Source organism: Apostichopus japonicus, chromosome 19 (assembly GCF_037975245.1).
Source record: "Apostichopus japonicus isolate 1M-3 chromosome 19, ASM3797524v1, whole genome shotgun sequence".
NCBI classification, from domain to species: Eukaryota; Metazoa; Echinodermata; class Holothuroidea; order Aspidochirotida; family Stichopodidae; genus Apostichopus; species Apostichopus japonicus.
Window position 1 is genome coordinate 19,737,622 of NC_092579.1, and position 121,861 is coordinate 19,859,482.

Genomic DNA, 121,861 nt, shown 5'->3' on the forward strand with positions numbered 1-121,861 from the left:
CAGCTTTTTCTTGGGGTGGGTGGGGGGGGGGGTAGGAATTTAAGTACCACAGTAGCTTAATGTTTTGGATATTTTTTCCTAAGGTTTGCATCTGACGGAAGGTAATTGGAGAACGGGGGTGGGGGGGGGGGGAGGGTTTGCTGTTGGTGAGATGGTCAGCTCAGATTCATAACTTTTCGTTTCTTTCACGTATGTGAACATAGGTGTACTTATGTTCTTAAAGACTTTAGGCAGCATTTATAACTGATGTAGTTCAAGTAAAGAATTAACAAGATGTTTTACTCTAAGTTGGGGGAGGGGGAAGGGAAGGGGGTGATTAATTCAAAGACAACAACCACCCTTGCCTACTTGTTTCCGTTCTAAGAAATGTGACATCAAAAAGAAGGATGAATTTCTGACGTTCTACTTTCCACTTCCACGTCAGTTTATTGTTAATAAGCATATATAATGGATCAAATGCGGCAATCCATTGCCAACTGAATTATTCATGAGCTGTAATTATGTCACATGAATATTCATGAACAGTAATATTGCCAAAGTGACTTACTATTATTTACGAGACCAAAGAAATCGCCATATTCGCGTAGAAGATAAAAGTACTAAACAGCTAATTTTGTAATATTCATGTAATTAGTTCCTCCGTAACTTGTTAACAAAAGACCACCAAGGCGAAGAAAATAAAAAAACAAATTAGTTCCAATGGCTGATACCGCTTAGGGAGTAAAAACGACAAGAAACCTCAAACTAACAACTTATTCGTGTAGATGTTAGAGAAGACAAAAATTTAGGATAAAAAAAGGTAAAACTTTTGTAAACCTTTCACCAGTCAAATAAATCGTTGAAATGTTGGTCTTAAAATTCTATCAATGCTCAACGAAAATATTTCCACCCTTTCTTTTAATTCGACAGTAAACAAAGCCCATTTTTTCGGGACAAAAACGAACTTTCATATGTACGGATAAAAAGAAAGCGCTCAGTGAAAAAAAAAAAAAATCAAAAACATATAATTTCAATACAGGAAGCATAGAATAAACGTAATCACGCAGGATCGTACAAAAATGATTATTTAAAGAAAGAAACGAGAAAAAAAAATACTATTTTACATTTTTACTCCCAGGGAATACTTCCCTCCAAAGAGGGCGCCCTGCCATCGAATCTTTCTTTCTCTATTCGTTACATCAGCTTCTCGTTATTAATCCCCTTTTCACACTTCGTGACAAGCAACTTAATCCGTGTCGTTTGCCACTTGATCCGATAAAGGGATGGAATGTAGTGATTACACCAATTGATCCTGATTTACCAATCAATGATCAATTTTCTTTCTTTCTTTCTTTTTTTCTCAAAAAAAGTCACCCAAGCAACTTGGCAGAGGCACGAAAGTTCAAACGATATTTCCCCGAAGTTCTGCCACTCGCACCATGCCAACTAACTTACAGCTTAATTGTTGACACGTGATCATTAAAGATGATATGAGAAAACCTAATGTTCCATTAAGAAAAGAACAGAAAGTACGCAAATCATAGTCGAATGACTGAGCAGTTTTCAAAGATCATCATGCAGACACATTTTTGAAGACATTACCCAAGATTGAGCCCGGACATGGAAGGCATCGTTACTTCAGTTCAAACAGTCAATGAACCTCATTAAGATAGAACAAGCTATACACTGTATATATATATATATGTACTACATAGTTTTAAATCCTCGGGTGTCACATTTGATCTTATGTTACGAGGGAACGGCCTTTTTGGGGGGATATAAGTGACGCTATTACTCATTGGTATGTCATCGAATTGTGAAATTATGCTATGATGGTTCTTTCTTTTATTACAAGTATATAGTTTCATGATAATACATCGGGCGATATATGCATTCTTCTGCCATTATTTCAGTATCTGTTTAAAGTGTTTTCATTACGGGGAGGAGAAGGAGGTTGTGGACGATAACGGCACTGCCTGGTTAGTTCGGTGGTACAATAATATAAGGTATACGTGCCGTGAGAATAAACCCCAAGCATCGAGATTAACATTTTCGGAATCAATGGCCTCTTATAGGCTTCCACCATTATTATTGCACGTCGCTTAGTTTGACTTGTACCGTTAGTTCATAGACTTTGGGAAAATATTGTTCGAATCTATATGGCAATAACAAATAACAACCATTTACTGTTAGTTAAAACACCAATACTTCCTTTTATATCTTTCCCAACCGATATGTAACAGTTTAGACTGACGACAATGTCGTTGGTGAAATTATGTTGCTCCTTTTTGTGAACGGCATTCAGCCGCGATCACACGTTTCCTTGGAAGACAAAGTGACTCAAATCATGTAAATCTTTCCCCTTTAGAGGCTGTTGAAGCTAAACAATAAAGGTTTCCATTTTATTCAACGTGCATTACACGCACCGCTTGTCATAGATACTAGCAATCACACCAAGTAAACCGCAAAAGAGAAATACGTGATGTTGTAGAACGGTTGGAATGACGTCACCACAATCACGGTTTTACATGACTTAGGCCACAACACCTGCATATACAAATCCCATGAATTAATGTAGGAGCAGTGCCGTTGCACGTACACCAGTGCATGGTTCTGAGTTTATCATGCACACCTTCTTTAAGCTTCATCAAAACGTCTTCTTGAGCAACTAAACTTTCTCCATCTTTGAATACTTCCAATGAATCTGTAATGCCTAATATTAGAAATGAAACGAAGTTTGTGGGTCAAATCATATGTAAGCTTACCTCAATATTGCAGAAACACAACGGTTTGAAAAACACACAAATTTTCACAGCATAATTTTAGGGGCAAACATTTAAAAGACGGCCACGTTTTTGATGAGAAATTGACTAACTACAAAAATATGCAGACTATACAGCAGCTTAGGTTCACTTTCAATGTGATAACTATAACTAACATACGTCTTTATAAACTATTGCTGTTATTCAGGCACAATGATGTCATTCCCTGTTTGTTCCGTTCTTGTCTGTCGACATTTCGTTATCAGGTTGTACTTTATACAGATAAGAGTTTCTAGAGGATAATAGCTTCCATGATACAAAGAATTTCCATAAAAACTTAGAAAATGTTTGGAAAGTTGAGACAGCACAAATGAAATTACCTGATATAACGTTTGAAAGAAAATATGGAATTCCAACATTGGCACTAAGTTTCCTTATAACGCTAGGCGCATTTATATCGGTCATTGCTACATTAGGCTATACCGCTTATCGTCACTTACTATGTCAACAAAAAATGAACTCTCCAATTATTCCGCTGTTTTTGCTGTTGTTTTTTGTTGATTGTTTCCATGGTTAGAATCGAGATATGTTATTTTAAATTAGATCTAAAGCAATTTTGTTCTACAAAATCATTCCAACTACTTTACACGTCCCAGTTTCTCAAATTCTCTCTAAACTTCCAAACTCACTTCACGTTTCTCTCCAACCCCTTCCAACTCCCCGCCTCGTAGATGGATCAGTGGGGATAATATCTTCTTCTTTCATGCTAGGCCAAATTAACTCACATTTACCTAAGGGGGATACCTTTGTGAATGTGTCACTACTAAAACGTGTCACTACTTATTCACTTCCTCTCCTTAACTTTATATTTTGATTTACTTTTTTAATACGGGTTCAACACTTATCGGCATTTATGTAAGAGTTGTATACCGTTCACATTTAAATATTTAGACTGCTTAACCCTGGATCCTTGGGTCAAAAAGAGAACGATTCTTAATACCGAGGTCTTCAAGTTCCCTTGTGTATCATTGTGTATGACCATAAGTTTCACATCTTCATATAAATAAAGAGTGGACTATTTCTATGATAACCATTATCAGCACCACTGTCCAAATGAAATGATGTTATGCGTATACCAAGAAAATAATTATACAGAGTTACTTATTCTTAATTTCTTACCGTTTAAGGACACACTTCTTTGAAATGCTTTCCATTCTACCTAAAGATTCCTACAACTTAGGTTAATTAAAACTGAAAATATAGTTACTGAAGTGATAATCTCTCTTTTTTCCTATTTTCTTTCCTTTTTTGGTGTCAGTCAGTATAAACTAATGCCTTCGAGAAAATTTGAGTGAAAAGTGATTTGGAAAGTGCGTTAGTTCAAACTGAAAAACCATGGAGTTTATATGCAGATTATTTATTACATAATAGCAAGTGAAACAAAAGAAGAAGAAGAAGTTGTAGATCTGTATATTTAAACGAAACTAGGCAACTTGTTTTTCTTTCTTCTTTTTCCCTTAAAATTCAAAAAAAGTATTAGCACTCCCTCCTTCGTCTGCGCTAGCAGAAAATATGCCGTTTTGTTCAGATTTGAGGTATTTGCCGTTTGGTGCTCGGATGCATAGCTTAGAACGGCCCTGGAACTCGAGGCTGAATGGTGCTGGACTTGGCCCGAGGAGAATGGCGTTTTTATCAGCAGGATCTACATTCCAGTAGCTACCACCTTTGCCTAGGGGAGAAAATATGACAAAAAAATAAACCAAAGTTTAAACAAAGTGTTTACCATTGGTATGAGACCAGTTACCGTTTTACTTTTAAGAATAACACGAAAAGTCGGTTCAAGATCTTTCATTCACCTTGTTATGAATGACTGAAACAAAAACGTATTCTTTTATATACATAAATTCCAAGGAACACTACTTCCTGTCTTTTGTAATAGAGAGTAGGCGTCCGACGCCCTCTATTAACACACAGTCAACACTTAACCTCTATCAGTTATTTTCACGGTTATCACTCAATCCTTGATTCTTTTTCAAAACAAACTGTAATATAAGAAACCTGGCTACGTGTGTGCGCATCGCATTACTCGCATATCTCGTTATACGTGTCTTATTTGGAGATTCCGGTCTACAAATTACTTCCGTAAACTTCCTTGACAATTTCCTAAACCTTTTGTATCTAAATTATTTTTTTTTCTTCTTTCTTTAAGCATTTTGTATCTTCTACTATGTATATAGTTGTATACCTACTGCAACGATAATAATGTAATATTGAAACTGATACCATGTGTGTGACACATTAATGCTTAGAACAAGAAAATCCTGAGGAAATAAGCATGACGTGATTTCCGAATGATTTTGGTTATATCATTATCACAGTTAATAGCTAATAATAAGTATCAAGGGTTAACAGTTAATTTCAAACAATAATGAACTGTTTCGGTGAACCATGCACAGACCACCCATGATAATTCTTTTGTTCTAAACTATGGACCTGCCTGACGAATTCTGATGTTGTCTTATAGAAAACTGGCAGTATGTTCTGGGCCGGCGCCATCATTATGCTACGTAGAATTGAGCTATATATGTGTAACATGCTTGCAAGCTAAATGAGTGTATATCTTATGTAACTAAGGGCCAATAACCTCGGTTGCTAAGTGTTAAAAGAAACTTCATGAATTATTCTGGTTGTATTATGTGTACGAACATGGATTTATAGCTGTAACATTTCATTTCGTCAACCCGACTTTAAAGACATCTGTAAGAATGGGATATATACATATACGGCCAGAATTTTGACAGATACATCGAGTACAATCTGATGGGAAGAGATTTTTCCTTCCGAATGTGCTAATCTTTGGCGCACTGGATTTAAGATCGGAAAAAGTACCATGCTACAAAGTCAAGGACGACTGATCTCAAATACTAGAATTTGAACACACATTGTTACTGCCATCTTCACAAAAAGGGAGGGGAGGGGGAATAGCCCGCATTTTTGGTTATTTAATTTGCGAATTCAACTCTCTCCGATGTCTTGGAATATATTGTTGATCAGATACTTCAGACAATAATTTTGTTTCAAAAATGTTAGCATGCGCATATTTACAGGCAAGCACTGACTACGACTTTTTAAGCTTCAATCTTTTAATTAAGATTTGATTTCAATTAGTTATGTAAAAGCAAAACTGAATATTCATAGCTAACCTATTGTGTATCCTGCTTCGGTAAAGACCACACTGAACATGTCATAGTTGGATCTGTTACACTCTAACTTGGTGGCGCCCCTGGACGCGATAAAGCCATGGGATGATTTAAGTGCTAAAAGAGGGCGGTTGATACACTCGAAAGTAAACTTCTCTTTCTCGGCGACAGAGGTTGAAGTTGCATAGAGATGACCCGCAGGTTTGGTGAAGATGTATTTGTCATTAGAGGCTTTGATGGCCATTTTACCGTCGACGTACTCAAATTGGAAATGAGCACTGTTATCAGTTCTGCGAAATAGACAGAAGGAAAGCAAAGAATATTAAGTTATCATGTAAATGGAATATCTCAGCGCAGGAAACTATTTCAACCAGTATGGTAATAAAAAGTCGCGTAGTTTAACATTGCTATACAAAATAGAAACAGTAAAATATTCACTGCACATGCAGTTAATCCAAATCACGTAAATTACGAAACCTAAATGATGGGTCTTGGGGGTTATGAAGGAGGTATGGGGGTGGAGAGGGAGAGGTAAGATGGATTGTAAATGGGGATGAATGTGGCCAGGGAGGGACGAAAATAATCCAGTGCAGTAACCAAACACAAACAAATAATATCCACAATAGTTTTACCTTCGGCTTTTTTCCATTGTTGTACTAACAGTTATTCACACTATTTAAACTATGGCAAAATCCGTACCACAGTTTTACTTTTACTTTTTATTATTCGCGACGTCTGTGGTTCAGAGGATGATACATAAAACGGAAACTCACAACCTGACTTACGCATATAGCGAGCATGTTACTTACTTTGGGTTAATACCAGCCTTGGCTTGGATACCGCTGCTATTAGCTAGGAACCAGTACTCATTTTCGACCGTTCTGATAGCCCACCGTTCAGCATCACTAACATATTCTAGCTGGAAAATCTCTTTGTCGGAAAATTCGCCCTCTTCTGGACTGCCTTTCTTTTGATTAGCTGAAACATCAGCACCTATATGAAGCAAAATAAATTCCGAAAAAATATATATTAAATAAACAAATAATTGTGTAAAAAATCCTGTTCTTGTTTCATGCGGCGCTACGAGAGTTTGTTGCTATGGCAACGCTCAGAGAAAGTCATATCTTTTATGCACCGTCTTCCCGACAGAATTGCCGAATACATTATGCGACAGATACATTTGCGATTATACCTTCGTACTAATAAATCCCCTGGTCCACCCCTGGTCCACCCCTGGTCCACCCCTGGTCCCCCGTACTAACAATCCCCTGGTCAAAGTTACAGAAACAGTTGTAGTCTTTGTCATGCTTACTTTTCTTCTATTCAGAATATCTATAATCCATATCCGGTAAAGGTCACCCTGGATAAAATACGATACCTGGGCAAATACAGGATATAATACCATACCTGGGCAAATACAGGAATCAGAACAAAAATCAGTCTTTACTGTACATATTGTATGGTAATGTATGTAGATATTGAGCTCCATGCACCGCCAAAAAATGCTATGATTTAACAAGCTTAGAGCAAGAGCGTTATTACGCAGATGGTTACGTGTCATTTCTAGCATCACATAGCCATGTTATTATGGTTTAACAAGCTTAGAACAAGACTGTTATCAAAGCAGGTGGTATCGTGTCATTGCTAAAATCATGTATCCACGTTTTCCATTCCTATACCGCATTCACTGATGCTTGAGTTTAATAAAAGTTTTGTTTATCACAGACTGAAAAATTAACCTATACAAATCACCTGAACAGACACAGTGTGGGCCTAGACGTGACTTGTGTTGTGGGCGTGTGTGGATATATTGTGGATATGGCATATTTGGCTTAGAGTCTATGACCTTTGAAATAGCCTTCATGAATGTGTTGTTGGCCCTCATGAGTGGGAAGGGGTGAGGAAGGAGGTAGAAGGGGAAGGTGGAAGGGGAAATTGATAAGTCGTTGTATACGAGTCGAAGTCTTTCTTTTTACACATATGTTGTGGAATGAATACGACAATCCCACTACATATTTGTCTGAGTTCAATTAGCAGTTTGATGACGTTTTAAAGCGGTCCCGTCCAAGGGGGAACAAGTTTACATAACATTTCAACTGATCCTACCTGACTTTAGGCAGGAAACCCACTAAAAGGATCTCTACCTGAAAACATCGATTTATTCAGATAGTGTCCTTGTAAAATGTCGTCATTATCTGGAACGTTGCTTTTCCAATAGCATGCATGTTGCTCGGTGCTGCGTTCGTTATCGCTTTATCAAGCTTATCATGTACAAGAAACCTACAAGTGTGGATAGGCTCCGAGTGATTTCCGGAAAGTACGCAGCCCACAATAAACCATTTCCGTTTGAAACAACACAACAGGAAAGAATAGGTTACAAGTGTGTGTGTGTGTATGTGTATATATATATATATATATATATACATATATATATATATATATATATATATATATATATATATATATATATATATATATATACACATATATATATATACATATATATATAGTATATTGTGTCAATCTGTGTGTCTTTGTGTATGTGTGTATGTGTGTTCGCTACCAAAGTAGACTACGCAATTATTGTCTGACTGATTGTTGCCGTCATTTTAGCTGTCTCATTTACATGCAGGATATACCGAAAACAAAAGGGGAAAATGAAGAAGAAGACGATGTCTGCTAAGGATATCGCGAGGTTAAACCCCTTTAATTAACATCCGGAAGTGGACAACGTATCCATTGGTTAATGGATGTATACATGTAATAATCAAGGTAATGAACACACGTTAACAAGTACCAGATGTATCTTGTACCCGTCACAACATTAAACACGTGGACGACCTTTCAACCAACCGTGACCTCTAGAGGAAATCTTTCGCTCTACACTCAAGTATTTTTGCGGTATTTTACTATTAATCTATTAAATTCATTGTCTGATTCAGCTCCATGGTCTGATGCAGATATGAATGTAGCCAGCGTGGATGTATGTGAGTAATATTTCCATGACGTCAGATTAGCTCTTTTGTAGCACAAAAGATTATTTAAGCAAAGATTGGAACTTCGCCGACGATTGACACCGAAGCACAAGCACGTTTACTTCTTCGGCTTCAACCAGCCGCACCTCCCCCCCCCCACATAAAATTACGGGGGTGTCCGTTCCCCCTCTCCACCCCTCCCTGACATAACTATATAGGTGCGGTACAAAGTAAAGAGTTGAAACTACTTCAACATTGTTTCACAAAGGGCAGCATTTTTGCATTGCTCTTAATAAACGGTTAAAAGCGCGTTAACTAGAAATAATTAGAGGTTATACGTCCCCACATACGTGAACCAGTCAACTTGTATATGTGCGGAACTATACGGTTGGATCAGACTGGCGCCAATTAGGCAGACGTATCATAAACAAATCCCCAAACACTTACTTTACAAACTTCAAACTAAAAGTTCTACGCACGCATAAAGCTGAGTAATCATTTATTCTACGTTTCAGTTCACAACAAACTGTAACCGTCTCAGGTTAAGAACTCGCATAAAACTTTCGTTTTTTTTTCCAATTATTTTGTTGCTCTCGTTGCATATCCTCCACACGTTAATGTTATTTAGATAGGGCGCCACCACATTGTTGATCGGTCGTGGCCGTTTCCAAACGTGGCGACAGTTTAACTCGCACGCACAAGTATACAGGACCTGGCCTACATACATATCCTTCACACAAGTCAGGAGCTCAAAATAACAAAATATAACTAAAAACATAATGATTAATAATATGTTTAGGAACTATACGGTTCTGGAGAGGAGGTACCATACTCTTGGACAGTAACTGGATACTTTTCTTGAGAGGGCCACAGTCCAAATAATGTGTGCCATTACAACTATAGTATTCTCACGTAAATCGCTAGTTGTAAGACTTTCTTTCCTTCCGAATTTCCGACATACACAACATGTCCGACTTACTTTCAGTTGTTCTTCCTTTGTTTCAATTTTTGAAACACAAACACTCTCTCTAACCGCAAAAATGTTTCCTCTTTTCGATCACAAGTACCGACTATATACAACATGTAAATGATCTCGGAGAAACCTTGCGATGGAGACAACTTCCTTCCGAACAAACAACAGAAAACAATATGGTTGGAAATAGAAAGTACGTGTAATAATTACTGACATCTTGAAGGTGTTTAATTATTGACAGCGTAAAGACAATAAACACACGAGGATCATTACAGCTCATTAATGACAACCAATTAACCCTTAATCATGAAGGCAGTAAACACAGAGATTTTTGTTGACGGGCGTTTTAATGTTCTATTATAATTAACTATAATGTTTGTTGCAGGACATTGTGTTCAAAGACAGCCTAGGAAAATACAGAACAAAGTTTAGTCCAGTAGACACTTCATGCGACACAATATCTGGAAAAAGTCCACAAGAAGTCTCTGAGCTTTATTTTGAGTTTGTAAACCAGGGGCGAGATTGGCCCAACGGCATGCCGACATGTGGACTTTTAGCCGAATTTCCCATAATTCCTCTTGGTTGTCAACGGCGCTACTTTCAACCATGACGCCAAGTTTAATGCACCGTTTTATATTTTAAAGGCCACAACTATATATGTACCGTATGGATCACTGATGCGTTAGCAATTTATGTCCCATCCCACCCACCCCCGCCCCTCCCCCATTCCTCCTCCCCCTGCCTGTATTGTACGATAGCATAGTCTGATTCAATCCATTAAATATTCACATGTGACAGGACATTGACACCCTTCGACCTGAGTTACGTAACTCCCAAGAGTTTAATGTAATGCCTTGGGCTGATTTTTTCATTGTCAACCCTTTGGTGTTTTTCACTGTTCACTAATGAGTTAATGTAAGTTTCACACAATTACAATATTCAAAAATAAATTCCAGTACCCATCGACACTGTCTTCATCAAATCCCGAACTCAAGTTTCCACTTTAACTATGGCTTAAGTGTTTCTTTTTATTATTTTTCCCCCCCTAATATCATAAGGATTCGGTGAATCACCTTATAACTCATTTATACAATAAATAAGGTTGATAAAATACCGTGTAGGCACACACAATAACTATACGAATTATAAGGACAAAGTATATAAACTATACAACAATTACACCCTGTCTTTGAACCCACTCAAAACAGATCAAAAAGATTAAGGCGTTATTATTCATATGTTGTGAACAAGACAATATAGCATTCTACTGGTCGAAGTTACACAATATAGAGACTGCTTAAAAGCTACCGTAAGTGATTTTAAAAAGAAACAGATACTCAGTTTATTTCGCTTATTTTTTTTTATAAATATTCCAAGGACGACTAGATTTAATATGAAGATGATTAAAGTCGCACTGGCTTCATTAGCGAGAGAATATAACACAGGTCACGGCATATTCTACCGATTCAGATGGAACAGTTTTCATATGTACGATATAATATATATATATATATATAAATATATATATATATATATATATATATATATATATTAATATACAGGCAGGTAGTTAAAGCGAGATATATGTATAGCATACACATTATGTGGTATTGTTGTCCAACCCACACATTCATCCAAGTGTGAAGGCTTACCAGACCAATGTACATTTTGATACCGTATCAACGGTACGTATCTTATATATCGTGTCTATACATTAATTTACTAGCGGGTTACTTAGTTATTTAATTAGTCAATAGGTTATCGCCCGCCTGCAGCGTTCCATATTGGATATGTAGCCTATCCTGTGTTCGAGGTAACTGGACGTATCGTTGTAACAGTGTTAATTGTCAAGCGGCATTAATTATGCATAACGAACAATTGCATCAATTCCACGGTTTGAAAAAACAGTATGCCTGGTTTTGTAACCGTACCAACGAATTAAGATATATATGTTATGCTAACTAAAGCTATTAACAAATGAAGTGAAATCACACGATATGTTTCTATTGTAATTAAACTATGTACATCCTAATATAACAATGAGCTCGTGTTGAGAAAATGATAGCAGCTTTCCGCTTTCTCCTTGGTTTATAGTTTTCAGTTCTTAGTTCAATTCTCACAAAAGTCGAAATTTGATCTTTCTAAAGGAAGCGTGATTCAGGAAACAGCTTTAATTACAGAGCTCACGAGACAGCTTTGAGGTTTGAGGGAGGGGTGCGGGCACATCAATGTTGACCCAGTAATGGTCACTCTATATTCCTGATGCATGTAACGTGGTCCTCTATCTCTACCGTATATGTCTCTCACTCTCTCTCTCTCTGCATTAGGCGCGGATCGAGGGATGTACACCCAAACCCTTCCAATGCCACAGAGGAATGTTAGCACAACCTTGCGTGTAGACCCATTACATATAAATTTATAACCTATAAGTATGCCTCATAATGCACCATTTATCGTATAATATGTTACTTGACACCCCCTTTATAGAATCGTTTTCAACGACAACAGGGACCACCACAACTCCTCCCCCCCCCCCCCCCTCGCCCTGCCTGTTGATAAAAAAAACTTCGTGGTTGGAAGCATCTCTTCTTTACAAAGGCTACATATAATTATCGCTTGTCCATCAGCGATATTGTGTCCTTACGGAGAATTTCCTTTGATTATTCTTACTCCATCCGAGATTTCCCATTATATAAAACCCACGTAACGAATTACCATTATAGAGTGCTTAGCGCTACTAGTTAACAAATCTATACAATATCAGTCAGTAATGGAAGGAGTCACTTACGAAAATACGAGAATGTTCTCGCCAAAAAAGTGCATTTTATATATAAATCATGGAAACCCACACGATATACAGTAAATGTAGCACGTATACGGTAAATTACTTATGATGAATCTCCAGCTTCAAAATCAGGTTTAAAGTTCTTGGTGCTACGTAGCGTATGTACTCGAAATAGACTTGAGCTAAATGAGAATTTTGTTGGGTTGCCATTTTGAACATGCAAACATATTCGCATATTAATGGATCTTCCATTCCCCATCCCCCGCCCCTCCCCCCACCCCCTCCCCTACCCTTAAAATAATAAGAGATCTCGGGTTATTAGCTAACATATCATTTTGTGTCCTACAATAGTAATGTTACTATTATCGTAATTTTTCTGTTTTTTCATTTTCACTTGCAAACCTTAGAAGTTGACACCGACTTAGCGTCCTTTTTTCTTACAGTGAGATTTCGGTGTCCTATAAGTGTCCAGGTGATCTATTTGGTAACGTACTTGACTACTAAGGTACAACCCATGGCAGATTGTTGTAAACACAACACTAATACAATGTCGCTTCGAATAGAGCAAGAGACAGAAAACATTCAAATTTCGTTCACTCTGTGCAATTCAAAATGCCTCTGTTTGTGGGTGCATCATCATGACGTCATCGGCGATGACAATTTTCCTCTTCGCCACAACTGGAACGCCCGCCAATCAAGTCACCGCTACGCATCACCGCTATATATATAGCTGGAATTGGAGGATGAAAGAAGCTCTTTCAACGCTCAAGACACACACTCGTGGTGTAATAGGAGGAAAGTCCTCTCTGAAGCGAGATGGCTCTTAAAGCGATGTGATGGTCTTAATCATACGGGGAAAGAAATCGAATAGGCCAGAGAGTTTCCATAGCAACTCCCTGAATAGGCTAATGTATGTTTAGTATAAATCGAGCATGGACTCCATCCCTTTACTATTTAGAGGATATAATATGACCAAAACAACCGTATCGTGGGATTCGTGGCCCTCTACATGAAGAGCGAAATAGGTAAAGTATGTCGCTTTGCTTTACAAAAAAGGCGGTTGTTTTATCGGCTTCACAGATCAGGTACATATTGTTCAACCGCCAACGCAGAAACTTTGCAAGAGTATATGACCTTTTAGATGAACCGTGTTATGACGACCTCTCTGAATGAAGCTTTGTATACAGCTAAGGGCGACCTGATGAAGATGTCACCTCCTCCTTCCTCCCTCCCCCTCCCCCCTCCCTTCCTGTCCTAGCCCAACCTCTCATGCAGTCCACGTACTGTATCACACTGCTGGATGTTAATGTCTTCACGCTGTATCATTTTTACAGTGATACGCGGCGTTAATGTCATTTTATATGAAACTGAAGCCCTAATCTAAACCAATTAGGCTTGAAGACGCCTTCCGTGAAGTTCCGTCAAAACAAATCATATTTTAAATAACACATTAAGAAAAGGAAAAAAGAAACCGAACTATACAGCGTCTTCAAGGTGTGACAAATTATAAAAACAGAATGGTTAAGTCGAACAAAGCCGTTGTGGCATTACATTATTACCGAGCCGATACATCTGTATATACCTTTAATATTATTATCGACTAAGAACTTCGTATTTGATTTTGAACCGCCTAAAGCAGGGGGCTAAGGTTTATGATTCATGTGTATGAGTAATGCATTAACACAGACAAAAGACCAATAGCATATATATCTTGTGTAACTATAATTACTAGATCTCTGTCTCTCGAATGAAATCTTCAAATTATAACTGGATATTGCTATGACGTTTATATATGGAGTAATACGGGGTGGTGTGTGTTTGATATATTGAGATCGAAGTGCAGGCGTGAGTCTGTCTAAACTAAAGGAATGCTTTGAAGCTGCATGGGTATATAGTTAGTTAATATAAGCGAGTGATGCACGCATTAGAAGTGAATGAACCTGTGGCATTATGGGACATTATCTAAAACCTTTGTGACGCGCCTCTTGGTTTGTAAATAACATCCTGCACATTTGGGCTGTTGTTTTCGCTTTGGTTTATCATTTCCTCAAACGTTGCGAAAGATGGAAAGAAAGTGTTGAGAGTAGTACCAAAATTTAATGAATTCTGTTTATGTTATAGGACAGTGTACTGCCGCGATATAAAGTAGTCCGACACGTTATAGCTGGGTGTCCTTCTGACCTATTCAACTGATATTCCCAAAATAATAAGATATTTCTCGTTCTAAGAAATCTATAAGAATTAAAAGGTTTAGCTGCTTCTAATTAGCGAGTTGCTTCTTGCTGTGGGTTCAATACAGAGAAGAAAAAAGTGTACCATACGCATTGTCATTGTCATACGCATTGTTATACATTTGCAAACCCCCTTTGAAGTGTACCGACTTTCATCGTGTCATCCCGGGGTCAATTTGAAACATGAATAATAATTCCATAAATATAGGCCTAGTTTCCCCTTTATCTATATATATACAACACACCACTAAAGCTTGGTTCATATTTATAATTGAAACATTAGAATCGAGGACTATGACCTTGACCCTATATAACACTACCTCGTCTTCTACACGTAACACCTTGGTGTTAAGACAATCACCTACAAAAAGACGGTATAGTTTATTAATTAATTAAGTTGGTAATTGTTTAAAGCTGACCGATGACTTCACAAGATGAGTGCGTTCGCTAATTGTAGGCGAGGTCGTTTGTCTTAAAGTTGTTATTGTGTGGACTTGTTTTATATCTAGGGTATCTTTTAGCTTTGTTTGGCCATTAAACTGTATCTAAGTAAATAGATACGAACAATATTGGAAAATTATGTTATCTTATTTAATATATACAAGGAAAATTGATGTCATGTATGTATACTACTTAGCTTTCATTATTGCAATGTATTTAATATAGTAAGCCTAAGATTTTATACGCAGTTATTGAGATTTCAGGATAAAAATGAGTGTGAACATGGTAATCATGTAGGCAGATGCATAATTGCTCAATTCAAAGACCGCTATTATGGACATTTTATAAACTTGAAGTTTCCCGACTTGTTCAGTTTATTTTATTCTGGATGGATGGATGGATGGATGGATGGATGGATGGATGGATGGATGGATGGATGGATGGATGGATGGATGGATGGATGGATGGACGAATGGATGGATATGATGATGAAATGCCTACTTCTCCTAGTCTAATGTGCAAGCACGCAGTATATGTATATTCTGACAGCGAAAGTTGATAAATGTATCACTCTTCTTTATCCTGATAAACTGAGACATCCATGTTTTGAAAGTAAACACCAACACTGACAATGTAAACAATCAAACGTGCGTGTAAGGAAATGCAGATATAAACAATGTTGGTAGCACAATACATGTTAACCTATATACAAGGTAGCCTGGTCCACCGCAGACAAACTGAAGTAGCAACGACGTTTCTTGTATAACTTTCTAAACAGAAATTTCCGTTAGCATAAAGACTAAATAAATATTGTAAAACGAGTACCCGGATGCTGGAATGTAGTTGGACATGTAAGCTTAAGGGGTTTGTTTATTGAATGACCGATATACGTGGCAAATGTGTAACGGGAAGTTTGTATCCTCCACTGTATATGTATCACTGTTAACCGTACATACTGTATAGCCTACCCATATATGTCATATGTGTATAGGCCTATTCAGTTCTATACGAGGAAACACATATAACAACAACCCAATATCAGGATGTAGCCAAACAAAAACATAAACAGACAAAATGACATTTAATGATTTGCACCGACGGCGGTGATCGTCTTAATAATAGTCCAGAAGGCAAACGAATTGTTATTTCCCGTCTGTCGAATTAAGAAACGACAAACTTGGCGAGCGTACACTCAACTTATACTGTAAGCAGGGTGTTGTTATAACTCCCTGCTGTAAGTGTATGTAACAAATAGTACATAACAAAGTTCACGTAATATGGACGATAGAAAGGTAAAAAAACAGTCTTTCGAAAGGGAAAACAACTGACACATTTCTGGGCGCCAAAGTTTAAGCTGGCACAACAAGAAGGTTTAATATACCAAAACCGCTATTATTTTCTTCCATACGCCGACAAAACCTTTACTTTGCTCTTGTCCACTTATACACACATCATGAACACGATATACATATTTATATCGAGAGAGGGAGGGAGGTTACCGTCGGGAACAGCAATAATTTCTTTTTATCTTCGTCGCATTACAGAAGGAATTCGAAGAAGTTGACAATACAGAATTCAAGTGTAGTCAAAATCTGATCCTTACAAAATTGACTCTTATATAAATATACAATTATAGTTAAGATTTTATATCTGTCACGTCCACCTTACTAAACCTTCTCTTAGCTTATGGTGGGATTATTGTGGCTTACAACCTCGCGTCCCCTAAGGCAACATGAATCGGGGCCATCATTTCGTCTAACGTTTACGTGTGTGGTGTAAGTCTTACAACTTCATCCAGGAAACAAAGGCATTAAATCACTCAACAGAGATGAGAGGAAACGATATCAAAGTTATGACATTAAAAATGAGTCAGATGGTAGAGATTATTTGTTCGTCAGTATATGCGCGTCAGGTTTAAAGCTCCATGGTTCTATGCTGTCGTACAATTATCGTAATTACAAACGAGAAAGTGAAAATTTGACAGCCCTCGTCGTCTGATACATAGGTATGTAATGGAGAGGCGGATCTTCCTTCTATGGAGCGCCCAATAGGACATAAATTCGCCAGTTGCTGTAAGGTCTGTGTAGGGCTTTGGTATATGTCACCATTAACCACACAGTGTAACATTTATTATCCATGTTAGTAATGATGGAGCTACGAACTTTACGAGGCCCAATGTTCCTCAGGCTGTCAAACTAATCGTTATGATAAGGCTTCACCGTCACTTGAATATAAATAAACAACAACAGCATTTTTTCAGTGGAATGTTAAATGGATGTATGTCATCACCCAATATAATGATATTTATGCCCAAAATGTGCCAGTAATTATCCAACATTTTTATTCCAAGTTTGGATACAATCTGAATTAAGGTTGTGGAGTTATTGCAATTGCTGCGTCCAAGTGGTCCTTAAAGTATCGGGCCCCACAAATTCTCGCCCAAAGAATGTGTCATAAAATGCATTTGAGGTGGAAATAAAGTTTGGGGCCATTTGGGCCCAAATATGGGTACGGAATTTTCGGGCCCAAATGGCCTACTTGTACCCAACTATAAACCAACAACTGTATACCAAATTTGGCTATACAATCCGACTTACGGTTGCGGAGTTATTACATTGTAAAGAATCTATGTGCCCAAATGGTCCCAAAAATATTGGGCCCCACATAATCGGGCCCAAAGAATGTGTCCCAAATGCATTTGAGGTGCAAATCAAATGTGGGCCCACCCGGACCAGCAAGAAACCAAAACCGAAAGTAAAAACAAAATGAAATAAAATGTCCTCCTATGAGGATTCCATTCCTCCTGGAGCTGTATATACAATCATGGAGCCTTGCTTATGCTATTACCTATGAAGCAACAATGAAATATCGTCAAGGTACATTAATAAGACAATAGTGTATGCCGCCGATTTGTATTTTTCTTTAAAAGTGAAGTTTGAGGGTTTTATGTAAATGGTGTATACATACGTATTGTATGCTCTGAGATATTCGGTTTTTTACCTCTTTTTGTTAGTCTCCAGTATATTACCAGCTGGAACAGGTTATTACATCATTACCGATTGCTCAATCCACCTCACCCCCCCCCCCCTCCCCGGCACACACAAAAATATGTTTATTAATGAAGTAGGAGCAAAACGTAGCCATGCATGAATCACTTTTACTACAGTAAATCATTTTGGGTCCTAATTATATTAACGTTGCACACGGCAATTTGGCGGGAATTCATTTGACAGAACTGTCTGGCAGACGATGACTAGTCCATCTTGAGATCGGGTGGAACATTGTTTAAGACATTCAAGGCTAAGCTCATGGTAAATCTATTAATAGTGAAGACTAAAGACTAATTTCTCCGTCAGCCATAACAACAGTGATAACCCCATTGCCCGGTCTTCACTCTTCACTCAACATAGTTAACACAACCGGCATAACCTAAAACTTCCAAGGCTGTTAAGGAAATTTCCCTTCGACCTTAAAAAGTCTCGATAATTGAAGAACCATCTGGCGACAATTCCATCTATCTGCTAATTTAAGATGCTATACACATTTTGTTTGAAGAAGGCGCTTATTCTTGCACTCCAAATCACACGTAAACTGACAACAATTCCTTATGATTTAAATTGCTTTGGCACGCCAAATGTGCAGCTCTTGCAGGCTAATTTTGGTTTCCCCATGACATTGTAATTGGAAATTAAATTTCGTGGTTCACCTGAGACGTCTCACCTTACCGGAATCACGATTCGTAGGAAGTTCAGTACTGTACGGGATCATGGTACTAATTGAGCTTATCAGCCTTTGATGTTGTACACGTGCATGTCATGAATGGCTCGGAAATTCGAGAAACACAAATATTGACTTCATACGAATCGATCAACTATCTTTGATATTGATTAAATGAAGCTCGTCACATAAATATTAATTCGAACGTGAAAAACTGTTGGTTTGCGTTTTCATTATGTTAAGAGACTTCTTCGCGAGTTCCTGCTTGCAGGAGGATCTAATATACATACATATACATACAAGTTATGCATCAAGTATAATGCAATTTTACAAGAGACACTAGTTCCACGACAATGCATTCACATCACTGTTCCTCATAGTGATGGAGGGTTTTACGAAATATTTCCAAACATTTTTCCACACAAATCCCTCCCGTTAGCTTTTTTCTTAAACAAAGTACGTTTTCGAGCATTCTGTATAGTTTTGACGCTATATAAGGCAGATATATACTGTAAAAGCATGATTTGTGACCGTCTAATTGTGCGGTGCGTGACGGGTAGTGTTACGCTGTAAATATAAACAGTAACACAACAGCCATGATGAAGGACATCTCCATGAAAATGGAAAGAACGTCTTTTAATGGATGAGGGAACAAGTCAATCAAAGCGTTCGTATCGAAGCAAGATTGTATAGTAATGAATATGTGAAACTTTGTAAATAGAGCTAAATAACATGTGTCTCTCGTAACCTTTGTGGAATTATGAACTCATTGACACTTTAAGTAGTACAAAGGGAAGGGTGAGTGACCGGAAGTGACCAGTAGTTAAGGGTGTACAGTGCTACTTGTTCACTCCAGACAAGAAAGACGGAGAGGTAAAAACGAGAAAGCGATGTAAATTAGGATAGTCTTCAATATGAAAGCAATTTTGGATTCCCTGTAGACATCGTGTCTTATAGGGAAATCATATGAACCCGGTTAACAGTCTATATACACAAAGTTCAAGCATTTCAAAAATTCAAGAGGGATGAGAAAATATCCGAAGAACAAGGGTAAATTAGAGAAACAGTCTAGAAGTAGCATAAGAACGTTTCAATGTGTAATGTTCAGGTATACATGGGAAAGTCCAGATGTGGAGTTGGAGACAGGTAAGGGGGAGGAAAGTAAACTGAATGCTCCAATGGGTTAAATAATCTTACGAAATACAATCGATATGTCAAAACATCGGCTAATATGGGTTATGGACAGACATATTCCCAGTAATTTCACCAGTGACACTCGGTTAACCCCAAAACTGTTCTGGTTTTGGGGTATTTAAGCACTGCGACCGCACTAAACCACATCCGGGCCACAGTCTAGTTCCGCTTCCTTCCGGTTATACCATTCTGACAATCCAACCAATTTGAGCAGGCTATGGTAATTTGGAGTGCGTATGTTGTATGGAGACAGGTAAGAGAATGGCAGTATAGTTCTTATATCAAAGTATAATTCATAATTTCATCATCATCATCTTACCTTGTCGAGTTGATGCCAATCTGCCGTCAGAGGCGTAAAAGACACCCTGCGGTGCGCTGTCCTCCAATAGAAGGTATTGTGCCTTGCCTATAGATGACTTGGTGGACTTCTTGACGGCTCCGTTCCCTGCTGCAGGGGTTAGGTAACACCCGTTGTTATCTCTGAGGGCCAGATGGCCCTCCTTAAAAGCGATCACGTAGCGAGCGTCGTCGATGATGCTATCAACCAGGGTACCATCGAGAGAGACGTACTTTCCGTTGGAGACTTGGAGGGCGTACCGGCCCTCGTGGAACACCATGGCGATTACTGCATCCGACCCCCAGGGTACAATCTCATTAAAACGGAGTTCCCCATCCTCTAGATGGGCGTATTTACTTCTTTGAACGCTCTTGATGCACACCTGGATGAAATCAATATATTTGTTTTTTTCGAAAGTTTTAACAGGGCGTATATCATTATTAAAGTTTACCGCATCGCGTTCATTCTTATATGTTACATTGGATAAGCTATATATGCATGCATATACAAGATACGTAGGTCGAATAACAAAGCGACTGGGCTACCTAGTTTAGCATGCAAACAAAATATCACGCAGACGGCTCATATAGAACATTTCGCGACGGACTGGGTTACTGTTAACCGTTACTGAGATGACGACATCAACAAATTTGCATAACAAGGGCATTCCAGATATATTTGACCCAAAGTGGATACAGAAAGACTGATCTGTTATCATTTAAATGCATTACAAACCGACCGCCAAATTGCTTCCTTTTTTTCTTATCATAACTTAATGTCATAATTGGTGGTGATGCCACAGTGATAATGTTGAACTGTTGATAACGTGTATCAGCTACTTTGTCAATCATTTTCGATGGCACCCTCCATTCGTTCCACTGCTATATAAAGTTCACACTTGATAATGTTTTGGCCTGATAATTGTGTACTTTGTAATTAGATAATTAGATAACAATTCTATCTTTAGCGTATACTACAGGTATACACCGGTCCTTAAATATGTACTAATTAATTACCATTAGCGGACTGTATACCCTCGTCAACCATTTAGGTGACCTTCGAACATTTTGTCATACTCCAATGGGCGTCATTAAGTCAAGTTATCTGCATAGTTCCATGACTGTGACGTCACTGAATGATTACAAAGATTTGACAGCGATCATGGAGCACCGGTTTGTAACCGGCGACTCCCAATTAATACTAAGTGGTAATCCAAATGAGACTCCATTGGGAAGGGTCGGGAACATCGGAGAGATTGTTAATGGTGGACGCAAGGAAATTTGGGCGTACCAGGTATACAATGGTGTCCGTGGTTAATTTCTCCTGGAAAACATAATCGCGTCGTAAGCTTCAGAATGGTAAATTCGGATGGACAAAGGTCACAGCCTGAAGAGGTAAAGGGGTGGGAATGGTTGGGGGAGGGCGCAGTGCAAGAATGTGACCAATTACCGTAAGCTAGGTAGAAAGGAGTGCATATGTATTGGAGACAGACCAAGAGAGGATGATGTAAATATAAAAAGGTTGAGGTAGGAGCAGAAGCCTATTAAGGGTCATCATCGGGCAGAGACGCTTGCAGATACCGGGAGTGCAGTTGTAGTGGGGAGACAGGGGAAGTTGAGGGTTTAATATATAAACCAGTAAACATTTCGTGCCACAAACATACCAAACGATTGCTGTATGTGTATTTTACGTCAGAAAGAAAAGATAAAACCTTTATAGGTAATATATTAGCAGAAAGCACTCAATATTTGTTATCTCAAAGAGAGCGAGATATTATTAGTATAGTACCTGTGGGTGGATGGCTAGATGGACCATCCAGAGTTCATTTTCACCAATAGTCTTAGCTGAACAAGTAAGCCGATCATCGCCAAGCCCAGAGAGAAAATAACCGAAGGGGACGCTCTTTAAGGCCCAGCGACCGTCTGACTGTACGTCGACTTCGAACTTCTCACCTTCACCGCGCTCGTCAGAATCGCAGCTCACGTTACCGTTCTTGTCTGTTGCTAGATAGAAACCTATGGAAGGCGAAATGAGACATTTGGAATGAATTTTTGAACATTAGAAATGGCTAAAATATTACGTCATCATTCATTTATCCAAATGAAAGTTTAACATATCGCTACTTTCATAATATACAGTATATACCATATTAATGATTACCTTTTTTTCATCATCTCTGCATGGGCGGAGTCAATTATGACACCACGTATCAATTTCGTTCCATTTATACCAACAGACAAAAACAATGAGAACGAAATATGACGTAATCTGTATAACACATATACCACTGGTTAAAATACCGAGTTCATCTTCCCTCGAAGAGTGCAATAAGACCTGGGAACTGACATTTTGCCGTTAAAGACAGCCAGCTCCTTGTTATTGCAATCAAAACAGGTCATTAGAAGCAGATATATTAAATCTGCGTCATGAAATTGTCGAGGAATTACGGACTTTTGTAGAAATAAATGTCGGTAATAGAATACACCAATACTTTATTCATTATAAAGATCTTTGATAAAGATCTTTCGTGTACATGCAAGCTACTCAACAACGGAAAATCGATGGTGAATTATCATAAAATTTTGGAAGCGAAATGAAAATAAAATCGCAAAACTTCAAACGTCAAGTGTAGCTTGCAAAGAAAAGTTCATTTAGAATATCTCATTAATTATATGTGATACATATGTTCATCAGTGCAAAGGGCACGGGGTGTATAAAGATGCTCTAATCATGTACAGACATCGCTTGGGTAAACCATGCAGTATGATCATTTGATAACAGTCATTAAGTGAATAACACAGGTAGCTTAATTGGGCTTATCTGGTGTTCAATGTGTGTTAACTTCCGCGATCAGCTAGAGATAAACACAACCACCAACAAGACATACATCCACCCACTGACCACTGCGGTACACACGCATCTAAACAACTAAATATTCATTAGCTCAATGAAATGACGGAATAACATGTTCTGGTTAACCGATATGCGTGTTGTTTCTGGTGAACCGATTTTATGGTTTACTGTAGTCGGTCGTATTAACCCGAATACAGCTGTAGATCACATCTAAATGTAACGACCTGAATTCAGTGACAACGACTTGTAGCAAACAAGCACCGCATTCGATGTTTGAACGTAACTTAACGTTGATCCATTTGTCTGAATAAAGCCAATACTGAGCGTATAACTACAAGTACATGAGTAGTTCCATATAGACTAACTGATTGTATGTTGTACACAAACACACACGGGCGTATTAACAACTTCCGAACACTCTTTGGTACCAAAGAAAATTTTTGTGTTGAAGTTAGATTGCAAGGTCATGCATCTTGCTACCATAAACATCTGCCTGTAATCGTCTGTATCCGGTCTGGATAAAGATCTCACTAATTCATGAGTTGAACACTTAGCATCAGGTGTACAAATCAAGGACAAATATTGCAATTAGTATATATAGTGCGTACATTGGTGTCCATAGACGACGATAGTGAAAAGACAGCCTTGTACCAGGGAGCATGTAGCTGTTAATAGCTCCATGCAGCTCCATGCATAGCAACTAACTGCAAGGCACGGTACGCCAAATGGGGCCCATAACGGTTTTCTATCTACGCTTGCTCGAAACAACCAATCAGTGCAACGTGTTTCCTCCATGTGATGCGTTCGTCAACGCGTCGTAGGCAAGGTAACGCGTAACTGAGTTACAAACTTACAACGCGTTCTCGAAAGTGAGCAAGTCGCGTGCTGTAAAGTCTGCAGGAGTAGATTTTTCATGTCCAGTTGTTAAGTAGTCGTAAGCATATATAGTACAAATTGAAACCTTCTCTATATGTGGTAATGTCTTGAAGCTTATTAACTTGGTAACATTATCACCTTTATCACACTGAGATATTTTAATTGTTTATTTTAATTGTCTATTTTAATTTTTCATCCAAATAGTCCTCAATAGCTGACAAAGTTATGGAGGATCAGAGCGTCCAGGAAAGTACTTCTGAAACTTCTAGCATTCCTTAAACTTGGGGTCAACACCGGTGACCTTTAACCTTAGTTTGATGGAAAACATTTTGTGGGAAGGATGGGCGGAGGGGGGGGGGGGGGTGTCTTCGTGTGTTCACTTGCAATCTTACATATAGTAAGTCTCAGTATGTTTTGGAGAGAAAAAGAAATGCCGCTCAAACTAAAAAAAGATGTTGTAAAATGCACCGACCTTCTCATTTTCAAGAAATTCAGCTTTAAAATACCTTTAGATATCCTTGGAATGCTTCTTTAAGTATAAATCGATGATGACGTCGGCTCCTCTGTACAGACCTAAATGTTAATGTTAATTCATAGTTTTATCACTAAATATAACTCAAACAAACTATGTTCCTCTAGCATCATGCATGCCATGCTTTAACAAATCTGTAAAATACAGTACTTATGAACATTTGAGGCTATAAAAGTCTAATAAAAGACTAATAATGGTCTCTGTGTTAGACTAAATAGTCCAGCCACTTTAATATATGAGCCGCAGATGTTTAAAGGAATATTTCTGACAAATTAAAAGAGGTATAGAAATACGCCATGGAAGGGGAGTGGGTGGTGTATTTCATAGGCACTGATCACCCAATCCTTGACCGAGAGGTGTTCATCTGCCATCTGGATGCCCGAACTGTTCTGAATCTCTGTATGCTTTCAGTTTAGGTCATGTATAGTGCACACCTCCCATCGCACCGCTTAGGTGTGCTTCTGGGGTGAGGGGGCCAGCAACCCCCCAACCGTCAGTAGTTCCTAAGCTGCTGTGAACCACTGATTGGCCCATGTTGATTTATTTTATAGTGCCTCACAGCCTATATTAGCTCTTGACTTATGTCAATATTCATGAGCTATTGTTCACTCTAGCTTTTATATAAAAATAAGAAATAAAAAAATGATAAAGTTTTTTTTTATTAACGTTTCAATACTTTCATTTATCAAAATAAATGTTTGCATAATGTCAACTTTTATTTATTTTCTGTCGAAGAATTTTACGAGAAACGAAATGTATAGAAAGTATATCCCTGGGCCAACATCCATGTTGGTAATAGCATAACTCTGGCCAACAGAAAAGTATGCAGCTTAATATATTGTTTTTGTTTTTTGTTTGTTTTTTCATGCGAAATCAATTATGTGATTCTATTGATGACAAATGTACACTTTATATCCAATCTTGTGGCTAATATTCAACCGACATCACAATGTATAAAGATTATTGCACGGCACGTACTTCGACCTTTGAGTCGAACTGTGGTGTTAAAAGCATTTTCCTCTCTGTGTTTTGCATGGTTTAAATGAAAGCTCAAACGAGTCATACCTTAATGGGTCTGTCGTATAAATTCCAGGCTTTTTAAACCTTAACATGTATATACAGAATCACATTTGCGATTACTGTAAAAGTTGCGGTTAGTCGCTCTCACTATGAGTCAATGGCTATTATATGGGATAATATAAGATTACGGAGAACCGGGATGGTTGGGGCATGGGGCGGGCTAGGGGTGGAGGGTTGCTGAATGTTATTTTGAATCAGTTATGTGCATGTCTGATCATTTTAAGCTTGTTCATGATTACGACAATAAATACGTCATAAATGTATGTTGTCCATGTACAGCAGAGGCGAGTCAGAAGGCGTTTCAGGCGACTTATTGAGCCAGCGCCCCCCCCCCCACTTCACAAACACAATATACATTCCGATGTCCGGGGCCTCCATGGTGCCAAAACTGAGCTAACAAAATCACAACGACCATTTTCTTTCTTGTTTTCATAAATAATTGCAGTGAATGAGTATCAACGTGCCTATTCCTTGATCTGTTCTGTTACACTAAAGACTGGTTTATGGAAACTTTGACAAATTAACGGATCAGTTCAATAAACAAAAGATATCCATTTGGATGCATTTTTCTCTGATGTTACATTTATGGCTTTGTGTCAAGTGCAGTTTAGATGAAGTAAAGGTCAGGGGGTCCCTGCAGCTCTCATTCTTGTAACCGAGGCCCGTAAAAACAATAACCAAACTGTACCGTATAACCATACTGTACTGATGTGTACAGACTTTTATGATCGCAAAACCCTTAGACACCCTACTTTCCAACCTTATTTACTAACTATTAGAGATTTTGCTGTTTGATATAATCCATGTGGTATCCATTAACCAATTAGAACCATGCATACACTTTAAAGCCTTCCGAAGTTCGTTCAGTGGGTTAGTCCAATGTGCATTTCCCAAATGTCTTCCATCCTTTAGATGATAACATTGATTGAGGAGCTAACAATGTAATCGCCCTCAATTTTATCTCTTATGCTATTCGTTACCTGTCCGGTAAATATAGACACGGTTTTACCGCTATTGTTCAAAAGTCTGTGTACACAATATAAATATATATACATATGAGTGTATGTATGGTACACACACACACGATGCAGACGATATGAAGTTTGAAGCATCTTTCTGCGGGCGCGCCAAGAAAAAATCCTGAAAGTTTTGCTGATGACTCATTACAATTTAGCCTGTATGTACAGTAACACAATCTACATGTTACACGCGAGAGGATACGCCACAGCAGTCTGCAGCGGTCCACAAACATATAGGCCCATGACCATGGGGCTTCCATGAACCATTAGACCTGCTCCTCTTATCAGAATCCTCGAAAGCTAGCTTGCACTATGGACGTCAGGAATATTCCGCGAGCCAGAAAAGTGTTCCATCCCCGCCCCCTCCCCCAATAGCCATAGCTTTATAGGACCGTCGTTCTATTGTACATTGTTACATCACAAACGACTATAATTTGTGCTTACATTACAGTACAGACTCCAACATGCCTTTGACTACAGTATACCATATATTTCAGGTCTGTGATATGTCCTATGCCGTTATGAAATTCAATTACGTATTTTAGGCAAAGGTATGTAGGAAAGATAATAATGCAGAAGCAACTTAAGAAAACCATTCATTGTCCATGATTTTTCAACGCCCTTTGCCATGTTTACTCTTTTCATAAGTTTTCCATGGCCGTGGGATCATTGGCTTGCCCATACCGGGCTGACCCAAAACTGAAGGTTAATACCAGTCCGAGAAGGGTGCAGGGTGGATAGCCACTCGACTGTGTATACCATGCAGGTCAATTGCCAAAATTTATAGAAAAGGTTTTTGGTATTTCTCTATATCATAATCCAAGTATATATGGACAAAATTCCCTGGTTTATTACGCTTATTCTTTTATCCGAGAGCAATCACAACGTCCACAAAGGTACAACTTCGCAGAGGATGAGATGCTGGGGGGAGGGGGGGGTCTGGAACTCTTTAAAGCAGGAACCTCTGCAGATCAAAATGACAGATAACGGACAGTACTGCACTGATCCTGCTGTTGAAACGGAGTTGCCATTGCATTGGGTCGTAATGTAAACTGCAGCAAGTTACCTTCTACCACACCCCCCCCCCACCCTCACCCCTGACCTGTTCCCGCACCTCCTTGGCTAATGTGGCTATATTGTAAAGGGTCGATACCATTTTCTGAGTACGCTTCCTCTGATACAAATCATGTGAGCATACACATACTACATACACACACATACACGCAGTCTAGTCAGACTTACGTAGAGTACAATACCTCTGTATTTAACATATAGCTTATTAAAATTTATTAAATTAAGTCTCCTGTATATATCAATTTGTGCGTTCCCCCTTCATCGTTATTTTATTAATGAACTGTACTATTTCTCCATGACTCATGATCGGGAAATTTCATTACTCTGTTCCTCCAGGTGGGTAGTTCTTTGTTCAATTTCTACGGTTCATTCATCAGTTGGGTCTCAGAGAGTGATAAATGGATTAGCCAGAAATGTAATTGATCGCACGATCCACGAAATAATATTATTAGTGTCTACTGTAGTCTATATATGTTATTGTAGACACGCGCGTGAATGATCTTTAAAAAATTTGTAAAATAATAACATCAAATAAATACACAGTTCTATACATGCACATACATCTTATGTTTGGATTGGTTGATAACGTTTATCATATCTCAAAATAAGAGAGATTTTAAAAATCAAAAATTAATACAAGTTTGGACACGAAATATCATTTTGTCACGTGTGTTTTGTGAGTGCATTCCTGTACAGTTTTACATTTATTTATCAAAACTTGATCGAATCTGAAAATTAGGAGCCAGAGTACATATACAGGTTGAAAGTTCGGTCGGTGGGTAAAATTAGATCGTTTATTCGGCGTACGGATTTACACGGCTGTACGAGCAGGGTATTTTGGTATTATATGAGAAAACGAACTAAAGAAAAGGCAGGTGGAGGAAAGAGGTGCTAACCCAATCATTGTGGTGACACAGACGGGGCTACTGTCGCTAAGAGAGGTGTCACCTCGGTAAAATAGACAGCCGTATTGTCTCGACGACAATTGCACCGTCTTCAAAACTGAGTGACTAACTTCTATTTGAAGGTGAGGGATATTTACAGTTGGTTAAATAATTCTATAGACGCACTCTGTAAATATCAAATAAAAAGAAGACATAAGAAGTCAAGGTCTTAAGAGACGAAAATGTGTCCATTAGCTTGACATTGGGTTTTTATGATTATAACAACAAAAATAACCTTTCGATTAACCAGCTGGTGTGGGTGTGTTTGGTATGTGTTATAAACATACATGCGAAGGGTATTTCTTTAACGTTGCAATACCACTCCCAATATTTAAGAAACCTAGGCTATATTATGTATGCCGCAACCGTATACACATTCCTGTATAGAGGACGTAGTTGCGACTTTTAACGTATTATCCGGTACGGGGGTAGAAGAAAACTGATAACATTTGGCTACACTTCGTGGAAGGTCTCCAAGTGCTTCCATAGACTATCAATATTAACGTATATAAGCTAATGCACATGCCTACCATGCAGCCGTACTGTGGGCTATATAATGAGTGTAATATTAACTATAGGGACAAAGCATCTTAGAACTGCCAGGTCGAAGAACCCTATGAAATGGATGTAGTTTTCATATATGTATGAGTTGAATCAGGGAGCTGCTACTTGGTCCAAATATATTTCATTGGTTTTCGATGATACTCGCAACCAATCCATGTCATGATGGTGTGTGTGTGTGACACTCAATTTTTGTAAACACGATATCTCAAGATAGGAACCATGGATACTATGCATTCTTCATATGCTGATGCGTCATATTGAGAGGAAGAACCCTATTGGTTTTTTGTGGAGGTCAAAGGTCACCCGAGGTCACCAGACGTCAAAACCTGGAAACCTTGTAAACACGATATCTCAAGATATATAGGAACCATGGATACTATATATTCTTCATATGCTGATGTATCATATTGTGATGAACTCTATTCTTTATTATGGAGGTCAAAGGTCACCTGGGGTCACCACAGGTAAAAACTGAAAACCTTGTAAACATGATATCTCAAAATAGGAATCATGGATAGTTTTCATACTTGGTATGTGGATATATCACATTGAGAGAATCCCTATTCTTTACTGTGGAGGTCAAAGGTCATCTGAGGTCACCATGTCAAACATTGAAAACAAACTTGGTATGCAGATGCGTTATATTGAATAGAAGAGGAAGTCAAGGGTCATCTGGGTCACCAGCGCTCAAACTCTTTGAAACATGATATCTCATTGTAGAAATCAGGACATTTATACAATATGAGCTATTTCTGGTGAACAAACAGAAGTCTTATGTAATGAAATCATCGAAACCTCTATGCAATTGTGGATTTCGGTTTTCATTAATATTAACGTTTCTTAAAAGTGGTTGGTTACATCGAATTGCATAGCGACTGACTCGATAAGTTGAAGTTTTTCTGGTACTTTTTTACTAAGTGAAACCATGTTGTTGTGCATAGGAAAGGCAGCTTGCGGTTGTAACGTTCCTCAGTAAAATTGGCAAACAACCCCCCCCCCCCCCCCTCTCTCTCTTTCTTTCTCCAAGTCACTTAACGATTCTATCACACGTCGCTTTTGTTAGCGAAAATAAATGGGAAAAGCAACAGCTCCCATATTAAAATTCAAATAGAAAGGGACACGACGTGGAAGACGAGAGTGAATACAAAGCAAGACTGTGAACAACTCAATTGCAAATATACCTCGAAATAGGCAAACTCAAAATCATGAGAGGTACACAAAGCTGCATGTCTTCTATGTGTCTCGTCGTATCATTCTTGGTAAGCAATTTGCAATAGGCTATAGAATACAAAGAACAGCATCTTTAATTGCCATCGAATAAAGACTTGCCGTATCATTTAAATATGGAAAGCAAAAATATATTGCTTTGGGGGAAATTGGGGCAATATATATATATATATATATATATATCTATATATCTATATATATATATCTATATCTATATATATCTATCTATATATATCTATATATCTATCTATATATATATATATATATATATATATATATATATATATATATATATATATAAATATTATTATATATATGAAATGGCATATTTTAGGAAATATTGCAGTTACAATATATAGAATATATGCGGGGTCTTTTGCGAGGGCGAGTATGATGGACAGGGTAAAACTTAGATCAGACGGAAGGGGATATGAATGCCCCACCCCCTTCCATACACGCCTCGATACCCTAAACCAATCATTTCATTGGTTCTAGTTCTAACTGAGTTTAACCGAGTGTCTCCTGCTTCCCTCCTCCTAAAGAGATCATTGATTCGAAATGGTCAATAAAATCGAACCAAAACTGGTGATATGAGCTAAAATAATACACCCCCCCTCCCCAGAGAAGGGTCGAGGGAACGTCAATAAGCGACACATTTCATTCAATTTTAGAGTGATTCCTCGTTCACACATTCACCCTTGTTCGCTATGAATGGGCTCTTCCCGTGTAGCCGGCGTTAGATATTCCCCCCTCCCCCACAACACCGGTCAATGACTGTGTACCCCTGGAGCCCCCCTTCCACCAGAAACACACTCCTACGTCTCTGGTTTTCATGCATAGTACAGTTAGACTAGGCTCCAGTATAGTTCAAAGTTAGCGTAATCCCGAGGTTACTACATATACCAAAATCATATACACAAGGTCAAACGAACCCAAGTTGACGAAATGACAAATTCATTTATTCATTTTGTGTGTATCGAAAAACTTTGTCTACGCCTATACGGATGGTTTTATAATTTTGATATTAAGATCACGCTAGAGAAAAAAGAAAACATCCTTGCTTGATTGACTTGCTCGCTTTGAAGGTCTCACGAAATTAGTTCTTCGAAAAACTGAGTCCTTTGTGACAACTACAAGCCGTGAAAACATTATCAAACGGCTGTCCATAAAATTACGAACGGAAAAGATTCAAGCCTGACAAAACCACGGCATATAGCATCGAGTCAATTTAATGATATTGTCAAATCGATTCTCTTCTTTTTTTGTGTTTTCGGATACAGCTGTGCTTTTGGAGAAAACACGATTATATTTTTGAAGAAGTGATTAAGTAAACAATATAGCATAATGACGGATTATGTTTTGAGAACGAAAAGGTGGAAAAACTATGAAGAGAGAGAGAGATAATTAGAAAACAAATATTGGGGCTTAAAATATGCTCAAACGAGAAAGAAATTTCGTTTTACGTACATGAGTTTAGTACGCAAATAACTTACTGGCAAATAACTTAGTAACTCGTGTAAGGTATAGATACTCAGACAGACATAGGCCTCTACACTGTTAGTACGTGTACACAAATCAACACAGAACGACAATGGAAAGAGACGTATATATGATTTGGGTCAAAAGTATACTTTTAGAAAACAATACGCAACTTATATGTGGTCATTAACAAGTTGCACGGGAATATGGAAGCATAAACCACATATCTGTGTGTCTAACATGGGTTATCCAAGACCTACCTAACTGAAAATTCTGTAAAATTTAAGAATATTTGTTATTTAGGCAGATAAGCATATATACTTTATACTCACTGTATAGGCTTTGCATCATGTACTTTGCACTGACTCTAGGCTTGTATGCTATGTACTTTGAACTGACTCTATAGGCCTGTAGGCAGTGTACTTTGTACTGACTCTGGGCATGTAGGCAGTGTACTTTGCACTGACTCTAGGCCTGTTGGCTGTGTACTTTGTACTGACTCTAGGCATGTAGGCAGTGTACTTTGCACTGACTGGCTGTGTACTTTGTACTGACTCTATAGGCCTGTAGGCAGTGTACTTTGTACTGACTCTAGGCTTGTATGCTATGTACTTTGCACCGACTCTAGGCCTATAGGCTATGTATAATATCTTCATAAAAATGATCCACGCAGAGTTTTATCGAGATGTATGTCAAAATACGAAGTTGAAGGTCTAAGGCACTTTCAGCTTCCACAAATGTTTTGAATGGCTTTCTGGCTAGTTCCTACCACGGAATAACATAATGCGTCCAGTAACCATAGAAACAGACCACCATGGATTCATCTTTGACTCCAAAGTGCAGTAACAGTTCTGCGACAACAGAACTGTGTCCGGTGACCGGTCTATATACATTCAAGAAAGCTAGGGGCAAGCAAAGGTCTATCAACTTTATAGTAACACCTTACACGTTACACTCGCTTGATGTGAGTTAGATTGCACGCACTGTCGCTTGAAGCTAGAGGATAATTTTGTGGCTTTTCAAAAGCGCAAGAGGCAAGAAAACACTCTTTTATATAGACCTATAGTATTATCCATGAACAATCCCAGCGATTCCGAAGTCATGCATGGAGTAGCATTTTGTCTTCTAGTATTCTTAAAGTAAAGTATACTACGTTCACTCAGCTTGATACCACTTGACTATTTCTGTACGTTTTCGTTTTCATGCTTGAGTGTATGGATTGTCATATTTTCGCTGATTGAATGAAAGGATTTCAAGTTACCGGATCTTACGTAGTTTTGTGATACAGCCTATTAAGCTAACCACAATCATTATAAACGTAACAGCGTAAACTCATGGAGCGCCATCCATGATAAAAGAAGCACTAGTCTAGCGATATCGGCGTAGGCCACGCCTCTCTCTACCCCAGAAAAACTGGATAGGATCATGAGATGGATCGTTAAAGAGGGCGTATTAGAGTATAGGTGACCATGAAGTGGGGTCACTTAATTGAGGCTGAGGTCCAAATGCTATATCAATTTGGGTTAACTTTAAAATATGGAAAAGTGCAGCAGTATACAGTGGCGACAGGTATAAACGAAAAGCTCTTTTGAAGCACTTAGATTTTGGCGACAGGTATAAACGGAGCGCTCTTAAAAACATTTAGATTTTGGCATAACACACTAAGTACTATTTGGCTTTCCAAAGTTTCTTTGAGAGGCAATGCGAATGGTCGCAAGTAACGGTAAACACACTATATACAACAGGTACGTATGCAACCATTATCGAATGGAATATCTTTTTGGCAAAGCTGAACGGACACAATGAAGTGTGTTAATGACGTACATAGGTACAATATAATAGGTGCAATCATGAGTGTGTGATTACCATGTAAATTTAGTTTCATTTAACCGAGAATTGTCGAAGAAAATCACCGGAAGTTCAGTTACGCCTAAAGTGATAACCATTTTCCAATGATAGTCTTTATATACTTGGTGCTTGGTAAACAAAGTCATTTTATGTTCGTCCATTAAGTAACTAGAACTGGTTCCTAACGATGCCATTAACGGATGATTAGTTTGGGTAAATGTCAGCAACTCCTATATTAATGAGTCTGCTCAATTTATGCTCTGTTTAATACACCCTGGGGGATTGGTTAATAACCGGTATGCGCCTGGAAAAAGAAACATGTTTACAAAAGTCCTTCTCTCTCTTTCTTTCTTTATATATAATATAAATATAAATATAAATATAAATATATATATATATATATATATATATATATATATATATATATATATATATATATATATATATATATATAGATGTATATATAGATGTATATATAGATGTATATAAATATGTATATATATATGTATATATATAGATGTATATAAATATGTATATATATATATATATATATATATATATATATATGTATATATATATATATATCTCGTGAAGAATTCTTTTCTAGCTGACGCACCCGGCGTCAACAGATGAGTCGTGGACATAATCGTCATCATTAGGATGTGGGATACACATTTGCAACCCAGGTTATGAAATGACGGAACCTCCCTCCCCCCCCCCCTTTTCCATCCTTGTTGGATATTTAAGTGACACCCCCATAGTCGTGGGGCAGTATCAGAAGGGATTCATTAATTTAAGGCACCCGCAAACCCAACGCAGTCAGCGGTTTGCGAATAACAATTGCACAAAGACACCCTCTCCCCTTCCTCCTTTCCTATATAAACCTGCTCCACAAGAACGAAAACTTATTTCCTGATTCTGTCCATGGCCATTGCATTGACAAACACTATTTAAGTAAACACTTAAAACAAACAAGTGACAAACGCAGTTACGCACTGGTCAGCAAAAATAATTGTAGCTTTTAGATTTCCTTTCAACTCGGTGTTGGCTATATGAATACACTTCCCGTTGCATGTATTTTGCAGGAAATCAGCTTCGGCACTATGAACAAAACCGCCTTCGTCTTTTAGCGTGCTAAAACTTACGAAAATGATCCAAATAATACTTCCTTGACTGAACTTCTGACAACAAAGACAGGGTGTACAAAAGACAATATTTGCGATATGTCTCCGTCAGGGGATTACACTTAAAACTGAATGGTGACAGTAAAATTCTTACTGACTTCTGACTTTTCTACATGAAGCATTTTTTCTGGGCTATATCTTGGTGACAAGGACATTTTATGTGCCTTACACTTATAACAGTGTAGAACCACAAGCGAACTATAAATGACAGCTCTTTGCATGGTTGAAGTATTACGTCGCGGAACTGGGTTTTACAACAGTACTGACAGTTACTGCCAAAAACAAATTAAATATAATTTGACCAAACAGATATAATATGAGTTCAATGAGTGACAACACACGTTAACTGTTTACACTGAACTTGGAAACACTTAAAGCCACTTGAAAATGAAAAGATGCTTGGTTAAAGCAAACATGCATGATTGCGTGGTAAACTGCTATTTTATCACGGTAAACACATCCCGGCTTTAATCCAGCACATGCAATAGGCCTATCAGAAACTCAGCCAAAAGTGGACCGATGTCTATTCTCTAGGATGGAATATATTCAAATTTCCTATTGGTTTTATGATTGTAGAGGATGTAGGGAATGAAGGAAGGGGTCCCGTTACTGGATCTATATATGTGCCTCAGGTTATAGAGTGTAGAAGTATTTGTTCGCTGACCACCGATACCTGGAATCGAATTTGGTATTGCATGCGAGTGCAAGCTCCTGCGGTGACGAGCATTCCCATAATAGCCACGGTACTGTACTGTAACCCCTTCCTTATAATTTGCAGATTAAACTTGATATGAAAGCATTCAATTCACTTATATAATGTTAAGTTCTCGTTAGTTACATATAGCGATGAGCTATACATACATATCAATGACCTTATGCAGCTTTAGATCGTTCACCAGGAACATATAAGGAAATAAGAAACAGGAACCTCAAAACAGGAGATAAGTCGTTAAAAGTGAAGCCTGTTTATATGCCAGGTTTTTAATAACTTCCTCCGATGGCTCTGATTTAAACTCAGCTGAATTCCAAGCTGAAATCATGCCATATTATTATATGATCATGCAGACATAATACAGTAATTACTGTATCAATATTGTCATTTCAATGAAGTCTGGTTCGTTTAGTCAATAATGTATAGATCTATTATAACTTCTATAGCCAACGATTAACATGAAGGATAACACGGATGACTGCAGTCTACACACTATAGGCCCTATATAGTACACATGTGTATAGGCGGTAGGCCAGTATACCTTATACAGTACAGTCTATCGATCTGTATTACAGTATAGCGGAAGTCGGGAGCATGTCGCCTGTATAGATAGAACAAGTTATGCAATCACTGATACGTGTACCCGGAAAATGGTCCTATAGTCCAAGCCCCTCTGTTGATTTTACCGTATTGTTGCATCACTATATAGTCAAGTGGCACCTGGTGGATGTCGCTATCATCATTCTTGGGGGGGGGGGGGAGGGGGTTCACGGTAGTGACATATAGCCAATGCCAGTACTCGTTACTAGCGTCGGTGCCAACCAATGAAAATAGAGACGTGTTACACGAAAGTTCAATGTTGCGACAGAGGAGGCAGTGGACACGCCTCCTTTACCATTGACATCAATAAAAACCATGTATAATAGGCCTAAAGCTAATCTTTCACTTATGTTAGGAAGGGACGTAGGCTATGGTTCGCAACAAGTAACCAACGTTTTGGGTTGGGCCCTAATTTTTTTAGGACTGGGGTAGGGGGGGGGGGTGTATGCTACAATTACAAGACTTTCACTTATTCATAATCTTTAAGCGACCTTTGACCTCCAAACCAACACAAGAAAATATTGTAGGCTTAAAGTCACCGAAATGGAATCAATTCCAATGGTTTACATAACATGCGGTAAAGTTAAACCAATCAACCCTTCTTGTGGTATCGGTACAGCACATATTTAGTTTTAGGCATCTTGTGATTGCACGTGACCTTTCGCTTTCAGCAAACAGCAAATTGAGATCTTGTATTTCTCAACCGTGGCAATGTAAATTTGGATGTACCGATAAATTATAGTTCAGAACATGCATATTGCAGCCTCCTTGTGCAAGCCCAGGCTTCATAATACGGTCAAGTACGTATGCCTACCGTATAGGCCTACATGATTATGACCACAAACTTCCCACCTTCCGCAACGAAGAAATATTGACAAAGTGTGAACATGGGCGAGTTCTACGTAATCATATAGTGGTTGTTCATACAGCAAACCATGCAAAATATAAACCTCATTTTAGCGGCCAACCATAAGCTAGAGATCGACTTAAACAAAAGCGTCTACATAACGGGACATAGGGCCTACTTTTATCCGAACCGACAATTGCGATCATTGCAAAATATCTCCCCCATCTCCAGCCCCCCCCCCCCAACCGACCCAATTTAACTTACGTTTTACAGGTGGAACCAGTGGCGTAGGAAGGTACTTTTGAGTGGGGGGGGCTGAAGACTGATGGCCGGCCTGGGGGAGGGGTCTAAGGGGAGGGGGTGTCCCCCTCCCCTTTGGAATTTTTTTGCATTTCCAGGTAGCCTCAGATGCAATTTGGTGCAATATAGCACACTTCAACACCCACTCCATTTTGTAAACTTAATTTTGTATTTTCACCAGGCCTTAGATGCAATTTGGTGCTCCAAATGAGATTTTTTTTCTCATTTGGAAATGAAAAAGGGGTTTTCTGACTTGCGAAGCGGGGGGGGGGGGCGGAATGATACTTCCGCCCCTCCACATTTTTCACTGGGGGGGCTGGCGGTTCCTACGCCCTTGGGTGGAACGTACTGTTATATACAAAGACAGGTAAGAAAGTAACCAACACATCCTAATACAACCCCCACCCCCTTATCAACCAACCCCCCCCCCCCCCGTGTGCCCATCTAGGTCTCCTGATTCATGATCCTTTTCAAGTCAATTCAGTGCACATATTGTACCAATATCTCCTGACTCCATTTCAAGATGTAATGTCATGGGAGGTCTATTGTGCATTACACATTATCGCCACTAATGCAGAACCTATACAGACGTCCTGCTGATATGAAAACCCGCTAAAACTCTTCTTATTTACATTGGAGATTAACCCTTTTTTATGTAGGTCTATACCCCAGTCTATGATACACACACGTGCTTTTAGTAACATCAAATGTTATATCGGTTTTTCAAGCACCGAATAGATTCATGTAGCATAGACTTATATAGCGTACAACGTATATAGACAAGGTACTGGTTAGCATAGGTATTGGTTAGTCATCAGTCACAATTTTAGTCATAATCTAAAAAAAAATGCAATGTAGAACTTACGGTAGTACTTGGACATATTTTAATAATACCACTACCTTCCAGTCATATTACAGGATTAAATTGATCCCTATTATATCTTAATCCCGTCACTTCATGACACGTACACTAAACCCTAAGTAGTTTAATGTGAGCCCTTGCCCAGTGAAACACTCACCTTTGTGACTTTTCAGGAATACGAAGTTATTATCCTGTTCGAGTGTCCAAACTTGTTTGGTTTTCAAGGATGATCCGTTAGAATTCACCTTGTTACCAAATGATTCCATGGTAAGATATTTGCCCGCGGAATTCCTCAAACCAAATTTGTATTTCAGCTCTTCTCCAGCCATGTTGAAATTTCTCGTATAGGTAGCTCCAACTTAAAAACCGATACAGTAAATAAAACCCCTTCCACTGAATTGAACGCTACTGCTATCCGTTTAATTGCAGGTACTTTCACTGAGAGTGTACACACAGTGCTCACACGTTGTTGACGGACGATACTTTTCTCTCAACCAAACCACTATGCGCTTCTGTCACAACTAACCGTGAACGGATATTCCTCTACCAGTGTGATTCACGTGTGCAAATAAGCCTGTAGTCAGAAACACCCCTGAACTGCAATGTGGAATGAGTTGTATTAGTACTACTGGTGGTCGATAGCGTCTGTATAGCTTCTGCTGCAATAACACACACTCAACTGACAGATTTCTATCACACGCGTTTTCCAGCCGTCAATAACTATTGTTAGTGACAATTTTATCGCGAATGAATTATCAGGATAGAGAAAAAGCACAAGATTAAATATAGTTATATATTGCAGTTGACTTTGCACAAATGTTCTGTTTGTTCTCCCGAGACTAGATATGCTATGAGAGACGTTACAAGTCAATGACTGAAAGAGTGTCTACACAGTCGAGAGTAACTTTGTATTACAACCAGTGGAGATTATACAGTACTATGAAAATAAAACTAGGACCTTCCCTTTATTCGTGGATGATTTTTCTGTTTTTTTTTTGACCTGTCAAATTAGAGGAAGTAATTCCAACCTCCTAATGTAACCCAATCGCCGGATAGTCATATAGAAAGAGAAAAAAAAGGGATCTTGTTTGAACGAGGTTGTTGTTTACAAGTGAAGTCAATATCCTTGATAGGAAGTATAATAAAGTGCTAACAAAAAAGGGGCGTTGTCCGTTACTTTCATACTAGAGTTTCCAATCTACGCAGTGTATATACGGCGGGAATGGGAACGGCCCTGGAATATGTTTTCGTCAACAGCTATCTATAGTACGAATCTTGTACAGTAGGCTATACAATAGAAGCAGTAAGCCAGTCCTTGCATACACTTAATGCTTGTCTTTTGTGAATGTGCACATGGCGTCACCTTGTATGAATAAAAGGACTAGTGTTCACATGTATGAAGGGAAAACAACACGGGCCTTTCTTTTTGGTATTTTACCACTGAATTAGTCACCAATGCACACACAGGGAATAGTTGTGCACTCACATACAGACAAGCTTGTCTTGTTGCCCCAGGGGATCGTAGCAATTTGTTTACAAAATTCAAAGAAATCAGTGTGTAGGAGAAAAGTGGAGCGCATTCAACTCAAGAATCTGAGCAAGCATTATTTTTCAGAGAAGCGAACAAACGTCATTATAGGCCTACCGTAGCGATTGGGTTCGGTCTACACTCAGGGTTGACGCGACAAAAACTCCGATCATTTGTACGCATAAGAATGCAAATTAGGGAATATCCCCAAGGGATTAAAGAGTTGTCTATTTTGTAGCCATATATGGTATACTAAACACGCTGTAGGTTATAACGTCATATATGCAAAGTTAACATTTGAGGGGGACTGTACATACTAGACAACAACTCTGCTTGACGAAATCCATGCTTTATGTTCGATAACAATTAAACAAACCCAAAAAAGGTGAAAAGTCACGCTAAAATATAACAAAGTGCGAATCGGGCACAAGTGAATCAACAGATTTGAAAGGAATCTTTCGAGAGTGGCGGAGTTTCAATCCTTTTTCTTAGAAGGTGATAATTTTTTGTCTTTGTATTAAATTTGGTGTCGGGTTCAATCAGTGGATGATTTTGCTAAATTTAAAACTTCCTGGTTCAAGTTGCAACCTTGAAAACTTGCAACCTTGAAAACTTGCAAATTAGTAACTTTTCTGACATCATCCAGTCGGTAGTATATGTCTATGCATACTCATCATCCCCACCCCCCACCCCCACTCATAACAAGTCCATGTACCGACACAGCGTAGTGGAAATGGGTGGGAAGAGAAAAGAGGGTGCTGGAGAGGGGGGGGGGGGATAAGAGGACACCATATGAGGTTCCAATAACCTTTTTTTTTTGCACGGTTGCAGTGAGATCAACTCTGTAGGAAATGTCGTAGTAAAAGAGAGGAGGGGCATGCGGTGGTGATGTGTGGATGGGAGGGTGGGGAGGGGGGTAAGTGAGTGAGAACGCTATGGTCTGTTCCATGGGTGTCGGTCCATATTTGTTGAACCATTATACATTTTGTGGAGATTCAAGCGTTATGCAGTTGTTAAGTTTATGACATACAACGATGGGCTATACGGTTTTAGTTCAATAGTCTATAGTTTCTTTGATACACGGGCATCACGGCCCAGGCCCAGAAGGGGATCGGAGGGAGGATATACAGCCCTGGGGCTCGGAGTCAATCATGGAACCCGGGAGAATTTTTTGGCCCAGTGGCAGGGGAAATATGGGGAAAGGAATATTGTTCTATTATTTTCACATTATAGCCTAGAAACACGAAGAGTGCAAAAATGGGGCTTGGCGACACAATTGTTCCCGGGCCGAAAACGTGGCTCTCGAGGCCTCTGATCACGGCGTGCTGACGAACCATTATTTCTGAAGTAACAAGAGTACAACGTGATGAGAAGTGGACTGTTTCTTTGGAGGAGGAGGAGGAGGAGGAGGAGGAGGAGGAGGGGATAAATTGCCACTTTAAGTTACTGCCCCACTTCCAAAAGACTTGTGGAGTGTTAGCTCAGTGGTTAACACCGATGCCTTTCAATCATAAGGTCCCCGGTTCGAGTCACTCCCAGATTAATGTATGTCGTTCAGTTACAGAGTTGTTGACAATTAACAATTCATAATCATGGACGTTAAATATGAATGTAAGAGACTGACTTCGGGGAGCTTGCGGCTTTGAGAAGCCAATGAGGCTTCTTCTCGAGTTCCTGCTTGCAGGAGGATCTAATATACATACATACATAGGCCTACATACCTCAAATTTTTTGACTTTCCTACGCCGCTCTCATTGAAGATAGACGTTATGTAAGTTGAAGAGAGTAAACAAAACAAAGTATATAATGGAGGGCAGTCTTTGCTATTGCAAAACGCCCAAGATTGCAAGATTTCAGCAAGTATTTGGCTGTTTGCACAGCGATGAAAAACCTTGACAAATTGCCATATTTAGGGACTATGTAGGCTAGAATATCATATTGACCTACATAAATATGTTTTACCTCACTAATGGTCAAGTAATAGATATGAGGCGTAGCCGATGACTCTCGAACTGTCACACAAACTTTAGGTAAAATAGTTCAAATATATGAACTTCCAGAGAGCGCTTGCTCCAGATAACCATATCCATCGTTTTGTATTTTGTATTTCCTTCACGTCAATATCACCCATTGAAGTAAAGTTTTGGGTCAAGAACGATAAGATTGAACTAAAAATTCAATCGTTTTAGTTAAGAAAGCAAAGAGAAGAACCTGCTTTATACAGAGAAGATTTGCCTTCACTTGGAGTTGAAGGCAAATTCAATTTGTGTGAATACGTATGAACACAAAACCTGTCACGAATTTTAAAAGTGAGTATCCATATTTCTCAAAACTGTCCAAAAATTGAATACAGGTAATTTACGATTTGGAAAAGGAAGCATCGCTAGATGGGGCCCTGTCATTTCAGTGAAGGATTGCCCTGTTTATGTTAACGTCTCCATGAAAAAGTAAATGAATAATATGAAAATTAATATTTCAATACCTCCACACACAAAAAATGCTGGAATGTTGGTTAATTTCTTTCTGAGAGGGAAGCATTGCTTCATGAGAAAAACAAGATCGGTGAGCGAAAACTTGTGAACACAAAATTTGTTACAAAGTTATGAAAACTAAGAAAAGTCGATACTTTAAAACTGTCAAGAAAAATGTTTTAACGTTGGTTAAGTGTTTTGCAACCGTGTGACGGTTTGACCACATAGTACTGTTTGGGTAAGTATAAGCGGCAGCACCTTGAGAAAAAAAGCCAATCACCTTGCAATTCCTCCATTTTTCTTGGGGGGGGGGGTGGAGGAGGGGTACCACTATATGATGAAGTTTGTCACTTTACCGGAGGTAAAGGAAAGTAAACAGCTCACCAAGCGAATTAATTGAAACTGTAAATACATATTAATAATTCTTTGTGTTTATGTACACCCAATGGGTCAGTCTGTTTAATCTCCTACAAGTTTATCTTTCTTTCTATTGCAAACGATAGTACATACATATTTATTTCATGCATGGGGGTGTTGGCCTATCACAATTCGCTTGTAATCCACACTGGTTTCATTTCCATTGCACTTGGTGTTGGGGCCGAGTAGTCAATCGGTACACTAACGTAAGCAGTATCATTCCAGACTATTATGTGGGAGGTTACTCCAGGTCTCCCCCCCCCCACCCCTACCCAATAAAAACAAGATTTAAAGCGATTAACCGAGGCAATCGAGTAATCTACTAATTCCTTCATGATTCAGATTGAGGTGGTGTCATATGTCTAGTAGACCCGATTCTTGAATGCAAATAAGGTCAAATACAGCAAACCAAAGAAACCAGTACTAAAATATTTATTTACAAAAGGTCTTCCTATCCCATACCCTCCATTCCTACCATCATCCCCACCCCTACCCTAGATTCCCCAACCCTACCCTCATCCCCACCCCTATACCTTCCATTCCCAACCTAATGGCTGTCTCTCGCTCTGAACGTTTGTAAACCCTTTGTCGGTTAATGATATGCAGGGAAGTCACACCGGCGCCACAATCATTTCAGAGAGCGATGATACCACTGCACATTGTTCAGACTCCTGTCTACCCCCTCCCCCTACCCTGCTTTGGTGGTCTTTCTACCCCCTACCACCCCCCCACTACCCTTCTTCGGTGGCCATGTCACGGTAGCGCACATTCACTAAACATTGTAACCATATAATTATGTCTGCGTTCATTCCACCCAAGGCTGTTTAACCAGATTGTGTGTAAAGATTTCACATTGAGCTTACTAATCAAACGCATCCCTAAAAATCGTCGAAGAGTAAACCAACCATCATATTGTAGTGGAGTAAAAAAACCGAGAGACATGACTCGTGTAGATCAATTTATTTGTTTTACATTTACAATTCAAATCGTAGTTAATTTGGTGCAAAATTTTCGACTTCCCGGATCATTTTCTCTTGTTCTTCAAATTTGACGGAATCTCACGTATAACAATATCATATTGCAGAATTGATAATAAATAAAGGATAAAACCAAGTCAAAATGAAGTCAAAATAACTGAATAATACACAAGAGAGAGAAATATTCAACTGAAAGAAAGTGACTTCACCTTAGACAATGTAAGGACTAGATCCATAATCATCCCTGAAAGTACTTTTTTTTAAAAGTTTGGCACATCTTATACCAGAGGGAGCTTGAAGCTATCAAAGAAGTGTGTGACGTCACTGGGATTCACATCACCGATATATATATATATATACCATCATTACAACATGGCGACTGTATCGGACGACACACTGTAGACGGAAGTGGGATGGGAGAATATTGTCGATACTCAAATACTTAATGCCCCAATCCCCTGCCCCCATCCCCGTACCCCCCCTCCCGCCGCCAGCATACATATATAAGTATACCGTCTAGCAAAAGATGGTTCGTGAAAAACTTTCTATCCCCTGCTCTCCACTTCACCGATACCCCCCCCCCCCCCCTTGCCTCCCTACATCCCAAGTGACATCCAGCAGACGAAGATATACAGCTGATTGGTCGATAATACAGTTTAAGTGGTTAACTTAACAAGAACCTGTGCTGCTGAGGGGACAGCGAAAAAAGAACAACTCATCGAAACAAGACTGTACGTGTACAGCCTATAGGTTTACTTCCTTATGCCCTGTTACTGTACGAGCTGTTTTACGGCTCCGGAGACCTTGTAAGGTACCCCGTTTCATACAAAGGTGCAGTGTAATACACAAATTTACTTTACAAAACAGAAAAATAATGGAACATAATAACGTAAAGTCCAGGGCTTTCCCCCTACAATTACTACACAGTATATTTACAAGTATACTTTCAGTATAGTCTTTGCTTGTTTTGGCTGTGCACAATGGGTAACGCTCATGTGACTTTGAAAGGATAGAAGCATCAGTGAATAACAAATCAAACATTTGTTATTGTATTGAAGAATCACAAAGACACAGTTTCACTTAGATCTAAAACTGTCTGCAGGTTTAATCATGTCATTTAAACTGAATACTAATAGGCGAGGTACAAAACGTGTTGAGTTGCGTTCGCTAGTTATGTGTATTCTTTCATAACAGGAAAAAACAAATCCTGAAAATATCGCAGTGTTTTCTTAAAGAAAAGAATTAATATGGCGTGACTTTTAACATCTTCCGCCCTACCCCTTACCACCTACCCCGTCAAAACACGATTTACGTAGAGGTTGCAAATTCAAATTCTAATCATAATACTAATAATAGTAATAATGATACGCTATTATTATTGTTTTCGTCATAATTGTTATTCTTTGTCACAACATGGAGATCACAAAAGGCAAAGATAAACACAGCTATAACGACTGTCATAATTATTAGAACACTCATAGAACTTTGTCGAGGAAACAGGTGTTGTCTCTCATCGAGGACTTTTTTTGAAAGACTATGAGACTATCTGAATACTATCTGGCTTGTTCTGTTAGGCTATATAATTAATATATTCACCATGACATATAAATTATGGCTCTTATAGGGCACAGTACTATCCATAAAGAAGAGAAGTTACCATTAAAAATGCAATCAATAAATATGAGGAAAATATGTGTTCCCTAACTACCCCCTCCATCCCCCCCCCCCCACGTACCCACCTGCCTCTGCATTTGCAAAAAAATACTACTATAAACATTTAATTATCTCCCATTCAGTCTGAAGCCTATTCTCAGCTTAATGTCATACGGTACTATCCCCCACCCCTCCTCTACCCCTGAGCCACCCCTATCTCAGATTTTCTTAATTTGTTGTTGAATTTTGTGAATGATTCTCTCTCTGTATTACTCATTACTTTCACTTGGCAAAGTAAATGGCAATGACAACGGTCCCTTCAGCATCTCTCGTGTGAAGATATTTTTTTTTTTTTTTTAAGGAAATCGCTCGCCGTATTTCAATGGTCCACACTGGTTCCCAACCTCTAAACAGGTATGAATTTCTCATAATTTAAGCAAGAAAAGAAAAGCTGAGACTGGCCCTCTGTCAAGCTGTTGACTAGCTGTTCTTACGTTAAATTAACGTTATTCAACATGGTCATGTGATACACTGTGGACATTTCGACTTTCACGTTGGGCCTCTCTCTAAATACCCCTGCAATGTGTATAGTGTGCTTGCAAACCTGAAGACAAAAATTTGGCAGATATTTTGCATGGGGAACTGCCAAGTATATATTTCAAAGAAATAAACCGCACAGTATCAAATAATATGCCCGTTGATATCTAACACTTCCTTTAAGATATTAATTTAAGTTTTTCCGATTCAGTGACTGACAACATTAGGGATTCGATGAAGGAAGTCTCATGTTTTTATATATATCATACGATATATCATACGATAGATGCTGTGGTTAAGTACTGCCCTCCCTAATTTACAACTTTCCTTAGTCTGACATATAACCATATACTCAAAGAACACATCAAAATCTTTTTGTGATGTCAAAAATTTGTGATTTTTTTCCACTCCTTTTAAAGGTTGGGGATGGCAAGGGGTCGGCAAGCTCAAAGGAAGAACTTTTCTTCAGGGTGGGGCAGGGGTAAACTTAAGCCACAGCAAGAACAATTTTTTTTGATATCCGAAAACAACTTTATGCAACATTTTCGAAACATCTTCAGCTGTGCCAAAATGGAATGTAGAGATACTGAATGATCAGCTCACATAAATGTAATAATAATTACATGAAGTATGCAGAAAATATGTTACCATAGAAGAAAACCATGAAGAATATCCAATAGGAAAATTAATCTGTAAAATGTCCACTCCCCACCCCGGGCTCTCCACTTCCTCCACCATCCTCTTCCCCCTCCCCCCCCTGAGTGACATCTAGCAGACATAAGTATACAGCTGATTGGTAGATACAGTTTAATTGGTTAAAGTAATAGGAATGTCAGTTGCTTAACGAGTGGACAGCTAAGCAGTTACATATTTAACAGGAAAGGAAGCATAGGTAGTATAATAAGAGTGACCATCCAATAACCACCGGTCTAACTCATTAAATTTTTTTGTGATATATACAGCCCTAGATTTCACATTCCAACTTTTATAGAAAAATAGCCTTCCATCCGCCTCTCCACAAAATAACCCCTCCCCCACCCCTCCCCCACCCACTAGGTACATGTGTGTCTGCTGATATGATGAATGGAAAAGAACTGAGAAAAGAAAAGGATTAAAACGATAAAAACAATCAAATTAAAACTTGGGATTTAGTCTGCATCGTTAACGAGTTTTAAACGAAAGCGACTTAGGAAATATCAAAGACTGGTCCATCCCCTTAAAAATAAAATAATGTAATATAATATAATCATATAAATTAATATAATGCTATTAAATAGTACATTAAAACTAATGGCAAATGTAATATGCTATATGAAACTGATGCAATTGCCTTCTTGATAAATTAAAATAATGGTAATAAATAGTACACTTAATTAATGGCAATGTAACATGTTATTTCAAACTCAATTGTATGGGCGTATAAGGTTTCTGTGGGAAATCATGTGCATTAAAGAATATTAATATTTAGCAGAAATAATAGATTTAAAATAAAAAAAAATCAAATATTACACACATTTAAGTACTGAAAATTTTGTTTCGAATTTCGAAGAGCTGGAAGAGCCTTTTCCTTGCACCTAGAATTTATTTATTCTGTATGTACACTTTAAAGATAAAATGATGACAAATCACTTTATCATGACTATTGGTACCCCTCATAGTAGATCAGTATGATTACAATGTACCGATACCATTACGGTGTAGCTGCATCATTAAATGTACCAAGATGTACCACTACCAAGTACAGGAGCCATTAAAACTTTATCATTAATATATCACTAATACCATACATTGGTTCCAATGACAGGACACCTAACATGACTGTGAAGTTGTACCAAGTATAGGTACCATGATTACCATGCATTGGTGCCAATACCATGTATTTGGTGCCAATACCATGTATTTGGGGAAAGTACCCTGTATTTGGGGAAAGTACCCTGTATTTGGGGCAAGTACCATGTATTTGGTGCCAGTACCATGAATTGGTGCCAGTACCATGTATTGGTAGTTTAACCATGTCCCCAAATCATTTCTAGAAATCGGTAACATTACCATAGAACATTACCAGGGTATCACCACCACCATTACATACCATGTAGCAGTACCATCACCAAGAAAAGGTACCGTTATAATATACCAGTCCTATAATTACCGTGTACAGTACTGTAATTACCATGTACAGAACCAGAATTACCGTGTGAGGTACTAGAACCACCATGTACAGTACTATAATTGCCATGTACAGTACTAGAATAACCATGTACAGGACTAGAACCCACATGTACAGTACTATAATTGCATGTACAGTACTAGAATGATCATGTACAATGCTATAATTTACCATGTACAATACTAGAGTTACCATGTACAATACTAGAATTACCATGCACAATACTAGAGTTACCATGTACAATACTAGTTAAATGATAATATGCTGGTACCTACAGCTTGTAATGGTAACATTTCTTCATACTGGATCCAATACCAGGACCGAAAATTAATACCATTTATAAACTGCACCCGTACCATGTACAAGTGCCATTACTGTGTAACATGGTATAATTACCATCTACCAGTAACATAGAAATTTACCATATATGGAAGCCATTACCAAATACCAAAAACCTGCTATCTGAGGGGGGAAGCATTCTAGACGGCCCATGATGTCCTCCCGAATCCATCAGCTATACTCCTGAGAATCACTTTGCTCTGAAATTTAAGAGAGAAATTTTTAGTCTCCCACTGGAGTAAAAATCTACACTGAAACAGCTTTCTATGAAGTCTGTAGTATATGACAGCCTCTGAGATTGCCTCCCCACCCCCACCCCCCGCCCCTTCCCTACCTTTGCCCTCCTTTTCACAACTTCAATAAATTCTTTGTGGGAAAAACAAACGAAAGAAATGACAGTGCAAAAGAAAAGCTTTACTCTGGTGTTGTTGATGTCACCGACATTGAGGCCCAATAACATAATTAATAAAATCCTCAGATCTAGTAATTTGTTAATTATCTTACATAATAGGAGACTATATAACAAAGTTAGGAGAAGGAAGCTAATGTTGGCAGTGATTGAAGCAGGTACAAATCCCACCTGCTCTATCATGGTTTGTTAGGATATGCTTGCCTAAGAAGATAATAGGCTGTTACATGAATTCCAATATAGCTGGTACACAGTGTGTGGAATCTCGTACAGTTGATACACAGTCTGAAATCTTTATATAGTTGGTACACTCTGTCAAATAATTCTGTATAGTTGCTACACTATGTCAGGTATCTCTATATGATTGCTTCACTATGCCAGGAATCTATATATAGTAGGTATACTATGGCAGTTATCTCTGTATAATTGCAACACTATGCCAGGTTTCTCTGTATAATTGCTACATTATACCAGGTATCTATATATAGTAGGTATACTATGGCAGGTATCTCTGTATAGTTGGTACACTATGTCAGGTATCTCTGTATAATTGCTTCACTATGCCAGGAATCTATTTATAGTAGGTATACTATGGCAGGTATCTCTGTATAGTTGGTACACTATGTCAGGTATCTCTGTATATTTGCTACACTATGCCAGGTATCTTTGTATAGTTGGTACACTATTTCAGGCATCTCTATATAGTTGGAACACTATGTCAGGTATCACTATATAGTTGCTACACTATGTCAGGAATCTCTATATAATTGCTACACTAAGTCAGGTATCTCTATATACTAGCTGATATACTATGTCAGGAAATCTCTATATAGTCGGTTTACTATGTCAGGAATCTCTGTATAGTTGGTACACTATGTCAGGTATCTCTGTATTATTGCTACACTATGCCAGGTATCATTGTATAGTTGATACACTATTTCTGGAGTCTCTATATAGTTCCTACAGTATTAATAATTTATTTTGTAAAGCGTAAAATCCACAAAAGTGCTCTAAAATGCTATGTCAGGTATCTCTGTATAATTGCTTCACTATGCCAGGAATCTATTTATAGTAGGTAAACTATGCCAGGTATCTCTGTATAGTTGGTACACTATGTCAGGTATCTCTGTATAATTGCTACACTATGCCAGGTATCTTTGTATAGTTGGTACACTATTTCAGGCATCTCTATATAGTTGGAACACTACGTCAGGTTTCACCATATAGTTGCTACACTATGTCACGTATCTCTATATAATTGCTACACTTAATCAGGAATCTCTATATACGAGTTGATATACTATGTCAGGAAATCTCTATATAGTCGGTTCACTATGTCAGGAATCTCTGTATAGTGGGTACACTATGTCAGGTATCTCTGTATAATAGCTACATTATGCCAGGAATCTATATATAGTAGGTACACTATGCCAGGTATCTTTATATAATTGCTACACTATGCCAGGCAGCGATACAAAAATAATACTTTTCATTTTAAGAAAAAGTGTAGCACTTTCACCAGAGATAAATTGTTTTAATTAAAATAAAACAGTAGTTTGGAATTTGTATGCTTTAAAGGGGGTGCACTGTAAACTTGGAAGACAAAATATTTTTTATTGTAGTAAAACCAACAATCATATAGCAAAATACAAGATAGTCCTTGTAGAAAATTTAAAAAAATGAATTTTGGGATTAACTTTACCTCTTCTGGGGACTGGGCCTTGAAAACATAGCAGGAGAATTTCTTAGATATGGAGCAAGTGGTGTCCCTGTAAATAGAAATGAAACAGTTGAATCCAAATATGAGGAACATTTAACCATCAGTACAATATACAAATACATGTTATGAAAATGAAAATTAAGTCATTAATTTTGTTTCTTAATCACAAACGGAGGTCAATGTAGTTCTAAAACAATAATAACTTCAACTAGTTAACTGGTACAAGACTTTTAGAATCTTAAATCTGTGCTTCTAATCTATGTTGGGACAAACCACAGTTATCTCGGTGTCTACGAAATGGAAATGCTCGGATCCTACACGTTATGAAAGTTTTTGAAAACTGAAAAGAAAAAACATACATTTACATATTTTAAGGGCATACTTTTTAGCTTAGAAAAAGTTACATACTGCCAAAATACAGAGAGATCATTGGTGCTTGTAAAACACATACCCAGCTACATAAGCAAAATACTCCATGTTGTCAAGACGCCTCCCACAAGACGCAATCTCTGGGAAACAGTGCTTGAAGAGGAGGGATTTAGTGTGAGGATTTCTGGTGATAACATTCGTCTCTGCAAGCTCCATCACATAATCCTCCTGTCGTAACATAAAAACATTACAACAAAAATATAATATTAAGCAACAAAGTATGTGTGTGCAGGTATGTATGTATTGTAGCAGTTACTGACTGAGAAATGGTGACATAGGATAATTAACCAAATATCATCACTAAAGAAATCCTATGTCACCATTTCTGAGTCAGAAACTGCTACAGTGAAATCTTGGTTGCCTTTCTGAGTTTCTCTGCTAAAGGTAAATATGTTTCACTGCTTGTAGGTTTCCATTTCTTAATAAAATTCGCAATGCAGGCTTCAATCAAAGAATGATTAATCACTGAAATTACATTATAAAAGCTTATACGACTTCTCCGGTGCTGAAAGTTTTCAAGTCATGGCAAATGAGGGTGCGATTAAAGAATATAAAAATAACATAAAGATAATAGGTTAATATTACATTTACATGTATGTGTCCATTTTTAGAATGAGACATAAAAGCTGATAAATGTTAACGACAGTATTAACCGCATTTAAGCTTTTTTTTAACTTTCAAATTGATCAAAGTTGCTTTAACAAGTTGAGTGCTGCTTTAAAGTTATAATAATGGTTTCCTGTGATATTGAATGAAATGTATCCATTACACAACAAGATTATTTGACAGGAAAAGTATCACAAACATGGAAAGTGAAGATGGTATAGAGGGGAAAGTCTCAATCTGTTATATAATACTGCTTTTTTGCTGGACACAACAGGAACAATGGACAATTCCCTTGTGAGCCAGGAATGAGAGAGCCGAAAGTGGAATGTTATACACAGAAAGGGACGGGAGACTTTTATGCAGGAAGGGGATGGGATGAGATGGGATGGGAATACCATAATAGTGCTCAATAAGAAAACAAACAATGTTAATTTTGAGGCATTGTATGGACGAAGCGTGCTAAAAATTCTCCCCTGGATCTATCCCTGTGGTTACGTGCACAAACAAAGTGGAAGTTGTTCGCAACTGTTGATACTCACATGAAAATTAGCACGGTACTTTGGATACAGTAATCAGCTCAAGCTGATACAAAATGTTTGTTACGATTAACAAAAAAACAGAATCAGCTTTAAACACTTGCAACTTTTGAGAGCCTGGTGGCTAATTGGCTAAGGCGTTGGACTCGTTATCCAAGGATTGCTGGTTGGATACCTGCCTAGTTCATTATTCCTTCCTAGTTCATTACATTGTGTCCTTGGGCAAGATGCTTTTTCTCAATTGCCTCTATCCACCCAGGGGTTATTTAATGGGTACCTGTGAGGTAACTTGTCATTGGGTGCAGTATATAACTGCAGCCATTGTAGAGGGATTGTCATTGGGACAGGTTATCATTGACCAGGGTTAATATAATGACTGTAAAGCACTTTGAAACCTATCGCTGGTATAAAGCACGATATAATCAAACATTTAAAAAAACTTACATCTTTACTGTCATGTTGAAGGCTCGGATCGTCCAAGACCTTCTTCACTGAATTTTCAATCACCGTTGTGCCGCCTCTCTGTCAAAAATATGAAAGCATACAAAAAATATGTCAAATATTTCCATTACAGATTTTATTTTCGAGCAAAATAGAAAAGCTCGAAAACCATTTCTGCAGCTTTTGTATTTTAATGCAATCAGCTTGACATACAAACGTAATCCTTGGATTAAAGTCCTGAATTAATTTCATTTCCTTTAGACAAATGTTTGCACTCTGTATGACCGAGGTCAATAAAAATTGCACAAGTTTGTACCACTGACTGTTTTTTTGTTCATGTGACCTTTAACCTTATTTATTTTTTCATGTGAAAGGAAATTTGTATTTTAAACTCACCTCTCCTGTGAAGACTTTACCGATGTACTTCACTCTGTAGAAAGCACTAATGGAGAAGAGCGAAGGAGAGACAAATTAATATAAGCATGTCGTGATGACGATTTGTTTTGTCAAAGTTAAAAGAGGTAATAGAGTGTTATAGAGGGTTAGCTCAGTGGTTAACAACGGTGCCTTTCAATCATAAGGTCCCGAGTTTGAGTCACTCCAAGATTAATGTATGTCGTCCAGTTACAGAGTTGTTGACAATTCATAATTATGGACGTTAAATATGAATCTAAGAGACTGACTTCGGTCAGCTTGCGGCTTTGAGAAGCCAATGATGGCTTCTTCGCGAGTTCTTGCTTGCAGGAGGATCTAAAATACATACATACAATACAAACATATGTAAACATGATTCTATTATGACATCAATATACAGCGAGCTGACAATGCATTTTGTGTGTCTGTGTATTTATGTTTTGTTTGTATTTGTCTGTATTTGTGTGGTAGGAGACATTAATACAGCTCTGAATACAGACATGTATGTGTGCAGGTTTGACACAAGTCCTTACAAGAGAGCACTCAGCAAACACCGGACTCACCTTCCTGATATACTTTGCATATTTTCCAGATCGTCCGTCGAGGCTTCCGAGCCTCTGTCGGAAGGATCCTGATCCTGCGGGATCACAAAATTGGGACTGTTCTTGTGGATGACCTGATACATTTCTCGTAAGGGGTAGAATATTCCTCCGGACTTGAGGCGGCACTGTAAGAAAAATAAATGAAAAATACAGGTACACGTATGAATTGATAGCCAAGGTATGCAATATTCCAACAGAATATCAATCTATATTAAACACTGGCAACCTCATTGTCTCTCAGATGGACATTTGGTAATTAAATTAAATTTGATCACATTCCTTAATCTTGGGGGGGGGGGGGGTAAAGCTGTCTTTCATCAACTTGACCTGGGATTCTTATACCTTATAATCTCTCACTGTGAAGTTCTTTAACATGAATACATGAAATGATACCATATTTGTTTACAATGTTAGTATCTGTATGATCATCACTGGAAATGTAACCTCGATGTTGATTTCACGTGTTAAAAAGATGAAGTCTAGGAATGTAGCGGATATTTTGTCCTTTTAATTTTTTTGTCTTTTTTTTTCATTTTTTTCTTCTTCATATTTCATTTTTTTTTGTGCCTACGTATTAAACAAATGTCACTTCCACAAACCCAACAATCAACTTTATTATAGTAAGAACTTTCTGCACATATCTTAGGCAAAACGTGTCTGTCAATACTGTCTGCCTAAATATGCACATAAAATACATATAGTAATTTGCATGTATTGTTCACAAATGTATATTCGAGCACACTTATGAGTGTTGCAGCTGATCTAACAAGAAATCGATAGAAAACAGAATAAAATGTCATTCACGTTGATGCGAAACATCACAATAGACACACTCAATGTTAGAGATAATGAATCACTATTAAACAGCAAGAGCACAATAGTACCTTCTGTAGTCTCTCTTGTCCTATTTTATACGATTTAATTCTTTCACTTTCTCAATGTCGTTACGAAATACTTCAAAGGAAGTATGTTTGCTAGGAAGGAACTTCTCCAAAATCTAAAGGCCAGATTTGTAGTGAGTCAGTACTTATACTGGTACTCGTCTTCTAGCTGAGTGTACTCATAATCGCAATCATGGATTTTTTACCTGTACACGTACTGGTGGCATGACGGAAATCTAATAACCAGCGGGCTTAGTGATTCCTTGCGTTGTAAGTTTATACTGTATATGGAATCACCTGATTGATAGAGCACCTGAGGAAACTGTGTCCTGAAGTCAAAGTACCAGAACATCATACCCAGATAAACTGATCATAGCAAAGGTATTACAACAGCATGCTACACATCAAGTTTGAACTTCCTGAAACTTCTTCTTCTTGACATATTGTGTGCATAATGTTTTTCAGACTTTTGAAACATGCTGACCTCTAATGACCTTTGACCGATACCAAAAACAATTTCCAAGCCAGTACTACCTTAGGGGAACCTACATTACAAATATGAAATGTACCCCAGTTATCCTTCTGAAGAAAAAGCATTTACAAGCAACTGTCACATACACACACATATGTACGGAAGCGTAGAAGGGACATTGCATTGACGCGTTACCAACTTGACAAAACGACAATTATCTGCAAATTGACGAGTTGACGAGATGGTAACGTGACAAAATTCAGAAAATTGTCGTTTTGACGAGATAACAGATCTCGTCAATGCATCAATTTTCTGAATTTTGTCATCTTGTCGAGATGGTATACGTAGTAAGTGTGCAACTCGTCAATTTGCAGAAAATTGATGCATTGACGAGATCCGTTAACTCGTCAAAACGTCAATTTTCTGAATTTTGTCGTTTTGTCGAGATGGTAGTAAGTGTGCAACTCGTCAATTTGCAGAAAATTGTTGCATTGACGAGATCCGTTATCTCGTCAAAACGTCAATTTTCTGAATTTTGTCGTTTTGTCGAGATGATAGTAAGTGTGCAACTCGTCAATTTGCGGAAAATTGTTGCATTGACGAGATCCGTTATCTCGTCAAAACGTCAATTTTCTGAATTTTGTCGTTTTGTCGAGATGGTAGTAAGTGAGCAACTCGTCAATTTGCAGAAAATTGTTGCATTGACGAGATCCGTTATCTCGTCAAAACGTCAATTTTCTGAATTTTGTCGTTTTGTCGAGATGATAGTAAGTGTGCAACTCGTCAATTTGCAGAAAATTGTTGCATTGACGAGATCCGTTATCTCGTCAAAACGTCAATTTTCTGAATTTTGTCGTTTTGTCGAGATGATAGTAAGTGTGCAACTCGTCAATTTGCAGAAAATTGTTGCATTGACGAGATCCGTTATCTCGTCAAAACGTCAATTTTCTGAATTTTGTCGTTTTGTCGAGATGGTAGTAAGTGTGCAACTCGTCAATTTGCAGAAAATTGTTGCATTGACGAGATCTGTTATCTCATCAAAACGTCAATTTTCTGAATTTTGTCACGTTACCATCTCGACAACTCGTCAATTTGCAGAAAATTGTCGTTTTGTCAAGTTGGTAACTCGTCAATGCAATGTCCCTTCTACGCTTCCGTACATATGCATACACACGCCATCACCATCACAGAGATTCCTTCTGCCTTTGCAGTACTCATGAAAGATTTAGGTACTCGTACTTGCTACGGGAGCCTGGTACTTGTTATAGTACTCACACCAAGGCAAATGCTATTTGTACTCATACACTATTGAAACTGAGATACCAAACAGGATCTTTCAAGGAACAAGTAGGAACTTTGAAACATAATCTAATACTTTAGCTTTTAAAAAACTAAACACAAAACTGCATTGGGTATGTTGAAATTAGGTATAAATAACGCTGTTATTTTATTCTCCTTGAAACATATGCAGTTTAGTTGTATAAAGTACTTTTCAACACCTGCTCTGATATTATACTCTACTGTTTTAATTGCCAGTTGAGTGTGTTTAACATCAAAAGAGAGAAGTTACGTTGCTGAATCCCGGACGGGTACTTTCGGTCTGATCGACAAACACAGTGAAACGAGATAATATGAAACAAAAACCAAGACATTAATAAGGGTAAAAACAGCTCGATAACATCTAACTAGGAGTCTTGTTTTTTGTTTCCCCGTTCTGATAATAGTCTGCTATTTATATCGCCTGAATTGCGGATGATACAAAGAATTTAGGTAGAAAGGTGGCACTAATCCAAACTAGGGGGTAACCATGCATGATAACATATCAGTGTAATTCAAACTGTCTGTCAGATATAATATGAAACAAAAACAAGGCATTTATGAAGGAAACACAGCCTCGATAACATCTAACTAGCAGTCTTGTTTATCGTTTCCCCGTTCTGATAATAGTCTGCCATTTATATCCCCAGAGTTGCGGATGATACAAAGAATTCAGATAGATAGGTGGCGTTAATCCAAACTAGGGGGTAACCATGCATGATAACATATCAGTGCGATTAAAACTGTCTGTCAGATATAATATGAAACAAAAACAAGGCATTTATGAAGGAAACACAGCTCGATAACATCTAACTAGGAGTCTTGTTTTTTGTTTCCCTGTTCTGATAATAGTCTGCTATTTATATCGCCTGAATTGCGGATGATACAAAGAATTCAGATAGATAGGTGGCGTTAATCCAAACTAGGGGGTAACCATGCATGATAACATATCAGTGCAATTCAAACTGTCTGTCAGAGCTTTCCGTAAATATTTTCCATTTTCAAAATCCCATATTTTTGGGAACATTCTCGAAATCCTATCAGCGATTCATCACAGTTTCGTATAAATTGAAATGATTTACTTGCGGGTGAGACCCAAGTTGAAGTTCACAGGCAATAATTATAGCTAGTCTGATTTAAAAAATAGTTTAAAAAGTTGTCAAATATGAACATTTATGAGTTTTCCTATTTGCAATACAAAACCGCACTAACTTGTGCAAGGGGTACTTTATCCTATTACTACTGTATGGATGAGGCATGACAACATTGTACTGAACAGACTGTCTATATGTTGTGTTACTGTATCTGATAATACACAAACATCTGCTATGCAGACAACCATGCTTATAAATTCAATTTCACACCAAATATGGTCGTCCTGCACCATTATACTCACTTTTTCATTTCAACCAAATCGAATATAACAATTGGCCCATATTCCTCCACGACGAATAAAACCTTCCACTTAAGTGTTTTTTTTTTTTTAATATATGTGGTTACGGTAACTGACACAGAATTACAAATTTTGTTATAACTTATATGCACGTCTTTTAAGCAACATATGCTTTATTCACAAACATAACAAGCTTGCATTACATAATACCAGTGCATGACATATACCAGTGCCATCTAAATATACTTTAAAAAAAAAGGCACAAAGGATCTACAAACCTTTACGACCAAGCTTACCTTTATAACTGTTATGTAAATTGGATATCCTTCGTGAATAGCAAGTAGTCTTGAAATCTATTCAGAGAGAAAAACATGCAAAGAAGAAGAAAATATGGAAATATGAGTTGCACAAAGATCACCTTACAGAAGCTATGCAATAGGTTTGACTAGCTGGTAGGAAGACAGACATTATCTATCACCATACATACACTGTACATGCAAGCTGTGTATCTGGCTACATGACGTTCCCCACGATAGGTTTATTTGTGTGTATGGCACAGCCTGGTTCATGCTCACAATAAAAACCTACCCTCATATTTATTTTTAATATGTAGGCTTTAACATTGGATAATTATCTATACTCTAACATTGCTACAACACACAATCAACTGCTCAGTCATTAAACCTGTTTATGCTTTTGCTACACTAATGGTTCAATATTTGCACTTTCAACAAAACAAAACAAATTCCAGGAAAAAATTCCAAAATTCTTCCTGATTTCTGAGGCTGCTATTACATCAGTGGTTGATATTGCTCGATAATACTGAATATCAGAAAGGATTAAAGCTGCTTTCTTGTGATTTGGTCGCTTAATTGCAGCTTCTTTTGTGATTTATAACCAAGAGAATGTTGGTTCCATTTAGGTCAACTCCTAGATATTTTGTATATAGGAAATGCATGCTGGTTCTTTTTGGCTCTAAATATCGTCCAGATAATTTTTCTTCCATTTTGATCAATTAATTCCAAGGAAAAGGTACACAGGGGAAATGTAACTTTTCTGCAAACTTTTCTTTGTGATACTTGACCAGTCTGGTAATGAACCATGTTTTTATGGGATATGCATTCTAGTAGTATCAAAAATGTACACAAAATCAGTCCAAGACATATAATTACAACCTCATAGGTAGTAACTACCTTATGGAGCTAAAGGAAACAGTAAGTGAGCTTGTCAAGAGGTAAACAGTTACGGTTCCCAAGAAGAGAAAATTGACTTGGCAACTGTTATTGAAACATAACATCAAAAAGCAAAGTAACTAGGAAAAAGGTTTTTTTATCTTTTCAGGAAACTAAAAAGCACATTCCTCTAATGATTTGTATTTAACTGGTACTGAACATTGCAAATTAATTTCATATTTATGTCTGAAATATAAGATAATTAGATTTAATGTTAATGTTGTTACAATAGTTTCATTGCAAACAAAAATTAAATTATTCTGTTCAACAGTTATTCAAATTCCATCAGAGAAGTTCCAGGAAAAGGGTAGCTATTAATAGCAAAATAAATATTATTAAAACTGGGCAACTGAACAATGAAAATTGTATTGTCACTATCTAAAACAGTATAGTGAATGTGAAGTTAATTTAAAATTTATTGTGACCAGAAATAGTATGAAAAGCCATTTCCCTTACGAGAGTCAGATAATCTCACCTGATTGGCCCTAAGTTTTGACCTGATTTATACCTAACCTGATTGGAAGAGATTGTAACTCCCCATGAGATTTCTGCTACAATCAAGTCTCCACCAAAAAGAGTCATAGGGAGGTTACGATAGACAGTGTTAAACTTAAAAGGATGACTTTTAGCCACAAAGTTAATTTCAATATTTTGTAGACTATTAAAACACACTGCTGTCAATGCAGGTTGTCTTTCTGTAGCACTGTAATTTTTTAAGAAATGACCCTTTAAAGGCATTGAAGACTCGCCCCAAACCGCGTGCGGCCATCTGAAAAAGTGAACTTTCTGTTGCTTGCAAGTGAAGTTTTGTTCGTGTCGCTACAAAGTGTAGACAGTAATGAAACGTGATACCTTGTTATCTTTAGCTGGACCTGAGATGGCCATCGCTGTATCGTTTATACACTGTGTTGTGGGTATTGACCCCAGCTGTATGTACTGACTGTACACTAGTGTCTAATTACCGACGGTAGCAAGCTGTGTGTGTATTTTCTGGGATCGATGGTGGTGTCTAACATTTCTGTTACACCTCATTGGAAACTAGGTCAGATTATGGGCATTAGACATTTCTTTTTGCGCGAGACATCACACCCTTTAAACAGCTAAGGTTCATAAAATAGTGTGACTGGATTAAATGGTCTAATACAGAGACCATTAGGTCAGTCCTCAAAAAAAAAAAAAATATGAGACTAAAAGAACATACATTTGTTGAGTTATTAGAATTGATAGTTTTACAAGGACATATGGTGTTGAAGGTCATCCAATGGTACTCTGTTGTTAATATGAAGTTAAATGAACATATTTTGGCAGAGTTAGTAAATCTTATAAAACAATGGATTATCAAAAAACATTTAGTGCTGCACTGAGGAGCTGACATCCTCATCAATGTAGCCTTAAAGGAGCATTCCAGAGATTTGGCATATTTCAATTGTCAGTATCTTGAAAACTTTAATAGCTAGAAAAATTTTCCTCTTTGTTTTTTTGTTGGACTATAACATATCAATACTAAAATTCTGCTTAAAGTTATCCTTTTACAAGAAAGTTGAACAATATTTCTCTTTAATACTAATTGACATTTTTCACACAGTCCAAATTTTGAAAGAAATTAGATCTAAGCATTTGCTGTAAAATATGAACCATGTGACAAACAAGCTGCGTATTTGGCGTCTAGGACCAAACTAGCATTTTTTGTTACCAAGACAAAACCAGAAAACACACACTCCATTTGAAACACACCAGTTTCATACCAGTTAGGTGGTAGGGTAATCTGTCACTGGGTGCTTGATAGATAATTTAAACCTTTCATCAGCTTTTTATTTACCTTGCCTCTTTGAGCTCCCTGTAGACTCTCTCCATACAGCTCATCCAGTACATCGCCTATCTCAATTTTTTGCTGGATAAAAAAATTACAGATAAGAAATAAATTAAATGCCTTTTTTATCAAAACTGTACTTGGCTTTATGCCCTAAGTTCCTTCAAAATAGTGACTACATCACCCTTGATCTCACGGCCCCATGTCTCATATACTGTAGTGACTACATCATCCTTGATCTCATGGCCCCATGTCTCATAAACTATAGTGACTACATCACCCTTGATCTCATGGCCCCATATCTCATAAACTATAGTGACTACATCACCCTTGATCTCATGGCCCCATGTCTCATAAACTATAGTGACTACATCACCCTTGATCTCATGGCCCCATGTCTCATAAACTATAGTGACTACATCACCCTTGATCTCATGGTCCCATGTCTCATATACTATAGTGACTACATCATCCTTGATCTCATAGTCCCATGTATCATGAACTGTAGTGACTACATCACCCTTGATCTCATGGCCCCATGTCTCATATACTGTAGTGACTACATCACTTGATCTCATGGTCCCATGTCTCATATACTATAGTGACTACATCATCCTTGATCTCATAGTCCCATGTATCATGAACTGTAGTGACTACATCACCCTTGATCTCATGGCCCCATGTCTCATATACTGTAGTGACTACATCATCCTTGATCTCATAGTCCCATGTCTTTTGAACTGTAGTGACTACATCACCCTTGATCTCATGGCCCCATATCTCATAAACTATAGTGACTACATCACCCTTGATCTCATGGCCTCATGTCTCATAAACTATAGTGACTACATCACCCTTGATCTCATGGCCCCATGTCTCATAAACTGTAGTGACTACATCACTTGATCTCATGGCCCCATGTCTCATGAACTGTAGTGACTACATCACCCTTAATCTCATGGCCCCATGTCTCATGAACTGTAGTGACTACATCACCCTTGATCTCATGGCCCCATATCTCATGAACTGTAGTGACAACATCACCCTTGATCTCATGGCCCCATGTCTCATAAACTGTAATGACTACATCACTTGATCTCATGGCCCCATGTCTCATGAACTGTAGTGACTACATCACCCTTGATCTCATGGACCCATGTCTCATAAACTATAGTGACTACATCACCCTTAATCTCATGGCCCCATGTCTCATGAACTAACAAAGTTTTAATGGTTTGTTTTATTTCTGAAGCTTTGAAGACTTTCTAAGTGTAGCTTCTTAAAATTATATTCACACTCTATCAACAATTTCTTCCCCAATAAATGATCTGAATACTAATTTCTTCCCAAATCTCTCAAGAATGATATAAAACCAATGAATCTGTCTTTTTTGTTCTACTATACTGCACCTCATCTGCTCCTAACCCTCCGGGGTCAATATCTGTCACAATAGCTCTGTTCTTCACATAGCTGACTTTCACCCCTAGATCTTTGCTCGGGACCAGTTGGTACTGCTTGACGATAGGGAGCCTCCATGTTTCATCAAGAAAACTGGTATTCTGAAAGGGGAGCGATGGACAAAATAGGATATACTGCTGAATTTGTGCATAAAATGGTTCAAACACAAGAATATTATTCTACTAAAAATATTTAGAAACTTTTGATTTGATTTTTCTCTCACAAACTTGATGAAACTATTAATGAGATTTTATTTTTTTTGTAAAAGGAGCTATAAATTTTTATAAATATTTTTGGTGACAAATGATCATATTTGACCTTGCATTTCTAACTGTGCTCTCTATAATAAACTCACAATTTTAAAGATATTTCTTTCTTTCATTCCAGGTGTGTGTGCTTGTGAGGTTGGGGGGGGGGAGGGGAACACAATTTGGGTGAGGGGAGAAAGTATGTCAAGGCTTACTCAGGAAATCAATTTCATAGCCTACCAAGATGAAACATGTTAAAGCCAGTCTAAAAAAACACATAAAAACTTTTCTTGTTTCTTGCTAATTATGACATTTTCTGAAGAGTTTATAATCCTAAAATGAACAGAGCAGAAGTTGAAAATCAATCAGGTCCGATGGGAAGGGAGAGAGGGGATAGAGGATATCGCCCCGGGGCCAAAGGTCAATTAACGAGCCTGGGAAAATATGGAATGAAGAATAACATATGCTCATTTTAATAAATATTAGGCCAAAATCCAATGACATCGAATAGACGTCAGAGTGACAAAATGGTCCTTTGGTCCAGCCTGGCACTCCACAACACAGTTAATTTAAAGATCATTGTGACAGCCCTGCATAAGAACTGTTCCATATGCTAATAGCAATTAATACCCTACCAGCATACTATGAGATACATGGAACTTTATTGTCAAATGAAAGAGAATTACATTACACTGCATCTAAATTCTGATGATTTTCTGTTAATAACCTCTGAAGGTTTCTGCGGGTAACGACCCCTGTTACTGCGTGGAAAGGGAAATAAGTTGGTATTATAAGAAATTTACCTTAAAATTCAGTTCAAATTTGATGTCTTTTAACAGAAGTAATAAAGAGCTGAACGATTCTGAAAGAAAAGGAAACTTGAAGAAATGTTCAAAATGTTTAAATAGCAAAGCTTGTAACAGCATCAACGATACGAAGAAACCAACAGTAGGCACAACATGTTACGAGTAGTTTTAGTCCTTCCAAAGGGTAAGGAAGCCAACAAAAACACATTTGAAAACCTATCAATGCAAAGATCTTGGATAAACGCCAGCTTGTTCTATAAAGGCCTTCTCATCTCGATGGGAGTTTGTGGAGTTACCAGGTAGTCGTGTAACCACTCATTCCTGCTCCCACGACCACCATTTAACATCCCCATCTAATGGCCAAGAGAATACCTCAGCATCTGCGACCACTTTCTCAAATACTGAGGGATGTGAAGGCACCCCCCCCCCCCTCCGCTGTTATGAACAAAGTTGTTTTGAAACCCACACACATGAAACAAAACATAACCCTGGTCTTCAATTCACATTCCAGTTCACAACTGTTAACATGAAAACAACATTGTGTCATCCTTACAGTTGAAATAAACTTCTACATATTTTTCTCTCAACAATAGTCATTAATATACAATATCCCTCACTCTTAGCTGTTTGACTATTATTTTACTTTTTCAATTCGCTTTATTACATGATACTCATCTTTGTATGGTATTCTGTACATATTTTTAATAAATGAATCATGAAGTAAATAGTAAAATGAAAATGGTAAAGATTATCAACTTTGCCAATACTCATTCCGTTCTACGATGGGACTCCAACATAAAATCTGTTCTTATCTATTAATCAGTACCTTCTACTCAATTTATGGATATTGACATTGAAAAGTGAATTCTCCAAACAACTTCATTCTAAATCAGCTCAATAGCAGACAGCTGTTAGCAACAACATGCTACATATGCAGAGTATGACCATAAGAATGCTTGACAATTTAATAAACACAAATATATCTTTCTGGTTAGTCTCAAGTTTTTGTGCCAACAAATGAGACATCAAATATACATCTGAATTACAGTAGTTTTGAAGAAGAATATTTCTTGTTCAAACAAAATTGGACAGTTTGTTACAAACCAAAGCAAATTAAGGAGAGGCTCAATGTGCAGCGTGAAAAGCTAATTCAAAATTCATCAATTCAAATCTATAAAAACTTGAGGAGAAAAGGTAAATTTTATCTCTTTTTTTGCCCAATGTTCTCTTTTTAATATTTCCCTTTCCTGGTTCAGCCAGCGTCTTCAGTTAGCCTCTATTATTTGCAGTAGATAAGCAGTTTGCTATTAAACAGTTTTTCCATATTTTGATTAAAAATAAATTGATTATATTTACCAACAAGCAGTTCATTGCCCAGTATTGATAGTTGACAATCATACCAGTACTGTAAAAAAAAATAATAGATTTCATTAAAATATGAAACAATATCTTAAATATTAGAAACTATAAACGTCAGGTAAACAGTATATTATACGTTTCATCAAGCTTCTGTTGATAAAATACAGCAACTCTAAAATAACAAATTTTATTATTATTTTTTTATTTATTATTTTTTCCAGAACTTTTTGAGTAAAACATATGATTTCTTCAGTTTCCTTCTCAAATCAAAAAGATTTTCTTACCTTACAGTATTTCAAAATAATTTAAGGATATCTACCAACAAGCAGTTCATTGTTTGTTTGTTTATGTTTTTGTTTGTATTTTTACTGTTTTTTTCATTTCCATTTGTCAAATCTTCCACAACTTTTGGAGAGTAAACTTTCCTTTGAAACTTTACTCCATTTCTTTTTCCAAGACCAAAATTATCAAATTTATTGATCAATTTTAACAGTCATATCTACAGGTCAAAAGGTCAGTCTTTTGAAGAAGTTTGTCCATACCCTTTGCCAAATTCAGATTGTGCTTGGTTACAAGAATATTTGTCATTATTCTGATATATATCTAGTCCTTAAAATTTAAAAAAGTTCAAGTAGATGGATTGTCCAACCCACAAACACGTTTTGGTCTATTCAGACTAGCTGCAAGTGATGTCGAGTGAGGTTTATAACTCCCCAGTGGATAAAGCTACTTCTGGTTTTGAATGGTTACTGGTGGAAGCTGACAAATTCTCTCACGTTTAAACCGACTTGGTTTACCATGGCTACAATCATAGGCGTAGGAGCCCAATTTGATTTGGGGGGGCTGTAACGACTTGCCCGAAAAATTTAACCAAAATTTTTGGCGCGCTTTATCATGTTAATGTGCATATCATTTAGGGCATGTATCGGATATTACATCTCGTGCCAATAACATACAATCATTTTGCGTGTTAATACCCTTCCATATTAGGTATAATTATTGGGAAAGTCGTTACAATAATAATGATCATAATAATATAAGTTTAACCATTGAAAAACACATTGCAAATTATTTTTTCTTTCAGTAGGTGCCCGAAAAATTCACAGCATATTGCCCGAATTTTCACAAAAATTTTTGGTTGGGGGGGCTGCAGCCCCCCCAACCCCCCCACCTCCTATGCCTATGGCTACAATGCAGTGATCCAACTTGCTCACTAAGCCAAGCACACAATCTGAACAGAGAAAATGGTATAGACAACTGAACTTTGACTTTGACTTTGACCTACAGATGAAATTAATGTTAAACCTGCCTTGACCTCATCCCTCCTGGATGATACTATAAAACTGTCCTACTACTGAGAATGGCATAACAGTTAAAATCGGGGTGAATTTGATGAGGAAAGGAATATACCGCATTGTTACAGCTTTATTATACAGGCAACACTATGGGCCATCAACTACATTTCTTTTATGTGGGCTTACAAAACAGTAGGCAAATGAAATACGGCCAACTTTATGTACTGTATCTGGAGGATTACCTGAAGCAATTGTTCATCCTTTATCAATGCTTCGATGGCCGTGGAAAGGAATTTCTTGTTGAGGGCGATGCGAATGAACATTCGTCCTCTTCCCTGGGAGGTTTTGATCTAAAACAGAAACATATTTTAATATAATAATAATAACCAGCATTTATCAAATTTGGAATCTTTTCAATTTAGAAAGTCACTTCAGATGGGAAAACTTTAGATTGCTCTTGGATGAAAAACCCACCTTACTATGACCAGGCCGGAACCTCTCGACTGCTAAGTCTCATTGCTTCAAATGCCACCGCCTTTATCTGCTCGGCCACAGCACCAGTAATATGAATCAAGTCACAGTATAACTTGTGAATTTAAATATTTGTGGTGCCCTAAGTTTTGCTAGTTGAATGTTCAACGAAATTAAAATCAGCAGTTTCAAATGACATACTATTGTTCACAGTGCCAAACCACACTTCAAACCAGAGCTTATCATGTAATCTCCTATAAATACTGTAGCTACGGTACATCATAGACAGGGCAAAATTTTAAAGATTTTTTCAGGTTCTTAACGTTTGGTTGTCCGAACAGCAAATTTTATTGGTTGTCCGAAGAAATATACCAAAACAACAACAAAGTATTAATATGTACACTGTAGGAGAGATGGGTAGGTCGGTAACAAGAACACCAGCGTTTGACCAGTAATGCTCCCCTAAGTAGGGTGGATCATAGGCCTGCTACTATTTTGTATCTCCTACACAGGTGATACGGGGTAATACCAATTTATCATTGTACCTTATCACGGGTATTTAGTTACAATGCAATCTGAATTTGATATTAACAGCAAGACGTCCCGTCCTGCTGGACGGCCTCCAAAGCTTTTTTTGGTTATCGGAACAGGAATTTGGTGGTCTCGGATGCCTTGACGACCGTGAGGAAAGTTGCCCTGCTACAGGCATCTATAGTAAACCACAGTCTTCATATATACTGACTCACCTACTACTTGCATTAAATATGACAAAGAATAGATGCACTCTAGAATTATGAAACAGAAATATCATTTTTCTACTACCAAAACTACAAAAACTGAACACTTTCTTAGAGACCTTCTCTTTTTAACTGAGGACTCTCATCTTGTTGGTTTTTATATACCCTTTCGATTCTAGCGTTAACGACTTTTAATTCATCTGAGTTTATACAGAGCCTACAAATATATCTTTGACAGTGAGCTTGATTGATGGCTTTAATGAATAAGAGTCTTTGAAGTGAGTGAGTTTGATTTGTGATGGATGAAAGGATTTCACCTTGATGAAGCTCTTCGATTATTGTATATTTCAAGAAGACTGTTGACATTAGCTGGTAGGGATAGATATCACTGAGCTTGTACACTAGTTAACATGATAATGTTTCATTATGAAAGTTCTGCCTGCATTTCCTAACTGCATATATTTGTTACCATATATACATCTTGAAATGCATTGCGCAGGAAAACAATTTAGGAGACATCCTTGTTTCTTTGTTTTACAAGCCCCATTATGTATTCCATTATAAACAACAACAAACAGGTCCCTAACTCTGCAATCTCTTTTAATGCAGTGGTGTAGTCAGGGGGGTAGGAAGCTTCCAAAATGTGGAGGGGCACAACATCAGAGGGGCACACATCATTCCTCAACCACCACTCGTTATAATATAAACCGATACACACCGGCCATATCACTTAAATATATATGATGTGTTAGTATGTGATCAATACTATTTATTGAGATTGTTTATTGTTAACATGCATGCATGCTATTTTAAAAATAGCATGTACAGACTAAAAAATAAATAATTAAAATAAAATATTAAAATTAACAAAGGCTTAAGATATCCAAAAGACAGTTCTTAATCAAAGGGGCACATTTTAATTGTCAGTAGGGCACATTTGCTATATTGGAAAAAGTGGGGCGGCACGTGACCCCTGGCTCATACCCCCCTGGGTGTAGTAAATAATCATACAGTCATAACGATGTATTTTTTTGCCAATTGGCCTGTTTGCAGAGATCGAGCGAATGAAAAAGGAAAATTCAGACGATCACAATTCCAATAGTACCAAAAAACCAGATTGTTTCGAAAATCAAGATTTGAATACATTGAGGCTTAAAGTGAAAGAACATTGTTCTCCACAAAACATTCACATCTGGTTACTATATACTTTGGGTGAGATTAAATTCATACTGAGAGGGGAAGCAGTCTAAATGTATCAAAAACACTTTAAGCTGTGTCTTCCATTTGGTTGTAAAGTTGCATCATTCCGACAAAACCGTATTTTTATTCACCACTTGATTTGAAAGCTTCCAATCTTACAAAGAGATCTACAGGATTTCATTACAGCAATAAAGAGAAAGACTGAGATATTCAATAAAGCCCATTCACTTGTCAAACACCATTCAAAAGCTATCCAGTAAAAAAAAAACAATATCTAGCAATAACAAAAATATGGAAGAAATATGACTAGAAAAATCAGTATGAAAATCATCCATATCATCATGTTTATCAATGAAAGCCCTTTGATCAAATAGTCCTTATTACTCTTTCTGCTTGTGATTCTGTTTTTCATATTTTAATGGATATCTCACAAGAATATTTATAACTTAACTTTTCAGACATTTTCCCAATTAAGGTAACTGTACAATAACTGTGCAGGTGAAGCATCATGGGGGCTTATACAAGTACCTTCTCCATCCGTCACCCCCTCCCGCCCCCCCCCCAAAGAAAACAGTATTTAAAATAGCATCACTTTGATGCATATACAGTAGCAATACTTGGTTATCAAATACATGGCAGCCTATAACAAGTCGTCACTCAGTTTCCCTGGCTCTCATATATACAATATGGTAACATGTGTCCAGGCTCAATGCCCCTACACGCACTGTCTGCCCCTTCTCTCTCTACCGAAACCATCATTAAATGAAACAATTGATTACCTTTGCACAAGACTTGCAGGCATCTACAGCAATGGAATACAATGGACATGGTCTGGAGAAGGAAAAAAAATACATACAGAATGATACAGTACTATATGGGGAACTTGTGTCATTGTCAAACAGTCACATATTAGCTCAGAAATGATAACGTAAGATTATACTTTTGTGCATTATTCGGGTATTTTTTATTAAAGACAATTTGAACAATATACAAAAATGTCAATGCCATGCTGCCATGACAATCTACAGCTAAATCTCTCGATTGGCAAACTTCCAAGGTAATTTATATTCATCGAGATAATTGTTAATTTATTCAAAGTCTAAAATCGATATATAGTTTCGATACACAAAATATATATGCACAGTATTAAAGCAAACATACCACTCCAATGATGTAGATGCCTTGCGCACTAGCAATACATAACACGATTCATAAAACATCCAGTTACAATATTTATCACTGATTAATCAAACACTAAAATTTTATGATAAAGCACTCAATTTCCAGGAAAGTTCCACGTTACTACCCTTACAGTACTTCTACCATGTTACAGTACTACTGAAGCATATGTCTAAACAACAGAGAACCAAAATGGCTTTAGTGATTCCTTACCCTCCTTTATGAGGACAATTTCAGAATAGACTACGTAGACAGGATTTTTCAAGGTTTGAATATTGATACCAACAGGATATATGCATGTGGACCTACAACACCTATGAAGTTCATATTACTCCAAATGGGTCCAAAATTTTGCCAATATCAAGCAAGAGAAACCTCTTCCAAAAATATTTGGCTAGCAATATACAGCTGCATTGGAATTAAGCTCTAATATATCAATTGAGTCAAAGTTTGCTAAAATACAAAGTACCTAAAATCAGGCTTAATCTTCTTATAAGCAAAGTGTTTTGACAATTAATATTCCAAAATTTCCACATCCTTTTGAATTGATCCTTATTCTCCCAGCTAGGTATAAAACAATCTCAACTAGGCAGTACAGAATACACAAACATAGGTGTGCCAGTGGGAACAGGGGAGAGGGAAAGAGATGTGGGTAGGGGATAAAAGTAGGAGAGGGCATAGGAGAATTTGACCAAATACATATGCAAGCGATAATCTGGAGCAATAAGTGCAATGTCCCTTAAATAATTATAAATGCCACCTACGATTATGACCCTACTCCCCCCCCCCCCACTTCTTATCTAAAAGAACCTGCCTACACCCCAGCAGCAGTATTCATTTTCTGACAGTGGCAAACATACTGTAGTTCTGTATATAGTAAGCTAACACAATTGCTGGCAGACACCAAATTTACTACAATCACTAAAAATTCACTCTTCCATTTAGACTATTTGCTTTATGTTTAAGCCTACTGTACAGTATCTAGTCAATTATCTACTGGCAACTCACTGTAATCCTCTCCAAAGGTCAAAGTGCAAAGTCACAAGCTCTGCTTTATGATGCAGTTTAGATTGAATGCCCTTTGCAATGCAAACAGAATGCATTTACAAGGTAATACATTAAACAACAAACTTTGAAAGGTCAAACCAAAAACTTGGTATTGACTTCAAACCGCATTCTGCTAAAATTATACGTAATACATGTATTAAGAAGATTTCAATTTTTATTTCCCTTATTAAACACTTGAAAAGTCTAATCAATAGTTGAATGCCACATTATCTATCAACCTCCCTTCTCAATCAATTTCTATGCAATTCTTAGAATGTCTGATAGTTTTTAGACTTGTTGGAAATTTCTCCGAAAATTTCACAAATTTTTGTAAAATCCATCGGATATTTCCTAAGCACTCTCCTGGTGATTCATATCAGGACGACTTACGTCACAAGAGAGACCTTAAGCAGCCACCTCATCAAAGTCAGTTGTTTCTTTTTCAAATTACTGAACAGCTGCACTGATCACGCATAGGGATATGTGTTTGTACACTTGATACAGTGCTCTTTAATCGCACACTGTATAAACCTACATGATAGCCTAATTTGCATACTAATTGGCAGCCAATTTGCAATATAGAGTGTGCGACAAGAAGTAGTACTTAAAGGTCAACAGTATCACTCCCAAAATATGCTAGAAAGTACCAAAAAATGGGCACTTAATATTTGAACTTCAACATGCATTTTCAGGGCAAAGTTTTTAAAACAGCCATCCAATCACCAGATTTCTGTTCGAACGACCAGAATTAGCTTCAATTGGGGGTTGTCTGGCAGACGACTCGTTGTTTACAACCAAATTCAGAATCTAGTGTAAACTAAAAACCCCAAAATAGGTATCTATGATAAATTGGTATCATCCTCCATCACTTTGGGGATACTGAAATTAAAGAAAAATTAAGCCTACGGTAAGATATTTGTGATGTGAAAAAGATTGATATATTTTCTTTTCTTGAGACATCTCACGGGCCGCAAAAAATCACTAGCGGGCCGCATGTGGCCCGCTGCCCGCATGCTGTGGGTTGCCCACCCCAGGTTTAGATATTTGATTGCCTGATGGAACCGATCCTTCTATATCTGGTTATATTTGGAGTTCTATTTAGAACCTCCAGGAGGGAACATTTGAAAATTCTAGCAATTTTTAATCATGCAAAAGCTGTGGGGAGAGTACCAATGACCTTAAAATGCAAAATTCCAGAAAAGAACATTGCACTATTCATAATGATGGCAATTTTTTTCCTTTAACACCATTTCAGAAATAAATTAAATCATATCTCTTTGTTGTAATTACTCAACATATACAGAATACCAGTAAAAAACTGTTTTAAATATTCTCAGAAGAAACATATTATAACAGATTTAGAAAAGCTTTCTTTTTCATCAGGTCTTATGTTTTATTTTGAAGAGAAATGAGTTAAAATGCTCATAATTATCAAGAAACAGACAACATACTGTATGCACAACATTTGTTTTTATGCTTACTGTGGGCATGCTTTTAAATTCCACATCATTACCTACTGTAGTCTCTACCAGCAAAAATGATATTAAGTCTGAGCAATCAATAAATACTTGTGATATTATATTTACATGAAATGGCAATTAACTGTTATGCACAGATTCATGCTCGTAGTATGACTTATATGACAAAAGCTTTTTAGTTAGACATATATATATATATATGCATGTTCTAATATTAACGTATGTTCTAATATGCATGTTCTAATAATAACGCCGGTGCCTTCCAATCATAAGGTCCCCGGTTCGAGTTACTCCAAGATTAATCTATGTCGTCCAGTTACAGAGTTGTTGACAATTGACAATTCATAATCATGGACGTTAAATATGAATGTAAGAGACTGACTTCAGTCAGCTTGCAGCTTTGATAAGCCAATGAGGCTTCTTAGCGAGTTCCTGCTTGCAGGAGAATCAAAAATGCATACATATACATACAAGACTGGTAAACAGTTATTGTATTATCCAGTGACCTGTATACACTATCTTCACTAGTCACATTTGTACACATTGTCATATTTTTATTGTCACATTAGTCACATGTAGTCTTCAAAATTCATGCTATTCACTGGCCAGCCAATTGCCAGTGGAGTTTGCTGTTTGCATTAGAACATGACATTAAGTCAGATAGCAATCACTGGTCAAACAAACACAGTGATTTACATGCACCTCACCTAACATACATGTATTACTGACTACCGTATTAGCAACTTATAATGTTGAGCTGCTTTCATAAGCATATGTATAGTGACTGATTTGCACTTCACGATAATGCCAATTGGAACTTGATTTTAACCAGTAGTTTTTTTTCAAGAACTGTAGATCCATTTTCTTAGCAATTGACTTAAAAATTGTGAAATTTTAGGCCCGTATTTTTGTGATATTATTGTTAGTGCATTAACCTCAGAGTCTTGCCCTACCCGCATCTTTCCCTCCCTGAATAAATTGAAACTAGTCAAAGATGGTTGCTCTATATGTAATTTTCCATGTATAGACATAAGCCCTATGAAAGTTTCACACAAACGATGCAGAATGACACACCTCAAAGGCTCAAAGACATTTATAATCTTCACAATTTATTATGTTTCCTGGATGAGAACTACACAGACTAGTATTAAACCATGTAAACAGCTACTGTATATATACTGTACATGGATTCTATTGGTGGAAGAATGTAGCATTTTGACGCTTTTATCAAACAATTTCTGCCAAATTGGGTTATTAAAGTCCCTGACTAATATTGGCTTGTTCCACTTCAACTCTGGACAGCTACAAAATGCAGAAAACTTAAGAAGAAGCACTTTTGCAAGTATGTCATTATAGTTCATTTGCTGTAATAGTCATCTGTAGATATTCATAAGTTCTTTCATACAGTACAGTATATCCTACCCTGATAACATTCTTGGTATATCTACCATGTGCTTACACATTAAAGTACATTTCTAGTCTATAGTAACTGCAAACTATAAATGTTCAATTACAGTGTTCATGCATCTACAAGGTCACAGTCCAATAGGACTAATAAACAAAAGGAAAGATTTTGTATGCTGAAGGAATGAGTGCAATAAAACTCATGTAAAGTTCTTTCCAAGACTGCATACTACTGAAATTTGTTAATCAGTGTTAAAATTATGATATATCATAATAAATTGCTATACATGTTTTTAACCTTCAGGCTTCATCATTTGTGTATGTATGTATTAACTAGTTTTAAGCTGCGATTTAAAATGACAGAATGCATGCATATCAGTGTATAAGCAGACCCACAGTGCCAGAATAACATATATGTTAGAACATATAATTTCTACACAACAGATATTCAGTAGCACAGCTGACATATAGTGCCCTTGGCCTAGCCATGTATACTGTATACCATTGCAGTGCACTGATATACAGTGGATACAGATACGGTCCCAAGGTTGTGTAACACCTGGCTCTCTAAATTGTGCATTTTATACTCTCTTCATGCTATAAACTGTAGAGCAACTAATCTGCAGTAGTGAATTAGCTTGACATTTCTGAAAGATAGTTGATTGTAATATGGTGATTAATTATAAAAGGAGTTCTTCTGTACATTGATTCAATGACATCATAACAAGTAATCACATCAACGTATGTGATACATGTGAAATCAAGATGGATTTAGTTAAATGTAAACTGAAATAAATAAATAAATAATGGAATATCTTTACAACTTTTTTCTTCTATTCATTTTAGTGATTTCATGAATATTATAAGAAGGCCACCATGCTCAATCCATATTCTCTGGGAAGAATTTAGTGTTCGAAGTTTGTGTACCAGTTTTCACGGCTCATATAACATATAATAGTCCGTGTACAAAATTGCTTTTGCTGTACAGTACGCAATACTGTACAATATACAATAATGTATACAATACACTGCAATATGTCAATTTTGAATAGCATCTTGCAATCTGATATCGGACTTATTATTATTCCTTGCGTAATAAAAATTCAGAAAATTGGAGGCAGGAGGGGATGCATATAGGGTGCATAAGGGTGCCAAGAGTGGGGGGGGGGTAAATCTGGCATTGAGTGTAACTCATGCTTGTGTTTGTACCATTTTTCTTGACTCACAACTAAGACAGATGCATTCACATTTGGAATCAAAGCATTCATCTGCAGTGAACAAAACTCTTCACTGGTAAAACCCTTTTCTTTGATGAAAAGTACTCACTTATTGTTCGGAATGTAAGGTTCTAGCGTTTCGATCCAGTTCCAATAATCTCTCTTGTAAAGGCCAAACAGAGAATATCCCCCTGTGGAAAGAGGCATCCATAGCAAGCTGTTAAGGTTTACCAGTTTCAACTTAACTTAAAAAATCCCTAACCATTAACTTTATTTTAATTATTTTAATTATTAAAGGCAAAGATGTTAACAATCAATCCCATCTTTTGCCTCCTTTAAAACAATTAGATTAAACCCTAAGTATCACACTATCTGTGTGCCCCATGCTAGTAGTAAAACAGTGGTTGCAATGATAAATTTACTTCTCCTCCTGATCTCCCCTTCCTCCCCAACACCCCCCCCCCCCAAAAAAAAATCACAAAATGGGAAAAAATGAAACCTTCACTGATAAGAATGGTGTTGATGGTTTGACACACACTAAGATTAGTCCCTTGCCCAAAGTTAGCTCATATATATATATGTGATATTCAAAAATGTTGATGGAAAAGAATGCAGAGAAACCCATTTCTTAATTAAAATTTATATAACATTTAAATAACATAGAATGAATGCAAGCCATATCTAGACATCAAAATTCAAACAGGGATCAAATGGCAAGGACTGGTTCATTGATTGATGTTTATGTTGAAGGGGCTTCAAAATGAACTTTCTTTTCCTCTACAAACACAAATATGTTTTCATATATATATTCATCTGCTTCTTTGCATGACCCACTTTTTTAATATTTTACTCCCTTATTTTTCTTTTTCTGTCTTTAATCATCTTTAGCATAATTGAAATATAAAAGACTAGAGCATAAAGTCTAAATATTCTCTCTGAACCAGTCACAAATTTACTGTAAAATGCCAAGACAGAGAGCGTTGTGGTTAAGGCAGGGGACTTGAAGGTTCCACTCCTGGTCAGATCATTATGTTGTGTCCTTGAGCAAGGCACTGTTGCATCTCTCCACCCAGGTGTATAAAATGGGGAAGTGTGAGATAAATTTGTCAGCTGGATGCTGCTTAGCTGCTGCCATGTGGAGGGATTGTATCTAAGTTTGACAGGTTATCGTTGACCAGGGTAATATTGTGATGTGCCTTGAGCACCGCTATTGGTGGATATAACTGCCCTTTATCAAGCCTCAATATTATGATTATATTAAATACAAAGCTTACTCAGCTGCAGCACAACTTACTTTTGAGCCCTTGCCTCAATATGGCTTCCAATGATTCACAGAAGAGTTGTAAGTCTGGGTGACCATCCCTCACAGGCCTTTGGTACTGCTGAAGTTTAACTAGAGCGCCTATGGTATTATCAAGAAAGTTCAAGTAGTGTACAGAATATACAAAGGCAGAACTTGGTTTCACAAACTTGCAACTTAGGCATTCAGTAACTAATAGTACAGTGCTTCAGAAGCACCAAAAAAATATATATATATTTAATGGCTAACATTGGCTACCATGTACCACTTGAAAAAAAAGCCTGCAATAATATAAATGAAACAAAAGTATGTTTGTCGGTTTACTAGCTCTTATAGACGGTTGCTGGGACAGATTTCTGAAATGCATTCTTTTTGTTATGGGAAGATCAAGGTCAACAAAAATTTGATAAAAATTACCTCCAACTTTCAAGACCATACTAGGGCCTTGGCCTAAGTCTGAGTTGGGCTATGAATAGCATATCAGATATATTTGCTGTACATGCACATTAGCCATGACTCCCAGCATTTGCACCATTCTAGTATAAGTAATAAATGTATGTTTGAACTTCAATGTTACCCTGTGCACGAAGGCTGATCAAGCCGCAGTTAAAGCATAGGCACCCAACGTAGGCTACACATAACATAGATACCCATGTTGGTACCTAGGACCGTGGGACGTATCACTAAGATATTGTAACCAGACGATGGTAACAGTTCTCTAGTGTTAGCATCAAATGAGGCATCAGAATTTAACTTACCTTTGAAAGTAGTCAGATGTGGGTCGCGAATTGACATCGTTACATTCTAGCAAATTGTGCAGTCCCGAAAACATCAATGGTTAACATCAGAGATGAACTGCTACAGGCCTAGATCTGCGATTAAGATCTGGTTATTTTGACCAGATGTCTGATTTTGCAAACAAGCAGACATCTTATTCTGATTGGCAGATGTTTACATTCACATATTCAAGGGGTGACCACAATACAGCGAAGTAGAACGCAAACGTGTAAATGCTATAATTCGGTGATATCATACAGGACCTGTAATAACTACATGCAACCGCACTTACAGTTGCGGACTGGGTAACTATCATGTCGCCTAAATCATTAATTCTGAGAAACTTGAGATTTATTCATGTGCCTCGTGGGGGCTTAATGAAGCAGGCAAAAAGTCAAAGCTCAAGGCAATGGATCGCAAGGCAAGAGAGGGATCAGTTTGTAAAATCGGCCAAGGTTCGTCATCGTCGACATAGTTCATGAACAGTGGCTTTGTTAAGCTGTTAACATTGCAAAAGAGTATAGGAACTCGTTCTGCGACAAAAGAAGACTAACGATCATTACCATATATTATTACATCTTTGCTGCAATTAAAGACAAGTGTCAGTGTTACCTTGATTTTGTTTTATTGGTTTCTTTTCATAAAAATTTATAACTCGTTCAAATTTGCCAACATTTTGCCAAGAAACTCCTCAGAGTAAGTTTCAAGTAGTTGCCATGTTTGGTAATATTTTGTGTACAGGTTAGTTATATAGTATAGTTTCTATTATTTTTTAACTTAAACTTGCTACACTATCATTGAAACCAAACATATTTCTGTGTATTTTAAATCCTTGCTGTGGTCTCAGAAGTCAAGCCCAGTCAGTGCAAGTTTTAAAGTTAGTAGTTTCAAAGGTGCTATTTCTGTTTAAAGGGAATTTATTTCATCCCACTTACCTAAATTTCTTCTGACCAAAGTCTCTGTTAATTGATTACTGTTCAATATCGCCACTACTAACTAGTTGATGGTTTGTGCATTTATTTATCAGGTACAGAATTACAGGGCTCGAAGTGCTTTCAAACTGTTAGAAATAGATGACAGTTTCAGAATCTTGAAACCTGGCAATACAGTGGTTGATGTTGGAGCTGCCCCTGGTTCATGGACTCAGGTTGCAGTAGATCGAGTGAATGCAATACCCACAGGTACAGTACTATTTCAGATTTGAGCTGTATACTGTCACAATTCTGTGACCAAACTTATTGTACAAAAAGGTCACCAAGATCATTTGTTTTTCCTGTTTAACCACTGCCACAGCATATTTCAACAAAACTAAATATATATATTGACTTTTTAGCTTTGCATTTTCCGAAAATTGATGTAACCAAATATAGCGCATCAGGTCTTGTAGTCTGTGTTACCAAAGGGAATTCAATGTACCTTGCTATACCATATTTTAGATAGTGGGAGATGAAAGATCGCAAGCAGAGTAGGAATATTTAAAAGGACACGCTAGTGAGGAACCTATCTACTTTCTTTTGCCAGTAAGAATGCTTTATTAGAGAAGTGCAGCACAGTCTGTGGATGGTCTATGTGATGTGTTTATTAATATTCTTTGAAATGTTTATCTCTTCTGTTGTTGAGAGTTACTTCAAATGTGGTACATATGTGCGTGTTCAATTAGATCTCTGATTTCAAGTGTGGCTAAACCACAAATACTTGACCTGAATACAAGTTCTATCTTCCTCTGGACAGAAATAAAGAGCATACAGTATTATAAAGAGAAAATATAGTTAAGATTGGTATGAAAATATCACTTTCACTGCTGTTGCCAGATACAATAATAAACATACATCAAATTTAAAGTATCCAGATCTTTGTGCTAAATCATGCTATCTGCTTGAAGGTTTGCAATAATCTTTTGCCCTTACAATATCCCTTCCTTTAACGGAAGGATGTCTACAGATTATATCTATTAGATTGAAACTTCCTACCATTCTCTCTTGCAGATGCTTCTCAACCTGAAGGAATGGTTATATCTGTTGACTTGCTTAGGATTCCACCAATCACAGGAGCCAATATTTTAGACCACTCAGATTTCTCTCACGGTGACGTGCAAGACAAAATTCTTTCCTTGCTCAGTGGAAGAAGAGTGGATGTAGTTCTAAGTGACATGGCACCAAATGCTTCCGGAGTACGATCTATGGATCATGAGAGAATCGTTTCTTTATTCGAGGCAGCTTGGGAATTCTCAAAGGAAGTGCTCACAGAAAATGGGCATTTTCTTGGAAAACTTTGGGATGGAGAGCATGTACGAAGACTGAAGGGTGACCTCCACCCTTTCTTCCGATCCCTTAAAGTGATCAAGCCAAAAGCGAGTCGTCAAGAATCATCTGAACTCTTCTTATTTGCAAGAGGTTTCAAAAGATATTTGCTACATACTTCAGAAACCTGAAGGATGAAAGAAGCGATCATGAATTACACAAAGGATGGAATGCAAAATCACTGAGATCCTCATAGTCTAGGTAGTCACAGACATCTTGTTTTCTTTGGTTTATAGACAGAAACCATGAAAATATATATAGAGAACATGAATAGTATATAACTTCATGCTTGCTTGCTGTCCTGGAACTTTTGGTGCCCATTCAGTGGAAGAGAAGTTGCACTTTGTCAAGTCTCAGTGTGATTAACCATTATGTGTCAAGAGTAGCTGGTTGCATTTGTTGCTTTTAATCATCAGGTTCATTTGAACATAGTGATTATTGTTAATCTGTTGTTTTTATGCCGCACTAGACGTTCAATTCTTGTGAAAGCATCTTTATTCTTAAAACAAGCACTAACACTTAGTTTAGGCCAGGGGTGCAACGATATATTATTCTAGAAGGCCCCCACCCACAATAAAATCAAGGGAGCTGAGCTCTTGCCACAGCCCCACTGCCCCTCACTCCCCCACACACACATGCTAAACAAATATTTCAAAGAAAATCCTAGTAATGTATATATTACAAAAATATACAACATGTGATTTTTGGTACAACCTAAACAGTTGTAAATTGTTCATCATTTTTTCAAAGGTTTCAAATTTATTCAATACCATTTTGCATCTAAGCACCCAAAATGACTTAAAGGGGGAACCCTTTCCTCAGACCCCTCCCCTGCATGACATAACATTTAAGTCTTCCTCCCCCTCACCCCCCCCCCCCTCCTCTGCCAACTACTAAAGTAGTGGCGGTGACCCTGACCTAGACTTACCATAATTCCATAGAGCTCTGTGATATACCTAGACCAGCCTCATTTCCATGCAAAAATCAAGACTGAAGCTGTCAGAATTCATATGACGGATTAACGAGATGACTTTCCTACTAAGTAAGAAATTCAATAGTTTCAAAGTAGAATGAGAGCAGCTGTAATGTGGAACCCTTGAAGCTGTTTAGGTCATTTCTTGTTCCTCTTGTTTTTTTTCTATTATACAAATAAATGCGAGAAATGTTACTGTAGACGTTGCAAGGTTTCATACTGTGAATTAGTTGTATCCCAATGTAGCTCTAATACTTGTAGAATACACATGAGTAACTTATCACTGACTGTTGTCAGGCTAGTTAGTATTAACAAAGGAAGGGAGGAATACTGTATAGAACATAGGGAAATTCTCTGACGAATCAAAACCTACTATAATATCATTTCTGAGTCGGGCTAAAATACCCTCCAGATTAGCCATTTGTGTATTACTGAAAGCTTGATCTAACTTTGTTTCAAGCAAAGGATGGGATAGGGTTACCTCTAAATTACTCAGAGGCAAAGCTAGACTTCCTTTTTGGAGGGCCTAAACTTTTCTGGGGATTTAGGGGGGGGGGGTGGGGAGCAGGCCTTTAGTCTTGTTTAAGACCCTGGCATTCTGCTGTTACTTTGCCTGTTACAATTAATATGAGTGCGCCCTCACATCCTCTTTCGAACATCTGTCAAAACCAGTTCCCCTGAAAAGCAGATTTGTGGAAGGGGGCTTTAGGTTTGTGTTATAATTCGTCGATATTTAAAATATAGAACGAACGTCTTGATCAAGACTAAGTCCTCTTCAAAACTACTTTCTAATAAAATTACATTTCCTGACATTGTTTGCTTTTGTGAGGAGTGGGTGGGTTGACAAATATTTTGGCCGCCGACCCTCCCCTACCCCCCACCCGCCCCTTCCCCGTAGCTGCTCCACTGATGTAGCTGTGTGTGGTCTTTATCACTTATACAGGTAGCTCCTTTACTCTGAAAATGTGAATACGAATGCTACACATTCAGGCAAATTTGCAAATTAGTTGGTGGCAGTATTCAGAAAGTAAACCAAGGATCTTTGTCGATGAAATATTCTGGCTGGATTACTAACAGCAGAAGTATTTCAGAAATTACATATGACAATCCAGGCGATTAGTGATGGCTCGTCATCTTACACGTTGTCGTTAATCAATGTAGTGATATGTGTTGAGGGCTGGTGAGAAATATAGAGAGAATTAAATTCATCTACTACATCACTGTGACTGGTAAGAAGATTATAGTTAACCAAGAGAATACTTCATTCTGGAATTGCTTCGGTACTTAACAAATGGACATACTTTAGTGTGTGCATATAGCATTTAAAATGTGCGAAACGGATCAGTCGAGCGAGGGCGTTGGGTGGGTGGGGAAACGGGGGTGGTGGGAGTATACATACGTTATGTTATATGTCACTCTCCTTAGCTCTCATATTTTTGCATTAATTTCAGAAAGTGATTATGTTATAGTATTCTTTGCTGTTCTTTCGTTAAAGGAGCATGAGAACTTTCATCAATCGACTGACACTCCAGAAGTAGTTATTGTATGTTGTGTATCACTCAACATGACACTGTCTTTTCTTTTCTGGTTTATTTATTTATTTATTTTCATTGTCTTAAGTACCCTATTAGGCATCTGGCATTGTAAAAGTTTTCGCTATACATTATTTTCATATCAGTCAATTGGCACTCAACATACTCTTGTGTTTGACAAGTGGCATTTATAGACAGTGGTGCATGAATGTTCCTATTCCTAGTCTCATTCCTGTTTCGTCCGTCTATTGGATAGTCAGTCAATTAACACTCGAAAATTTTAGATGAAATGTTTTTTTTTTTTCTTTCTTCTTTATCTCTCCATTGCTCTCTCTCCACCCACCTCTCTCTCCACCTCTCTCTCTCTCTCTCTCTCTCTCTCTCTGTTATTCCAGCCCTTTTATTTGTTCGTGAAGAGGAGGGGGGGGGGGGTGTCATAATAACAGCCGATCCAAACCATGAGCACCCTTAATCTTCAGACATTGCCAGGGGTATATATCACTCAGTTGGAACCGATAGACATTTGAAGATACTTGAATAAATTTTTGCTTCGTTCATGAGGAAAGAGCTGGTGAAAGCATCCAAACTGCGTAAAGAATATACCCAGAATGAAATAATATTTAGGACTCGCTGTTTGATCCTAACTCTCTTAATTTCTTGTCGGTTTCCACTCCATTGCATACATGCTGACTATAGAATAGCTATAGTAGGCCTATCTATCTGTGTGCTCGCATGGAACAGTTGGTTGAGCACTTTGTGGAGTTTTTCTCTTTCAAACGTTGATTTGTTTCGATATATAGGTTACCTTTACCAACCGGCGAGGGGAACATTTCTCCTTCTAGTCCAATATATGACATGAGTACTTTCCAAACACAAACCTTTAAACTACATGCTTGCGTTTGGTCACGAATATTCCGGCAATTTGACCAAGTCGGTACCTAGAATTACGTTCTTAAACCTTTATAATCGAATAATGACTAACTACAGACAAGGTATATAACTTTGGATACACCATCCTAAGATAAGCTTTGATTACCCCCCCCCCCCAGCCCACACACAGGACAGAAGCAAACCTTAGTACAACAATAATGCATATGCGTAGTCAATTCTCTACGAAAGAAAACTAGTTCGATGTATATAACAGAATCATATTGTTATAACGATAAAGTAATTTGATATTACAAATTATTAATTTGTCATAAGAAAATATTAATTTTGTTATTGCGAATGAGTATGCACCCGGTATTTGGATAAATTAGGGACCGCCGCTTGACATGAGTCGGTAATAGTAAAGTCATATATATATATATATATATATAGACATTAACACCGTCACCTCACCCCCCCCCCTTTCTCCCTCGCAACGTCCTTATTTAATTTGATGTCCCTCACGTTCACTTCATTTTCATGAGCCAAGTATAAAATAATAATAACAACAACAAACAGATGTCAAAATAGAACATAACTTGTTACGTTTATTGCACACTTTAAATGAATACTAATTATTTCTAAAGAAAATTAAGAGAAAATATCATTTAAGCTGGACACCAGTTAATATCTTCAATTAGATTAAACGGGGAAAAAATATGTTGAAATTTTCAAAAAATGAAGAAGAAAAAATAAAGAAAGAAAAGATAAAAAGGAATACATTTCCATGAAAACGAGTTGAATGCATAAACGCGATACCTCAGCCCCTTTGATAATGTGTAACAAATAAAAGGTAAACTATATGTCATTGTATTTGTCATTGACGAACAATGAGAAACCATTGTTCATAAACCATTGTTCATAAACCATTGTCCATTGCCTTAAAGCAGCATTCCCAGCTGAAATTGATCATTTCTTTTCTTTTGATGACAAACTCCGATGAAAAATGAAATCATTAATTTGACTATGCATTCCAAGTTTCATTAAGTTTTAAAACTGAAACTGTAGTCAAAACGTTTTAAAATTACTTTGTACATGTGTTTAATGCTATGATGAAATGTGTCTGGGCGACAACCACTCTTGATGATCAAATAGATTCATTAATTACATGCTGATGAATCACCATATTGTTGAAAAACAGTAAGAAATGTATCTTTGCTTTATCAATTGCTATCTAATTTTGATTAAAAATGTGTTTTGTTTTTATTAATTTGGTGATCAAAAGCCTGCATACTTCAAACCATTAACTTCTGTAAATACAACTTTCTCGGGGGAGGGGGGGGGGGGGAGGGAAGAGCTATATAACTTTGTACAATTCTTACAATTAAACTGAACGTTTCGAATATGTTTTAATTCTGTCGTCTCTTGTTTTGGGGGTTTTTCTCACATGAAAATAAATTGAAGAGATGAAAGTAATCTAAAGGAAACCACAATGTCTTTTGAGTGATTTACAAGATGCAATACGTCGATACTGACTGTCAGTTGATTGAAACCAGACTTAAATAAATAAAAAAATACTTCCCTGTATATATTAATACCACACACAATGAATGTATTGGAATATATAGTATCAGTAATATATAACGAACTGAGTATCAAATTTATGAGCGTCGACTTAAACCTCAAAATGAGAGGGCGGTGTAACCATTCAACTGGGGCGGCATTTGTTTTCCAAAGGTTCACGGTCTCGAATATTAAGTAAGTTGAAACGATAACGTACAGCAGAGGATCCAGTGTAAACACTGTACCAACACCTCCGTTGTTTCCATCAACGTATGTACCTCTCACATCCTCCCTTCTCCCACCCCCCACCCCTTGCCAATATCCATTGAAACACTCATATTTCTTATATCCTACCTGTGATTTTTGGTTTGCTTTTGTTTTTGTTTTTTTGCATATTCTTTTTATGGTAAACCTTCAGTATTGCAAACTAAGATATTTTAAGACAATGAAAAGCAGCTCTCTTAGAATGTATCAATATTTTAAGATTTCAAAGCAATACCGATAGTTATATTAATGATTTATGATATGACATTTGTAGTTCTCTACAACAAGGGTGACAGTGAAAAAGGTCCCAAGTAAGAACACCGCTCCATCCCCCTAATTACCCCTCATCACATAAGGCATGTACCGTAATGATATGAATGTGCTTAAAACTCTGATATCTATGGAGCGCCTAGAGCGCCAAAAGTCCTGAAATCGACTTTCAAGCGACACCACTGCGAGTCCTTGATATTCATGAATACATGATCATACTCAGGTCGTTACGAAAATATAAATAGAAAAAGAAAAAAAAATGTTTTTTTTTTTTTTTACAAGGACCTACCTTGAACTGAAAATTATATAAAGAACGTGTATAATAAATGGTTGCATACCTTTTACCATATACAAATTAATTTTGCATAATTACAATATCCTATGTGCATACATGTTTATATATGTAAATACAAAGAAAGTATGAAAAGTTCATTTATCGATTATGGATATTTCTAAAAACAATTTAATTCAGAGTGATTGATAATAGGTTCCAAGTAAGTAATACTTGCCAAATTTCTCATGGTACTACAGGGAAAATTGCAAATAAATTGCATGTGTAACCTTAAAAAAAAACAGCATTTATTGTAAACAATATTCAAACAGGTATCTTTAGATTGTCCTAGAATACCAATCACCTGCTCTACCAGCCGTGGGTTGTCCAGCATTATAAAGGGCTGGTTATACCCTTAAACATTGCTCTGCTTGGGTAAGACGAATGGGGACGGGTGTCATAATTTAGTTTCAAAGAAAAATACCAATTATTTTACTGACAGCATTATTGCATAAAGCCTGTGTTGATTAATTTGCTGAAAAGTAAACTATGAAATTGGAAAGATCTGTTTCGATGGATCTGTCACGTTAGCGTTTAAGTAACATTCTATTTTCTTTAATTTCATATTGATTGTCAATTGAATTTTATGTTATATAAATGTGTGTATTTATCGATGTAAAATCGATTGTTTCAATCCATTTTTGTTTATTTACAAAGTCCCACGAAAGGTTAGGATGCCTTTGAGTGGGAGCCAGGCGCTCGAGATTATTAAAGTTAACTATTATATTTATCAACAACGAAAAACTATAGCATCAATTCGATCACATATCTGTACGTTGACGTACATGTTACGCTTTTTTTTTGCATTGCGTTGCAGTTGTGACGTCATTCTAACCAGGCCGTATAATGCTCATATACATGTAATGTATACCTCTCAATTTGATAGGTTAAAACCGCTATACGCTATACTATAGTGAAGTGGCATTAACCGCTTTATCCAACAGAAAGAAAAACCACACATGTGTCCTAAAAATTAATGTTAATTATATTTGGTTTCGTTTGCAAACCTCCTCGGAGAAAACTTCTTATTCTAGCGTTCCTGGTGGGAGTTTAGGGGAAAGTAACAGCCTCATTAAGTTTCAGAAACCTTATCTGCTTATCCAATCTATCGAGTATGTTACCAGCGGACTGTGGGAACTTTAACACTCAAAAAGTATTGCTAATCTATAGGGTGCATATATACGACAAACACCTGCCCACTATAGTCGGCAAATTACACTTTGGTATATACTGTTGACCCAACTACTTGTGTATAGTCAAAGTAGTTACAAATGTGTGTGTATATATATATATATATATATATATATATATATATATATATATATATATATATGGAGTTGCTTACGTCACATTATTAATAACTTCATATACAGCCCTACTGATCAATTTTTCTATCGGTCTAAAGTGTCCGCAAAAATCATTTAATTGAGACCTTTCCTTTTGCTTTTTATGTTTGATGGGACATGTATAACCAGTTATTAAATTGCTGTAAGATTAAAACCACAGAATTATTATTAAGTTATGAACGAGCGAGTCTCGTCTTTCGCGCATTTGCTTAGCCATGCAAACTGCAACGGTTTATGATTATCACTGCACATGCGCACAAAATGGAAATCGTAAAGTCTGACTTAGATAAACAAGAGACTTACCTTCACCTTCAATGTTACGAATTTAAAAAGACAAATCTCTATTACTGAATATTAACTATTGAATAAATAATTGGAACATTTCTTGTAACTTTTATCAATTTTTTTTCTTCTAAATAAAATACTACACTTCCTATAGAGTCCTTTCTTTCATTTGGAACATGATTCAGTAAGACGAAAAGGCTGAGAGATAAAACCTAAGAAAATCAACCCCCCCCCCAAAAAAATTAAATCGTGTCCAACAGGCTCCATTATACTACTTCCTTGTCTTTGATATTTTGATGCAATAGTATTATATGTTTATGTACTTGAATCGGGTGCAGGTAGAGTAAATCTATGCTTATTGGCAGATCCCAAATATTATATTGTATTTAGACCTAATATAATTTATATCCTTAAAACTGGCTGTTTTATCAACTGGCATAAGAAGCAGAAATATCTTATATCAATATGATATTTACAGAGTTGTATAGAAAACGCAATGTTTGCTAACATATGACCGTAATTTTAATAAACAAATGAGGTTAAATATCGCCTCTTGGAAAACAGATCTAATCACTTTATTCTGAAGGAGTCATCTCCTGGTTTTTAAGATACAGAAGGCACAGCCTTTTTATATAATAGTGGAACCCCTTTTCACTTCAGAGGTGACACCAACGAAAAACGTTTACTATCACATTTGGGTCGCTAGAAGTTATTGTTCCTTCTAATGCTTTTTTTAATTTTTCATTTGTGCGACACTTTTGGTGACACACCAATTGGATTTTTTCACCGCACGTATAACGATGCTGGTGCCGTAACGGTGCTTCCCCCACCCCCCTCACCCTCCCAGACCCAATTCCTGGTTACTGGCCATAGTCAATATAGTATGGAAACTAACCCGTAGATTTGGGTATATTTACTGCCCAAAATTTGAATGACACGACTGTCACGTAAAACCCCAAATTGAGCTCACTATCAAAAATACCTCTCTCTTCCCGTTAAACCCTTTTATAAATGTCAACGGAAAGTTTCTATCTCAGTTTGTGCAAACAGATGATTTTTTGGCTTATTTTCAAATTTGAGGGGGAAAATATTCTGAGCATTCATATTGTATTTGTATAGACTAGTATAGGCAATAAGACGGAGCGATTAGGTGCATTTTATAGTCTACCCAAAAGCCACACCATTGTAACACGCCGTTTCCTTCTTCCAGTCATGCAGTTTGCATGTCAATGATCTCAGCATTATCATCATTAGTACTGTGTTTTGATATAGTGACGTCATCAGTCTTGAACGGACGATTCCATTACACTGAAGTAGGGACGAATTTGTTGCTATTCGGCTGTTGTTGTTGTTGTGGTGGTGGTGGTTGTTCTTCTTCTTCCATCGTAATTTCGTTGTCATCCTGTGGACTTTGTTCGCTCAGATCTAAGTTAGATGAATCCTCTTCGGGAAGAGTCTCTAATCTTGTTCTTAAACCAAATTTAGCGCTGATCGCCATCATATCTAATCTGCTATTTATCATATTTTCTTCATTAGGATTAGGTGAATCTCTACCCAATGATGTACTCGGTTGCTTACCGTGCGGCGTTGCGTTAGTATCGACCGATCTAGGTCGACTTTGTTTAGAACACGAGCTTCCGGCGCATGCTGAATTACCGTTGGGCCTAGCACTGCACCGTTTGGCAGCGGCGGCCCGCTTTCTTCCTTTGGTACTTTCGGCGCATTTACAGTTGGGTCCGTGGTCATCTATATTTCGTTGACAGTGAGTGTCAATACAGGGCTTCAAGAGAAATACAAAGCCCAAAATCGCTAATCCACACCCTAAGAGGGCAAACGGAATGCTCTCCATCCACTGTGAAATTACTATTGAACTTCCAAAACCCAATAGCATAGCCCCAACGATGAGGCTCGCCATAATACGAGCGCATGTTACTTTAGGCATTGTTGCTGTATATTGTAACTCAAAAGTTAACTCGCTTAATAATCTTCTAAAAATATATCCTTTAAAAACAAATAGAGCAGGTAAGCTGTTTTATGAATATTCACACATGTCTAATTGACATTGAGAGCTGTCTAATGAGCTATTCATTAACATATACATGGAGAACGGAATCCCTTAAGGACCTTCAGTACATCAATTTTGTATAGTGTAGTATGAAAAACTCGTGTCCATTCTTCATGTTATCACATAATTCCCCCAAATCAAAATATTTGAAAAAAGGGATTTCCATACGCTTCTGTCGATGAAAAATGTCCTCCCTCCTTCTGAGTAAAGTGATTTGATCGAAATCTGCTGAAACATCTGCTAATCCTGAGGGAATAAAAATGAGAGAAAAAGTGAAGAGTATAATAGACTGCCCCTTTTGTCATTCCTGGGATCGGAAAACCATTTCTACTTTTTATGAATCAATTTCATTTCATTAATTCAAGGTGTTGAAATTCAAACCTCACAAGGGGGGACACGATAGGTGTATAGGCTATATGCATCAGAGTGCGTATAACTTGGTATATTGGCAAATATGATTCGGCAGTTTTAAAGCAGTTAAGATGAAGAACTATAAGGGATGGTAAAATAATTAATTTGTACATTTTAGAAAGAAGAAGTATATAGGAAGGTAAAGTAGTTGATTTGTACATTTGAGAATGAAGAACTATATGGGATGATAAAATAGATGATTTGTACATTCTAGAATGAAGAACTACGTGGGAAGGTCAAATAATAAATTTGTACATTTTAGAATGAAGAAATATATGGGAAGGTAAAATATAGTTGATTTGTAAATTTTATAATGAAAAACTATACGGGAAGGTAAAATAGTTGATTTGTAAATTTTATAATGAAAAACTATACGGGAAGGTAAAATATAGTTGATTTGTAAATTTTATAATGAAAAACTATACGGGAAGGTAAAATAGTTGATTTGTATATTTTAGAATGAAGAACTATATGGGAAGGTAAAATAGTTCATTTGTACATTTTAGAATCAGTAAAAGTATCAATGTAATCTTTTGCAGTTGCGTTATCCGCTATGAACGCCTTCAAAACAAAACAAATGATTTTGTTTTCCTTCGGAAATATGTAATATGTTAATGATCATTATAGATGTATACGTATGACTTGGTATATTGCGAATACATTTCGGCGGTTTTAAAAGGTAAATTATTGGATAATGAAATAATAGGTCATCAATATATTTAAAAATATATCAATATATACGACTCTAATGTATTGTTTGAAGTTAGTACCTTGACCGCCGTAGAAAATAGAAGACATTTCTATCCGTGTGTTGTACACAGTAGGTCTTATTTATCAAAGGTCACCTGTGTGCATGGTCACTGCATGATTGAGAACACTGCAGATAAATCACACAAAAAAGGCTATATACTGCCATGAAGGTTCTCTATAATCTAAAAATGGTTTTCCAATACGCGAGGTAATTGAAGATGTATCAAATAAACAAAGACATTTTACAGCTTGCGGTTGCCTGTAAATTACAGTAGTAAGAGTAGAGGTAACTGTAGGCACAATTATATATATAGCGGGAGGCCCGGGTTCGAATCCCGGTGGAGGCTGGAAGTTTTTAAATGTTCTTGATTTTCCAACTCATTACGATTTTCAATTATATATATATATATATATATATATATATATATATATATATATATATATATATATATATATATATATATATATGTGTGTGTGTGTGTGTGTGTGTGTGTGTGCGTTTGTTTGTTTTGCTATCTGAACGAGGACTTGAACAAAAGAATTTCAGGTCGTCGGTTGTGATTTCTAAAGAATCACCAAGTCCTCGGAAGAATTCTATTGTATGGGGTATATTGTTAAGGTTAGGGTACGTGGATTTGAACAATGGAAAATACAATGGGGTCCTCGGTCTGAATGTAATACAAACATGTGTGTATGTGTATAGTATACCTTTAGCAGTTCGTTTAATTTTGTACATTAGTTCAGAATCTGCTGTGAATGTCAAAGGTTTTTGCCAAGCATCATCTCTGGCACTTGATTAGTTTTCATGCCTGCCGACGGCAATCGCAGCAATAACTTTGTATATATACATACATATATATATGCATATTCATGAATTTTTAATTAATCCTCCAGACCCCAACGAGTTGACCATATTTGTTCATTTCTTTTCCGTCTTCTATAACACCAACATAGGAGCGGTGGTTATATTCATATATATATCTATACCGTATGCCAACCCTTAGTATTTAATTATGCATGTCCTGTTCCTCGCGGGGAGACAAAACTCAGCGATTGAATTTGATTATAGTTTTTGTTGAAGTTCCTTGTACAAGGATTCTGGTCTGGAGGGTTAATCGAAAAAGCATCACATGGGGGCATGTCATGCATTTAATATAAAAAGACTGATTTTTTTTCCTTCAAAAACTTGATGCGTGGCGTTAACAGTCTCTGATTTTGCTCTTATATACAAATATAAGTATTTGTTGTTGTTGTTGCTTTTATTAGGTTATCGATCCTTATTCAGCATCTCTCAAGCTATCACTTGACATACACTGGAATAGACCCGGTTAATATAGCCTACATGCATAAAACATTGAGTATTGGGACGTAACACTTGCAAGATTTGACATTTGATGTTCTGCAAATTAGATTGACAAAAAACCTGCTTGCTATTTGATTCTCTGCTTTTTATTTCGTAATTGCAAGTCTTTTAGAACTGGCAGGGGAAGTGACACGGGGAACAGTAGGTAGGGGGGGGGGGGCTGATATCGATGCTTGTCAATATGTTTAGCTGCCAAGCATGCCACTCACATAGAGAGGAAGGTATTACAGGCGGTTAAGGGGCGCAGTTCTAGAATGCTATGCGTTACTGGTGTGCATTGCAGAGACAGGTAAGGGGTGGTAGTAAATAGAAGGAGAAAAGAACGTGAGGAGTGGGGGGGGGGGGGGGGTTATCATCGAATCTCAAACATAATAGTGTCATAATTGTTGTTCTCATTCGGATCAGACATTTCATTGGCGAAACGTTTAGCAAACATTATGAATATTCAATTGTAAATTATGCAAATGAAACAATAAATGTCAGTAATATACCATGCATGCACATACAACTGCAATGTGACAACAAAACACCGGTTTTACAAGAAGCGATGCGAGACAGTATGGCTCCTGGACAGGAACATTCAATTAACCAGAATGCAAAAATGCATTGTGGTTCGATAAAGAAACATCAGCAGTTTTCTTCATGAATATAACGTAATGTACCGTATAGTGAGGGTGTACAACAAGCTTGATCTTAGTAATACAACGAAAAGCAGTGTGATGTGACAAACAAGAGATTCACAATGACACAAGCTGTCCTGAAATGACCATTGACCTCAGTAACAGGCTTTCTCACAAGTACTAACTGTTTCTGTGCGTGTTTTTGTCCCCTCTGTTACTGTAACTTGTCATTTAGCCTCTGAAGAAGATCCTGCTAGGATCGAAACGTCAGGCCAACTTACTTTTACACAAGTACTAACTGTGATAGATACATCAACATACTAAATATGACGTCTGTCCTTGTTGAAATATTGTGTAAACATTGGCTTCCACAATTTGACCCCTGGATAACTCAAACGACCATTGACCTCCGCCCACAACATTAGGCTTCTTGTAATAAATGTGGTACAATCACACAAAATATGCGATCTGTCCAAGCTTCCCTTGAGATATTATGTTTAGGAAGGTGCGTTAGTGTAGAGAGACAAGTAAGAGGGGTGTGAAGCAAATGTTGACTTCAAATGACCTTTGACCTCCACCAAATGCAACAATAGGCTCCTAAAATCTGATATGGTACATCAACAAACCAAAGATAAGATCTGTCCAAGGTTCCCTCCTTGCAATATGTTTACAAGTTTACGATGATGACACAATGACCTTTGACCTCCACCAAAAACAATAGGCTTGTTGTACTCAAATGTGGTACTTCTACACACCAAATATGAGGTCTGCCCAAGCTTCCTTGCTTGAGATATTGTGTTTACTCGGTTTTCACAATTTGACTCCTATTGACCCCAACTGACCTTTGACCTCTACCATCAACTATAGGTTTCTTGTAATCAATGTGGTTCATATACAGATACAGCTGAATTCATACTCTATATCAATTCGTCTAAACAAAACTATTAATTTCGAAACGATCCCTTAATTCTATACATGGATCCATGTTCATCATATACTCCCTCAAAGCACCAGGGGCGTAGGACCATCCCCGTTTCAAACCCCTGAACTTTGAAAGGCATGTAGCTCATGGAACTCCAACCTCCTCCTCTATAGTTCCCCCTCCCACTCCCATCCAACCCCCCCCCCCCCGTCCACACCCGTCCGAACGCCCTCCTTCCCTGCCCTGTCTCTCCCTCATCGACTGGTTATTAAATATGTTCACTATATGTAACTATTCTGTTTCGCCATATGGTTAGCATTTCAGATTTCTTTGAGGGGGTTGGGTAACTATATTTAGGCATAATGATGACGTCACAAACATACTCTCTATGAGAATGGCGAGATTTTATCTACAAATATACAGCTGTTTCGTCGTTAGGAGATCGATATAATTTTCCAACGTGATTATATACAAAATGACAAACCTGTCATACTGTAATTCCATATCAAATATACCATACTTATATATATCGTATCGCGTGCGTTATCTGAAATATCGAGTGTAATTTTTAGTGTGGGGTGCCGCAGTGTGTCCATATCTCAGCGTATGCCTCTGCAACACGTGAACAATTAGGAAGGGAGGGCTTGACTTGACAGTTTGTCAATACAAGAAATTGATATCGCATTTGGGTCAAAACAAAGTGGATTAATTACCTCCACCCCCCCCCCCCCCCGTACCATATAACCACATATTTTATCAAAACAATATGAGTTAGCTAGTTGTAAAAATCTCTGATGAAAGCTTACAAAATTTAATAATCAAAATTCACGGAACAGCTTAGGGATAAACACGTCATGTATAATGTTACCCCCCCTCCCCTCCCCCGTCCACACCTCCCTTCCTCCCTCCGAGAAAACATCCAATTACGTTACAACGTTATCGGTCTTTGTAAAGGCGGTGGAAATGTGCATTATGAATGGCTTGGCTATATAAGCACCATTTTATATAATCCCTTCTGTAGGGCTGGAAGAAAGGGGGAATGGAGGGCGGGAGTGGGGTGAGCTTAGGTGAGCGTTCACGCGTTGAGCGTTCATATATATATAATTTTATATATACTACACACTAAACACTATATGCATATATATATATATATATATCATTAAATATATATATATATATATATCATTAAATATATATCATTACGATTTCAATTTTATATATATATATATATACATGTACATATACACCGTGAATATACACTTTCACAACAGTACCTTCAGTACACAATTACAATTAGGCTTACCAAAAGTAATAGAATGTAATGATTAGTCCATGATTAGCCTTAATAGTATATACAAAGCCCCGTAATTGAACCCCCTCGAAAGCAGCTATGAAACAATGCTAGACCGGAATAGCCAGGAATTAATCGTAGCCGTTTAACCGTTAGTAATTAATTAAATCGTGCTATATGATATGTATACAATACAGTATGCTATACTGTAATACACTAAGAGGCCTATATACAGGCATATATAAAGCCTATAGATTTAACCCATGTACAGTATGTAGTCATGAGCATCCGTCGCCTCCTCCCAAGGGAGTCCTCGTCTAAAAGGCTGGAAATAGATCTACTCGCGTTTAGCCTATACAGCGATCTTCTCGTATTAACCTTGTTTACTTCAAACGACCATAGGATGATATAATGCCGAGGGGAAAAAAAGACTAATGAATATGCTTAGTGAAAGTTTGACACAAACAATAACAATAACGATAACAACAAAACCAGCTAGAACTTAAGAATTTGAATCTATATATAGATAATAAAAGATAATAATAATGATGATAATCATCTGCTCCTTATAGCGAGGATTAATTAACAGTTGGGCATGCAGTTACACCACCGCAATGAATTACACTACCGCAATGAATAATTAAAGCACTTTTTTCTGTTTCAATCAGGATAGTAACCTTGTAATAATGTAGATGCTTACCATTCTCGATAACCGGATTGCCGATAGTGTTACTCGGTAAAACGTATTTAGATGTACAGCCGACTATTCACCGCTTCTAGGTCATATCTCCACAACAACATCATCACCATCATCATCGTATAAACTATTCCTTCTTCTCAACGTACAAGTCAGTTGAATTCACGTTCTCTGCTCTTTTAGTCCTGTGTTGTCAATGTTAGCTAAACGCCATTTCTCTACGTAACTGTACGACCATGCCTTAGTTCTCCGACACAACACTCGTTGAAATCATACCATCATTATGTAGTGTTTTCGTTCCAAAGTGTGTATGTATCTAGTCTTCAATTCAAGCCAGTGTGTGTATATACGCTAGAACGAGCTCGTTGAATAAGGGTACTTATCACCAAAAGCTAGGGCTTTTACGTTTTGTGTTGAGTCACTCAGCACAGACAGTCATTTAATTTGCGAACGAAGCCAACTCTGCTTCCTCTCGTCAGTACAACGCGGGAGTTTTGGAATTGTGATTAGAAATTTGCAGGGTCTGTATACAACATAGGGCTGATAATTCGACGGGTTATATTGTAGCAGCCGTCTAACGGGATGCGTAAGAGGAAAGTTCAATCTGGTCAATCAGCAGGGGGAGGGGGTTGGGGTTGGGGGGTCACACAGTACGGAAGGCTTGCAGTGGGATATATGGCCAGTGGGACATATGGCCAGTGACGTGCACATGATTTCGAAGGTAGGGAGGGGGGAATTCCAATTTCACTCGACTGAGTTTGGTATGGGCATGAATCTTTGTGTGCTGAAGGCAGGATCAAACTTAAATCATGTTACAAAAGAGGAGTTTGGTTGTAGGGTTGTTTTATGCGACTCACATGTAGATAGTTCTGGGTCCCCCCTCCCCCACCCCCTCGAAAAAACAATATATAATTTAGGTCTGTAATTAGTTATAAACGGGAAGGCTTTGCTAATAACTACTTTTAAAATTTGAAGAAAAAATCGCCGGACAAAATGTTTTTCACCCGAGATGGAGGTTGAGAGGGCAAACCATGCAAAAGTTCGGAAAACACAAGATAAATGAGAGTCGAAGGTTGTTGTGCATCCTCCAAAAATGCACTAACTTATATTTCAAGCAAACGTGTGAAATAAATACCCCCTCCTCCCATCCGCACCGCGCCACACCCCTCTGTCGCTACGTTTTTCCTTCACTCTTATACTCAAAAATCGTGTCCATGTTTTATATAGGGAGATACACATAAATGAAACCATTTGAGAAACAATGTAGTTTATTCTGGCCCTTCAGTTATGTACATTCAATACGATATTAAAAATATTTTAAGTTTAGCTTATAATCATATTAAACTTTCACTTATATTGTAAGGTATTTGTTTATGTTTTGCTTCCAAAAGTATAATATTGATTTTCGAATAAACCAACATATGCACGAAGCTAATGTAATATTAAACTATACACAAGATCCTGTTTATTTTTGCGTGACAAAAAAAAACGAGCTTTCTTCAAACGCATGTAGCTCTGTTTATTTAATATTGTTTTTAATCAACTAAGTTTCGTTAATATTTGTAATTTTAATACAATTTATGTTGAAATGGATAAAATAGAGCAAACGTTATTATCATACCTTAAAGTCAGATATGGATCAAGAATAACGGTTATTTCACAATGCAACAAGGTAAACACTGCCAAATATTTCTCTCTTTTTTTGGTATAATAATATGTCTAGCTGATGCATCTGTATAAGGTTAGTTTGTACTGATATTATGTGATAAACTATGTTATTAGTATTATGAAGATCTTTCACTTGAATTAGCAATATATATATATATATATATATATATATATATATATATATATATATATATATATATATATATATATATATATATATTGAAATGAAAAGAAACAAAAATGACACTCAAAAAAAAACTTTGAAGTTGGTATTTTACAAAGAACCAAGCTATAACTGACCCCATTACCAATCAATATGTATTCTAATATATGCTCGTGATTCTCATGAACCAAGCATTAAATATGTACTTTTTATTATTATTTTTCATAATTAAGGAAAATATTTTTTTTTTTAATGGTGTTAGGCTATAACTCATTCCAACCCATTGACGTTGGGATTATACATATCCATACAAATCTATGTATTCTAGATCCTCCTGCAAGCAGGAACTGGCGAAGAAGCATGCATCGTTGGCTTATCAAAGCCGCAAGCTGAGCGAAGTCAGTCTCTTACATTCATATTTAACGTCCATGATTATAAATTGTCAACAACTCTGTAACTGGACGACATACATTATGCTTGAACTCGGGACCTTATGATTGAAAGGCACCGGCGTTAACCACTGAGCTAAAACTCCCTAATAATAATGTGAGAATATGACTGCTACATAATCATATCATTATGTTATGAGAAGATAAATGATACAGACCAACATCATATTAAAAGCAATCGTGACATACGGACGGTTTAAATTGTAACATGTTGACTTTACTCGTAGCATGTTGATATTAATCCCGGCATCATTTTGTTTTTTGCTACAGAAAAGAGTCAAATGCACGATAAGAAGTGACTCAGTGCAATGTCAATGAGCATCCCCCCCTAATAAAAAATTAATAATAATAATAATAACATCATAATAACAATTTAAAATAATAATAATAAAGATGAATGGCTGGACTTTGACTCACCATGTTCAGGAGTGTGAAAGCCCGTCGTACAATAATTAATAAGTACGTTAACTTCAGTAGCAAAGAATATCCAAGTTTGCACACTCCTATACGTTTTATCTTTACTTGGTCTTTTATTTGTACTTTATGTCTCAATATTTAGACAATTATTGCTTAATTTAAGAAACCATTTTGGAAACAATCGGTGGCAAAAAAAACCCACAGATAAACAATGAAGGGTCCTTGCATCATTGCCATCAAAACTACCATACAATTGAAAATGAGTTAATTTTTTTTTGTCTGTTATGGTTTTGCGTTATAATAAAATAAAAGTAAAAGCGGATTCATAGAAAGGTCTTCTTTTCTCCCCCCCCAACTTTTCTTGTTTGTTATTAATTAGTCGCGACTCTGCCAGCTACAATCTCTAGTTTAAGGATCGTCACTTGTGTATTTGTTGTCGTAAGCCGCCGTATGTGCCATGTCAACGGAACCTGTAATGGTAATGAAAATAACATATTGCAATACAGATCAACATAACTTAACATAGAGCAACACAAATCAACATTATCAACATAGATCAACATAAATTAACATAAAACAATACAGTTTAACATATATCAAAATAGAGCCCATACTGTTCAACATAGAGTAATACAGATCAACATAGAGCAACATAGAGCAATACAGATTAATTTAGCATGTATATCTACGCAAAGCAGTACATATCAACATACATTAACATAGATCAACACATCTTAACATATATCTACGTAGAGCAACACAGAATAATATATATCAACATATAGAGCAACACAGCTTAACATATATCAAAAGTGGAGATCAACTGAAATTGACAAAGATCGACATATTTCGTCATAGATCGACATCGTGCACAATACATGAAAACACAATAAAAATATCATTGATATTTTAACCTGAGAGCTACTGTCGTGTTAAAGTAGACCCGTAGACTCCGCTTTTAGTATGATAACGTAATCTCAAATAAGTATCTATAGTATATTTGGCCAAAAAAATGGGGGGGGGGGTAGACTACGAATAAAAAGTACAAGTCCGGGTTCATGCAGGTAGCTATGCTAGAGTAGAAGATGAAGTGTGGACTCACAACGATTTACTTCCCTTCACACAGTTCACACGATAACAATCTGCCATTGTAGTTTAGAACCCTAGTATTTAAAACGCGTTTTGCTTCTATAGTGCCACCAATTTTCACATTCATTATCTTGGTGACCCCCTCCAGTGGTAAATGTTGTGGCCTGGTAAGATGCAGCGCAATCGATAGCACCTACTTAGAGTAATCCTATAACCAGGGGCGGACTGGGTCTTAAAACCGGCCCGGGCATTTCTCATCTAAAAGTTGAACTTTTACCGAAGCTTTTAACCATTTTCTGAAATTGAAACAAGTTTCGTTAAATTATGGTTCCTTACCATTTGAGCCATTAGCTTCTATCTTTTCCCTTAGTTTAGTCTCCCTACGGCTTATGGTAACAATAGCCGCAATTAGCACTCCTACCAGTATAGTTCCAAGAATAATCACTGCTGAAATGCCGACCTTGTAAGATTTCAATTCATCTTCCAAATCCTGAATTTGTCTCTCCGCTTCCACTCGCTCAGGATCCCTGGATGATGATGGTTCTTCGGTCGTGGCCGGTGGTGTATCGTGGGGCATACTAGGTGAGACAGTCACATTCGTCTCTGTCGAGACAATTTAAAACAAAATAGAAAATAATATATAATAAGTTATTAATGAACAACAATTTTCTGCATTGTTTTTTCTAAAGCGTCGCAAATACAAACACAGACCAATGCAACCCCTTAGTGTCAAAACATTTCTCATGGGCCCCGATTAATTCACGATCTGTAGTACGTACCTGCAATAAAGTAGTAGTTAAGTTTGTAACCGGTTTCCTGGGCTGAAGAATCGGACTGGAACACGACATATAGACCATTTGAAGTGGACATAAACCATTCTGGGATCTGGTCACCGCAATATCTGCCAAGACTTTCTGCATTTTGGTCATGGCCGTCAAATATTTCTAGGGTGTCCCAGTTACTGGTACAGCTGCCTTCTTCATCACCATCAAATTCGATTCGGAAAAATTCAACTTCTAAATAGACTCTGTGTCCCATGGGGGCGTGGATCATACTTCTGCACATGACGTTACGAGGGTATTCCGCTATCCCATATTTTGGAGAGACGAGATATCCAGGGGCACCGGTCTCCATGGAATCACAAAACCAACCTATCGTAAGTGTTAAAAAGTGGTTAGTTGTAAAAGGTAAAACAAAGCATTTGTATAAAATAATAAATCATTCGGGTGTTAAAAAGTGGTTAGTTGTAAAAGGTAAAACAAAGCATTTGTATAAAATAATAAATCATTCGGGATGAAAAATTCCCGGTGACGGTAGAATTTTCTGCCTGAAAACTGTTAAACTATAAATACAGAAGCAAGAGCTAGTTTCACTACAACAATAGCCATTTGACCAATCAGATCGCAGAATGCATGATATTGGTTCTCGTGACAATTCATATCTATAATTTTATTTCAACATATATATATATATTGACCCATGTAACTAAATAACCATCACGTTTTCGTGTGAAGTAAAATATAGAGATAGAAGGGGATGACATAACCAGGTACTTTCACGCCCACAGATATCGAAACATTCAAGAATCTCCTGAGAGCACCACTTGTTTTAGAAGGCATATCAGCCGTGCGTTGTGCTTCAGATTGAATGACCGACTAACCGACCGACCGACCGACAGATCGACTTATTGATTGATTGATATGGGCAGATAAACTTGCTGACAATTTTCATATACATACTCACTTGCTCGATAATCTACAACAAATCCGTAATCGTTTGGTTCATGCGAATAAAGTTCCAAGATTGCATCTTCGCTGTCAATCTCTATGTTGGTACCCACGACTATATCACTCAAACAGTTTATATAAGCCATATCCGAGTTCATCGCTTGTATCACGACCAGATTCTGCTTCGAATAATCGTCACAGGTTGACGTGTCTCCGGCATCATGACCCTTAATCTATAAAATTAAAGACACGAAAAGTCGATGTTGAAGAATGGTACAATACTATACTTATAAATTTACAGGCAGGTGGAATTTGGCGGGCGAATGGGGGTAATAGGGGGTGGAGGTAGGTCGGATGTGGTCGGAGAGGAGAATAGTGGGGAACAGAGGCGTCGAGAGCTTAGTTTTGGAGATGGAATATTAAAAATTGTAATAGTGTTTTTTTTTTACCCAAATTTCTTCTATTACTAATATGTTCAAATTTCAGTGTTTCACCAAAAGTTTACCTTGGAAATTTTGAGGAAAAAAACCCATAACGTTAGACTATTATGAAGTATATGAACCGGGTAAAAAACGATAGGCTTGCTTATTTGACATTCCGTTTGCTAATGCAAAGGATCAAACTGAATGACTAAGCACTAGCATGTAGTAAATCCATGACGTCACACCTGTTTGCTTCAAGTTCACGTTTGGTATATACAAGATGTGTCAATTTCAAATATCTCGAAAACGATGTATGCCTATATAGGCATATAATGCACATTTTAACCAGGATGCTTAGAATTATGTTCTCAAGCTTTCATCCGTAAAAAAATAAATGTTCACCTGGACTATACTTATTAATAGCAATTTTTTTTTAAAATATTTTGTTTAAAGTATGTAACTAATAAACCTTCGTGTTTTCACGGTTCAATTATTGCGTAGGTTTACTGACCGACTGAACTCTAAACCTACCAGAAGAAAGGGTAACATTGGGGGGGGGGGGTTCCTGCGCCCATCCTTACCCTTCATACATCCTCCTTGTCTAACTACTCTTTCCAAACGATTGTGCAATATTATTTTAACATATTCAGTCGTAGTATAGAACGTTGTTATTACTTGCGGTATATTAATTAAAATAAAATTTTAATAATACCAGTTGTAATAATATAGTTATAGAATATACTCACCGATATGAAGTTGAATGTAAGGTGATTGTAGTAGTCTCCATTGACGTCTAGGGTGTATCTGATAGCACCAGCACTGGCATTCACCTCTCCGGCCGTGTAGGCGGGGGAAACGATGGTTCCAAGAGCGCTAGTTAGTTCGCTTCCTGGCTCTGCAGAGAATAACAAAAAGTTCGGTAATATTATATTCAGGCGGCAATGAAGGAGGAAACTAAGCAGCGTATTCGACACTGATTCGCTTCCACGTCCTCAAAGATATATATAAAGCACTGTATGGAAATGGCATGATATCTGTACTAAAAAACATGTGATCCAGAGTCAGTACATTTTAAGCCTATAGGTGAAAAAGTGGAAGAGAAGTGGGGTGAGAGTGGGCATAAGTGGGAGAAAGTTGGGAAGTGGATACTGATGTTTCTGAGGAGATAATTGCTCTTCCCACAATTCAGTTTGCTACAAAAGTTAAGTAAATTATGAATATTTATACTTCAAAAAGAAGATAGCCCACGTCCAACCCCACCCCCACCCCCAAAAATAATGCACATTGAAAACTAAACTTACTCTCGTTATAGAACATTTCAATTAAAAGAAAAATAATAAATTTAAAACTTTAGTTGAAAATAATCATGACGGTTACGTCTATAGACTCTATTGTCTCAAGAATCCATTGTAATCAACGCATTTGTTTTGCATAACTATTTGTAAAGTCAAAAAAAAATGTTGTATTAAAACAAAATCTACTTCGACTGATTCAAGGTGTGACACATACACAATCACCGTTACAATTAATATTAGGAAGACAAAAAGCTGGATTTAAAGACAATACAAGTAAATATCAAACAAACCAATAATTGGTCCACGACGGAAGTGGGTGATTTCCAATTCTCTGCTCTCATTAAGTGCAAGATCTATCGTCATATAAGCACCAGTCGTTGCTAATATACACACTGTCTCGTTATACTCGTTGAGGTCTGGCATTACATCAAAAGCGTGGCAGTCTGTCTCCAAGCACTCCAATCCACATCCATTGCTGTCTGAGGCATTGAAGTTACCGAGTCCTGTACTGGTAGGATCAATCCGTTTATCCAAATATACGTCGAACGGTTTCAACGCACTCTCTATACAAAAATGTGAAAGAAAACACAGGGACAAACAACAACTCATTAATTGAAGAGTACCTTCAATGGAAAAGATCCAAGGTTAAACATCACTACTCCCACCCCTCCCCCCCCACCCCCAGTCTCCGTCATCCGCTCATCCCATTCCCCCCTCCAGACCGAAACAGCTTGTTTTTTATTCTCCAGATAAAATATGGGTACGCCTATACCTCTCAAACCACCTGTTTACATCCAAAAATGATCTTGTCTAACCAGTTACGCCAATACCATGCTGTGGAAATGATAAAGGATTGGTTACATGATTATATTATCATATCAGCAAACAATGGCCAATGCTGACACCAACGATTACCGCTAATGACACCATCAGCTGCGGTGGTTGAAGTTATGATGCATAGCATGACGTCATAGTGAACTACACAGCATTGCTGATGGAGACATCAGCAACCTGTAAGCGGTATGATGTAATCATACAAAGATATATATCTCTAGTTCCATGCAATGTTGTAACAATATTTGCGTTCTTCTGACCACTTCCTGTAGTGTAATGTTTCGCAGAACTGGGCATCCCCTATTGTAGGGCTATAAGAGATCTATTTAAATACAACAACACAACAAAACTGCGCAAGTTATCGACCGTCTATTTAAATATAAACAATTTTGTGTCCCACAAAATTATAATAGAATAAAAAGGGATTTCAATGAATTCTATAGACTTTACCGCAGTAATTTTCATCAGTTGATTGGTAACAGTCTCGATATCCATCACAGCGCCAATCTTTCGGAACACAGAAACCTCCGCCGCATTGGAAATCGTCATCACCACACTGTCCAACAGGCACTTACAATAGAACATAACAATGAAGATTTATTGATGATACTTTTACTTACTGACATCGTCACCAAGGGTGAAATCGTCCCGGAAAAAAATAAAAGCGGTTCACCGTCCCCACCCTCTCTCACCCCTCAACCGCCCCCACCCTCTCAGCCCAACACCCACACGAAGCGATATTCTGGTGGAAAACAATGTGACACCTATGTGGAATAGCAAAATATTCGAAACTGTTAGTTGTAAATCCCATCCCTGTATATTATCCCTAACGCAATATATGGTTGCTTGAATGGAACATATTTTGGGTGGCTAACCCACCCCCCCAATACCCCCCCCCCCGATTGTTGTCTAAAAGTCGTTTTCTGTGATGTCACAACGGGGAGTGTTCTTGACAAGATTTACTTTACTATTAATTTGTTGTTTGTTACTGAGATATCCTTGAAGTGTGTACATTTGGAATGTTTGCTAAATAGCTCTCTAACAAGTTTGTATTTACCGGCTGTGAATGAATTTCTTATAAGCGACCAATAATTTACAGTTACCATTAATGTAATCTATACTATCATTAATTATTTGATTGTAACCAATTATAGATCTGTATATTTTTTAAGCTATTTTTTTATCATTCATTTGTTGATACTGAAGCTGATATGGCATATATCGATAGCATATGATGTTAATAATGTATAAAACCAAAACAGTGCGACTATATACATAGGTCTAGGATGAATTATTGACTGAATTGACTAGCAAGTAGCAACGCATATATGATGAAAGAAACGTTGATATGTTGGGATTTTAAAGCATCGAACAGCATCGAATATTTGGCAAACTACACTACGAAAGTAGCATGAAAGGTCTTCAGACCCCAAATAGGTTAGACAGTCAGATAATGGTCAGCCATGCTCAAATGTCGGCAAACCTGTTTACTGCCCTCTATTGGTAGTTCTCCACACAGAGATATTTTTAATTGTGTGGCTCAACACTCCTCAAAAGGCGCGGGACTAATATATAAGGCGAGATTAATTTGGAGAAAACAAAATCAGACACTCTAGGAAAGTACTGTTGAAAACTTTTAGCAATTTTAGCTCGCTACAAATATGGCGACAAAACTGAGAACCTCTAAGCTGCTAGTGAATAGCAATGAAAATGGGTTTAATATGACTTACTTCCATCAGGTTTCCCTCCAGAAAAAATGGGTTCGATCCAGTCCGAGAAACTGGTGACACGCGCATATACACCAGGATAACCTGGTCGTGCACAGCCGGTACCCCAGCTCACAACCCCAATGAGATACCACTGCTCATCGTGTAAAGCGACCATTGGACCACCACTATCTCCCTGTGGATAATGTAATGAGCTAGGTCACATATATAAAGTCAGTTCATGTTACGAAATACCAGTGTGTAGAAAGTTAAATTATTTGCCATACTAGGATACTTGGAGGACAGTTCTACCAGTAAAAGCATAACTTACCAACGTAATATATATATATATCAATATATGTTAGCCTATATATATATTATATATATTATATATATTTATATTTTATTTATATTGATATATTATTTATTTATTTATTTATTTACATATATAAACACATTTTTCCTTACCTGACAAGAGTCTTTCCCCCCTTCTGGGATACCAGCACATATCATATAGTCACTGATGGATCCGCTATAAGATTCGTTGCAGGATGTTTGATCCACGATTGGAACTTGAACTTCATTCAAGTTGTTAGATTGGAAACCTGGAGAAAGCAAAGAGCGCCATGTTATACAACGCGAGAGCAAAAAGGATAACATGTCTCGACCATAGATGGAGCTGTGCTGTGGTGACGCTATCAAGAGTACGAGGTAATTTGGTGAAGGTGACGGTCATTTCAGGTCAGTTGGACAAAGTTTGAATGTTTTTAGTTTTTATATGCAAAGCCTGAATCATTTTAGAGGAGGTCACGTGTCAATTTGGTCAACAACATTCAAAGACATTTTTTCTGTTCTTTGCGGTGTGATCATGGGTCAAATAATGTTAGTATAGATTGGAAACGGTAACAATCTGGAAAAGTCCAACATTTTCAAGAACGGTACAGGTACTTGCTCTTATGATATGATAACTTTCCATAACTTTTGGCGGTATCTCAAGAGGTGAAATTCAAGCATTACTGTCTGTAAAGCGCTTTGAGACATATCGCTGGTATAAAGCGCTATATAAAATGCAAATATTATTATTACAACATGCAATATGTAGTCATTTCGACGAGCACTGGCTTCTTAAATTAATAAGGATTTTTATAAATAAATAAATAAATATATATATATATATATATATATATATATATATATATATATAATTGAATATATATAACCAACGATCGGATGCGATCGGATGCATGGAATGGAATTGAATACCTCCTTCTCTCTCAGCTCCCCATCCTGTTATTACACTAGGGTGCCCAGGAGGAAAGTCATCGACCATGTCTCCCGAAGGCACGCAGGCCGGGTACACGTAGCCGTCGTCGTCCCATTCAAAAGGCTCGGACATGCGCATCAGAGCTATGTCGTAGTCGCTACTATCTAACCTGTAGTTAGGATGTACATACACTGCCGTTGTTTGGCGGAACTGGTAATAATCGGATTGATTGTAGTTCAATATGGTGTTACTACCCACCAAATATTCAAAGATCGGTGGATCGTTGATGACATCACTGTTACAAAAAAGAAAAATAATAATAATAATATTGGAACACAATATACCTAATATTTAAAGTCACTTTTTAGCACTATCAACGTCTTATGTAACTATGCATTTCTCGTTATATAGGCACACATTATATGTATGGTGTCGTTTAAACTGTACCGTATACCACAGTAGGCATATGCTTATACACTATAGGCAATGCCATCTTTGATTAATTCTACACTCCACGTATCTTTGAAGGAACTTTGGCATAAATATTTGAAGAGAGCAAACTACACTCGTAATTAAAGGTACTATTTGGTAATTAATGATCGGTGGATAAACAATATATAGGCGTTTCGTGATTTCAAAGGGTGATATTTGTATACCAAACAAAATATATTCCATTAGCCGTTGTCACTCATATAAAATTACAGTGTATTATCACTTGTGTAAACAGCAGAGAAAATGGAACAATTATCTCATACCAAAAACTTGGTGGAGGAAGAGCTATACCAATAACTTAGATGCTTTTACAGGAAACTCGCCTTAAGATAATTGAAAACAACATATAGATCGATAAGAACAAGAGGTGTAACAAAAAACAAGAAAAAAACAAATGAAAAAGAAAAGATCACTAAACGAACGAAGAGGAAAAAAAAGGAAAGGAAAGACAATTAAATGTATCTTATCTGAAGACAACTTTACACTTGTTCTTTTTCAAAGAGAAGTAACAGTCTTATAAATTTTAGTATAGGCTTCGAGGACGTCCTATAAAGACCGGGTCACATCTGCGCTATTCAACACGCGATTCAACTCGCAATACAATTGAAGGTTGAATCGCGTAGTTAAACACGGGTATCAACTTGTTGCGCAATAAAAGTTGCGCCGTCGATTTGGGTTGATTTGCAATAGAGCAATGTCCTATACAGCGCAACTTCTCAGAAGCAACTTTTCTGATTCGCGTGATTTTAGTTGCGAGTTGAATCGCGTGTTGAATCGCGCAGATGTGACCCGGGCTTAATGTGCAACAACTGACTAAATTGAATGATTAAAAATTGTGTTCAAAGCTGTGCCTATAGAGTGTACGCTTGATATAGCTAAACTTCTATGGCTACTAAGCTCGTCAACATGCATGGTGCTATTAAAAGTGGGTATTCAGAATTGCAGATAATGTAACACTTAACTGAACGACGATTATTGTTTGTTGAAAACACCCTTCCAATATCTTGATAGTAACTATTTAGTTGTGATTGATTGATTGAATAGTAACCTATTTTGACCGGCTTACCCTCCCCAACCCACCTCCTAACACAAATAAATGGATCACCATTTATGTGTTCTGTGACGTCAACATGGAAGATGTTCTTCAAAAGCTTTTCTTTTCTGTTTTAATTTCATTTTGATTTATCCTTGAAATTTAATACATTTGGATATGTTTGTTTAGCTTGTAATGATTTTATACTTGATTGCATGGGGGTGGGCACGAATCTCACCAGGCTCCCTTCCGGCGACACCACTGGCTGAGTGAGGGAAGGTGGCAGTAAGCCGAAGAGGGTGGGGGAGCTCATGGAAAACTTTCCGAATACACTTTCTCACAATTCCTGTTACCAATCAAAACACATAATGGGCCTACAGCACTTTGCCATTGTGAATCTAAACCATGTACTTTATGTGAGATTGTGACTTTGTGACGATTCGATGGCCCTAGATTGCAATCTCACCCGTCCTTTCTTTCTTTACCCCTCCCGCCTCCCCTCCTCCTCCTCTTGTCCTCGGTCCTCTTGTCGCTCTATCATTTCTTGCATTACGTCATATTAACTATCCAAACTATGCGGCATCAAATTTGACAATATGGTCATGCAACTTCCAATACACAAAGTAAACAGTAAGCACACTAGTCAATTGGCAGTCACCTTCACACTAGGGTTACATGGATGGTTCGAAGAATACTTAAGGTGTACGGAGTCTAATTACACACCGAGCTGTCTCAGTTGTAAATGATTGTTTTCACGAGTTTCGCAATTGTTTGCTTTCCTTATCATTAGTACTGATAATAACAATAACGAGAGTTACATATCTCCCCGCCAGCAAACACTGATTTCAAATAAACAAATTTATTAACGATGCAATCTGGCAATGACGTTTTAGAAGTTAATATGACTACATTCTTTTGTGAACCCTATACACTGAACAAAACTAGGGTGGGAGTCTTGACTCTAGAATCATACTTTGAACAGTGATCAAAGTATTGTGCAATTTTATACTCTTTTTTAACACTAGGAAGATTACCATTCATTGTCAAATAAGTGAAATGCTTATGTCGCGTTAATATAATTTAATTATACATAGACTAGGCCCAATTTGTCCTCTTGCCCCCTTCGATGCAGGGAATAGACATAGGCTACGCCGCGCGTTTGCGCAGTGCTATATATATCACGCGTACTCACGCACGTGTTTACAATTAGTTATAGGCTAGACCCGGCGAGAAGGTGAACCGCATCACAAAACTGCGACGACTTCCCCATTTCTATCTTTGCAGGCGCTATCATCGCTTGGAAATTAATTGCCCGTCGATAAAGCCAAGTTTTCACACATGACTGGACCAGGCCAGGCACAAATAATGTACTTTTGTAGTCTAATTGAATTAATCATTTGCCCAGGCCTAACATAACAGTTAGGTGCATGCTAGTGCCTTTTAAAGGGACATTCCGGTATCTGAAATTGATTGCGTGAAGACAGAAAATAAGTCGTTACAAATTACTGGATTTTTTTTATAGATGCAGACTACCTAGAATATACCTACTATGTTTCACTCTCTGGAAAAATCAAGGCTTTTGCCAGTCAAAATAGGTTACTTTCAAACAACCATTATCTCGAGATATATATACTGAGATGAGGTTTTCAACTATTTGTGGAATATTTTTCTTTTCAAGGATATAAAATGATACATAAGTCTCTCACTAAAATGACCCTTCTAAAACATAAATCGTAATCCAAATAAAATAAGTGTATACTAACACGCAGTGTGCTGCTGTGATGATCCATTCAGGATGTACCACTGTAGCTCCGCATATGCGTCGACCATACCGATAGAGGGCGGCCTGCCATGGCCACTCCCCATCTTGTGCTGGCTTCCCGCCTACGATTTTGATCTCTGGGTCTAAATCATCTCTTTGTCTTCCGCATTCTGAATAATCTGAAACAAAAATATATATAGTTGAATGTCAGTTATAACGATGAATTGGTAAAATTAGCAGGAAAGCGCGCTAGAGATTCAACACAAAGATTCACCCCCACCCCCGCACTCAACCCCTTCTGTGATCTCTATAGGCTAGTACTAATATACGAGCTTGACTACTTCGAAATATAAAACATTCTATAAACTGAAGAAATATTATGATAGTCAGTTGACACAGTGAGTGCACTGTTGACCAACGTAATGTGTAATTAATCTTTTCCCTATCCTATAGGGACTCGTAATACACACTTGACGTTATAACATCGTCATTGTCAAGCGGTTATAGTTTCGATGTAACGAGACTGACTAATTATCGACGTCTTTCTTCGCAAGGATCATCCGTAAGAAATGTTTGAAGGATACAAAAGGATACAATACAATATGCGAAGGAATTACGTAACTACTGTCAAATCTGGCAAAGACATCCCAAGTGTAATGAAATCTTGTAAAAAGTCTCCGTTCTTTTCAACAAACATTTAATTTGATCAGTATTACTCACCGAACGCAGAGAGGGCGCTGCCGATTAAGACGGCGATTACGAACAGTGTCCGTAACATCTTTGCGAGAACCTGCAATTTATAACAATATATGGATACACATTAAATAACAATTGTTATGACGTGTAGTTGAAGGTCTTCATCAGTGAACACGGTCTTCTGTCGTTACTTTATGCTGAGGACTGATATATATATATATATATTAATAAATATATATATATATATATAAATATATATATATATATACATATATATATATACATATATATATACATATATATATATATATATATAAATATGCTAATAATAAAAGCAGTAAAAAAATAACCATTAAAAAAGAAATAAAAACAGTTATGACATGATCAGTACCCAAACTCAGCAAGGTGCGCCCAGCAGTTCAGGCGATTCGTGTCAGTAAGTACTCCGAAGAACAAAGATCAAGTCCTACAAGAAGTTATCATATAGACCAAAGCAGTTACTCTAAGAAGTTTGTAGGTGAAGGTCGCTAAGTTGATGACGTCAGACTCCACTGTATATAGTAAGGTGTATCTGAAAACAATAGCCTACTTATCTTAGAATAAATGGCTTAGAAGCGGTACACAATAAACACTGCAGACCGTCCGCTCGCCAAGCTACCTTTGACCCGACGTATTGTGTAATTATTGTATTCCTTTTCATAGGGACTCGTGGTACACACGTGACGTATTATCGTATTGGTTATCGTTTCGATGTAACGAGACAGAAGTTGATTAGTTTGCGTGCCCAGGCTTCTATCCTGGCTGACTTTTCTGAAATACATTTGACCAACATAATGTATAGTAAGCTATATGTCTTTTCTTTAGAAGGGATTCGTACAATACTTCAATCGACGTAACAGCACAACGACCACATGTTTACAGTCTCAGTATTAAGGAAACACAGGCTTCGAGTGGATCAATTTTTTTTGGCTTTCGTACCAAGGCTTTGGCTTGGGTGACTTTCCCTTAAGAGATATATGTATATGCAGGCGCCATGGTTACGTATATGGGATGTATGTTCCTATGTTGTTTAAGGACACTAAACTTTCCAAGACTAAATAATTGCACACGTGCTGTTATAAACCATTGTTGTGTCCTTATATCATGCATCAATCAAAGAAAGATGCAGTTCATAACCTCAGTCTTTGTAAGGTGACATATCACAGACGGCATCTCAAATCATCCCTCCCCACCCCCCAACCCCTGCCCTCCTCCTCCACCTCTCTCTCGCTCTCCCAGTCCTTTATCCGTGTCCTGCAAACTCCTTTTCGGATGCTGATAGTTACTGTGAAAAGAAATTTCGCGGAAGTAATACAGTTATACGCTCTACTCAGTGTGTTTTGCGTTTTAGTTTTCTCTCGTAGGCTACATACAACAACCAGCCGTTTTAATCCTTATGCCGGTAACTTAAAAACACTTCAGCTTTTGTATCTCGTAACCAATTGATATCTAGGCATCGCAGTTAAATGTTTATTTCTTTGTAAACATCATAAAAATTCGTCTTGATTGAATAAATGCGATTAAACAAGTTTTATGTCAGTGTAACCTGTTCTACACACACTATACGCAGAGTAATTAAACACTTTTCTTATATCACTTTTCATATTGGTTACTCTCTAAATATAGTAATATGCAGAATTTCAATTGAGTGCAATCGACAATTTTATAGGTTTGTTTTTATTTATATGGCAAAGAAACTAAATATGGATGCGATATATGTCTAGGTACAATGGTGGCATGATTGATGCCGTTTAGAAGTGTATATAGGTATTTACGAACAACATATTGAACACGATTAAAGTGAATCATGGAATGATGACTTCAACTGGTTGCTATCTTTTGTCGATATACCAGCGATTTGCTCACACTCCCTGATATTAACTATAGATGACGAATTTGTCGTTGTTATAGAACGATAAGAGTTTGATTATAAATCAGAAAAAAAAAGGCTGGGTTACACCACAGCTGCTGTCACAGTGTCACGTGATTAGGTTGAAATATTAACTAGAACGTGAAGACTTTGCTTTAAGAGTTACTTTCAAGTGTATATAGGCTTCTGCATGCGTGAGTTGTGGTTTCTCTGTATACGGGAATCGTAAAATCATAGTCTACACAGCAATCACTAACAGAGTTAAACCGTGTTTGGAGGCAGCTGCTAAATATGGCTAAAGATCTCATGCACAACAAACACGCTGCACAACGAAATCAAATTTGGAAGTAAATATTGAATGGAGAGGGGTTATATAATACACCAGATCCCTACCGACCCTCCACCTGCCCCTTCCCGTATCGAAGTGAGCTTTCCTACCGATTGACAGTAGTCCTTTTCACGAATCATTTAGTTAAAGTATTAATTAGTCACAGATGACACAGATTATTTTTGAGGGCGTGGTTAAAACGTAGTTTGGGCCACAGCCATTCCATTATGATTTATCTTTTATTTTGCGTTTTGCAGAGACCGAGTTCTGTGAGTTTCCGTTTCAGATATTAATATTTCGGTTGGTGCAAGTGGTGCATTCAATCAATGTTTTGTTAATGACGATTATTTGTATAGTATTTGTGATATCAGAATATACATAGTCCAGAATAAATAAACAAGTAAACTAGGAAAGAATTAAGAAAACGAATAAACCAATGTTGCAGTAATTTGAACAGACTGATTTAGCAGAAAATGTATATAGGGCCTATATATGAAGAAAACATTTGATCAATTCTCCTAAAAAAATTTATCTTTATTACTGTTGATATCTGAAGTAAACTAACGTGAAAATAGTACTGGCTACACGAATAGGATAGTTGTTGGAAATGATTTAAATTTGTCTAACAATAACTCAAATTTTACAGTGTTTTTATAATTGTATAGTTGCATGTGGATCCTTCTTACTTTTACTATTCTTGCTGTTATTGTCAATGTTGTAATTTTGTCCCCGTTATTACCGATGTTGACATTGTTGTTGTTTGATGATGTTGTTGTCATTATCGATGTTGTGGTTTTGTTTGTTTTAAGACTAATGACTTAGGCCAACTATCCTACCGTAAAGATACATGACAAAATATGTAATATCATGACTGCAGTTAATATAGGTAACGATTAACCTTCTTAAGTTAGTATATTAATAACGCGATGACCTTTATAGGTTAGTACATATATTATCAATACAAGACCCTTTTATGTACAAAATAATTTACTCCTTATCATGTGTTTAAGCAACTTGACATATTTCAACAATGAATAACGTTTAAAATGATTTATTATTGATTAAACAAATTAGCATTGTTAAATCTGATGGTAAACAGGTGTTTTTTATCATTCATTATTCTTCCATCATTTGGAACGGCATGACTGCGATATACCAAGATATACACACATGATTATGAAGGTAAATATTAAATGCATGAGAGTTTAAAGTTAGGTAAACATTATTACAGAAGCTTTATTTGATCTAGTGTCATAACATATTTACATGCAGATCTATTTGATTTTGATACTTTGCTGACTATTCAAAAACACTGCTATGAGTTCATTTTGTATTTCTATACCAATTATATAATGTTTGAGAAATGAACCTGAACATCAAGAGGATGATCAATTAAAGCGACTGGACTACGTAGTCTAACACAGAGACCAGCAGCGCAACCACCATTTTTGTTATGAAGGGTGGGGTCTAAGATGTTATGTGGGTATATGTCGTCCCAGGGGGGAGAGGTATAAACGGAGAGAGTTGCCAATTTTCGTAAATCCGCGGGACCTTTCATGCAAAATGGTGCTACATTTTTGGTACTTTTCAAAATATTGTTGAAGTATTTTCAATTTATAAAGTGTTAACTTATATATTTGTTGTTAGATTTACGTAATGTCCTAAACTGAGATTTTTTTTGTTATAGTAATATTCTGACAGAAACCATTACGTCAGTTCCTCGGATGCAACAGAAAACTCAATAGAAAGAAAGAAGGGCTTTATTGCTTCAATCAACGTGTTTATACAATGCATTCCAAATGTATGACTTGAAGGTCAAATGGTGCTCAATGTCATCCAAGGTACCTCTGTTGTTTACATGAACGAACATGTGTTGATTTCGTTATTTAGAGCTTATAGAATGATAGATGAACCATAACATAAATTGAGACCAGCAGCTACAAAGTGACGTCACCCCCACTTTAGCCTTAAGGGAGCCTTCAGTTTAAAGTGCAGAACTTGAAAATAGGAATAACTATAGACAGCATAGAAACATTACTAGATCTCATATTTTTTATTGGCAAATCAAGACGAAAATCCTGCCTAATGTCATCATTTAACAGAGATTTTTGAGTTAATGTTGAAGTCGATTTCAATGATATTCGATTACTTTATACAAATGACCATGATAAAGTATATGGTAGGTCAGTATAGCTTGTAGAATTAACATCATCAATCATTTCACATGACCAGACGAAGTTGAAAAAATTAATATTTAATATTAATAATGTTTCTGGGAGACGAAAATCTAATCGTTTAATCGTTCATAATAATCAATCTTTATTCGGTGAAAAAAAAAATTATGGATGTCTTAATTTTGATCAACAACAGTCATTTTTGAGGTAATTTGCGGTTCGTTTGCTTGAATGGCCGACAAGACGCCAACAAAAATTCCGTTTTGTTAACAGCATCTTGGTTTCCCCTATGTGTCGTTGAAATATTTACATTGTAATTAAAGTTATAAATATGTAGTTAAGGGTGCAGTGCACTAACAAAACATTCACTTCTTTTAGAAAGTCTATATTTGGTTCCTCCGCTTTTTTATAACAAGCTTTACATCAATATATACAAATAGATTGTAAAGATCAAAACCGGAGAAATTCAATCTGTATATGTGTCATTCAAATGAGAGAAAGTCTTATGAAATGAAAACGTGAACAAGTTCATTATTCAATCTCGTTACATGTGGTCTGTTCCACAGAAAGTGATCACATATATATTTTTTCTTCGAAAGTTATTTGTGGGCAGGCGCGTAGCCAGGAATTTGCCAAGGGAGGGGCGAACTTGTAGGCAAACTATCAGAGCCGTAGATTCTGCATTGAAACTATCTAAGCGAAGCGCCACCATAAGTTGGCGCTACGCGTACACAAAAAGGTTGGCTGAAAATGCCTCCCAGATCGCTGGCAATGGCACTTCTCAGCGGCCTGGTAAGTTGCATCTAAGCTTGGAATTACTAGCGATATCATAAAAACATAGAAACAAAATATGCTCAAGGGGGGGGGCGGTCGCCCGCTTCGCCCCCCCCCCCTTGGCTACGCGCCTGTTTATGGGATTGGGAAACGGAATCTGTCCAAACAGTTTTCATCGTACATTTTAGAATATAGAACCCGGAATGCAGTGACGTAATGCTCCGAGCATATATACGCTTGAAGTCTTTTGACAGATTTTGAGGGAACAACGAATTAATTGAGTATGATATTGACACACATATTATGCTTTATTCATTCATGTACATAAAATGGACTTAAAAATTACAGAATAACCGTGAAAACTGCTGAATTTAATTTCATGAAACAGTCGGTAGGTCTATTTCAGTCATGGTGTTTTAGTTGTTGGACATTGTTTGAGTATCTTCTTGGTTTCTATCAAAAGATGCATCAACAGTTTTTTTCTGATAGACAAACTTAGCCATTTAAATCAATGAAAAACAAAAACATTCTGTTGATAACCGTGTTTAAATGAAATGTTTAATCTTACCTTGAAATGCACTATATCTTAAAAATAAACATGTCCCAATTCTTTCTTCTTCTTACAAGTCTTGTTCGTAGAATGACGATGGCGTTTTTCCTCTACACAGCCTTATCTCTCTTACTGGTTAATTATTTGTAGCAATTTGACTCTATACTTTATGCCTCACGCGGTGTTTTTCATGGACTTTGGAACAGGGGAGGACTTTTTTTCTAAACAGCCGACGTAAGAAATTACGTGAGTAGAGGATTAAATTCCAGCTGTATGGTCATAGTATGAGATAAGAGCGATACAGGGCACTCGGATCTGGAACCTCTTCATTTGTTTTTCTTTTTATTTGTTTACTTTTTTCTCGTTTCGTCATATACTACCGAGATAGAATGTTAACAGTAAATGTCACTGAAAACCAATATAAAATTATTATGTCATGCTTAAAAAAAACTTCAATAGTTTGAATTCAGCTTTGGCAAAGCTCTCATCTCCATTAAAAGAAAACAAACATTGTAATAAGTAAAGCAAAATCATACAGAATTGAAGCACAGGTGCCTCGATGATATCATTTCTCGGTTCCTTCTTCAGTCTTTAGTAAATATGTCAAGGGTCATTAAATATGATAAATATATTCTGTTATATCTTCTTAGCTGTTTGACAAGTTGTTCATCAGACAAAGCGCTGCAATTTCTATCACAGAGACCAATGGTGCGTATATGTGTCCTAGGGACACAGTCTAATTTCAGTATTCAATTATTCAACAATTGACATGGTCAACACGGACGTTCTTATATAAGAGACATAAAACCCAACCACAATCTTTGGCTTATTGGACAGGCATCTACGTGAGCAGCAAGTCTCGAAAACAACCTAACTTATAATTACCTTTATCTGGCTTAGTATAATACCTAGTTACATAGTTGAAGGTCACATACTTTTACATGAAACTTATACTAGCATAGTTTATTCTTAAGTAGTTATTTTGCTACAAAGGACTAGGAGGAGGGGGGGGGGAGCTTTTAGACCGAATTACTAGAAAATCTGTATAGCAACCTTCAGATTTGACAGAACCTGGGATGTTTTCTTCCAAAGGCTGAGAAGTCCAGGATCAAAGGGGAAGTTATACCAGACCTTTTGGAAAAATAAACCAAGTCAGAACATGGACATACAAACCAAATGAACATCACCAAACTAATACACCCTCAGCCCTGGTTTCCATACATTGGGATTGTTAACCCATAAGGTTGCTCTACATAAGAAAGGAGAAGGCACTTACTGTTCCAGAACGGAAGTTGCAAGCCACTCGAAGAATCCATGTATTGAAGATATCAAACGTTTGATTAATCCATGATATTGTGTCTCATTTAGATTGTAAGGAAAGAATTATAGCAAAGGGTATTTTTCTTGACTCTTCAAATGTGTTTCAAACTGTCTTGCCAAATTAATTAATGAAGGATCTTTTACGACTTATCAAAGAAACATGGCTTATTCATTGGCTGACACAATTTCTTCAAGGATGGTCTAGACAAGTTAAGTTGAATAAAAGGTTATCGGAAATATCGGAAATAAAGGTTGGTGTGCCTTAAGGGGGGGGGGGTCCATTATCTGCTATATTATTTACTATATACTTATGAAATTAGGTCAAATTCACACATTTCTGTTACAAAATATGCCGATGATACTGCTGTGTCATGCACAATTCCTAAGAGCTCTATTGAAACTGACAAGTGTTCTGTAAATGACATAGTTCCAACATGTGACCGCAAGACTTAATTGTGTATACCCCCCAAAATAAAGGAAATATGTTTTGAAAATAAAACCATGAAACATGAAGGTCTCATATTATCAAGATCGCAACTTATTAGTATTGAGGGATCTGAGGTGGCTAGAACCACCAAAACTGAGTACTGGGAGTATACAGCGACGACAGTTTGACCTTTTCTTGCAAAGCATCAAGGTATTAAAAAAAGTATATTATATAGTATCTAGTGTGGCTTATACGTTGTGTCTTTCATTAACCAAAATGCTAAAGGAAAATGTTTTCAATACTATTATTCTACCCTGGCACATGTGATCTATGCAGTTTCTGTCTGGTACCATTTTATATTGCAAAAAAAAAAAGCAAAGAAAGAAGAATGAAGTTTCTTAAATACACATCAGCGATATTTAATTTAGATTACAATATACTTTTAGAACAAATAAATGCTGCTGCAAGAACTGAGTTTACAAGAATGGCTAATAAGATTATCAGTGATCAGAATCACCCTTTGTATACTGTTCTAAAAAGTCTCCTGCACAAAACTAGCATAAATCTAAGAAATCCCCACAAAATACCGAACGTAAGTTTACAGAAACTTATTTATTTACCGTGCTGCTTTATACATTCCATCCGAGCACTTAGAATGTTTGTTGTAGTCTGTTTGTTATATCGTTTTATGTACTAACTTTTGTATGTGTTGATGTACTTCATATGATATCCTATCATCTTAACATTTTCCCCCTTTTATATTAGTTATTCTTGGACTGTTTGTTGTAGTATGTTTGTTATACTGTTTTATGTATTAACTTTTGTATGTGTACATGTATTTGATATGATATCCTATCATCTTAAAAAAAAAAATTCACCTTTTATATTAGTTATTCTTCTTGTTGAGGTATTTTATGACTCCTCTCTATAAATGTTATATGTATATTGGAAGGAACTAAAAAGATGGAACCACATACATGTATTGTTACAACATGTTACATGGTTTACAAATCCTGATTAGCCAGATTTTGGCCAATAAATTGTCTTGTTCTAGATCGTATAGCAACTTAACAGTTGTACTGACTGACAATATCAGTTTAACGTGTTCTCTACAGACCTGGAATACATTGGGATATGTCATAAAGGTCAGTTTGAGAGGAATCAGCTGAACTAAATAAAATTACTTTTCATCACTTTTCAGAACCAGGGATGATAAAGCCTGTCCTGCTGACCCTTCTCAGGACGATGATGTTGCAGGTAGGACAAGCCAGACCAAATCCACTGTGATCAGAGATACCAGTAAAATCTGGAAGAATCCTAAATGTACCCACACTGGTAGCATTGTTGCTGACTTAGATCTGGTTACTGCATACACACAATGTCCCATATTTGTATTACATATTGTGCATACTGAAATCTCTGCCAATACATCGTTACGGACCTATACTATGATGACTGCATTTAATTCAGGTTTATGTTTATTGTGACAACTACAGAAAGTATCGTTTTGGATTTTTAAAAAATTCATATTTACTTAAGGTGGCATTACCTAGAGTCTATTTCAATCCGCCCCAAGTGTTTCCACTGTATCACATGCAATTCACAGATTTCGTAATCATGAAATTCACAAAAGGTGACATGTATATGTGGAATTAATTGATTAGTTAATCAAATTCCTTGTTAGATGTATTGAGCAAAGGATTATTATAAATAGAACTCATATGGGGTGCGAACAATGGGTCAGTGCGACGTAATAACATTAAGTCGCAAATGTCGCTCTTCGTGTTGTGGAAACAGTTAAATTCACAAAGGGCAACATGGATATGTGGCATTAATTTATTAGTTCATTAAATTCTTCGCTACATGTACTTGTAACGGTATTATTATAAATAGTACCCATACTGGAGTCTTAACAATGGTCCAGTGTGACGTAATTACATTAAATCGCCGATGTCGCCCTAAGTATTATGGAAAGAATTAAATTCACATAGGGGCGGCATGAACATGTGGAATTAATTAATTAGTTAATTAAATTCCTTCCTATATGTATTAAACAAAGGGATAGTTATAAATAGTACCAATACTGGAGTCTTAAATGTTGCCCTCAGTATTGTGAAAAGAGTTAATTTCACGTAGGGTGACATGTATATGTGAAATTAATTAATTAGTTAATTGAATTATTTGCAATATGTACTTAGCAAAGGGATTATTATAAATAGTACCCATACTGGAGTCTTAACAATGGTCCAGTGTGACGAAATTACACTAAATCGCCACTGTCGTCCTAAGTGTTGTGAAAAGAGTTGAATTCACCTAGGACGACATAAAGATGTTGCCCTAAGTGCTTTATGTGCAATTCACTATTTTCTTAATTAAATTCCTTGGTATTTGTATTAGGCAGAGGGATTATTATAAATAGCACACCACCAGTCCGGTTCTCCTTCAATACTCCTCTCCAGAACGGACACAATTTTCTGGTCAATGGTTCAAGAACGGGATTGATAAAGTATACCGTTTGTATTAGAAACCATTACCTCATCTAGCCAAGGATTTGAAGAATGATTAGGCAGGCTCCAGTGGTTGTTGAGTCAGTGGTCCATATGCAATTCATGTCGAATTATCAGGAACTATGACCAGTTATGCAACAAGACAGGACGAGAGTCACTAAATTTCAGAGAAATAAAGAACTCGAACACAAGTTCATGGACAGTTTTCCCATAGATCTAGATAATACAGTGACTCGAGTCCATGGTTCAACTCAAACGTAGGTTTCAAAAAGTGATATCTTGATTAAAGCATGGAGGTAATACCTCCATGATTAAAGGGTGTGAAGAATCGCGCACAAAAAAACGTCTCATGCCGGTAATCTGACCTAGTCTCGAATGAGGTGTAACAGAAGTGTTAGACACCACCATCGATCCCAGAAAATACACACACACCTTGCTACCGTCGGTACCGTTAGACACCAGTGTACAGTCAATACGTACAGTTACGGTCAATACCCACAACACAGTGTACATATAGCAGGGATGGACATCTCAGGTCTAGATAAAAGATAACAAGGTATCACGTTTTATTACTGTCTGCATTTTGTAGCGACAAGAAGAAAACTTTACTTGCAAGCAAGCAAGCGCAAGCAGAGCGCGGCGCGCGGTTTGGGCGAGTCTTCAATGCCTTTATACATCGAGTGCAACTGATGCAATGTAATATAGTAAAGCAAGGTTCTTGTCACAACCATATGAAAAGGTTATGTTGGTTATAGGAAACTTGTAGCAGCTACATAACTTTTTAGGTAGCTAAACAAATCACAATAATATATTCCATATCAGTCCTCACTACTATATAGTAAACAAAAAAATACTTGTCTTTGAAGTGCATCTTAAATAATTTTGAATCAAATTATGCTACATATAGGTATTAATCATGGCATATGGTGAAGTGTTTAGTGTTTATACGTTGCGATTGACAAGTAATACGATACCTTGTCTTATCTAGCAGTATAGAGGGATCATAGAAGGCATATCATTTGTCTTTGGTTTGTGCTGTAACGACCAGCTTTCAAATATTATCTGCAGGTTATTTAGAGCTTATACATTAGAGCTTATACCATCACAGACTTACACTCACTCACTAAGTAGTACATGTAGCTTATTTGATAGAGGAGGTCCACTTTATAGTTTCCATGAATCATCGGTGACATTTATGGAGCCATCCAACATATAAGCAGTGTTATTTTTAACGTGCACAACAAAATGACAGTTGCTTATCAACTTCAGAAGCATGGGACATCCCAACAACATCCAACACAACAAGTAGTCATTCCAGATAGGAAGTTAAAGGAGAGCGGTGAAGATTCAGATGAGAAGCAGATTTTTATCTGCAAAGGAAATTAAAGTTAGTAAAAGAAAATCCCAATATTAACATGATTGTCACATGCATTGCTGCATTTTCTTAAGCTGTTCTTTTCATTAAAGTGCAATAAGAGAACTGCTGTGTAGCATTGCAACACTGATGCTAATGTCAGTGTGAAATCAAACTAGCTCATAACTCCACAACAACATCATCACCATCATCATCGTATAAACTATTCCTTCTTCTCAACGTACAAGTCAGTTGAATTCACGTTCTCTGCTCTTTTAGTCTCGTGTTGTCAATGTTAGCTAAACGCCATTTCTCTACGTAACTGTACGACCATGCCTTAGTTCTCCGACACAACACTCGTTGAAATCATACCGTCATTATGTAGTGTTTTCGTTCCGAAGTGTGTATATATCTAGTCTTCAATTCAAGCCAGCGTGTATATACGCTACAACGAGCTCGTTGAAAAGAGGAGTTTGGTTGTTTCATGCGACTCACATGTAGGGAGTTCTGGGTCCCCCTCCCCCACCCCTTCGAAAAAACAGTATATAAGTTAGGTATTTAATTAGTTATAAACGGAAGGCTTTGCTAATAACTACTTTTTAAATTTGAAGAAAAAAATCGCCGGACTAAATGTTTTTCACCCGAGATGGAGGTTGAGAGGGCAAACCATGCAAAAGTTCGGAAACACAAGATAAATGAGAGTCGAAGGTTCATGGGCAGTGGCGTAGA

At 37.2% G+C, this 121,861-nt stretch overlaps 4 protein-coding genes and 1 long non-coding RNA gene across 7 annotated transcripts; 1 reads left to right on the top strand and 4 right to left on the bottom strand.

The window, feature by feature from the left end:
• Window positions 1–400: 400 nt before the first annotated feature.
• On the bottom strand, window positions 401–39,576 carry LOC139960683 (protein singed-like). Its single transcript, XM_071959234.1, has 6 exons — window positions 38,753–39,576; window positions 22,383–22,609; window positions 20,577–20,976; window positions 6,751–6,934; window positions 5,945–6,231; window positions 401–4,470 (listed from the first exon to the last, which is right to left on the bottom strand). The coding sequence occupies exons 1-6, from the start codon at window positions 38,922–38,924 to the stop codon at window positions 4,259–4,261; spliced, it is 1,482 nt and encodes a 493-aa protein (XP_071815335.1). The 5' UTR covers window positions 38,925–39,576; the 3' UTR covers window positions 401–4,258.
• Window positions 39,577–43,956: 4,380 nt separating this feature from the next.
• LOC139959890 (uncharacterized) lies at window positions 43,957–77,090 on the bottom strand. The gene is made up of 16 exons (XM_071957804.1): window positions 76,904–77,090; window positions 76,140–76,247; window positions 74,955–75,036; window positions 69,300–69,351; window positions 66,355–66,462; window positions 64,815–64,863; window positions 63,456–63,514; window positions 62,356–62,505; window positions 60,956–61,027; window positions 58,201–58,257; window positions 53,803–53,966; window positions 53,222–53,267; window positions 52,829–52,906; window positions 51,265–51,410; window positions 50,796–50,862; window positions 43,957–48,884 (listed from the first exon to the last, which is right to left on the bottom strand). The coding sequence occupies exons 1-16, from the start codon at window positions 76,938–76,940 to the stop codon at window positions 48,825–48,827; spliced, it is 1,335 nt and encodes a 444-aa protein (XP_071813905.1). The 5' UTR covers window positions 76,941–77,090; the 3' UTR covers window positions 43,957–48,824.
• A 5-nt stretch (window positions 77,091–77,095) lies between these two features.
• On the top strand, window positions 77,096–82,010 carry LOC139959891 (rRNA methyltransferase 2, mitochondrial-like). The gene is made up of 3 exons (XM_071957805.1): window positions 77,096–77,377; window positions 77,950–78,103; window positions 78,908–82,010. The coding sequence occupies exons 1-3, from the start codon at window positions 77,237–77,239 to the stop codon at window positions 79,351–79,353; spliced, it is 741 nt and encodes a 246-aa protein (XP_071813906.1). The 5' UTR covers window positions 77,096–77,236; the 3' UTR covers window positions 79,354–82,010.
• A 2,019-nt stretch (window positions 82,011–84,029) lies between these two features.
• On the bottom strand, window positions 84,030–95,251 carry LOC139960128 (uncharacterized). Its single transcript, XR_011790375.1, has 2 exons — window positions 94,776–95,251; window positions 84,030–88,964 (listed from the first exon to the last, which is right to left on the bottom strand). It is a non-coding gene; the product is annotated as an uncharacterized lncRNA (long non-coding RNA).
• Window positions 95,252–96,022: 771 nt separating this feature from the next.
• Window positions 96,023–115,699, bottom strand: LOC139960252 (uncharacterized). Of its 3 annotated transcripts, none has more exons than XM_071958457.1 (13): window positions 115,543–115,699; window positions 109,814–109,883; window positions 109,095–109,272; window positions 105,806–106,101; window positions 105,011–105,147; window positions 104,567–104,738; window positions 103,287–103,406; window positions 102,293–102,565; window positions 101,454–101,602; window positions 100,302–100,518; window positions 99,338–99,709; window positions 98,895–99,161; window positions 96,023–97,939 (listed from the first exon to the last, which is right to left on the bottom strand). In XM_071958457.1, exons 2-13 carry the CDS (start codon window positions 109,869–109,871, stop codon window positions 97,878–97,880), a joined length of 2,301 nt encoding a protein of 766 aa, XP_071814558.1. In that variant the 5' UTR covers window positions 109,872–109,883; window positions 115,543–115,699; the 3' UTR covers window positions 96,023–97,877. The 3 variants fall into 3 exon arrangements, with proteins under 3 accessions (XP_071814558.1, XP_071814559.1, XP_071814560.1); XM_071958458.1 differs by lacking the exon at window positions 115,543–115,699 and adding an exon at window positions 110,181–110,254; XM_071958459.1 differs by lacking the exon at window positions 115,543–115,699 and having other exon boundaries at window positions 109,814–109,901.
• Between the last annotated feature and the right edge of the window lie 6,162 nt (window positions 115,700–121,861).

Excerpts from the sequence above, each read along its gene's own strand:
- LOC139960683 (XM_071959234.1), bottom strand. The coding sequence starts at position 38,924 with ATGGCTGGAGAAGAGCTGAAATACAAATTTGGTTTGAGGAATTCCGCG. Across the intron at positions 6,935-20,576 it reads ATTGGCATCAACTCGACAAG|GTGCTGATGTTTCAGCTAAT; the intron begins GTAAGATGATGA and ends TGCTTCATATAG. Across the intron at positions 4,471-5,944 it reads CGAAGCAGGATACACAATAG|GCAAAGGTGGTAGCTACTGG; the intron begins GTTAGCTATGAA and ends TTTCTCCCCTAG.
- LOC139959890 (XM_071957804.1), bottom strand. The coding sequence starts at position 76,940 with ATGTCAATTCGCGACCCACATCTGACTACTTTCAAAG. Across the intron at positions 66,463-69,299 it reads CCTGCAAGTCTTGTGCAAAG|ATCAAAACCTCCCAGGGAAG; the intron begins GTAATCAATTGT and ends TTTCTGTTTTAG. Across the intron at positions 61,028-62,355 it reads GAGGGTTAGGAGCAGATGAG|CAAAAAATTGAGATAGGCGA; the intron begins GTGCAGTATAGT and ends TTTTTTATCCAG.
- LOC139959891 (XM_071957805.1), top strand. The coding sequence starts at position 77,237 with ATGTCGCCTAAATCATTAATTCTGAGAAACTTGAGATTTATTCATGTG. Across the intron at positions 77,378-77,949 it reads AGTTTGTAAAATCGGCCAAG|GTACAGAATTACAGGGCTCG; the intron begins GTTCGTCATCGT and ends TTTATTTATCAG. Across the intron at positions 78,104-78,907 it reads AGTGAATGCAATACCCACAG|ATGCTTCTCAACCTGAAGGA; the intron begins GTACAGTACTAT and ends TCTCTCTTGCAG.
- LOC139960252 (XM_071958457.1), bottom strand. The coding sequence starts at position 109,871 with ATGTTACGGACACTGTTCGTAATCGCCGTCTTAATCGGCAGCGCCCTC. Across the intron at positions 103,407-104,566 it reads TGGAGGGAAACCTGATGGAA|TGCCTGTTGGACAGTGTGGT; the intron begins GTAAGTCATATT and ends TTCTATTGTAAG. Across the intron at positions 99,162-99,337 it reads TAACTACTACTTTATTGCAG|AGACGAATGTGACTGTCTCA; the intron begins GTACGTACTACA and ends TTGTCTCGACAG.